Below are 140,431 nucleotides of genomic sequence, written 5' to 3'. Positions count from 1 at the left end.
GATTCAGGGCTGTCCCCTGGATGTGGGTGACCACAGCTCCAGGGCAAAGAGCAGCATTGACCCAGGCCTGCCCTGACTTCTCCTTCTAGGGAGCAGCTCCTGGTCCCCCACACTGGTTCTCTTGACCTAAAATGCTGCATTTCTCTAGTCCAACTGCATTGCCGTTCATAATCTTTCAGAGTACACTTACCTTAATAAGAAAGATCACGTTAATGCGGTGCGCCTTGCCCTTTTGGTCTCCCATTTCCAGAATTTTCAAAATTGAGAGTCTTGTTAACATGTACCTCCCATCCTCTGGCTGAGCTATGTCCTTGACCTGCAGTCCACTCTCTTCAAAGCCAATTTCAAGCCTCCTGACCCAAAGATGCCTAGAGTCCCCTCCCCTGAGCCCAAGGAGGGCAGCAAGGCTGTCAGGGCCCTGTGCAGGGGCAAGTCTGCCTACTCAGGGATAGGTTTCTGTTTCTCCTCCTTTGTCCCTACAAGCACAGGCTTGCATGGGTCAGTCTATGCTAAACGTCCAAGTGTCGTTTTTCACTGACCAACTGAACCATTTGCAAAGCTGTGGACCCCCTGAGATGGGGTTCCCACAGAGCTCCTCAGGGCTGATGAAGGCTCACAAGTCTTCCCTGGAGCTTCAAGTGTCTCCCTTCCAGCCCCATTCCTTTATCCACAATTTCAAATTCTCCAAAACTCTGAAACTTAAAGGTTTTTAAAACTCAGTGACAAAGCTGGACCTGGACTGATGTGCAGCCACTTATTACGGTCTTTTTTCCAGTTCCTTTGAATAGTAGTGCTCCTGACAAAAATCTTTAAATGTGTTTGATTGCAATGTACAGCCCCAGATTGCAGAGAGGTGTCATATAATGTATAATATACACAAAAAATCCTGAATTCCAAATACACTTGGTCCTGAGGCTTTGGATGAAGGGATGGAGCGGTGAAGTGTCCCCACACGTGTCACAGGTCTGGACCAGAAGGAGGCTCCTGATCCCAGGAAAGGTGGAGGGGTGGGCTTTCCTCACAGAATTTGGCAGAGGGTTCTGCTTATGTGACTTTTACACTATAGAGCAAACAACTCTGCTAGGTGCTGGCGATTCAAAGATGTAGGAGCCCCAGGACCCTCTTCCTCCAGCCCAAGGACCAATGGAGGAGGCAAAGGGCACATGAGAGGTTTGAGAGGGAGGAGGGTTCCCTGCCTGTGGAGGGTACGCAAGTCATCTCCTCTAAGGGGCCTTCACCTGGAGAGGTGGTGATCACAGGTCTGACTGTCCCTTTCTGAGGGACCAAAGGCTTCAGATGTGCCACCTGGGCGCACTTTCGAAAGGTCCAGGCCAAGGGTACCGGCAGTGTGATTTGTGACAGAGAAGATGGGAGGCATGCATGCTCGTTTGAATTTCGTGTACTCATTATATATCCGGGGTCTCAGCTTCCTCACATGTAAATCGGGTGCAAGCTCTGGACTTCCCTTCACATTGACCCTCGCTACCCTTCAGCACTGAAAGCCAGGATCCCATCTTTCCAGCGTGGTAGCAAGTTTAACCTGTGGGTCTGCAGAGCAGAAAGTGTTGCAGAGCAGGAGCTGGCATGAGGCAGCCAGATCCCAGGGGGTAGGTTTTATAAAAAGGGCCACAGGCTGGGATGGTCACAGACCCAGGTTTGGACTGGGGGCTGCGAGAGCGCAGGGAGTCGCAGACTAAGCCTGGGCGAGGGGACAAGGGAGGTGGGGCACGGTGTTGGACAGTGAGCACGGTGCCTCAGACAGATGGAGGGGAGGGCGTGGCACCCAGGCCGCGGCCGCGGGTAGGGGGGCGCCCGGGTCCCCGCCCCCGCGGGCCGCGCCGGGTCGCGCGTGGGCGCGGCGGGCGCCGATTGGCTGCCGGGTGCACGGGCGGGGCGGGCGGCGGCGCGCGGAGGGCCGGTCACCCCGCAGCCCGGCCTCGGCCTTGCCGCTCGTCGCCGCGCCCCGCCCGCGCGCCCGCCGCCGCACGTCCCCCGCTGGCGGCCACCATGAGCACAGGCCTGCGGTACAAGAGCAAGCTGGCGACTCCAGGTGAGCCTGGCGCCCGCCCGCGCGCGCCTTTGTCCCCGCCGCCTGCCCGTCTCTCACTGTGTCTCTCCGTCTCTCTCCCGCCCGCCGGCCCGGAACCACTCGGACCCAACCCCGACCTGACCCCGACCCCGACCTAGCAGAGGACAAGCAGGTACGTGCGCGCCGCCGCTCACTCGGCTGGCTGTCACCTATTGTGGCACCAACGCTGCAGGCGCCCAGACGCGACCCCGCCCCCACCGGCCATCACCCCACCCTGTTGGGATAACCGATTGTCAGCTTGGGCAGTGCTGCAGTGCCTGAGGCTGCAGATGGGAGGAGTGGGCACCATACCACAAGGGCCTGGCCTCTGACCCTCGCAGCAGGACGGTGCACCCCACCCAGGATGTGGGTACTGGCCAGGTGCCTTTCTCCCATTGGACCAGCGCCTGCATCCCAGGCTGACTTGGGCTTAGGCCCTGTGCTGAGGGTTTGGAATGAACTGGTTATAGCAGGCCAGAGGCTACTGGTTATGGTAGGCCACAGGCTGGGGGACCCTGCACCACCCAGGGACTCTGGAGGCGGTGGTCTCTGTATCCACCAGCTAGCACAGAGACCCTGAACAGCCCCACAGGGAAGCCTCACCCCACTCTCTGCATCTTATGCTCTCATTCCCCCCACACCAATTTGAGTGGGTTGATCTGTGGCTAGGCGTCTTTCCCAGGCTGGGAGTCTCCAGGGCCTGGTCTGAGTCATAATGTAGCCCAGCATGGGTCTTCCAACCCAATGGGTACAAACAGGCTTGTGGCCACCCAAAGGGATTGGCTTGGTCCCCATCCTCCTGGAATGCAGGACCCAACATGGGGCTGGCCTGGGCACCAACTGTGAAACCCAGATAAGGTTGGGGTTAAACAGAGCTGGAGACCTGGAAAGTGAAGTGGGGAAGGGTAACCAGGTGGGCTGAGGGCTCTAGAACAGCCATGTTCGGGACTCTCTGGCTTGAGAACAATCATGTTTCAGGGAGAAAAGACAGGCCTAACTCTGACATCAGGGTGGCCCTGGAAGCCCTGTTGGGGATGGGGGTTCATACACCAGGTAGATGCTGGGAACCCTGAAATGCTGGCCCAGGATGAGGCAGGTGGGCGAGTGTGGCCTAGTAGGTAATGTAGGGGCTGGGAGTCATTGGCTGCCAGAGGCCAGTCTCCTGCAGAAAAACACCCTGCCCTGGGAGTGAGAGGCCCGTAGGGAGGGGCCCCATCAACCTCACTCTGCCAGTGAGGGGCTCCCCAGGGAGCCCAGGCTGGGGACTTGCCTCCCCATCATGGGCAGGTCAGACAATGCCTGAAATGCAGGGACACAAGCTGCCAGGCCATTGTTTGAGGGAGAAGGAGGGAAGGCCTGGGATACCAACCCCCATGGCTTATCCTGGGCCTACAATCACATGGAGTCACAGGGCTAAGCAGTTGCTGCCCAGCACCACCCAGGGACCCCTCCAGCAGGATGTGAGTGCCTTCAGGCCTCTGTATGTCCCCCATCTTGAAGTCAGCTGGGCCAGCTTCACCCATCCCCTGCCCATAGGACCTGAAGGAGGGGGCACCATGCAGCCAGAGGGGGAGACATGGGAGCAGGGCCAGGGAGCCAGGTGTTTGTGGCCGGCTTCTATGGGCCTGGGTGGGGGAGCAAATGTGGCTTCACTGTTACTGTTGTATTACTGAGCTGCAGCCTGTCCACATTCTGTGAAAGGGGGTGACGGGAGCTCTGGTGGCTCTCTGTGCTTCCACTCCATCTCAGGCAGCAGGGATGGCTCTAGTGGCCCTCTGTGCCCCCTCCCCCAACCCCCACCCAGTCTCAGGCAGTGATGGAGGCTCTGTTGGCTCTGGTGACTGCTTCCAGGGCTGACTCGGGTGATTCTAAGAATGGAAATGCCTCGAGAGTCTCAGGCTCCAGGAGGAGGTGGGCACAGCTGTGTCTAGGGCTTGGGAAGCCCTGAGGAGAATTTGCTGTGTGCTTCAGGACCAGAGAAAGGGGGTGGCAGGGCACCTTCCTCGGGGCTCCCCCAGGGAGTCCACAGGCTCTGTTTGGGCACAGTTGGGTGACGGGAGTGAGACTCTCACCCGCCTGACCTGTGCCTCCCAGAGGCTGTGCCTTACCAGTGGGAGAAATGAAGCTATCTGAGAGCCACAAGCTCTGTTAGACACCAGGCTGTGGAGTACTGAGGCTCCCTCTCAGCCTGAGCCCAGACCCAGGTCTGTTTGTCTTCCTGGAGATGCCCTGGGCTCGAGGTGCCAGTTTTCTGGGTTGTTGGGCTGAAGGCCATGTCTAAAGTAGACTCAACCCAGAGGCCTGCAGGTCAGCAGGGCCAGTGAGGAGGATTTCTTGGAGCAAGGACTGCGGGCTTGTCTGGAAGAGCTGGGGGTCCTGTGGCTTCCCCCACTCTCCTCTCAAAAGAAAGCTGTGGGCCCACTCCCAGGTGCCAGCGGCTCCTGACCCCACAGCAACGCCACAAGCCTGAACAAGGGGACAGAGGCTCCTCAACGAGGGGCGGCAGGGGGACAGCTGAGGCACTGATTATCCCTACTGACACACATAGCCTAGAGGACACGTCTCTTTATACCCTAGCTACTTGCCAGACCGCCCTTCCTGGCTAGCTTGCACTGTCTTGTTCAGATTCTAGTGAGGTACTAGAGGGATAATGAGGATTTGGTGGCTCAGAAGACCACTGTGGTCCCTGGGGTGGCCCCATGGGGAGAAGGCTAAGCTGGGAGCTCTCCAGTACCCATGCACCCAATTCTGTGGGTCAGAGCAGGCAGAGAAGCCCAAAGGGTGCCTGCAGGAAGGGGGACCCACTCCACACACCCCCACCTCTGCTGCCAAGGCTTTCTGAGGATAGTCATGGCAGTGCATGGGTGGCCTTCAGGTTTGTAGAGCGACATGCTGGCCGCAGCTTCCAAGTTTCCAGAGGTAGAGCAGGGTAGGTGGCTAATGCCCTGACTGGCTCCTTCCTGCTCCAAGTCTCCGAGGGCCTGGGTGAGGTAGTTAGAGCAGGGGCGGAGGAGCAGGTCCAGGCTGAGGTGGTTGGCTCTGATTCATGGGAAAGGTGGACTCTGTCCTCGCCCGGTTTTCCCATATGTCGGGGTGGGGTGGGGGTGGGGGTTACGCCTGTTAAGTAGACACACACACACACACACACACACACACACACACACACACGGGAAGGGGCAGTGCTGGGAGGGGTCGCCCGGTTTTCCCATATGTCGGGGTGGGGTGGGGGTGGGGGTTACGCCTGTTAAGTAGACACACACACACACACACACACACACACACACACACACGGGAAGGGGCAGTGCTGGGAGGGGTGTGCCCGTGGGCAGTCCGGCCGCCGTGACATAGCTGGTGGTTTTCAGGCGGAGTCTGCGAGGAAAGCAGAGTGCACGGGCTGGTCCCGCGTAGGTGCGCGTGGGGCAGGGGAACGGCCTTTTGGCGCCCTCTGGCGGACGGAAGCTACACTGCGCCTCTGGAGGGGTGGGCTGCAGCGGTCACAGTTCCCCGCCCCCACCACCGGCCTGCCTGTGGGATCCCGCCTCTCCTTTCCCCACTTTACGCCAGTTGTCCTGACGCTTGGACTGATGCTGCGGATCCGGCAGCGGGGTCCCTGTCCTCGCCCCGTGCCCCCACGCCTGTGCTCGGCCCTGCCCTCCGCGGCAGCTTTCCGGTGGCTCCGCCCGCGGCCCAATTTCCAGGCGACTGTTTCCCGGCGACGGCGGGTGGGGCGGTCTCTGCGCGGAGCCCCGCCTCTGGTTCGCGTGCACAGCGGGGCAGGCTGTGGCTGCGACGCCGCGCGTCTCAGGGCGGGTCCGCAGAGGCAGGGGGATGGCTCGCAAGGCCTCCGGGGTCGGTGGCACCCCGGGTGGGCCACGTCCGATCTCCTGGCTTCAGTTATTGTGTTCCTAAAACGGGAACGAGAGCAGGGCTTCGAGGCACTACCGCATCTAAGTCCCTCGAGAACTCCAGGCCCGTGTTGGCCTGGCCCGGTCTGGGGTCCGAAGGCGCCAGCAGGGTCTGGGGGGGAGTCGCTGCGATGGACTCCTTGGCAGCCCCCCAGGACCGCCTGGTGGAACAGCTGCTCTCGCCGCGGACCCAGGCTCAGAGGCGGCTCAAGGTGTGTGTGGAGAGGGGAGTGGAATGTGGGTCAGTGTGTGTGCTCCTGCTAGGGCCAGGCCCCAGGGCTCTGGGATGTGACAGGGGCCAGCAGGGCCAGGGTCCACAAGGGGTGGGTCCCCGCCGCCGGGGGAGGCTCAGCGCCGGCATCTATAAATAGCCCCTTCTCCAACGTTGCTGCAACCAGCCACCCCCGCGGCTGGATCCGGGCCACACGGGGGCCTCCCACCCCCTGGTACACTTGGGAGGGGTGAGTAATGAGGCTGGCCTTCTCCTGCCTGTGAAGGGCCTGGGGCATGTCCAAAGGGTCTTGGTTTTTGTGCCTGCTTTTCACCACTCAAGGGAGGACATTGCCTGTGTCTGTGCGGCTGGACATCTCCCCCTCCACACAGACAGACTAGGGACCCTGCAAAGCCCCTCCCTGAGGCCGGGCAAGGGTCCCTCCACCAGCTACTCCCTGACCTGCTTTCCCACCTCCAGGCCTTTGCCCACAGGCCCTCACCCCCTATCTGCTGTTGAAATGCCCAACCCTAGGGACTCTGTCCTCTGCTACCACCTTACCTGAGCTGAACAGTGGACAGGGTATGGGGCTGCCCAGGAGCCCTAGGGTACCCCTGACCTATCTTGCCCCTGCCGCTCAGGATATCGACAAGCAGTACGTGGGCTTTGCCACACTGCCCAACCAGGTGCACCGAAAGTCAGTGAAGAAAGGCTTCGATTTCACACTCATGGTAGCTGGTGAGTGCGCCAGACTCCCAGGTGGGGTGGCTGGGGCCACTGGCAGGCCAGGCTCTTTTGGGGCCTCAGACCCAATCTGACTTCAGTATACCTGTGGGCAGGTGAGTCGGGTCTGGGGAAGTCCACACTGGTCCACAGCCTCTTCTTGACCGACCTGTACAAGGACCGGAAGCTTCTCAGTGCTGAGGGTGAGTGGACCCTGAGCTGCCCTGCACTAGTTCACCATGCCCTCCTGTGTGACCAGTCGAAGGGTGCCCTTCCAGTTCCAGCCCCTTCCTCTCTCCCACAACATGGGTCTTCTGTTCAGGATCCCAGAGAAGTGACCCAACCACAGTCAGGGCCAGGGCCAAAAACTAGGATGGCTGAGAACAGGATCCTGGCTGCTCAGGGTTGGGGGTAAGGGTCAAAGTGGCTCCTTCAAACCATGTCTCCTTCCCTACAGAGCGCATCAGCCAGACAGTAGAGATCCTGAAGCACACAGTGGACATCGAGGAGAAGGGCGTCAAGCTAAAGCTCACCATCGTGGATACACCCGGCTTTGGGGACGCTGTGAACAACTCTGAGTGGTGAGGAAGGCCTGACTGGGGGGCAGTTACTGCCCAGGCTGACCCAGCCTCCCCCTGGTGCCAGCATGCTGCCTTCAGAGCCTGGCCTCATGCACCCCTTGCCCACAGCTGGAAACCCATTACTGACTATGTAGACCAGCAGTTTGAGCAGTATTTCCGGGATGAAAGTGGCCTCAACCGCAAGAACATCCAAGACAACCGGGTACACTGCTGCCTGTACTTCATCTCTCCGTTCGGGCACGGGTGCGTGACTGTCTTTGGGCCAGGGGCCACCCACCTCCACAGAGAGTCACCCAAGCCCCCATAGCCATCCCCTCCCATAACTCTCCCCCACATTTCCCTGCTCTACTGTCACCCCCACCAGCCCCTCACTATCCTCGCTGCTCCCTGCAGGCTGCGGCCAGTAGACGTGGGTTTCATGAAGGCTCTGCACGAGAAGGTGAACATTGTGCCCCTCATTGCCAAAGCTGACTGTCTGGTCCCCAGTGAGATCCGGAAGCTGAAGGAGCGGGTGAGTCTGTGTGGCAGCGGGGCCTGTCCCAGGACTGGGGCTGAGAGCACCAGGTTCAGAGCACCTGGGTGCCACCAAACTGGGCCCAGGGGACCTTTAGTTCCTCATCTGACATCCCTGCCCCACACAGATCCGAGAGGAGATTGACAAGTTCGGGATCCATGTGTACCAGTTCCCTGAGTGTGACTCAGACGAGGACGAGGACTTCAAACAGCAGGATCGAGAACTGAAGGTGAGCATACAGCCCAGTGAGAAGGAGGGAACTAAAATCCAGTTCACATGGGGCTCAGAGGAAGGCTGAGTGCCCAGGCCCAACTTGGGGGGGTGGGATAGCAGTCTTTAATCTGGGCAGTAGTCTTTTCACCTAGCCTGAGAGGATAGGGTCGCAAATGTTCCTGCCTGGCTTATGTATTTGGATCTCTCGTGGTTACGAAGCTCTTGCCAGGACCCAAAGGAACAGCTGCTGGCCAGTCCCCCACCCTAACCCTGTTCCCCAGTCTTCTCATGAGTCACCAAGAAAAGAGCCCGGCGAGTAGCCACTGGGCTCTGTATATACTGGCTTCCAGAAATCTGTACAACAGAGGGTGGGGGTGGCTTTGAGTACCCCAGCAGCTAGAGTGGTTGTGATCAAGCCCAAGCTGGGGACAGATGGTTACAAAGCCAGAAGGTCAGGCAGGCTCTTATTCCCAACCAAAGTCAGCAGGGCATTACTAGGAGGCTTAGGCTCACTCCCAGGTCCTAGGATGTAAGCTGTATCAGCTCTGGCCTCAGCCAGAAGCAGAGAGGCCAGAAAGGGGTGTGTAGGGGAGTGACTCCAGCATCTTTTTGGGAAGAGGTCATTAATGGTGATGCTGATCTGGCACTGAGTGCCCATGCCCCTTTCCAACCACTAACCCCATACCCATACTAATTGGGCGTGAGCCCTTGCACCTGCTCCTCCCCAGGAGAGCGCACCCTTCGCAGTTATTGGCAGCAACACGGTGGTGGAGGCCAAGGGACAGCGAGTCCGGGGGCGACTGTACCCCTGGGGGATCGTGGAGGGTGAGTCCATGCGTAGGGCACAGTGTGCTAGGTGGGAAGGCTCCTGTGGGCTGGCGCCCCACCCACTTCCCACTCCCACCCTGCAGTGGAGAACCAGGCGCACTGCGACTTCGTGAAGCTGCGCAACATGCTCATCCGCACACACATGCATGACCTCAAAGATGTGACATGCGACGTGCACTACGAGAACTACCGCGCACACTGCATCCAGCAGATGACCAGGTGTGTCAACCATCCCGCCCCAAATCCGGATGTGCATCCTGTGACCTCATGCATCTCTGTAACCAGACCTTGTCCTGGCCTCCCACCCAGACTTGAACCTTGCCCCAGCCCCCAAATCGGCTCCCCAGCACCTGGTGTGTGTCCCCCCGCCGCCCGCCGCCCCAACCAGTCCCAGTTGTGAGAGCTCAGGAGGGCAGCCTTGGTAGTAGCAGGGTAGAGGTTGAACCTCCCAGCAGCACTGTTTCTCTTGTCCCCCCTGCAGCAAACTGACCCAGGACAGCCGCATGGAGAGCCCCATCCCCATCCTGCCACTGCCCACTCCAGACACTGAGACGGAGAAGCTTATCAGGATGAAGGATGAGGAGGTTGGTGAAGCGTGATGGGGGGGGGGCAATGGAGGGAGAAGTAAAGGCTAGGGGGTGGGGACTGAGCCAGGACCTTCCGTCTCATTTCTCTCCCCACTTCTTTTGTTCCTGCCCCACTCCCCAGCTGAGGCGCATGCAGGAGATGCTGCAGAAGATGAAGCAGCAAATGCAGGACCAGTGACCCCGCCCCAGCCCCACATTGCCATGGATATATACTGCCAGTTTCCAGACTGGCCCTTCCTACCCCTGGACCCCAACTGGCCTGGACTGGACCCTGGATTAATCTGGATCTCTGACAGGCCTGGACACAACCCCAGTCCCAGAGTGGCCTAGACCCGGACTGTTTCCCACCTGACCCAGAGACACGGGGTGACAGCCCCCAGCCAACCCTAATTTATTCTCAGCAACAGCCCCTCCCCTCATTTGTATGTTCCCGTGGGGTCTGAGCAATGGCCCACTTCTGGCCTTGAGGGAGGAGCTAGGTTGGGCTGTGACTTTTGAGATTTTACCCCCACCCCAGAAGGTCACAGCACTCAAACTCCAGGCCCTACTCAGGCAGGCAGGTAAACCAAGGCAGAAAGGGGAAGCAGATACCCGGGGTCTCAGACCTATTCCCCCACTCCTGTGCCACAGCACAGACTAGAGCGCTGTGTTCCCTGCTCCTGTGGGCCACCCAGCATATGCTGAGGCCTCACTTTGTGTGGATGTGGACCAGGTCCTCTCTTCCCTCCCTATCCTGTAGCTCAGTGGGGGGGGAGGGGGGGACAGACACTTAGAATCTCTCCAGACCTAAGGAGGCCAGCCAGCTGCAGGCAAGGATGGTGGGGGCTGGAATGCCAGAGATAGCCTACGCTTCTCCCCCACCCTACGGTTTGTGGAGGGTTCCAGGAGCAGTGGACTGTGGGCCATCCCCTGGCAATACTCATGCCCAGATTGCTGCTCCCTGCCTGTGGCTGGGGGTCCCTCTCCCCAGCAGCATTGTTGCCCTGGGTTCCCTAGCCCTTGTCCCTGGCCCCCCACCATCCCTCTACCCGCATGAACCCTTTCCCAAGCCCCATTCTCCAGTTTTGTTAAGTTGTGAATGCCGTCCTGTCCTGGTGACAGGAGAACAATGTTGGTGAACGTCACTGCCCGTGTTCGAGTGCTCCTTGCGCCCCTGGGAGCTAGTGGGGGCGGAAGCGCGGGCTGCGCTGGCCCTGGCGATAGCGCTCTATCGGCGGCCGCAGCGCCCGTCCCGGCAGCCTTGGGGTTATTTCTGGCGGGACGGCAATGGCTGTGGTCGGTGTACCGGTAGCGAGGGGTCTGGCAGGGGCGGGTCGGCCTTATCGCCTGGTTCTCCGCAAACGTCTCCAGCTCCAGAGCAAGCTGGGCCATCGTCCTCTCACCATGGGCTCTGGTGAGTCTGGTGGCTGGGCCAGGCCACTCCCTGAGAAGAGTCGGGTTGGGAGGTGCTCCAGTCGTTTTGGCTACAGTACGGGAGATTGGGGTCAGACAGAGGAAACTTCAGCCAGTGCCCGCGTAGTCTGGGTGGCGCTTGCGGGTAATGGGGGGAGGGGGGCGGGTCTCCGGGGCTGGAGTCAGACCGGGCATTCCAGGGGCTTAAGGCCCCATTCAGGTGCCCAGCGGGCCACCCAGCTCACCGCGGCGCTTCCTTTCCAGGGCCGCGTGGAGCGCTGAGCTTTTTGCTCCTGCTGCTCGCGCCGCCGAGCCGCCCGGCTGCAGGCTGCCCCGCGCCGTGTCACTGTGCCGGGACGCGTGTGGACTGTGGGCGCCGCGGGCTGACGTGGGCCTCGCTGCCGGTCGCCTTCCCACCGGACACAACAGAACTGGTGCTGACAGGCAACAACTTGACGGCGCTGCCGCTGGGGCTGCTGGACGAATTGCCGGTGTTGCGCGCGGTACACCTGGGCGCCAACCCCTGGCGCTGCGACTGCCGCTTGGTGCCGCTGCGCGCCTGGCTGGCCGGCCGGCCGGAACGCGCGCTCTACCGCAACCTGCGCTGCGCCGCGCCCCCAGCGCTGCGCGACCGCCTATTGCCTTACCTGACCGAGCAGGAGCTTCGCGCTGCCTGCTCGCCTGGCGTGCTCTGCTGGGGGACTCTGGTGGCACAGCTGGTGCTGCTGGGCCTCGGGCTGCTGCATGCGCTGCTGCTGGCGCTGCTGCTGCGCCGCCTGCGGAGGCTGCGCGCCCGTGCTGCGCACCGCCTGTCGCTGACCGCCCCGCTAGTGGCGGAGCCGGCCGAAGGCAGCGAGTCCTGAAAGGAGCGGACTGGCGCTGAGCAAAGCAGCCCGCCAATTCGACAGGTCCCCGTACCGAAGAGCCCTCGCCCTAACCTGGACTCACTCTCCTCCACCCAGGCACCACCTCCCATGCCCGCCACCCACTGCAGGCCCCGGTTCACGGTTGTCCAACTGCTGCAAGCCGGCCGCTAACGTGGCGACCCCAAACCCTGGACGCTTAGGCAGGTCCAAGGGGCTAACTGCAGCCCAGACCATGCAGGGTCCCTCGTGTCAAATTCCAGTGCCGAATAAACCCTTCTGGGGATCTGACCAGTTTCTACACCCACGACCTGTAAACCTTCTTCCCCAAACCACAGGAAAAGTTCTGAGAAGCAGCTCAAGGGGACATACATCTCCATTCACCCCACATAACCTCTGAACTCCCTAGTCACTGACTCACAGAAGTTCAAGTGGGAAGGAACACTTTGACACACTGTAGGGAAGTGAGGACACTGGGAAGTAGGAACACTGAGGACAGTGTGGGCAGTGAGTACTCTATGGAGAGAGTGAGGACATTGTGGGGACAGTGAAGACACTGAGACAGAGGAGACTGGGGCACTGTCTCACTTTGAGGACAGTGAGAATACAGTGAAGAGGAGGACACTGGGGACAAGTGAGGGCACTATAAGGATACTTTGGGACCATGAGGACACTGGGGAGGAGGACACTGTGAACAGTGAGGACCCTATTGGGTAGTCAGGACACTGTGGGGAGTGAGAACCAGGGGCACTGAGGACATTATAGGGTAGTGAGAACTGTGGGAACCGCAAGGACATTGTGGGGATAGTGAGGACACTAGGGAGTAATAACACTGTGGGGACAGCAAAAACTGTGGGGACAGTGGAGATATTGCAGGGCAGTATTGTGAGAGAGAGGGCATGCTCTGAAAGGCAGTTTCTGGGGTCAGTGAAGGGCCTTGAGGTGGCTCTGAGGACAGTTCAGTGTGTAAGGTTTCCCTGGTGACAGTCTCAGAGCGGTAGGGGATAAATTGGGGATAGTGAGGACCGTCTGGTGGCATACCTCTGGAACTCCTGGGGCATCTAGTGAGAAGCTCTGGGGGGATGGTGGGGCGAAACCCAAGCCATGCGAGGTGGGGTCCATGGAAGGACCCTGCAGGGGTAAATGGGCACCAAGGGGCGGAAGGAATCATGTCTTCCTCTTGCTGCGGCTCACTGCAGGAAGGTGCTTCTGACTAAACAGACCAGCCAGGGGCTTCTCAGGGCCTTAAGTCACGCCTGACCCTCAGCTATTGGGGACTCCACTGTGGGCACCCCAGTGCTACACAGGCTGCTTATAGGGGACCCAGGGTGCCCAAATGAGGAACTGGTGTGTCCCAACTCCTGCCCAGATGTGACCTCCACCTGTATGGTCCTGTGAACAATGAAGGCTACTCCTTGGACCCCAAACAGGACCCCAGTGGAGCCTCAGGCCTGGGCCTCAGCCGCCTGGCACAGGAAGGCCCAGGCCCCCACTGACCGGGTCGGGGAGGCTGCCACTGACATGGCCTTTGTCCTGGCCTTTGTAGGACAAGACGGATGACTCTCCGGTTGGGCTGATGCTATCTTGGGGCTACTGGTGGGACGTGAGGCAGGAGCCACCCTTGCCTTTGTAGGCAGGTGCGAGGCATCCGGCTGTCCTTCCAGGCTTATCACCACATCGGAGACAGTGACCCCTTTGTACAAATGAACTGCCACACTGCCCTCCCCAGCAGTGGCCCAGCACCCCCAGAGCCAGGTTGGGGTCAGAGGTGATGGTCCTTCCACAGTAAGGTACACAGGCAACTTCCTAAACCCAGTCTCAACATGGTGCAGGAAGAGGGCATCCTCCTAATTTCCAGAGGAGGAAACCAGTGCCCACAAATGGATCTTCTGCTGAACCTAGAGTTTCCTTTGTGGCTGAGACCAGGCCCCTGGGGACCTCCTCTTTCTTCCTCACAGAAGCCCTCAAGAGGAAAAATGCAGGGCCCAGGAGGAAGTAGCCTTGGGGGTCCTAGGTGACCTTAGCTAAGACAAGTAGGCTTCCCTGGGTGGTGGGATCAGGCCTCAAAAGGAGCTGTGGGGGGTGGTCAGCAAGAGCCCAGCTCCTCTGCTCACTGCCCACAGGCTTGAGGGCTCCTGGGCCAGTGCCCAGAGGAGAAGGTGGGCATGGGGGCCCTGAAGGGGAAGGATGGAGGAAAGAGGCTGGCAGTACAGTGTGGTCACACATAAGGAAGAACTTCCCATGTGCTGGTGGATGGGGCAGCTGAACCCCATGGTGCTTCTAGGATTCGCCCTCCCCTCTTGTCAGTTCTCCATGACTTAGACTTGCTCCCTGCCAAGGTACTGACCACAGGGGAATACTGGCCTGGCCTCGGTGGCTGATCTTCTTCAGGCTGCCTGGGAGCCCCCAGTCCTAATCCTGACCCTGAGCTGACCCTCTATGCACTGACCCTGGGGCCTCAGCCTCCAAGGAGTGTGGGGAAGTGGAAGTGGATGGTCCCAGCTCAGTGCCCCTGAATGGCCCTATTCAGGGAGGAAGAACATAGATCCCTCCCCCCAGACCAGGAGGCCTACTATGCCCCTCACCCCAGTGTTGTCCTCCATCTCATGGAAAATGCATCAATTCCAGGGCCCTTTCCCCACTGACAGGCTGGTCCACTCTGTGGTCTCAGACTCCTTCCAGATGGGAACAGGTTGGGGTCCATTCAAAGGGCCTGCTCAGCTCACTCCCATCTCCAGCTGTCAAGCTGACTGCTCAGGGCCCCACTGCCCTGCAGCCCAAGGGTTCTCCCACAACACCTCTGGTTCCCCAGCTGCCCTGGACTCCCAGGACCCTCCACCTTCCATCAGGGCCCAGCTTTGATGTTCCCACCCAGTCAATGTCTCTGAAACTTTCTTTGTCCCTTCCTGCTGTAATTATGCCCACATTATTCAAACCTCCACTCGAGCACGTACTCATCAGGGAGCTTCCCGGTCCACCTCTGGTGGGACAAATGGTGCAGGACACTATGTTCAGGCTTGTGCCCCTGAGGTCTGCCAGGGCCTCAAGCCACAACCCAAGCCTGCATGCAGCCCTCTAGCAAGTGAGTGACCGGTCAAAGGGTTGGATAGAGCGAACCCCCGTAGGGCCAGATGGCATTCTCGGGGCAACACACAGCCTTGATCTCCCTCTGGGAGTCTCTGTGGCCTCCGTGAAATGGGTGGGTGCTACCCCTTACCCCACCCAGTCCAACCCTCGCGCGCCGCGACCCCGAGCATGCACCAGAGGGCGCTCACGGTCTGCAGCAACGCAGGCAGGAGGCAGGCAGTGAGATGGGCACAGGGTGCAGACAGCCAGAGTCCACGGAGAAACAGAGGCAAGAAACTGGGCACTTGCCCAGGCTGGCGGGCAGTGGATGGCCGAGAGGGACGGGCAGGTGGCACACCCTATGGAGGCGGGTAGGGGTGCGCCGAGGGCCGCTGACAGACGGGGAGGGGTGAGCTTCCCCCTCCGCCCCACTCCTCCCTCTCCCGCTTGCTGACAGCCCGTCAACCGGGAAGATAAGGGACTTCTTCCGCCGGGCGGAGGGGGGGTGGTCAGCCCAGGTGTACCCTCCGCCTTCCCGACGCCTGTTTGCTCCGAAAACACTTATTGAGCCCCTGCTGTGTGCACGGAGGAGGGGGTGGGGCAGAGCGGCTGCCGGCTCGGCAAGGAGGAGACAGCGAGGGGCTCTGCCTCGGATGCCGCCGGGTAGGAAGCCTGGAGCAGGCTCCCCAGAGGAGTGGAACAGAGGCCACTTTACGACCAACCTGGTGGTGGGGGAAGGGATGTGGGGGGTCCTCCAAGGATCCCCTCCAGCATGGTGAGGCGAGGGTGGGCCTGCTGTCGGTGCTGGCCACTCCCTGGGCGGAGACTTGAGTGAGGCTGCAGGAGGAGGCCCTGAAAGGGTCTGGGGGACAGAACCCCTGGCCACGTTTTGGTGGTGGGGGGTGCACCCGCCGACCAGACAGAGCAACAACATTGGGGTGGGTGGTGGAGCCCTGGGGGCCTATAGCTCACCGCACAGTCTGCGCCCACCCCCAGCGTTTCCGATGGAAGACAGGCAGTGGGTGATAAATCACCAGCTCCCACCCCTACCCACCCAGGCAGTCATGGGGAAGGGGGGCTGCATGGGACAGAGACAGAACCTGACGCAGAGACAGGCCTAGAGATGGAGAGACAACCACAGAGACAGACAAAGGCAGCTATGACTGGCCAGCTGACACCAGGCCGGTCCCTTTACTCAGGGTGTCTAGCCTTCCACCCCCAGGAGCCCCCTCCATCAGGCCCATCTGGAAACCAGCTGAGAGCCACCCTACTCCAGCTGACCCCCAACTGGGAGGAGGAGGGGGGAGGGAGCAAGTTCTTAGCAGCCTAACTCCTGTCCACTCTGGAGGACCATAAATCAGCAGGGAGCTCTCCCCTAACTGCCCCCCAGGCTGAGGGGGGTCTTCGGGGTCACTGGTCCTGGTGACTGGACCTGGCCTTAGCTGTGTCCCTTCCTCCTTAAACAGCCCTCAGGGCATTTGTTGGTCCCGACCTCTCTTTTTCCCTAGCACAGTCACACCCAGAGCTGTCTACACTGTCTGTACCCGATGCCGTCTACACTGGATGCACACTCTCACTGTCCTCATCCTCTCTGTCTGCAGGGGGGCATCCTGTCCTATTAGGAGACCTGTAGGCTGGCCCTGCAGGAACTGGGGTCAGGGGTCCTTTCCAGAGGTTCACTTTGCCTCAGGGGAAATGCCATCTGTGCCTCCTTCCCACCTGCCTTCCTGACACCCTCCCCCCAGGGTGCTGAGGCCAAAGGATGCTGATAGATGGGCCAGATGGGACCCCTTCCACAGGTGTGCATGCCGCCTAGGAGTCAATACTTAGTGGGCGAGGCTTGCCAGAGCCCATGGGAGTACTCCTAGGACCTACAAGGGTGAGCTTAGCACCCTCACTGTCCAGAACCCCGGTCCTAGACAGGCCAGCCTCGGTGCTCACTGCCCCAGTAGTCTGTCCTGCAGACAACCCCTCAGGGCACATGTGGCAGAGATAAGGCCACCTGTACACAAGGAAATATATGTACAGTGCCCACCATGAAATCTTTCATGACTTAAAGAGTGGTAGTGGTGGGTTGGGGACCTGCTTGTCTTGAAAGACTTTTGGAACTCTTGGGATTATGTGCCTCAGAGAGGCACTTAGTGTCCCGTGGGTTGGCCTGGGCCTCATCACGTGGATGATCCCTTTGACCCTCAGCACACACCTCCTTGAGTTGTCCTCACCCTGAGACATCTAAAGCATGGCCCAGGTGTGTCCAGAGGGGACTCCTGGGGAGTCCAGACCAAGGGAGCAGCACTCTGCTGTCAGGAGACACCTCTGCAGGGACAGGGCAGAGTGACGGGGCTGAGAGCTGTGCTGAGCTCGGGCTGTAGGAGGGAGAAGGGCAGAAGGGTACCTGAGTGTGAGCCATCACCTGATCATTCATTCATTCATTCTCAATTGTTGTTCCCAACAGTGTGCAGCCCTGTAAGTGAGGGTTGGGGGTGCAGGTCACTTGGTGCCCAGACCACCACCTAACAGAGACCTCCCTACATTCTTTCCTCTACCCCCCACCCCCCGATGGAGCCAGCTCAAGGGAACTGGCCAGCCCCCTACTTCCTGTGTCCCCCAGGGATTCATCTCACCCTATTTAAGCATGTCAGACAAATTGAGGGGCTCTGGGTCAGACAAGTGGTGGGGGAGAGGAGGCACCAGCCTTCCCAGCCCTCCCCGTCTGCCTAGGTGTTGCTCTTTCTGCCTCTGTTCCAGTCACACAGGATCCTGGGGCCATCCCCACAAGGTCACTGTGCCCCTATTGGAGTAAAGGAACCATCAGAGGTGGGAGGGTCTGGAAGGAGACACTTCAAGTTTTGCTAAAAGTACACCCCTGGAGAAATACAGGGTCCCCAAGGCAGCCAGTTATCTTGTCCAAGTGTGTGCACAGGCGTGGCATGCCCAACCCCAAGAGAGAGGCTGCAGCCTAGGGCCAGAGGTCTGGGGAAAGTGGAGATGAGGGTCCCAGGGCATAGCCAAGGCAATAGTGCTCCTAGAGGGAGGTGGTGGGTGCACATGCTTAGGAGTTTTGAGGGGGTACCTGTGAGGGGACCAAAGGCTTAGCTCTGTCATGTGTCTGCAGAGAAACCTTTTTTGATGTGATTTGTATTTGGGAGTTTGCTTTTCTCTATGCTTTGTTTATTTAAAGATGCTCTTGAAGAATTCCAGCCAGTCTTTGCACCGACTAAGGAAAGAGCTTCTGTCTAGGCAGGGCTGGGGAGAGATGGGTGCCCCTGACAACACCTGTCCCAGCATGCCCGCCAGTGCCCCTGTGTGCCCACTAAAGGTGTTTGTGGTGCTGGGGCTGCTCCGCCTTCCTGCAGGAGCACAGCCTGGGGCAGGTCTGGAACAGCACTTGAGATACAGCCCGGAGCAGGGAAAAGAGCCCATAGACATGCCATCCTAAAATGTCCATGTTGAGAGGGTGCAGAAGACCACTGACTTTCGTTATGGGAAAAGAGGTAAGACTTGTGGGAGCCCTGGCTCTCTCTCTCTTGGAAGTAAATGCCTTGTCTGGGCCCCCTCTGCTCAGGGGTGTCCCTGGTGAGGGTTCCCATGTTGGAGTCTCTGTTGCAGGTCCCTCATCTGGGGTCCCTGCTCTGCATGTCTTTTCTCTGTGGGTCTTTTCTATGGGACTCTCTGTGGGAGTTCCCAGTCTTGGGGTCTCTGATGTGGGGGTCCCTGGGTTCAGAGGTCCCTGCTCAATTCTCCAGCTGTCTGTTCTGTGTGTTCTTGGTGTGGAGGTCAATGACGCTACCTCTCCATATTTAGGGGTGCTATGATCCTGCTTCAGTTGTCTCTGGGACATTAGTCAGCCCTTTACCCCTGGGTTGGACATCTGCTGCCATCATAATACTCCCAGGGGGCCTCCTGTGCCTCTGTGGCAAGGCCAACAGGAAGAGTGGCTGGAACAGAAATGTGTCCCCCAACCATCTGTAGAAGGGCGTTGCCAGCTAAGGCTGATCCACAGCCTCTACTCCACAAAGCTCCAAGACTTGGAATGTTGTTGTGGGTCCACTACGTCCTCCCCGAATCCCTCCTGAGTCTGTCCAGAGCCCCCCCAGTCCTCTCAGTCCTCCCTGAGGCTTCCAGGAACTTGTCTGCAGTGTCGTCCCCCCCCCCATTCTCAGGCTTGGGCCTCTATGCCTGGTTGGGTCCCAGCAGATAACTGAGGTTGGCACCAGAGAAGCCTTGAGCCTGGAGGGGTCCTACAGAATCCTGGTGGACAAGGTGGACAATGGACATGCCAGTTCGCAGGTTGGCAGCAGGACTGTGAAAGGACAGGGCTGAGTCATGGCCTCGCTCCTTCAGCATCAGTGTCTGGGTTGCCAGGGCCTCCAAGACAGTTAAGCCTCAAAGCAGGTGGCACCCAAACAGGACGGAGGCACTGCCGCCCACCCTGTTCCTGTCCATCCTCATCAAGCTCACCTGTGTCCTCCATGGGCCCACTGGTCCCCTGGTCAGCTTTGCCTCCCTGTGCAGTGACTCTGGTCCCCTCTACCTGGTCCCCACATGAGCTGTCTGGGAATGGGGAAGAGTCTGCACACACACTCACATACATGCACAAATGCACGTGTACACACATGCACATGCACAAGTATATGTGAACACGAGCACACACAAAACATGCACACATACGTGCACATCCATATATGTACATACATATGCAAACACACATGCCCACACAAGTATTCAGAGATCCTTCCTGTGTTCCCTTTCTTGGGTCTGATGCCTCTGAAGGTATGGGTCTAACACGAGGCTAACCACACACGCTCTGAGTGGCATGCCCGTTGAGTGTCCCCAGCATGCTCTGCCACCTTCTGATGCATGAGCGTACATAATCGCACCACTGCATGTGGGGGAGGGTTATACAGGGTGGGGAAAAAGTAGGTTCACAGTTGTGAGGACATGACACAGTTCATTCTTGTATTATTATTCGTCAATTGTATTATTTTCCATATGAACAAGTGTAAACCTACTTTGTCCCACCCTGTATAAGAGATGCACAGCCTCACCTTCCTGTATGAGCGTGTCTGTGTACCCATAGCTCTAAGAGCTTGTCTGTGTCCTCACACCTCCTGTGTGCGCGTGGCCTGCCGGCCTGCCATGCCCTGCATGCCCCCAGTGGCCACCCGTCCCTGCTCACCACGCCACGTGTACACAGAGACTTGTTTTCTCTGCCTTTCAGGCCAGGGGTACACTTGTAAATCGTGCAGTCGATGACACATTTATCCCGCAGGTGACTGGCAGTGTGAATTTATGGCTGCCCCTCCCTCCTGGCTGAGGCAGGACAGGGGCCTGGACACCCTGTAGGCAGGCACCTACAGGCTGCTCAGCCAGCTGGGCTGTCATGGCACCATGAGACCAGGACTGGGCCAGGAGGGTGTCAGGAGGCCTCTGAACCCCTGAAACCTCGGGATGCTCAGGCCAGATGGAACGCCAGAAGGCTAGGTCAGCTCTACCTGGGTCAGCGCTGAGGTGTAGGGGCTTCTAACCTGCCAGAGGCAGGGATGTCAATAGCTCAGCCTGATGCCCAACACATCCATTTACCTTCCCCACACTGTACTTCAGTCTTCTCACCTATGAAATGGGGCAGCAGCTCTAATGTGCAGGACTAGAGAGACCACTTCCCTCAGATATGGAGTTAGCCCACTCACTGCTAGGTGGGTCTGGTAGAGGCATTGAGGTTCGAGGGAGAACTGTGTGAAAGGGTGGGGACCTTGAGGGCAGCTGAGGCTGCGCACAGGGAGGGAGGCGTGGTGCTGGTGGCAAGTCAAGGCAAGAGGGCCCCTCAGAGCATGCCTGCACTGCTCTGCCTTGTAAAGGTGGGGAAACTGAGCCCAGGAAGGGGCAGAACCTCCAGACCCCAGATTCCTGCTCCCTAGTGTACAATATAAGGGACCCAGGCTGACACCCCCCCTCCCCCCCCCCCCCCCCCCCCCGTTCTGCACAGCCTCTTTCGTCCTGCAAAGTCTTCAGGTGGGGGAGGGGACAACCAGCCAGATCTGACAGGGGAGATGCTAGAGTCAGGTCCCCTGAGGCCACAGCTGAGGATGGGAGCCAGCCAGGGGGTGGGGTTCCTGGCTGCCTCCCCTCTGTCTGTCTGTGTTCAGGGTCTGGTCTCCAAGGGACCCTCTGTCGGCTCTCATGCTCCCCTCCATCTCTGGTCCCCGGCCCCCCCTCCCCGCTGCCTGTCAGGATGAGCGATGGCCGTGCCCCTCCCTAGGCCCCCGGCCCCAGGCCTGGTTCCCGCTCATTAGCCGCTGACACTGTTTGCTTTCCCGCCTGGGATGCCCACCCCCGTCACAGGCCATTTCTCCTGGCGCCTCCCACTCCCGTGGGCCTGCCTGGGGGTCCAGGGTGCCCCGCAGGACCTGCATTTTGGCTCCGAGTGATGGCCAAAGAGAGCCCAGCTCCACCCTCACCTGCACCCACCCTCACCTGCATCCATCCTCACCTGCACACCCTAGCGGACACCCCATAGCCTGCCACAGCAAGAGTGAGACAGTCATGCCACTGAGGCTCAGCTGGCTTCGTGTGACACCCAGGGTGGGTCTCTGGTGACAAGCACCAGGCTCACTCTCCCTTTATCTTGTCTCTCTTTATCACCTGCCCTAATTCTGTCTTTGTCTCTCTGGGTCTCGCCCCCAGCCCCAACCTCAACCCATGAAGTGACCACTGAGCTACCAGCCCCATGCAGCAGGCCTGTCTCCTGCCTGAAGTCCCCCGTCCGCGATCCTGACATCAGTGTGTGGTCAGAAGGTGAATCTGTGATGCTAAGGCTCTAGGAATAAGACAGGAGGCAGGGGTGCCCAAGGCAAAGTTGGAGGTGCTTCCTGGTTCCTACACCCCAGCTCTGAGGGCTCTAAGCCGGGGAGACCACGGATATCAGTGGGCGCTTGTTGGCTCAGCCCCCAGGGCAGCCTTGGGGGGGCATGTTGGGGTCAGCAGCCACTCCTCCCTCAGGCTGCCACTTGCTGGGCCCCCTACACCCCCTTTACATACCCTCCCCCAACCCTAACATCCTCCCCCCCCCCCCAGTGTGGCCACAGCTGGGCGGCATCAGGGCCCGAAGGCCGGTGGCAGCCAGTCCTTCACTTAAAAATGTGTTTGTGATTTCGGCGGCGGAGCAGATAACGGTGACGAATGGGCCGCCTGCCCCACGGGGCCCCCAGCCCATCTGGTTTGACTTTGGCCTGTCGTAGGGTGCCCTTGGGCTCCCACCCCTGCCCTCGGGCAGTACCCCAGAGTGAAGCCCAGGGGCCAGTGTGGGCAGTCCTAAGCAATCCGGATGTACCTCTAACCTTTTCATGCACAGGTCCCCTGCCCTGCACAGAATGCTCCCCTTCACGAGTCTCCCTCGGCTGTACCCACCAAGAGACTCTAGGGCAGTGGGGCTTGCAGGCCCTGGGCGTGGGCTGGGTTTAGTCGGGGCCATGACTTGAGTAGCTGCTCCCCTGTGGAATAGGGAGTGGAGGGCGCCTCACTTGGAAGGTGGCAGGAGCTGGGGAGACAGGGCAAGTCAGTGGGTGCATATGGTCATCATCAGGAGGAATTTCTGACAGGGCTCCCAAACCTTCCACAGCCTATACCATTGATTATTTGACCAAAAACAGCTTCTGGATTGGGGCCCAGCTCAACTGGGGAACAGTGAAGTTGTTTGAGCCTCTCTCAGCCCCAGCCTTTCCTTCCCTCTCCCCTAGGAGCCCTTAGAGGTGGAAAGAGGTGAGGCGAGGGTCCTCTGTCGCCCAGACCCCTGCTTCTCCCCCATATCCCCAACGCAAGCACCCTGGGCCAAGATCAGGCCAAGCCAAGCCCTTGGAAGTGGTTGGGGGGAGGGGCCCATGAGGTTTGTATGACCCAAGGGACAAGAGCTCATGCGTTCCTCAGTGAAGCTTCCTGAGCCCCTCTACCCAGGTCACAGATGGGCTGGACCCCCACCCTCAGCAAGGAGATAAGAGAGGTAGAGGACTTGGAAGTCCATGGTGGGGGTTGGGGAATCGCAAGGGAGGAAGGGCACCAGGCCCAGGGTGGGCTGCAGGGCCTGCAGGCCTGAGGAAGCAACGCTGGGGTGGGGGGGATCACCCCCAACAGAGCAGCCTGAACGGCTCTGTCCCCCATCTTGGTGGTGGGGACAGCTGGGCTGAGGGGGAGGAGTGGCGCCATGTCAGGACCACAGCCCTCCTCCCCCCCATGGTAGGAAAATCCCTCTCCCTCAGTATCACATTGTTGAGAATTAACTTTGTTGAAATAAAAATTGGTCTTGGTATTAACTTGGCCTCGAGGATTTTCTTCGGATTGTGGAGGCCGCAGAGGGGTCAGACGCCCATTCCCAGATCTGGCCGCAGGCTCAGCTTTCAAGGGCGCCAACAACCTCCTAATCCTCCTCCCACTGTAACTCAGCCCCTCGGGGACAGGGCCTCTGGTTCCTGGTGTGGCGAGTATAGCTCAGGCCCCTGCCTTCTCTGGCCCTGGCCGTGAAGCAGGACAGTACGAAGGTACGGATCTCACAGGTCTGTCCCTCATCCTTTCCCCACCAAGACTCTGCCCTGATCCTTGCCACCGCTGATGATCCACAGGGCACCCCTCACCCTCAGGGCTTTGCCAGAGCCTCCGCCTCACAGCCTCGGTTTCCCCACCTATAAAATTGGAGACTTGTCCCTACCTGGGTGTAGGAGGTCCTGAGGAAAAAAAAACACAGAACTAGGTGGTAGATGGTACTCAAATGGCAGCCAACTAAAAGCACAGTGACACTCCTTTTGAGAGGCCAATGTCCCACGTGTGGCTGTGTCTGGAATCCTCTGGAGGGTGGGGAACCGGTAGGGGGAGCGCTCCGCCAGGGTCGCTCTGGAGGGCAAGGCCGGCACACAGGTGCTCACTGCTTCAGCCACAGACACGTTGGCACCCCAGGCTGTGCCCAGGGTCCGAGGAGGTGCAAGAACAGGAGCACGGGGTCTGTGAGTGCTGCCTGGAACTCTCCAAGACCAGTCCCCACAAAGGCGTGGAGACACCCCACTGGTGCTACCAAGAAGGATGGCAGCCACCAGACTGATCTATTTCTTCTCCTACACAGGTCTGTGTGCAACTGCCCCAGAGCTGTTGGGGGTTTGCCTCCCTACATGTGGTCTCCTGTGGATGGAGGGGTCTCCCTGGGGTCTTCCACCGTCTGGAGAGTGTATGTTTCTGCCAGGGGACTGAGCTTATGAACATAGGCAGGGGCTGAGCCAGGGGCCATGCTGGGCCTCCCCCAGCCTGGGTGTGGTAGCCAGAGTGTAGGTGAGATCTCCCAGCAGGTGGTCCCCTCACAGCCTCCTCTGGCCACATCTTGAGCGGTATGTTTTGGGGGTGGGGTGCAGCCTGGGAACTGCTGGGATGGGAGCCTGGGAACAAAGGCAGTGGCCCCTGGGGGACGCTCGAGTGGGGCCAGCTGTTGCTGCCTGGCTCCAATTCCCGCTCTGCGCCAAGGCGAGTCCCTCGGGCCGAGGCCGGTGGTCTGCCTGGGGGGGAGTGGGTGGACCTTGGGAGCTGTGCTTTCCTCTGGGCGGTGGTCCCAAGGGCAGCAGAGGTAGGAAGGAGCCACCTTCATGCTGAATGGCAGAACTGCTGACCAGGAGGGTTGGGTTCTCTTGTCCCCCAAGCAGCAAGTTCCCACGCCACCCTCACCTGAAACTGGGGCCAGCCCCACTCTTGGGCCTGTCTTGCAGGCCCCGCAAGTCCCCCATTCCTCATGACCCTACAACACAAGCCTGGCACCAGCCTGTACCCTCCAGTCTGGGGCTGCTCAGGCTTGGCCTTCTGTCTAGGGAGCCTCCCAAATAGGACTAGAACCATCCTAAAACTCCTATTCAACCTTCAAGACCCCACTGCAAGCATCCCTGTCCCTGGGAAGTTACCCTAAATGTTAGGCTCAGCATCAGTGTGTTGCTGTCATATTTTTAAGACTGCTTCCTAGTGGCCCTGCATCCACCACAGGGCTGGACAACAGGGTGGGAGCACAGCTCCATGCCATGAGTGAGAGCCCACCTCCACACCAGGCTTTAGTTTCCCCATCTGAACTGTTCTTGGCTGAAGGCATCTATTGGTCCTATTAGAGCACGTTTGAGCTCTGGGAGAAGACTGAGGCTTTGGGGACTTATGCCTCCACCCCCCTGGATCTGAGAAGGTAGAGGGGCTCTGAAGAGTGGGGTTTGATGTGGCCAAACTGGGGTTTCCCCAGAACAGAAAAGTAGGGGCCCAGCTGGCATCCCCCTAAACACTGGCTGGCTTCAGCTAAGGCCAAGGGGCAGGCAGAGAGGCTGGTGGGGTGGGGGCCAGAGGGGGAATCTTCTTTCCTGAAATCCCTCCCGCCTGTCTGGAGGCCCGCAGGGAAGTCCCGTGATGCAGGAACCTGATATTTTAAGACTTAAAACAAATGTTTCTGGAGCCCAAGCTGCGCCAAGGCTCCTATCCAGGCCTCCTGGGGGCAGGGCCAGCCAGAGGAGAAGAACCCCCACCCCACCCCACCCCTCACAGCCCTACCATGAACCAGCCCTGCCTTTCCCCTCTCCCTGGGCTGCAGTTCTGGTGGGGCAGGAAGGACAATGAGGCAGGACCCTTTCTGAGAGGTCAGAACCAAGGTCAGTTTCAACATTGAGGGTGGGGGCCTGGTGTTGGCTCCCCACTCTGCTGGTCCCTCAGGAGCCCTGAACTTCTCTAGGGGGTTCAGGCTTTCCCTGGTGTTACCAGAATGGTTTTTCCCCACTGCCATCATGGTAGGCAAGTTGCTGTGCTGCTTTTGACCCACTGGCAGAAGCCACCTGGAGCTCAGGGCTGAGAAACCTGAAGCTTCCAGGTCCATGGAACAGGAGATCTGGGATCTATTGCAATGTCTGCCTGGGATGCAGGAGTGAGAGCATGGATTTGTGTGCTGGAACCAGTCTAATGAAAAAGCATCATGCGAGGGTTTCTTCACCTCAACATCAGAAGGGACTCTCAGTTCCCTGGGCTACAGAGAGGCCTGAAGCTTGGCTCAGGCTGAACAAAGCTTGCCTGGGTGAGGCCCAGGCTCTGAGTCTCATGGGAACTCAGTGGAGCCATCTTCTTTCTAGTAGCCTCCTAGGGTCTTGACTGTTTGAACACCATGGGTAGAGGGACCGGGTTGGTAGTGGACAGCACAAGTCAGGGAGGCTGGGGACCTGCTGGGTCTGACAGGATTAGAGCTTAATCTCTAAGAAATGTTTTGGGGGCTGGGCCAGCCCAGGACCAGCTGGGAATGTGGAGGGTGAGGAGGCAGATGTTCAAGGGATTCTTCCAGGGTGGGCCATCCTAACGACCCCAGTCAGTGAGGCCCCCAGCTTTCAAAGCACCTGCACTGAGTCCCTGATCTGGTTCAGCTGGTGGGGCCGGGCCACACCCCTACCCCCATGCCACAGAGTCTGTCAGAGGCAGAGGGTCTCCCTAGGGGCCATTGATCATTTTACAGATAGGAAACCAAGGCCATGAGAGGGGACAACCCTTCCAGAGTTACAGGGAAAGCCTATAGCCAGCCCCACTATGCAACTCTGGCCTTCCTCAACTCTGTCCAGCCCCTGAGGCCCTCCTGTCTGGGCCATGGGATGGAGGGAGCTCTGAGGACAGACCTGAATATGAATCCCAGTCTCCTGCCTCTGGGGCCTGGGTGCTGCCCACTCAACTTGAGCCCCAGCTTCCCCACTGGACCACGGTCCATTTCTCACTGGCCCTTCTGCCCTGGTGAACTCCTATACACCCTCAAAACGCTCTGGGGCCTGAAGAGTGAAACCAGAAATGGCATGCACATACTCCAGCTCCATCCCCAGCTGCTCACCGCCCCCCACCCCCAGCAGAGGGAATTTGGTGTCACATGCCCGCCTGGGAGCCCAGCAGCCTCCCTCCCTCAGGTAGGACCAGACCTGGACCTGATCCTTCACCTCACTAGACATCATGGGTGAAAGGGCTGGATGGGTGGGTAGACAGCACAGGACAGGGAAGGACTCATTGCCAGGCCTGGACAGACACACTGTGTCACTGTGCCTCAGTTTCCCTATCTCTGAAATGAAGATGGTGTCAGGTGGGTGATGATGAAGAGCTTGGAGGGAGATTAGGGTGGTCCGGACAGAGGAAGGACAGCTGCCAAGGGCTGCTCCCACAGTGCACCACTTTAGGGGTACAGACACTGTCCATAGTTCCCTTACCCAGCCACATACTCGGGGCTTCAGCCTCTTACAAGGATCCTGCTGTCTGCAGGCAGAACCCTGACTAATGGCTCTGCCAGGCTAGGAGGCTGGGAAACTGTGCCCACCGGGGGCTGAAGCCTACAGAGCAGCCCCTCCCAGTATGCCCAGAAGTCACTGCCTCCCCAGTGGTCACGGCCAGCACCCGCCCACCACTGCCGCCATGGCCCCATGAGAGTTTCTACCACTCCATCCCCACCGCTTCAGTTCAGCACTTCCCTCTACTCCTTGGGCCTTGGTTTCCCCAGTATGTCTGGGAAGAGGGCAGGTGGGCAGAATCTGACGGGAGAAAAGAGGGCATCTTAGGCATTTTGGGCAGCTGGGGTTAGGGTGAAGAGAAGAGGCAAGCAGTAGGGTTTGGAATAAGAGGGCAGGATGTGACGGGAATGAGGAGGAGGAAGGAGAAAGGCCGCCGTTGACCATCCCTCCAGGGGCACAGGGTCCAGGGCCCCACAGGTAGGAAGCAGAGGAACCCAGATTTAAAACAAGGGGAGACAGTGCCGTGTGGATGGGAGGCTCCCCCAAGAGCACCATGCTCTGGGGCCTCAAGCCCCTGCTCACTGCCACTGTCCCCGTTTCCCCCACCCAGAGCTCATTACCCACACCTCTCACCGAAGAAAGCCAAGGAGGCCAAGAACCAAAGCTACCTACTTTCGGGAACCTACTCCCACCTCAGCCCCTCTAACAGGGAAGCTGCATTGAGGCTGCATCCTGGGTCCCTTTCCGGGCCTGTGAGGGGAGAGCTGGTGGAGACAGATGGGCTGAGGAGCAGGCCTCCTCTTCAAAGCCCATACGACCCCAGCAGTTCAGGGTGGAGCTCACCCACCTGTCAGCAGGTGAGGGCAGACATGGACAGGAAGGTGGCAGCAAGGCAGAGTCCTAAACCCAATTCCTTCCCTCAGCCACACCCCTGACAGGGCCACCTCCTCGTCCACCCCCCCCTGCCCAGTGGTTCCCAGGCCCCTAGCCCTGCTTGGGCACCTAGGCTCCAACCCAGAAAAACTAGATGAAGAATAAACAGCCTCCACTGCCTCCACCATGTCCAGCACAGGCAGGGCCATGGAGCTGAGTAGCACCCCTCCTGGGGTACTCAGGGCAGGGCCGGAGGGGTTGCCGCAGGGCCCGCACTCTCCAGCCAAGCCCCAGCCTTCCCTGGTCTGTCCCCTCCTGCCTCCCTAGCCCAAGCTCCTGCACACCAGGCATCACCCCCTGTGCTGGCCCTGCTGTCATTCCAGGGATGGGCTTTCTACTCACCAACCTGCAAAGCAAGAACTGCAAAGGCCACTGACCTGGATGCCATGGGCTGCCTCTGGGGAGTGAGCTTCTCATCACTAAGCGCATGAACGTAGGGCCAGAAGACTGCAAGGGGCTTGAGAGGGAAGTTCAGGCTGGTTTTCCTGAGGTCCCCTTCAGACAGAGAGCCCCGGGAACCAAGGCTTCCTCCTAGAGTCCAAGGCTCTGAGATTCTGACTCCTGGGATGGCGACATGTGTTATGTGATGAGCATGGTCCTGGGCACATTGTAGTTGCTGAACAAACATTCGCTTATTCAATCTACAAACACTCCAGTGGGGTTTAGTGGCAGCGGGTGTCTTGGACTCATCAGCCTCCACTCTCCTCACCACCTGCCCTTGCCCTCTCCGTGGCCCCTCTGAGTCAGGCCAGACCACTGGACCCTGCAGTGCCTGAGACAGACCTCTCCTCCCCAGCACCTGCCACTTCTGCCCCAAGGGCTTTGCATGTGACTTTAATCAAGTGAGGGTAGAAACCATCGGTTTGGATTCAGGTAACTGGAATGACCACAGTGGAAAACTAGGAAGGTTCCATCTCTCGCAGGATGTTTGGCACTTTGCAGTACATTTGCAGATTCTTAGCTGGATAGTCTCCTCTCTACAGGAGTGGGAGAGGAGGCTGTGCTTTAGGGGAGCAGTGGAGGGGCTGGCTGGGGACAGCCATATTTAAGGGCAGGTTGCTTGGTGTCCAGGACTCGCCCAGCAGGGGGGGGATGCAGCACTGGGCTTGGGAGACAGGCCAAGGTGGGACCTGGGGCCCAGAATGCTGTCTGAGGGGCCTGGGAGGGCAGCTGAGAGGTTGGGGGCAGGGACTCTGACCCCTCCCCTGCTGAGTCTTTCCTCAGAGACTTGACCCTGAATGGACTGTCAGGTCAGAAGCACTTTGAGGCTGGGACAGGAGGTGAGGTCCAGAGGACACTGAAGTCGAGCTCCCTCTGCCGGGCTAGTTGTTAGCTCAGAACAGCCTGAAAAAGAGGGGTTTGGCACGGGATGGTACAAGGATGAACATACAGGGCAGTATAGGACCTGAGGACAGAGGGACAGGTGGGGCTGAGGCTGTGGGGACCATAGTGGCAGGGTGGGATTGTGCCAAAGGCTCAACCACACAGTCAATGCTGGGCAGGCCTACCCTTCCGAGAGACCTGACAGAGCCTCAGGCTTGAGGTGAGGATGAAGGCAGGGTCCAGGGCTGCTCTGAGCGGAGAGGGCCGGGCATCCAGCTGTCCTGCAAGGACACGCCGCCTCACCCTTGGGCCTTGCCACCGACATTCACATGACCCACGTCTGGCTGCCTGCCTGGCCGACACCCCTGCCAATCATGCTGACCTTCCTCCCACCAGCACCTGCTGGGAGCTGACAGAGGTCTCTATTCCCGGCCAGGCGCCTGCTCAGGTTATATTTAGGCCATTAGGGGGGTGCTGGGCTGTTGACCCCATCCCGGGGCCCAGAGTAGGGGCAGCTGGGGCTGGGCAGTCTGCCCAGGCCCAGCCTGATGGCTTGGGTTGAGCTCTGAGGCAGAGACTGTGCCTGTGGGGCCTCGCCCTAGGCTCCTGGCCCTATGTCCACAGCCACTCGCGGCCTGGGAGGCATGGGCTCTGGCCATGGTTATATGCGGAACTGAAACTGGACTAGAGGCTGAGCTCCGGGACATGAAAGGATGATAAATAAGGTTGACAGTGCTGCAAATTCTGGCAGCTTGGTGCAGGGTGGGCGGTGGGGGTGGGGGTGCAAGAGCTCTAGGTTGGGTGGGGGGAGAGGCAGTGACCTTTGAGATCCAGAGGCTCAGACATCCATGAGCTCATCCCTCCTGGGACCTGCCAGGGCCCTGCCTGAGGGGACAAGGGGATGAAGTGATGTGAGCCCCAGGCCCTTCCTGCCTTCCTGGACTAGAGCCCTCTTCCCTCCTGCTGACCAGCAGGATATTCCCAGGGAGGAAATGGCCCCTCAGTGGCCACCCATCCCTCCTGGAGTGCAGGGCCTCTTCCTGCCCACTGTGGGCGCCTTGGTCCTGCTCCTGTTCTGCCAGCCCAGGCCAGACCTAGACTTCCTGCCCCAGCAGCATGGAGGGGCAGGGATGTCTCGGTCTCACCCAGCCTAGTAGGCACAGTCCAAACTCGCCAGACCAGAGAGAGCTTAAAAGCCTCCACCTGGAACCCCAGATCCCTGCCCACTTACCTTTCCTACAGACACATACGCCCATTCTGGCATCACCTGCCACCCCCTGCAGCCATCTCAGTGGGGGAAGGTGACCTCAGGCATTCCTGATCTGTCCCAGGAAGCTGATGACCACATCAGAGCATCACCCTGGCTACAGCAGTGGTGAGCCCATCCTACACCCACAGGGCCTTGAACCGTGGGTTAGCCTAGATCGGAGGAGTCTTATGGTAGAAGTCACAACCCCGTTTTGTCTGCAGGCAAACTTGTCTCCAGAGAAAGTCCCTCCTCAGCTCAGCCTTCCCCATCCGCCCAGACCCTTCACCCCCCAGGTCTTCACACCCCATTCAATGGGGCTTCCTGCCTCTGCTGACCCCAGACCAGGGCAAGTGACTTGGCCATGCCCCTCCACCCTGGCCCCAGGAAACAAACAGCTGAAGGGCTTTGGGACTGGGTTGGAGAAGCTGAGGGCAGGGTTGGGGGCTCTGGAGGGAAGTGCAAGAGCTCAGCCCAGCCCACTCTGAGGTTCAGGAAGTGGGGGTCTTAGAAGCTTCCTCTCAGCCAGGGGGGTCAGAGGCCTGGTCACAGCTGCCCTTTCCTCTCCAGCCAGTCAACAGCTGGGTGGGCTATGCTACCACAGGCCTCAGGCTGGGTAGCAGGGTGTCCCTCGGGCCCACAGGTGGCCGGCAGTCAGGACCAGAAGGTCTTTGAGCCAGCCCAGGATGGAGACATGTCAGCCGTGGCCTCCCTGAGAGCTGTGGGCAGAGCCCACCCTGCCTGGCAGGGTTTGCTATTAGATGGATGAGGCAGGTCTCAGGAGTATCCACCAGGGCCCACCCCAGGTGGGACCTGTGTTCCTCCAGCTAGAACTTCCCCGATCCTCAGTTTTCCTATCTATACGAGGTGACACTCCCTGGCCCCAGTAGACAGAGGGGCTGGTAAAAGTTGGAGCTGGGCTGACTGGGGCAGAGACCCTTTGGGCTTTCTGGGGCTGTTTAGTGCATCCAGGGCCCTCAGACCCTGAGACTCAGAGCCCCACTACCTGGTATTTCATCAAGCCTCAGCCCCTCCTGCTGTGCCTTCCCCATCCAACCCTGAGCTCAGGGACCGGGCCCCTCCAGGCCTGTTCTCCCTGACCAGGTTCCCTCAGCTCAGCCTCTGCTGGGAGACCTCCTGGGCCCATGCAAGCACACCCAGGTGCTGAGAAAGGCTTCAGAGGGCCCCAGCCTGACCAGGCCCGGAGTGCAGAGGCCGAGGAGAAGGTTCTTGACGAATAGGGATCTCACAGGGTACATGGAAGATCCCACCATTAGGTATGTTGTCATGTTGGCTTATCCCTCACTCATGATGGGGGCCTAGACTGCACATAGATGGGGAAACTGAGGCTTGGGGGCACTGACTTGCCCAGGTTTTGGTCTGCCTGGGTCTCTGGCCAGGGAAGGTCTCAGATTGGAACGTGGCCCGCACCATGGCTCGTGAGTGTGTGTCTGTGTCCAAGGCCTCACTGGCCCCCGCCCCTGGCCCACACATGATGGGCGGTCGTCCATCAGCACGGCTAGCCCTTCTGGCCATCCATCACCAGCCAGCGGCCACAGGAGGAATGGCCTGTTTGTTTTGCCAGCTCCGTGTCGCTCCCTGGGGCGGGGGCCGGAGGAAATGACCATTTTCTGCCTGGGCGGGCGGGTGGACAGCAGAGGTGTGCAGGGCACCAAGGGCAGGGCCAGGCTGGGGTGTTCCAGGACCCCAGCTGGGCAAGGCCCCTTATAGATGCCCGAGGCCTTGCCCTGCTCTGTGCCTCAGTCTCCCCTCTGGCACTAGTGAGTGACATTGGGATTTTCCCACAATAGCTATCTCCAGCCAGGTCATTCACCCCTGCCCCTTGCCACTGGGTGGGGTGGGCTCAGGTATCAGCTGCCACCAGGTGGGAGGTCCCCTTGTCAGAAATCTAAGATGCTTGATGCTAGCTGTTCACAGTGGCTATGGGGAGCTACCCTGGAGGTATACCCAGGCCATAAACTAACTGGTGAGGGAAAGGGGGCTGCCAGGGAGTCTAGAAGGACTTGGACACCTATTTGGAGACATCCAGCCTCAAGATCAGAGTCAGGGATACTTGAGGCCACATTAAGAAAGACAGCACACATAGAATGGAGGAGGTGACATGCCATACCAACAGGGTGATGTAAAGACCCCAGGGCAATGTTCTCAGAACCTACACAACGGCCACTGCTGCTTTTTTTTTTTTTTTTTTGTATTTTTCTGAAGTTGGAAACGGGGAGGCAGTCAGACAGACCCCCATATGCGCCCAACCAGGATCCACCCGGTGTGCTCACCAGGGGGCGATGCTCTGCCCATCTGGGGCATTACTCTGTTGCAACCAGAGTCATTCTAGTGCCTGAGGCAGAGACCATAGAGCCATCCTCAGCGCCTGGGCCAACTTTGCTCCAATGGAGCCTTGGCTGCGGGAGGGGAAGAGAGAGACAGAGAGGAAGGAGAGGGGGAGGGGTGGAGAAGCAGATGGGCGCTTCTCCTGTGTGCCCTGGCCGGGAATCGAACCCTGGACTCCTGCACGCCAGGCTGACGCTCTACCACTGAGCCAACCGGCCAGGGCCCTGCTGCTCTTTGAAGCATAAACACAACAGGCATAATTTACTGACATGGGCTCAGTGCCTGACAATCAGGACCATAGCAATACCCCTAAGGCTCCCCTGGCTGACCTGGGATGTGCCTTTCACTGCTGTAGTCTTGGACCTCTGCCCCTACCCCTGATGCATAGCACAGTCAATCTTCATTGCCCTCAGTCCTGGGCTACCAAGGAGGCCCCTGGGCTCCCACTTTTCTGCAGACAAGAAAAGTGAGCCCCAAAGTCCAAAGCTTCCAGGCCATGGGGCTTTAGGCCCTGCTCCAGGGCAGTTACCACACAGAAAAGACTCATGCTGATTGTAGAAGGGGCCTCATACCCAGGAAGCAGAGCCAGAAGCCCAAAGCTGGAGTCAGAAAAATGCCCTTCAGATTCAGTGCCTGGGGTTCAGTGTCCCTGTGGCCTGCGCCATCTCCACTGCCCTCCTCACATCTCCATGGCCACCCTCTTTGATTACCTCCCACGCAGCCCTGGCAATTGCATAGCTTTTCATCTGGGAGCAGCAATCCCCTTCCAGGACCTTCTTCCCTTAGATCTGGGCTGTCGCTGCAGACATCTGAAGGGTCCTGACCCCTTCTACACGTCTCAGATGGAAAGGTACTCTCCCCTGGAGTAAGACTCTGGCTGGTTTTAGTGGATGTTAGGATGAACCTTCCAAAATTTCCTATTAGGTAAGAATGACTAACGGTCATCCTGCCTTGAATGTGTGGAGATGGGTGGGAAGAGCTCAGGAGACTAGTGATGTTGAAGCCATGAGAGGGAACCATTTGGGTGCTAAGTTGAAGGGGCTCTGGGAGATCTGACTCCCCAGATGCCAGCTTGGGTCTAGCTCAAGAAGGCTTGCTTAGCCCCACTGATGTGCACCTCCCTGTGGATCTTCAAGGCCACTCACCCAGACTGCTTGCTCCTGCCACTTATCCCCATAGGGTTAAGGAATAGGCAGAAACAGCAAAGCAGAAAAAAGGGCTCAGCATATTCAAAGGGTGCAGTCCTGATGGATTTAGTTGTCAGTGGGGACAGAACCATGGCACAGAGCCAGGAAGGAGGGGCCCGATGGGAGCCAGGACCCAGGCAGGGAGGCAATGGAGATGGAAGGAGAGCGAGGTTGGCCCAGGGAAACCCCAGTGGTCCTGCTCCACATTGGCTTTGTCAGGGGGCTGCCTCTGTTTCTCCAGTGGGCACCTCAGACACTCACATCGGCCTCAAGTCCTGGCCATTTCCAGCGACGCCCAAGACGACCAGGTGCTGGCCTATTCTCTGCCTAGCATGGAGCATCCCTGGGTGCATTCAGTCCTAGCAAACATCTTGGAAGGAGGGGCTGGGTTGGCTTTGGGGCACCGTTGAGAGCTTGAATCCATCTGTCTATCCTTTTGCCCCACAGCTGGTGTCGACCATCCACTTAGCAGGATGGGGCAGCAGGAGCCTCTGTACCACCCACATCTCCTCCTACCCCGAGGCCTGGCAGCCAAGGATAGCTTCACTCACCCTGTCTTGGCCTCAGTTTCCCCATCTCTGGAGGCCCCTCAGTGGGTAGAGGAAAAGACCAAGGCATGGTAGAGGTGGAAAGATTCAGCCAGACCTCCCTCTGTCCTTCTGGGTCCCAGTGCTCAGCTCTGGAGGGAACCTAAGGGTCCAGGCCTGGCCAGGGGCCTCTCCCCTCCCCTCCCTGATGCACCACTGGCATGACCTCAGAGCCAGGGATAGCTTAGTGGGTTAGTGGGGATGCAAAAGGGGGGCTGTAAGAGGCAAAATTGACCTAGCCTCTTTCCCACCCAGTCACTGATGAGGACTTCTACAGCAGAAAGGGCCAGGCCACCCCCTACACACAGATGCAGGCCAGACCCTCTCAGCCATGAAGGCAAAGAGGCCCAGGGGGGAGGGGTGGTGGAAGAACCTGCTCCAGTCTCTGCCCAGGGACCCATCCAGGGGCTGACCAGAGTGGGCTCAGCGGCAGGGGCTCCACCGGGGCCTCAGGCTGTCAGGCCATCCCCTCCGGCAGCTGTCTCAAGCTCCCACCTCCCCCACCCGCCCCCAGGACTCCTATTTCACTGAGGAGATTAAGACCACCTGGCGAGAGCCCCCTCTGGGCCCTCCCTCACCCCAGCCCTCCCTCCTAGCCCCGTGGGCCCCTTGAGGTGCCCTCCTGCCTTGTGCCTCTCCACCCTATGTTCTTGCATGACTTCCATGGCCCTGTCCCTGAACCTAGACAACATCACCACCTGCTCAGATGCCCGCCTGGTTCTCTGAGCCCAAACCCCTCCAGTCCTCACCCACCCTGTTCCACCAGGCCTGCCTACAGCCCCTTGGCAGACCACTGTTGCTGGCTGCTGTCCCCACAGTGGATCCCTGGTCATGTCCTGGCCTTCCCTTTCAGGCCCAGTATCCCTTCTGGGCAGCAGAAAGAACTGGGGCAGCCCCATGCTTCAGCGACACTGTTCCGAGGGCTCAGTTGTGGGCCCCGTACAGCCTGCCGTGGGCAGCCAGTCGGGCCTGATGCTGCTCACAGACCGAGGAATCTGAGCTCTGAAAACCACAACTCTGAGCTCTCCTATTTGTTTGCTTTTGAGAAATTCCAACCTGGTTCAGCAGAGCCTAAGAGGAGGGAAGGGATTTGTCTGGCTGCAGTGGGGCGGGGCCATGCTCATGGACATGAGAAACCAAGGCTGGGTGTGGGACCTGGCTGGGTGGGGAAGTCAGGCCGAGTGTGCCTGACTGGGCTTTCTAGGGGCACAGCCAGGAATCCTCCTCCCTGAACCCCAAGCCAGACCTGGAGGCCCTACAAGAACACAGAGGCAACAGCTGTCCACCCGTAGTTTTGGGGAACCCGTGGATTAAAGGGTGGCCCAAGGAGGCCTGAGTAACAGCAATGGTAACATCAGCTAAGGAGCCACATCCAAGAGCCAACAGATGCTCACTCCACACTATGGAGCCTCTAGCATTCTCCTCATTTCTAAGACAAAAACACTGAGTCCTGGAAAGGCCAAGCTGTGTTCCTGGACACACAGCATTGCAGGGTGAGGCTCATGCCTGGCCCCAACTCATGATGACTGGGCTCCACCCAGTCCTGGTCTGCCCTGCTCCAAAGGGCCAAGGGGACTAGGAGATCTGCCTGAAAGAGTCACATTCTCTTCTAAAATGTTATCCTCACCTTCTTCCCAGCATCTCCCCCCCCACCTCAACACCCCCAGGAAACAGGAGGCTAGGCAGGGCTGGAAGATCTATTGGAGATGGAAGTCCACCAGGGAGGTCTTGCCGCCTCCCCTGGTCTCCCCAGACCTCAGTGGGGGTGCCGGTCTTCAGTGGAGGGGGTCCCCATTCTGGAGCTTTGCTCATCAGGCTAGCCTACCTTCACACTGACTGTCCCATGACAGAGCATCCCCACCACTTGGAAAATGTCCCCCAGGCTGGACAATTTACCTGCCTCCTGTCTGCAGCCTAGGTCAGCAGGCAGAGAAGGATTGCAAGGTGAGCCTGCCAAGGGCAGCGGACACAGAGACTCTGGGTGCCAGGCCACAGCACCTGGGTGTGGTCCTGTGATAACCATTTGGCAGCCCAGGGGCTCTGCTAGGGAGCAGAGAAGATGGAGAAGGGCATAGTTAGAGAGCCAACCCTCCACTGCACTTGGTCTGGATTTCCATCCAGAGTTTCTCAAATTGTCATACTTGGCTATCACAGTGAATATGTGGGCAATTTGAATCTATTTTGCTAACCTTATCAAGTGTTTAATGAAAATTCCAAGACTGATATCTTTTTTTTTTTTTTTTTTTAAGGCAAGAGAGAAACAGAAAGACAGGAAGGGAGAACAATGAGAAGTATCAACTCACAGTTGCAGAACCTTAGCTGTTCATTGGTTGCTCTCTCGTATATGCCTTGACCAGGGGGCTCCAGCCAGGTCAATGACCCCTTGCTCAAGCTGGAACCTGCACTCAAGCTGGATGAACCCATGCTCAAGCCTGGGACCTTGGGGTTTCGAACCTCACTGTTCCACTGCCTGGTCATGCTTATATTCAATTATCTTAAATGTAGTAAGTACCTTCAAGGAGAGACACAGTATATCCAATGATTATAGGGAGAACACCCTCTCTAAGACCTGTTAACAAAAGTGCTGGTGTCACTGGTTTAGCAGTCATTCTTCATCACTCCTGGCCCTGACCCCAGTTTCTTACTTCTTGAGCTTCCCAAGGCTCATCTTACCCACCCAGACCAACTCAGGTCTGGGTCTGAGCATGGAGAGTGATCTCCCACGTGACTCCACCTAGAAGGGTCCTTGTTGAGTGACTCTGTTATGGGACACTCTTCTTGTACTCAACATCCAGGACATCATCCTGACCGTTGGATCTTCCCTACCCTCCGGGGCACCATCTGAGTGTGTCACCTTCAGGAAATGACCCAACATGAGTGAAGTGAAACATTTTATTTTTCCTTCATCATGTGGTACCAGACACTCCAACGAACTCATCCAAAGCAAGTAAACCTAAGGTCCACTTGAGTTACAGAAATGAGTGTCACTGACACTGAAGATCTACTGCAGCGGCCACTGTGAGGAACTCACGTGCACATGCATGCCTGTCCATGTAAATGTTCTGCACATGCAATATGTGCACTCTGGCCCATGTTCCCATGTTGGTAACTGTATGTGAACTGTGTGTACATTACATTTGCCTGCCCCTGATCACTTGTATGGTGTGTTCACATGAATGTGTGTGATCACTCAGCTGTGGATATGTTATATATGTGTGATGTGTGTACATATGTCTGCCACGCTCAAGGGTGTATGTGCAGTGCTGTGGGTACCATAACTGGTGGGTACTGATACCCACACAGGGCCCTCCACTGGCCAGAGGAACCTGAGGGAGTGCTACAGACATTCATCTTCTGACCGCTCATTCTCAGCTAACACACCCTAGAGGTTTTTGGGGTCTGTCCTTTTCTCTGGAAAGTGTGGCTTCCCTTTTCCTGGCCACAGAGGAGAAGCAAGGGGGCTGGTGGGGCTGGTTTCTTCAGCCCCCCAGTAGGCAGCCTAAATCTAGGTCACCTGGATCTCTGAGCCCCACCTCTGCCTGAGAGTACCTGGGGTGGGGGACTAGTGTGGTCTGTAGATGGACAGAGAGATGGACAGCTGGCTCCCCATGTGGTTGGGTCCTCCTGCCAAGTGGGCAGCTAAATCAACAGGCTCGGAAATTGGAGAGGGGCTCAGGACCTGACTGTGCACCAGTCTGTTTGTTTGTTTGTTCTGGAGTTGTGGGAACTTCCAGCCTGCAGGGGGCCCTGGTGCCCAGCAGGGGAGAAGGGGGTGCTATTACCCAAGCCTAGCTGACATCCCTATCCTGCCTGGCCATCCCTCTCACCATCTCCTCCCATCTGTCCTCCTGGGCACGGGCCCAGAAGACAGCACCCAGTGAGAGGGGTGCACAGGACCCAGAAACAGCACTCACAGTGAGGGGAGTGGCCGATAGAAGGTTTCGACCCAGCTGTGCACGGCCCAGCTGTGCACGGCTGTACAAACCCTGGCCCATCCCCTCCCAGCTCTGAAAGGGCTGATATCACGGGTGTGTGCCTCTCTGTCCTGCCTTCTCTTCTCCCATGCCTGTCACTCACTCGGGTGTTTGCCCCACTCAGCGTCTCAGTTTTCCTTTTGTTCATCCTGCAATCATCAGTCCCCAAGGTCCAGGCACTAGCACTCCTAGATGTCCCTGTCTTGGGACGAGGAGACAGGTGGCACTGGGATCCAAGAAGAGTCTCAAATGATGCGATGAGAGAGGTGAGGGTTCCAACCTTCTTTAGCCATGGCTCAGCTCACCCCCACCCACCCTCTCTAAGCCACCAGGGTGCACACACCAGGGTGTTTCTGATTCCTGAATCTTTTCAAGTATTCCACTGGGTTTGTCTGCCCAGGCTCACTTGGACATCTCCCTGGAGCCTGAGTCACCCACATGCGGACCCCACTATTGCAACAGAGGTTTGTGTAAGGGCCCAAAACTAAGGAAGAAGCCTGGGGGAGAGGGATGGGCTGGAAGGGACTAGGCTTCAGTAGGGGGCACCCAGAGGAAAGGGCCTGGGGCAGTTAAGTGGCAACGAGCCACTGCTCTCCCCAAGCTGCGTAAAAGGGGTTACTCCTTCTTCACCCCTACAGAGTAGTGTCACAAGAGCCAACGACGTGTGCACCTGGAGAGAGAGGTGTGCAGGGAAACGGATTCTGCCCCCACCCCACTCCCGTTGTGACCTTAGCTCTAGCCAGGCCGCAAGCGCTGCAGTCCTCCAACCCTGGCCCAGCACCCGCCCGAGGCTCTGCAAATCCACTGTGTATGCGCAGCCGCCGGTGCGTCCACCAGTGCCGATGGTGCGCACGCTAAGCGCGGGGGATGGTTCGACTCCAATTCTGGCTTTGATACAGACCCGGAGTTGACCGCGCCCGCCCTCCACCGCCCCCTGGCCGCGCTGGGTCCGCGGGTCTTCTCACCGTTCTGTGGCTGAGGACCGAGGGGGAGGAGGTCACACACAGCGGCCCAGAGGATGAGAAGAACGGCGGCCCCCACCCGTCCATCCTCGCCGACAGGGGCCACCCAGAAAGCCGCGTTCATCAGCGTCGGGGGCCAACCACCATCGTTGAATGGAGGAACGACGGGTGCGCCCCGAGGCACCAGGGTCCTGCAAGAAGCGTTCTGAATCGGAGAGATGGAGACGGAGCCGGGAAGGGAGGACGGAGCTGCCAGGCGCGCTGCCTCTCCCGGCTCCAGCGAAGGTGGCTTTCCTCCTGACCTCTAACGCCATCCCGCTGAGATTCGCCCCCCCCCCCCAAAGGCCCAGAGCTGTGGGCAGGAGTGAAGCCACTGACAGGGCATGGGCTGCTTCTCGTGCGGGGCTTCCCCGTGAGACCCCTGAGGCCGAGTCTAGGGAGGCGCTGGACGCAGTTCCCGGCTAATCAATCCTGAAACGAATTAACGGGGTCAAGTAAAGCCCAGCCCCCCTCTGTCTGAGCCCTGGATGACGCAACCCGGTTCTACTCTGTTCCATTCTCTGATTCCTAGGGGAGGGGGGTTCCCAGTGCACCACGAACTCGCATCCTGTGGGTTGCCTGCACAGATCCATCTTCGTGTGCTTTTGTCCCAGATGGCGGGAGACCCGCTGGGCGTGCGGGTGGTGTGCACCTTGTCTGCAGGAGCACTTGAGCGCAAGGATTGGAGCGGTGGGCTTCGTGCCTGCCAGAGATGCACAAAGGTGCGCAGGTCCTTCCAAGGCCAGGAACAAAGAGGCTGGAGTGAATTCTGAGCGGTGGACACGGCACTGTGGGTGTGCCTTTACAATGCACAGAGAGTGAGAAGAGGGGTCCTCAGCAAAAGAAAAGAGTGTGAGGGTGCCCGACGGCTCCCCTGGGGGAGCCACTTGTACCCTGGGGAGGCGGAGCTGGGCCGGCAGCGAGTCAGCCAAGACTCTCCAGGGGCCGCCTCCTGCGTGCTGGGGAAGAAAACATCCGAAACAGGGCTTGCTTCAGGCGAAACTCCGAAGATGCTGGAAGAAGGCGGTAGTGAGTGAGCCGAGGCACGCAAGGCTCTCGGGCAGTGCTGGGGCGCAGCCCCGCACCCACGTGGGGCCCTGAGGGAGAAGCAAAGGCTGGGGCCCTGTCCCTGCCAAGGAGGGACCGCGGCCGCAGCCTCAGCCCGCCCCTGCCGCATCCTGCCCTCTACCAGGCTTCTGGTCCCCACCTGGTACTACTAGCTGCCAGTCAAAGCCGAGCCTCGGTTTTAGGACCTGTAAAATGGTCTCATAGCACCCACCTCGCAGCCGACTGGCGCGGTGAAATGCGGGTCTGGTCTTCACTCGGCGTCCCAGGCGGAGGGACGGGCCGTGAAGCCGGAGCGCGAAGCCCAGGCCGCAACCGCGCACTACGCTCTAAGGAGGCCCACCCGTGAAGCTCACGACCCCGGCCGTGCTCTGTCCTCCTGGCCGGCGCAGCCAGGCCTCCTACCTCGCAGTAATGGAGTCGCGGCCGGCAGGGGGAGCGAGGCGGAAGGGAGCAGCGGCCGGTCCAGGTGAGGGATGAAGCCTTCCCCCGCAGACGGCGGCGCGGCGTGCGCGCGCGGGACGGGGTGTACGGGCGCCGAACCACTCGCCGAGTTCCCTCTGGGCTGCGGCTTGCACGAGGGGCTGGCGGCGTGAGCGGCTAAGAGCCCCGGCGGGTTGCCCGGCGGCGGAGCGTGGCGGAGCGGGAGGGCGGTGCGGCGCCCAGGAGGGACTGAGGGAGGGTCGGAGGAGGGCAGCCCCGGTGGGCGGTGGAGGCAGAGGCTCAGTCGCGGGCAGAGGGCTCGCCGGCCTCTCGCTTCGGGCCCTTTTGGGCCCCTCCAAGTCGAGGGCTCCAGGACTGCCTGCGCGTGGAGCAGCAGGGTCCAGGGTTCTGCAGTCACGCGGGTGAGTATCGGCAGCGGGTGGAGCAAGTCGCTCAGCAAACTGAGCAGCCCGGGTGGGGCTCCTCACATCTTCCCCGTGCCCAGTTGTAGACTAGAATAATTCTCTCTGATCTGGAGCTTTTGACGAAACAGTCTGCCCGTTGGTCGCAGCTCGGGCAAGAAGGGGTTAATGAGGGGGCTGGAAGGGCGCCCCTGTCCCCTCCACCACCTCTACCACCGAGGGTCAGGGGCTTCAGGATGGTGCCCCAGGAGGCTAACCCAGAGTCTCCAGGAAGCCCCAGGGTTTTTCACTTTCACTTCTTAATATTGGGGTCACCCTTGGACTCCACATCTAGCCACTGCTTTCAGGTGTTCTCCCAGATACACAGGAAGGCTCCCCCAAGTTTGGAGGACACAACCACTGGCACCCCATATGCTGGGACAACATGCATCCCAGGTAACGCACAACCACACTCAGGAGACCACCCCACCGCACCCCCATATGGGAACCCATGTATAGACTGCAGGTGGGTGCAGCCACCAGCAAAAGGACCTCTGGTGACACGATGACACAGCCAAGCACACCTCTGGGTGTGAACCAGTAGCACTGGGCACACCCCCTACAACACTACCACGACCTGCTTCCACTGATGCCCCCTCCCAGCTGGGCTTTCCCCCTGCATCAGAAACAGCTCCTCCTGGGGTCCTGGAAGCAGTGTGCTGGCCCTGCTCAACAAGGAGGGACAGGGAAGTCTGGCTAGTCCCCATATCCCCTCTGTACTACCCCTAGGTCCCACAGGTCACTGTCACAGCCCTGAAGGACCACTCAGGGCTTGAGACATGCTCTGGCAACAACTTCTCTTCCCCTCCACAGTCCACAAGCCTGCGGGCAGGGAGGGGCTCATTGTACATGAAGTCACATACAGCACTATCCAGCATGCTCACCCACAGCACTCTGGCCTCAAGCTCTCTCCTGGACCTCAGGCCCAGGAGCAAGTCGCTTCCCACTGGAACCTAATCCCTGCTCCCCAGTTCCTGTGCCCTCCCCACCTTCCAGCCAGTACCCCCTGCAGCCTCGGGTCTGAGGCCCTGGGATTGTAAAAACCCTGAGAGAGTCAGCAAACTGTCTGCCCCCTACCCCCATCCAGACAAGCACAGGCAAATGATGTGGTTGCAGGCAGAGAGGCCTTGGAAAGGAGTCCCTGACTGCCAGAGCCTTAGTGCAAGGCCAGAGAGGCTCCTAGAAGGCAGGGAGGCTTCATATCTTGCTGGGGAGACACTGGACAGGAAGACCATGGACGTCTGATATGGTCAGAGGAGGCCCCAGAGGCAGTAGGTGGGGAAAGGCACAAGCCAAGTCAAATCTTTTCATCCCGGATGCCTGGGCCTAGAGGCCTTCCCTCTCTCTGTTGGGCCTAACTGCCCCAGGCGGGCAGGCTGCGTGTGGAATGGGTGGCAGCGAGGGGCAGCACAACCAGGACTGAAAGGCTTGAACTCCGACGTGTCCTCTGCTCCCTCGGCCAGTCCAGGCCCCGCCCCCGGCCCTCCCTGCGCCTGGCCGGTGCAGTGCGTGGGGAGGTCAGAGGAGCGGGCACTGCCCACCCTCCGGATGTATAAGCGTCCTGGCCAGAGGCGGGCGGTGCGCGCGCGGGTGCGCGTGACGCTTGGACTCCCGGGCTGCACAGCCTGGGCGGTGTCCCTCTGCCTGGGGTCCCCAGCCACAACAGTGAGCCAACCGAAGGGGGCCAGGGAGATTTGCTGGGCTGGGTCCTGTCCCGCTGCACCGAGGCCCTGCTGGAGCCCGAACTGCCCTCTCCTCACCCAGGTGCAGGGGCAGCCAGGGAGGAGGAGGCAGGAGGGGCTGAGGGCAGGGGCAGGACCGGGCCCAGGCGTCCCCTCGGTACTTTTCGGTGCCCCACTGCCTTGGGCTGGGGCTGAGCACTCCCGGTATAACTACCTTCCCTCTGGAACAGTAGAGGCTGGCAAAGGGAACCTTGGTCTCCGCAGGAACAGTGGAATATTCAAGGGACACTGGTCATGGGGGTCCCTGGGAGCAGAGGCGAGGGTCCAGGAGCTTGAAAAGCAGAAGGGCCCTGTGCTCCCAGGGCGCCCCACCGGTCTGGGCCGCTTGGCTGCCACTGGCCCGGGTTGGGGGGCCGTGACGCCATAATCCCCTGGGTCCGGGCTAACGGCTGTGAGTGGCACCGCAGGCTCCCGCCCCCGGTTCCCGTGGGCTGGGCCGGCCTCGGTGCGGCTGGGTGCACGCAGTCGGAGGCGGCGCCGGCTAGGCCGCCGGGCGCCTATGGACGCGCGGAGCCCGCTGTCTCCCCGGGCCAGCGCGTTCAGCATCGCCTCTCTGGTTGCAGCCGAGGCCGCAGAGCATACCGCTCGCCTGGGCCCCGGGTCCTCCGACCGGGTGAAGCTTCACCGGCTGCTGGAGTCCCCGGCCGGGATGCACTTCAGCACCGTCACCAGGGACATGGAAGGTGAGCCTTCCCGCTGCGGCTACAGCGACCTGTCCTCCAGCCCCCCTGCCGTTGCTGCCGCGGGACCCAAGCAAAGAGGGTTGGCAGGGCGAGGGCAAGGAGAGGGCGGGAGGGGAGCTCTGGCAAGGTGGGCTCCAGGCTTCCAGCTTCAACTCTGGGGCAAAGGAAGGGCAGGCATCCTGCCCAAAGCCTGTGCACCCTCCAGCCTGGGGACCCAGCTGCAGAGACCTGCATGCAGCTACACACAGGCCCAAAGGAGGGCTAGTGGAGGTGGAGGCAGTGAAGGACAGGAGAGAGGACCAGAGAAAGGCGCAGGAAGTTGCCTTGAGTTCAGAGGAATGGGAATGAAAATAGTACAAAAAGAGAATGCAAGACTCAGAGAACGTGGAAAAGGAGGGAGAGAGAAACGGTGAGGCATTGGGGAGGAGAAGAAATTGAGAAAAGGGAAGAAAATACAGAAAACCCGAAAAAGGAGAATAGGCAAAAGGAGAAAAACGAAAGAAATAAAGAGGGTAAGAACAAAAGAGAAGAAACTAAAGGAAATATTGTCATTAAAAAACTTCAGTTTTTACTTTTTAAAAAGAAGGAAAAAACAATAACAAAGATATACAGAAACAATACGGCAAAGGCAGACTGAAAAAGTGATGAAGAATAAAGTGGTAAGAATAGAGCGGAACATAACAAGAAAAAGAGGACGAGGCAGAAAAAATAGAAATAAAGAAAAACGAAAGAGATAGTGGAAGAAGGAAAGACGAATAGGAGGGAAAATTTAAACGGTGAGGACAAAGGTAAAAACAAAACAAAACAAAAAACCAAACTGGAAGGAGAGCTTGTAGAGAGAAGAGAGAAGTGCAACACGGGAGGGCGGCAGAGCGAGGGGCTGCGGAGGGCCCGGCGCTCTAGGGAGCCGGTCCGGGCGGTCGGGGGGCCCGGGCCGAGCAGCCGCGGCGGGCGGGCTGGGGGCCGGGGAGGGGGAAGGGGCGGAGGAGGGGCGCGGGAAGAGGAGGAGGAGGAGGCATTGTCTCGGCAGGGGGGGGGGGCGCGGGGCGGGGCGGGGCGGGGCGCCTCCTCGGGGCTGGCCCGCAATGTGGGGCGGCGCGGCCCCGGACGCGGCGCGGCGCCCGCCACTCGGCCCGGGGCGCGGGGTAGCGCTCACCTCGGCGGCGGGGCGGCGGCGGCGGCCCGCGGGTCATGATCTCCGCCGTGTCCAGCCCGTGGCTCACGCAGCTCTCGCATTTCTGCGACGTTGCAGCCTTCACGGCCAGCAGCCTGAGCAGCCTGGGGGCCGCCGGGGGCTTCCCGGGCGCCGCGTCGCCGGGCGCGGACCCATACGGCCCGCGCGAACCGCCCCCGCCGCGCTACGACCCGTGCGCCGCTGCCGCCCCGGGCGCCCCGGGCCCGCCGCCGCCGCACGCCTACCCGTTTGCGCCGGCCGCCGGAGCTGCCACCAGTGCCGCTGCCGAGCCCGAGGGCCCTGGGGCCAGTTGCGCGGCCGCCGCCAAGGCGCCGGTGAAGAAGAACGCGAAGGTGGCTAGCGTGAGCGTGCAGCTGGAGATGAAGGCTCTGTGGGACGAATTCAATCAGCTGGGCACCGAGATGATCGTCACCAAGGCTGGCAGGTCAGGCAGCCCTTCTCCCTGTTGCGACCCTCCCCACGTGGCGCCGGTCTCAGGCAGCGGGTTTTGGCCCGATCCATGCTACCGGGACCGAGAAGCAGGGTGGGGGGCGCGGCCTGGCCACCTGCGGTTCCTTTCGGTGCGGGCAAGCTCTTTCGCTCTCCGCGTCCCGGCTCCAGCGACAGCCGCCTGGCGCTCCGAGTCGGAGGGGACGGCTCGGGAGGCCAGGAAGGCGGCAGAGAGAAATCCCGCGGACCTGCCTCCCGACCAGCAGCCCCAGGACAGGGCGTCGCCAGAAACGGACCAGCTCGGAGCACACCGGGCTTAGGGGAAAGGCAGCTGCCTCTGAGGGGCCTCGCCACCAGCCGGCTCCCAGTGGATCCCACCTCAAAGGAAACTCGGTCTTTGGTTCCCTTCTTCAGTCTATCCCGGCTAAGGAGGGGCAACTGGGCAATAGTTTGGAAAATTTTAGGGGAGAATTAAGACTAAAACAGTGTGTTCTGTTCTGTGGAGGTTGCTGCCCAGTTTTCTCAGGCCTAAATTCCGGGTGATTGTGGGGCCTGGTTCTGCCGCTGGGGCCCGCCGTCTTCCAATTGGCCTGTATTTGTTGTAAGGGCCCAGAGAGAAGAAGGGGAACAAGTTTTTCGATGCAACGGATTTGACCAACAGACAAAGGCGAGTGCCGGGCTGTGTCTAATGTACACACAGAGACACCAGCTCTGCATCCGCCTGGCCAAAGGGAGCTCAGGGCCTGTTTGCAGAGCCTTCTCGTGGTTTCTGTTTCCTTGCTGAGGCCGTCCTCCCTGAGAAGCCTGGGGCTTGTGCTTAGCGCCAGCTCCGTGGGTCTTCTTCAGGCTCTGCTTGCTGTCCTGGGCACACGGCCCCCACTGAGGACTATGCCCTGGCCTCTGGTCCACCCTAGCCCAGCAAGGGCCTTGGCACCAGCCAGGCTTCACCCCAGAAGCCAGTACCTTGCAGTACCCTCCAGCCTGCAGAGGCGAAGGTGGAGTGGCGGTGGTAGTGGCAGTGGTGGAGGTGGTGGTAGGCCTGTCCAGGGGGACTAGCTCCGTGGCATCCGTTTTCTTCCCTCCATCAGCAGGGAGTGAGGAGAAACCCTAGGAAGGGCTGGGGGCCCAGGCCTAGTGCTGTGCTCCAGGGCACAGCGGCTAGCACTGCTGCCCTTCAGGACAGGGTCAGCCCACAGCCAGTGGCCCATCCTAAAGTGGCATAATGCCCTTTCAAGAGCTCGATCTGGTAATCAAGTTGGAGTCCAGGAGAAGCAGAGTTAGGGACCATGAAGGCACAAACCAAGTCTACTCTAATAGTAGCTGTGTCTTGGGGTTATGGTGGGGACTTGCATGTTTTATGTTCCCGAAAAAACTAGGAAGACATCAGTGCAGCACTGGGAAGGAGGTAGGACCTGAGAGTCGGGGCACAGTCTGAGTTATGGGCTCCAAGGCCTCAGCCTCACTAAGGGAATGGAGAGCAGCTGCAGACCCATTCTGAAGGGCAACCAGGACTGCTTAGAATCACACAGACTAACCCAGTTTCACTTTGTTTGAGCCGGGAGCTCAGATCGAGCTGGTATGGCTCCGTCAAGGGCTGACAACCCCTGGGACTGGGTCCTGCTGCTGGGATGTTTTCAGCAGAGGCTAGCTGGGCAGTTGTCAGGCTGGGTCCACACAGGCAAGGGTGGCGGAAGCAACTGGCTGAGGTTGGGCTGTGGAGGTTCCGCTCTAGTACTGAGTTAGCCATTTTTTGTGTTTTAAAAAAGTGAGCAGGGGGTTGCCCGACTGCTCCTCTTGCCTTGACCAGGCAGGGATGGACCTAGTTGGGTTAGAGCAGCTGAGTGAGCAAAAACGAGATGGAGGGACCAGGACAACAAACCCAATGCGCAGCAGTCAGCAGAGAGACTGTCCTGTCCTGGCGGGCGAGGTGGGTTGGCCCTGCCCTTCTCTTAAGGTGCCCTGCCTCCCTGCCACCCCAGGCGCATGTTTCCCACCTTCCAAGTGAAGCTCTTCGGCATGGACCCCATGGCCGACTACATGCTCCTCATGGACTTTGTGCCTGTGGACGACAAGCGCTACCGGTGAGCGCCCAGCAGGACCTGGAAGGGTGATCTGGGAAGCCACAGGTCCCTGCCTGGTGATGTCTTGGGGGCGGCCCACAACATTGGTAACTGAGTGGTCACTTGTGCCAGCTTCCCCACCAACCTGTGTGCCTTGTTCAGTCCCCACCCTGTCAGACTCTAGACTTACACCCCACCCCCAGAAACTCTCCAGAATTCCCTTTAGGAGATCACACAGGCTGGTTACCTCCCTACCAGCTGTAGGCGCAAGGCAGCTCCCATACTTCTGGGTGGGGGGACAAGCCCCAGCACACAGCCCCCCTTTTCCTATCTCCTCCCACGAGGTGAGCATGGGCACCTTGTCTCCTTCCCCTATCCCCAGGGAATGCTGGGCCCTGGAGCAGGGCAGAAAAGGTGAGGTGACTGGGAGAGATTACGCAGGGCGGGCCTTAGTTGCGCTCGGACAATTAACAGCAATTAATAAAGAGATCGTGGTTCACCCGGTGCCCCAGGCAGCATGCATAGCCAAATCGGGCTCCTGCTGAGCGAGTGACTCTGGAAGCTAGTGGCAGGGAAGCCCAGAATAGGCAGACCCGTGTGCAGCGAAATGTGTGTGGCACCGGGAGCTCAGCCTCCCTCCACCCTCCTCCTCCTCGGTGCCCGGCTTCCTGCTGTCTTGTGTATTGGGACAGGAGGGAGTTTTCTGTTTTCTCTACAATCCCCCTCGGAAAAGCTCCCAGCCTGTGTGGCAGCTGAAGCCTTGATTTCACCGATGGGGAAACTCATCAGAGGCACTTTCGGGTTTCACTCGGGAAGGCCCTCTCAGTTCACCCCCACATGATGTGACCCATGCTCCGGTGCCGTCCCAGGTACGCCTTCCACAGCTCCTCCTGGCTGGTGGCCGGGAAAGCAGACCCTGCCACTCCAGGCCGAGTACACTACCACCCTGATTCACCTGCCAAAGGTGCACAGTGGATGAAGCAAATTGTGTCCTTTGACAAGCTCAAGCTGACCAACAATCTGCTGGACGACAATGGCCACGTGAGCAACCCCCTTCCCCAGGCTACCATGTTGTACCCCCTGCAGGCCCTCTGGAGTCCCTGCTGACCAGAGATCCTGAGGTAGAGCTTGGGTAGCTTGGGTTGTGGATGACGGACAGGCTGCGGAGGGTGGCTCCTCTGGTGGGCTCACAAGGCCTGGTGAACCTTGGGCCTGGAGGGGGCCACCTTGTTTCCCTCGCCCTATTTGATCTTTCACTGGAGGTTTTTAACTGGAAAGGATGAGGCACTGTGTGGGGGTAGTTGCAAGAGGCTTTTCGGAATCCAGTCTGGTAATGTGGGTTGCAGTAGTTCTTGAGGATGAAGAGAAAAATAATCTAAGCCCCGATCTTTTGTTACTCAGAGTGTCTTTTCCAGTGGTCCCCAATCAGTCACAGCCTCTACTTGGGCCCCATGGCCAGACCTCATTTTGGGAGTTAAGGGTTTTGCCCAGGTTCTCTGGAACGTTCATTGCCCATCCTGATCTTGGCCAATTTCCTAGCTCCCCACCTTGTCACCTTCTCTTCCAGATTATTCTCAACTCCATGCACAGATATCAGCCCCGCTTCCATGTGGTCTACGTGGACCCACGTAAAGATAGCGAGAAATATGCGGAGGAGAACTTCAAAACCTTCGTGTTCGAAGAGACGCGCTTCACTGCCGTCACTGCTTACCAGAACCACAGGGTGAGACCCTGAGGACTGACACCCTTAACACTTCTGGGAGGGGGTGCAATTTTCAGTCCCTGCCTGGGGAACAGAAGGTTTGGACCTGAAAGTTGTGAACCCCCGTGGAAGGAAACTGCATTCAGCCCTACCCCCAAGGGCCTCAAGCAGTTCCCACCCCTCTGCTGCAGGACGTCCCGGTCTCCTATCAGGTTGACCTCTCAAGCAGTAACTGTCAATGTGGCCTGAAAGTTTGTTTTCCAAACCATTCCGGAAACTCCCCATCAGGGGCCAGATCTGAGGTTTACCCAGATTCCTAGGGCGCCCCTTTGCTCTTCTCCACTGCGGGATGGGGGTGGAGGTGACCACATTTCCATCCCAGCCAGGGGCGCAGGGTCTCCCTCCCAACCACTTGGGGCCCCCTAAAGGGTTCCCTTTCAAGAAAGGAGGCTCGGCAAACAACGGCACGGGAGAGAGGCACAACCTCCGTGGGGGAGGGGCAGTTGTGGGCCAGTTCAAGTCAGCAGAAGAGTGTAGGGGAGCCCCTCTTAACACTCCCCAACTTTTCACGGAATTCCGATGGCCCCCAGCTCATGGGTTCCAGCCGCTTGTTCAGTGCCCTCTTCCCTTCAGATCACACAGCTCAAGATCGCCAGCAACCCTTTCGCCAAAGGCTTCCGAGATTGCGACCCCGAAGACTGGTGAGTCCTCAGAGGAGGCAGCGAGCGCCGGCGCCTGTATAGGGAGCCCCGTGACCCACCGCCCGCCTCCCTCCCACAGGCCCCGTAACCACCGGCCCGGCGCGCTGCCGCTCATGACCGCCTTTGCGCGCTCGCGGAACCCGGTGGCTTCCCCCACGCAGCCCAACGGCGCGGAGAAAGGTAGGGCCGGGGTCGTGGAATCCGGGCCGTGGCCCTGAGTGCGCTCCGCCCCCGGGAGGCGGCTGCGCCCGGCCTTGCCTGCGCCTCAGGGGCGCTCGCGGCCTTCCCGCTGCTTGCACAACGGCCGTGGCGGCGGGCAAGCGCGCACTCGCCCGCCCGGCCCGACGGCTGAGCCTCGCCCTGCCGCCTGCCCTGACGCCCGCGGAGGGCGCGTGTTCCTGGGGAGGGCCGGAGTCCCGGGCTGATTCGGAGGGAAAGGGCGGGAGCAGACTTGCACCTCTTGCCGGCGGGACTCTCGAGGGTCCCCTCTGCGGTTCGGACCCCGCGCTGACCCGTCGGCCCTTCTCGCAGACGCGGCCGAAGCCCGGCGAGAATTCGAGCGGGATGCGGGCGGGCCGGCCGTGCTTGGGGACCCGGCACCCCCGCCGCCGCTGCTGGCTCGCGTGCTGAGCCCCGCGTTGCCCGGGGCTGGTGGCACTGGAGGCCTCGTTCCGCTGCCCGGCGCGCCCGGAGGCCGGCCCAGCCCTCCGCATCCCGAGCTGCGCCTGGAGGCGTCCGGTGCGTCGGAGCCGCTGCACCACCACCCCTACAAGTACCCGGCTACCGCCTATGACCACTACCTCGGGGCCAAGAGCCGGCCGGCGCCCTACCCGTTGCCTGGCCTGCGTGGCCACGGCTACCACGCGCACGCACACACGCACCACCACCCGGTGAGCCCGGCTGCCGCCGCCGCAGCTGCCGCCGCCGCTGCCGCCGCCAATATGTACTCGGCAGGGGCCGCGCCGCCTGGCTCCTACGACTACTGCCCCAGATAACGCGGCCGCCCCGCTCGTGGACCCGGGCAGTCCTGAGGCCGGCAGGGAACGCGCCACAGCCCCGGGCCACCGCGGGTACCCCCTTTCCCAGCCTCGCAGCCATGGGGTCCTCCACACTCGCCCAAACGATGTCGAAGGACCTGATTCCCCAGCCCGAGAGCCACCGCGGCCCGCGGCCCGCACCCCACCCCCCATCCCCGAGGGCCACGGGCCGCGCCGCCAGTGCCAAAGCGCCGGGTCAGCGCGGAAGGAAGTGATATTTATTGTTCTCCGCGAGACCGCGTCGCCCCCGGGCCCTGCCAGCAATTGCAGTGTAGACGACTCGAGAGCCCTGTCTGCAGGCGGTGTAGATACGTGTAGATATTTGTAGATACTGTAGATACCGCGCCGTCGACGACTTGATAAACGGTTTCGCCTTTTTTGGAAGCTGCCTGCGTGTCCATTTATTTGCGAATAGTTAAACCGCGCGGGGATCTCGGGCACAGCGAGTCCATTGGACTCGGGAACTTAAGGATCTGCCTAGCCTTAGTGTTCGCAGGCTGCGGGTCGGGCCTTGTGCGGAGCGGGGGTCCCAGCAATGCCCTCCTAGCCCTTTTCCAGAGCTTCTTGCAGGCCACGCCTCTCTTCGTCCTCTCTCCGCCCCCTCGGCGAGCGGCCCGTCCGGGTTTGCTCTCACTGCCCCCTCCCGGCTTTTCCCGGCCCTGCCCGCGTGCCCCTTTCCCACTTCAGCCTTATAGCTTCACCCCAACTTCCCTCAGGCTGTGGGTACCAGGGCTCCGCCCAGCCACAGGTGTGCATCCGGCCTTTTTACTTAAATTCTTCACATGGGCAGTTGTCCCTCTTCTAGGACTTGGGCCTATGGGGGGGAGGGGCGCTATTTTCAGGACCGATGCCAGTTCTGCGTGCTTTTCCACGGAAGCTGGGAATGACGGTAGCAACAGAACACTGTCACTGGGGATTGGAGAGGGAGAAGCTCTGACTCCGATCAAGGAAAGACAAAAACAGGCAGTTCTGCTCTCCTAGCATTTCCCCTGGCTGGCCTTAGCCCTGGCCTGCGTTTCCCCCTGTTTATTGACTCTATTCACTGTGAGTGTCCCCACGGAGTGACCTGGACAGGGGGCACAATGACAGTGGTCATGAGTCATCTTGAAACCTGTCTGTAAAGCATTTTTCCCAGGCCAGGTGGTGAGGGACCTCTCCCCGTTAACTCAACACCAGGGATGGGCCAGAGGAACCCTTTGATCCCTCCCTTCCTGAGTCCAGGCAGGAAAAGCTAACAGCCAGTCAACGTCAAAGCTACTAACTTGGATACAAAATGAACGGGAAATTCAAGTGGTTGAGGTTGTGTCCCAGTGTTTGTGGCAATCACTGCCATATGGCAATGGCAGCCTTCTCCCAACCTCTCTGAGGGCATGGCCAGGCATTTCCTGATGTCTGTCCTGGATTGGATGCTTTCTTCCCAGATGTGTTTGTCCTGGAGCTGAGAAATGACCAAGGGCTTAGAAATTGGATGGCAGGAATTGGTCCCATGTGGTGGATCTAGAATGAGTGACCAGGGCCACTGAGGGGTGAATTCTGGAGCCAGGGCCGCCCAAAGCCTCCAAGGGCATCTAGTATTAGGGTATGAAGACTCTTGCAGCATCTGTCTACTCAAGTGACCAGCAGGCTCAGTGGACACAGCTTCTGGGATGCAATCATAAGGAAAGCTCTGGACATCCATCCTTAATGGACACCCATCCTTTATGGACACCCATCCTTTTTTGTTTTTCTTTTAAAGTTTTTTTAGATTTTATTTATTCATTTTTTAGAAAGGAGAGAGAGAGAGAGAAGGGGGAGGAGCAGGAAGCATCAACTCCTATATGTGCCTTGACCAGGCAAGTCCAGGGTTTTGAACCAGTGACCTCAGTGTTCCAGGTCAACGCTTTATCCACTGCGCCACAATGGGTCAGGCAAGGACACCCATCCTTTATAGACACTTGCCCACCCCTCACTGCAGATATCCCTCTGGGGGCAGCCTGTTTTGAATTTGCACCACAGAGACACCCACACCTTTCCTTGTCCTGGGAGGCCAGCAGGAGTGATGGGCTGCGGTTGGCCCTGCAGTTGACAGTGTCCCCAGGTGTTGGGCACCCCTCCTATGATTCTCAGGCCTCCCTCTCTGCACACTCTCCATACCCAGGGCACTGGGGAAGGGCAGGAGGTGAGAACCTCAGTTGAAGAGATCTCCCTTTTGCTTTTTTTCAAAGCTCAAGTGAGGAGAAATGCTCCTCTGAACTAATTATGGTCCCTGGTGTTTGCAAATGAGAGGACACAGCCAGTACAGGCACCTTCCATCCTTGTGCATATGATCCTCTCCCACAATCATAAACCACTCAAGATGGAGAACCACACTGCTGTCCATCACGGTGGCCACTAGCACTTACATTTTAATGAATGAAAATAAAATAAAATTAAACACTGGGTTCCTCACTGGTTACGTTCTGAGTGCTGGACACGCAAATGAGGGCTCGCCCTGCACTGGAGAACAGCCCCCAAAGGAGTGAGTTTCTCTTCTCTGCCTCATAGATGGGTTTGCCCAACTGAGAACCTCTCATAAATGGGTCTGTGCAGCAGTGTGCCTGGGCTGGCTGCTCCTGCTTTACTGTGTGTCGCGAGGCGGTCCCATGCTGCTGCTCACTTGGCAGTTCTCGGTGCTGACCAGTGTCCAGTCTCCTGTGAAGGGCACGTGGTTGTTTTAGGATGGATGTTTCAGTATTTGGCACTGAGGGCAGGGCTAGCTCCTCCGGTCAGCCCTGCGGTGCGCAGGCTGTGTGTCGCCTCACTAGGTTGCTGTGTTGTCACCCTGCCTTGAGTCCTGGCATGGAGGTGGTGAAGGAAGAGCTGGTTCAGGTTACCCAGCTTCTACTGGGGGCTCCAAATTTTAGAAAGGCACTAGGGTCATCTCTGAGTTGTTCATTCTTGAACAGAGTGGTGAGTACCCACAGCTGCAGGTTCTACCATATGGGGCTGACATACTGCAGGCATCTGCCCTGGACAGTCCTTGAAATCCTTGTGAAGCACCTGGCCCAGCAGCTTCCTTTCTGTGACTGTCTTCTCGGTCTCACTTCTGTTTCCCTCATTTTGGGTTCCTCAGCGAACATGCCTGGCCTGCCCTTTCTATGAGCCGCCGTGCTGGGCAGAGCCTGAGGTCCTGTCCTACCTGCCTCCTCATAGGCTCACCACCTCAGCTGTTGGATGCCCTCACAGCGTGCTCCTCAGCTGTCTTCAGGGGTCCAGATGCCAGGACTTAGGAGAACAAAAGTTTGGACTAGAAAGGTCTTCAGAGATCTTCTGGTCCAGAGACCTCAGACTCCTTAACCCTCGAGGCTTTTCAAAAAATAGTAGATGCCCAATGTGTAAAACTAAGTGGAGAAGGTGTGTGCCTGTCCATTCCCCCCTTTACCCTTGTGGATCCCGCATGAAAGGTCTAGGGAACCCAAGGAACCTGGAGTGTGGTGGGATGACCCCAGCACCCAGCTCCCTGTTTTCGGAGACCAGCCCAGAGACAGGGCACCGCTCTTTTCAGCGGGGGAGCCTCCGTCTATGACTTAAACGTTCGAGCTCCCAGGAAGGCTTGGGAAACTACCCTGCTGGTTAGGATGTTTCAACACAAACAACTGGCATTTTTGAAGGACGCATCAAGTGCCAGGCACCCTGAAGCCCCACGGTTGCCCCCTCCTCTCAGTTGAGTCTCACAAAAGCCAAGATGCGGGAGCTCTAATGATGTCATGGAAGAGTCTCATGGTTGGTTTGAAGACACTCTGGACTAGGACTTCCCTTGTATTGCCACTTTAAGTAAAGCTGGTGACATTGCATGCCTTTCCAGGGACAAAGAAAAAGCATCTGAAACAAGCATGCCAGGGAGCTGTATGGTGCTGCAGACATGGGCACAGTTCTCTTAGCAAACATCTCAGAGGGGCTGGTTATATTCTCCCCTGGGAAGCATTTGGGGTGCAGAGGCTGTGCACTGAAATTTGGCCATGGAATGAGGGGAGCCTGAAGCCTGGAGTGGAGAGGGAGGGGGACCCTGGGTGTTGTAGGGCTTCAGTCTCCGCCCCAGGGAGCTCCAGCCCCCCTTCCCTCCGGCTAGGGAAGTCCACAGAGTGTGTGGGACCCATATGACTGTGGCTGGGTGAACGTGAGGCACTGATCTCCAGGTGTGCTACAGATCAAAGCACCCGCGCCCGGGAGAATTCCCGGGGCCACAGCTGCCGAGGGCAGAGCCAGCAGAGCAGTGTGCAGGCAGACGGAGGGAGGGTGGGGGTGAGGAGCCTCTCCTAGGACCAAAGGGATGATTCCAGGGCTGGCAGGAGTGCGGGCCAACCTGGAGCTGGGTGCGAGAGACAGTATGCTCACTAACCAGTGGGCCTGTGCCTCGATTTTCCCTGAATGCTGTGGTGCTGACCCCTGTGTGCAGGGAAGCGGGCATCTGATGTGTCTGCCCATCCTGACCCCACATACCTCCTCCCAGCTGCTCTCACCCCTCAAAATCATCTCTGTATTCAGCCAGGGAGCAGGTGGGGGACATGGCCCTGCTGCCTGGTGGCGGCACCCAGACCTGAGAGGGGAGGAAAGGGCTGTTTCCTGGTCTACCTCACACATTTTCTGTATTTAAAAAAAATACACAGCCGTGCCTTTGATTCGATTCCCTTTCCTGCTTGTCGCACTACTTCAAACCAGATGGCTCATGAGATGAAGCTTGGAGTCTCCGCGTCTATTTAACTGCTGCCAGGTCTGCGTGTGGGAGACAGGCGAACCAGAGGTATTTTGTTAAAAGCAGCTCATGTGGGGGAGAAGCTTAGGTTTTAATAGCAGTAATTAAATTATCTTCTTAATTATAAAGAGGAATGGCATTGTAGACATCCTTTATCTATCAGTTTTCAATTGCACAAAGTAAGCACCTAATCCTCTCCTTCCAATGACTGCCACCCGCTTCTTCCCCCCTGGGCTCACCAGGGCTGCTCCAGCCACACAGACCCCCTTCAGGGACACATGAGGGGTGTGTCAACTGTGTCTCGATTCTGAGACTGCTGGAGTGCCTCACACCTCAGCGTCTCTGAAGTCGGGCAGGTCTGTATCCAAGGGGCTCACAGTGTATGTAACCTGAGGCCTTTTCCTTGGGGGCTCAAGCAGGTGGTGCACCTTGCAGTTGATGGGGCCCAGACTGCAGGAACTCGGTTATTCCTCCAGTCACGTATTATGTGCCTGCTGAGCCCCCCCCGGGGGGGGGGGCAGCAGGAGCAACCCTGGGTGTTGGCATCTCACCCTGGGTGACCTTGCAAATCAGGATCCGGCTCCTCAGGCCCCAGTCCCCGAGCTTTGCCCCACCTTAGCCCTGCCCGCATGGCTGGATGCACACCCCCATCCTCCCTGTCCCCTCCTTGCTCCTCTGTATCACCCTAGCCTCAAGTCCTAGCTTGATTTTTTTTCTCCATCTCCAAACACACTTTTTATCCCAGAAGGTGTTTTCTAAATTCTTCCCCAGGATGACCTCTTTTGTGACCTCATCACAGTGAAGGTGGTGATGGCAGCCAGGGCTAGCGGAAGCCTTGTCGAGGAAGAGGCCACGGCACTTGGGCCCCCGAAGGCTGCCTGGCTGCACATGGCCACAGCTCGGACCTTTCCCCAGCTGGTAGTATGTCCCCAGAGAGCATGGCAGGCTCAGTGCAGAGCTACCTTTCCCTGCCCTCCTTTGTGTTAAGGGACAGTCTATAGACTCGGGTCATGGGCTGGGGACACAGGTCTCTTTCCTGTATACCTTAGTGTGCTGAGACTCCTTTGTCCCCGAGGTGTGTTTTGAGCCCCGCGTCCTGCCTGGTGTGTAGCTGACTGGCAGCTAGATGAGCAGGAGCCCCTCCAATGGAGCCACTCTCCTAGTTCTACTCCCACCAGACTGAGTTCACCCAGGGCCCTCTCCACAAGCCTCCCCAGTGTCCAGGGACCCAGACTTGCCTGTGAGGCAGGCAGTCCAGCCCTCAGCTCAAGCAGTGGGTCCCATGCCCTCAGGGAGCTGTGACAGCCCTGAGTGTGGGGGTCAAGACCCCTGGGAGATAGTCCCTCCAAGTCCAGTGCAGCTGGTGCCCAACCAGGTGTGTGCCAGGCAAGCGTGGATGGAGTGAGTTTTCATGGAGTGCAGCGTTAGTGCCCCTGAAAATATCTGGAAGATCCGAGGCTTTCACAGTGAAAGGTCTGTGCTCTTCCTTGGCCACTGACTCCAGGGAGATAGGGCTCTTTCTGGTCCCTATGTTTGTTCACTCTTATAGAAACTACACTTTGAATTTTGATCTTTTCCCAGGCTAGCAATATGCAGTGTGATATTGTCTCAGAGTGCTGGGTAACAGCAATGGGCTCTCTAACTGTGGCTAATGTAAGTGTTCTGAGCACTTTAAGGTAGGCCACGCTAAGCTTTGATGTTTGGGAGGTTAGTTGTATTAAGTGCATTTTTTATTTCCAACATTTTTAATTTACAATGTGTTTATTGCAATGTAACCCCACCAGAAGTTGAGAAGCATCTGTATTTGTTGAGACAGTTTCTGCTCTAAAGAGAGCATGTTCCTGCAGGGAGGAGCAGATGACACCCACCAGGATTGCCAGGGTCTCGGTGGTGGTGGCAGTGGCTGGCATGCTCCCTGGGGAGGGATTGAGGGGCTCAGGACAGGTTCTACAGAAGCAAGACCACATTGTGGGTGAGTCCAACCTGCCACCCTGTTCAGGAAAGGGATCTCCTGCGTTTGAGGGTAACCCTTAGAGCAGCGGTATTGGAAAATACGTATTTTCCGATGGCTTTAGGCAACCCCTGTGTTTTGGTCGTTCGACACCCGCCGGGGTCACGACCCACAGGTTGAGAACTGCTGCCTTAGAGAGAGGAGCCATTTCTCAGGGACAACCACTGGGCTCAAAATGTTGAATTGTGCTTGATTAAATTGGCCGGGTGAAGCTTCAAGTGAGCACATCTACCTACAATGAATGGAAGCAGAGACTCGCACCGGAATGTCAACAGCGGCAGGTGTTGCCAGAACCAGGAAACAGGCTAGGTGTGCCTCAGCAGGTGGGCGGGTAGACACTGTGGTTCCTCCACCTGCAGAGCAGGACCCAGCAGTGAAAAGGAAGGAACAAAACCTGGGTGGATGGCAACTGTGGCAGGTGAGTGGAGCAGCTAGCTAGACTCCCTGTGGGAGTCCATCTATGGGCACCTGAAGAGGCAAAGCTGCAGAGAATGGACCGGACCGGTGCGAGCCAGGCTGTGGCAGGGGGCCACTGCAAAGGGCGGGAGGGTGTCACCGGGTGGTAGTAAGTCATCACCATTCACACAACCATCTACTAAGGAGTGAATGTTACTGAATTTGAAGCTATGCTCTCACAAAAGAAGAACCTGCCACGCCCTTTCTCGCCCCTCCTTTTCTTTTCTTTTTTTGGACCCCATTCTGGTGTGTCAGTTCTTTCCCTTCTCCTCCCTTTTGGCCCCTTTAACTAAGCTGAATGGTGTCTTGGAAATAGTTTTAGAATTTGTTATTCTCAATTAGCAAAGCAGCATGTTTTTGTTCTTTACTTTTCCAAGTAGGTGAGAGTGATGTCAGGTTCCATGGGTCAGGGGGAGGAAAGGTGTGTGCTGTCGTGAGCATCCCCGGAGTGGCCGTGGACCCCAACAGAGTCCAGTTCTCTGCCCATCTGCACATTCAGACTCTCCACATCTGTCTCATCTACAAGGAAAAGAGACATTTTGTAAACGCTTTGTCCACTCTCATCTGGAACTGTCACCGCCATGTTCTAGGCAAGCAGCTGTGAACTCTGGGTGTCCAGTAGCACATACCTCAGAACCTTGACCGCTTGTTCCCAAGCCTTTTAACACTTTGGGCCTGGGGTATTTAATGTTGAAGCCAGGTTGAAATTTCCAAAAACAAAAAACAAAAACCAGTTATTCAATGAATTCTCAAGATTAATAAATTGTATGTTGTGTAATAATTCTCTATGTAGTCCCACTCCAACTCAGTTGATAAATCAAAACTTATGGCTACCACAAAGCAAAGTTTCTCTGATGTTCAAATATTGGTTGCAGATTTATTAGAAACACTTCTAAATATTTAACAAAAGTGATTAAGTCTAACATATCAATTCTAAAAATGTCCTGACATCTTAGGGAACACACACACATAATATGAGAATCATTACAGCTGGTTCTGAAAGCACTAATTTTAGGTTCTCTCTAGATTGCTTCTCATTCTTTCTTACATGAGTTCTCAGCACCCACAGGCTCAGCCTGCCGACCAGGTCACTGGAAACCCAGTGCTGGGTCAGGCACTTCAGGGAGCCTGGTGCTGCCTTTGAGTGAGGCTGGGCCTCCTGGCCCTAGACTGAGCCCTTCTTTATAACAAAACTTCTCTATAGATTGAGGAACTCTTAACTATAGCCCCGCCTTTCATATTTATTTTCAGTTTCTGACCCTTGGCTTCTCTCCCTGTGATGAGGGAGTCTCTAGGTGTCATGTGCATGGGAGGTCCTGACCCACTGTTCTGTTATTTGGAGATACGACCCTCATGTGTTGGGATGAGCAACCTTCCTTATGAGCATTTTGTCACACCCAGCAAGGCTGAGTGTGTGTGTGGGGGGGTGCTGTGTGCATGGCCAGTGGGAGTGGGTGGCTGGACACTCCCACCTGCTAATGACAGGAGCACTGGGTGCACCGTCCCTGCTCCCAGCTCCTTCCCCCCAGCTCTGGAGTATCAGATGTCTGTGGTCATTGTTTTCTTGTAACACAGAGAGACACAGGATGAGCTTCATTTGTAAAGGCTGCAAACACCTTGACCTTCCTCCATCACGAGCTGGGGTCTATGGCCTCTTCCCGATACCAGGGCTGGGCAAACAGGGCTCTGGGCTCCCACCTGGCTCAGTGGATGGACTCTTGGAGCCTCACCTACATAAGAAGACTGACTCCCCTGAGAGTGCAGTGCTGGGAAGCCACGCAGAGGGGCTTGCATCGCTGGGACTCCCCGTGGGACCCTACCATCCAGCAAGCCCCTTAGGTTTGCTGACCCATGGGTTCCACGTGCACAGAGGCTAAGTTGGACTGGTTATTTATGCAGCAATAGATAACTGCAACAGGATGAGAGCAAACATCTACATTACTTACTATTCCAAGTCTTTTAAAAAACAAGGGTGAAATGGGTAAAGGGGCTCAATTTTATGGTGACAGATGGAAACTAGACTTTGGTGGTAGGCATGATGTAGTACATACAGATGTTATTATAATGTTGCACACCTGAAACTTATATAATGTTATAAACCAATGTTACCCCGATAAAAAAATAAATTTAAAATATAAATTAAACAATAAAAATGTAAGCATCTTGTCTTAGTCTGTTCAGGCTGCTATAACAAAATACCAGACTAGTGGCTTATAAACAACAGAAATTTACTTCTTATGGTTCTGGAGGCTGGGTCAGTGTTGGGTGAGGGCTGGCTTCCTGGTTCACAGATGGCTGACTTCTTTCCATGTCCTCGGATGGTGAGAGAAGAAATCACTCTGGGGTCTCCCTCTCCCTATCTCTTTTAAAATATATATATTTATTGATTTTAGAGAGAGAGGAAGGGAGAAAGAGAGACAGAAACCTCTATCTGTGTTCCTGTATGTGTCCTAACTGGGGATTGAACCTGCAACCTTTGCGTATTGGGATGACTAACCAACTGAGCTATCTGGCCAGGGCTGAGGACTCTTTTATAAGGACCCTACTCCCATTCTTGAGGGCTCCACCCTCCTGAATTAAGCATCTCCCAAAGGCCCCAACTCTTAATATTATGACCTGGGTTGGGGGGGTCAGGTTTCAACTTACGGATTTGGGGGGACACAAACTTTCAGACCATTGCAGTCTCCAGGCACACTGGCCTTATTATAATACCTTCCTGGTACGCTTTTTGGTAAGTTTTCTTATCTGAGTGTCTAAGAGAATTTTTAGATTATTAGAGTCTTGCCTGTTGGAACTGATGACAGTGACTGTCACCTTGATGCCTCATGCATCCCAGGCCTGTGTGGGCGACCACTTGACCCTCAACTGCTTCTGAACACATCTGGACTTGTGACAGCAGCAAGATCCCCACGTCTGCCCGTGCCCCGGAAGCAGTTATCCTTTAAGGCAGGAGCAACACACTGTTCCTGTGAAGGGCTAGCTAGTGAATATTTTTGGCTTTATGGGTCCAAGGTCTCAAACATCACGGCGCAAGTGTGGCTGTTGATGACACACAGGCTGTATTTTCCTGACCTCCTCCAAGGGTCTGAGAGCCCAAGCTGGGTGCTAGCCATGAGTATTTAGTAAGTTTTTTGTTTATCACACCACGTGGGCATGTCCTACTGCCTATGGTATGCAGCTGGATCTCCTACTCAGATGCTTTTCCACATGGATTCCGCAGGCATGGTTTGGGAACTCCTTTTGGTGGGCACCTGTCTGGGTGTGTCAGGTGTGTGTCTGCCCTGTAGCCCTGTTCAGCAGCAGTTGCCTTGCCCTTTGCATCTTGCTTAGCTCCACCCGGCCAGGTGCTTCCTTCCTGTCTGACTCCTAAGGGGCCTTCCGGACAAGCTGGTGTGAGGACCATGATGCTGCTCTCTGGCGTGGGGAGCAGAGTCTAGGCAGGGCTGCGCTGGTCTCAACGTGCATGAAAACCAGAGCACAGGCAGAGATGCTGCAGGAGAGGGGGCGCAGGCTGGATGTGGGCTGCAGGATGGGGAGGTGGGCTGTCTGCACCGAAGCACAGGTGCACGGCAAGCTCAGATTCAAGGTCTTCGTCTGTGCCAGCTTGTCTTTAACACCAGGCTTTCCCATGAAGTTATAGCTAGTTGAGTATCAAGCGTTTCTAAAGAACCCCCTGAAGGAATGTTTTTCCTTTGTGCAAACAGTCCTTTTGTGCAGAGGGTGTTTTGTGGCTTCTTGGCAGAGACACAGGTGGGAAACACCTGATTGAACATCACTCACTCAGGAGTGTAAAGACACGCAGTGCACGTCAGCATACAGCCAGCCTGCTGAGCCAGCACGGCGAGGTCTCCCAGGCGGCTGCACCCGTGCGGGTCCTTCCTCCCTCGGGTTGTCCTCAGCATCCGGCTCCCTGGGATCACCCACCACCACACTCAGGCTGGTTTGCCTATTTCTAGAGCACATGGCTCTCTGACATTGTCCCATCTGTGAAACTCAGGAGGCACAGGAATAGGCGGCGAATTCTGACGATCTCAGGCTGTGTGCCTGTTCACTGCTTGATCTGCCATTGGCCTTCAGCTTGCCCGAGAGGAACCTGACCAGCAGCAGGATGCTGAGTAAGTGCTGCACACCGGCTGGGGGGATGGCTGCGGGACCCACCCTGCAGGGCAGACACAGGGCGGGAAGAGGGTCGGCAGCAGTCCTCCGATGCACTCTCTTGCCAGGCGCACATGCTGGGCCACTCACTGCCTGTGCTGCTGGCCAGGACCCCCGAGCCTTCTCTGTCTCCCTATACAACTGCCTATCTTCCAGAGGATGTGGGCTGGAAGTGGCACCTGCTGCGGCCCCAGCTGTCCTGTTGATCAGAAGGGCCCCTTCCCTTGCACTGGAGGCAGTAACCACAGATGCTTTGACTTTGTGGTAGAACATCCAAATCCCACCTTGGGTCATGAAAATCACTGCATGCAACATCCTAAGGCCACTCCTGCTGGCCGTGAGGAGGCTGGGCCTCCAGGAGCCAAGGGCCTCAGTCCTACAACACAGAGCCCTGGATTCTGCCAACAACCATGAGAGCTGGAAGGGGCACCCATGCCACTGACTCGACTGCACCTGTAAGGCCCCAAGCAGAGACGCCGGCCACACTGTGCCTGCATTCCAGTAAGGATAGGACCGCAGAACACACTGACCAGAGCTGGAACCGCACACGAGAAACTGACTGCTCTTCCCAAATATGTTTTTTCTGGCTGTGAGTAGCCTCACCAAGATCTGAAAGAATGTTAGTTAATAAGGGATACTGTGAGCGACAGGTGAACGAACTCTGCGTCTCTCAGCTGGGGGGGGGGGGGGCTGGACTGGAAATGCCTTGCTCAGGGTGCAAGGGCACCCAAGGACGATAATGAGTGATGCCTGTCCAACATGTCCCCTCATGCTCGTCCTGGAGATACTTGGGACTCTGCCCCAGCTGTTTCCTCCACTTGGCACCTCCGCGCAGTCTTCTCCCAGGTCCTGGCAACTCACAGTAAGTGGCTGACTACTGGTAAAATGAGATCGATGTCCATGGAACAGAATCATCATGGTTTAGCCACTGTGGACTGTGTGAAATTATGACTCCTGAGCGAAGCAGTGTTTAAATTTAAGTCCCAAAGAATGTTAACAACCAAAGTAGCCAGGAAAAGCATTTTGGAACCAGGGGGGAAATCATGGGGCTGATTTTGCAAAGCCACCCAATTGCCACAGACAGACATGGCTGGTTGTACTGAGCCCAGGGTGTGGAAACACCAAAAGGAAAAGCAGGCCTATTGTACCATAGTAAAATGGAGACTAGAGAAAATTTTGCTGTGGAGTGTGAAGCCTCCCACTGTCCTCTGCCTGAGCTCCAGTGGGCTACTCAAAGTACAGTGAGGCCATGCCTAGAACAGCTTCTGCGAGGGCGTTGCCCCAGGGGTACCTCATGCAACCCCATTAGGGCAGACACCCTAAATAGTCTGGGGCAGATCCAAGCTGTGCTGAGTTGTCTGGCCCATGATTACCTCAGCAGAATGCCCATTACTGCACCTTCCACCCCATTCCAGAGGGTCTAGCCAAGTTCCTCTTTGTGGCTGGCAGAACTCCATGGTATGGACGGACCACAGTTTGTATCTCCAGTCATCTGCCTATAGATATTTTGGTTGTTTCTACTTTTGTTTTGTTTTTAAAGTGAGAGGGAGGGAGATAGTGAGGCAGACTCCTGCATGCACCTCGACTGGGATTCACTTGGCAATACTGTCTGGGGCTGATGCTCTAGTACTGAGCTATTTTTAGTGCCTGAAACTGATGTGCTCAAACCAACAGAGCTATCCTCAGCACCCGGGACCATGCTCAAACCAATCAAGCCACTGGCTGTGGGAGTAGAAGAGGGAGAGAAGCAGATGGTTGCTTCGCCTGGGTGTCCAGACCAGAGATTGAACCCAAGATGTCCATATGCTAGGCTGACACTCTATCCACTGAGACACAGGCCAGGGCCAGTTGTTTCTAGTTTTGAATAAAGCTGCTATAAACATTCATGTAAAGGAAATAAAGAAGCCATCCCCAGAACATAGAGGGCCCAAAGTTAACGTCAAAGGGACTGACCATGAGAGCACACTTGGCCTTCCGGTGAGGAGCAACCATGCGGCTGCACAGAGGCTCCTGTTTGCAGAGCACCTGCCTGTCCTAAGTGAGAGATGCAGGGACAGCACCTGTGTCTACTCTACAGCCCACCCTGGATGGTCAGGGAATCTGGCTAAAGCCTTCCACCAAGGGGTTCGCCCACCTGCTGGAAGATGGCAGTGCCCCTGCATACCTGGCTCCTGGAGCTCAGTCAGCTTCTGGAACTAAGTCAGGGGTGAGGAAGGACTTGGCCCTGGGATGTGACAAGGAAAATGTGAAGCTTTACAAACATGAAGCACCTTTCCCAGACTGGGTGTCTGGAATAGGGCCCACCCCTTATGGCGTGGGAGGTTCGAGTCTGTTCAGGCCCAGGTTCTGTTGCTGCAGAGGCCGTGTGGCACAAGCTGCAGGTCCCACAGTGGGTGCAGAAGTGGGACCCAGAGGAAAACCTGGAGGGACCCACTGGTTTGGATGCCAACCTTTCTAGTACAGTTCATGTCACTGCTGTTCTAGGTGGCTCAGCTGAGTAAACAAAATCCTCAGTCACCAGTCTTTCCATGTGAAATCCATTAAGCCTTGGAGGCTGAGGAACCCGCCTCCTTATCCATCCAGACTCAGCTCAAGGCCCCGCTATGCACGGAGGAGGGCCACATCAGGCACAGAGGGTTCGCAGGGTTGTCACAGCCCGATTTGGCCCCCATACACTGAGATTCGGCCACAAGATGTCCCCGGGACACTGCTCACCAAACACATGATCAGGCGGACAGCCCGGAGCCCAGTTTGAGTCAGCTACCCGCGATGCTCTGTGTGCCTCTGCTTGTGCCTTCAACATGGAGGCAAGAGCCAGCTATGGATATGGGGTCTGTGTCACCAACACCTCTTCAATCTCTAGGCATAGTATGCTGGCAGTCAACACACACAGTTCACCTCAGCATTCTGGAAGCACTGCATGCTGACTTGCGATACCCTGTCCCTTTGTCCGTAACACACCTCCATGGGTTTTTTTGTAAATACAGTGATTCTGCCAAAGGACAGTCATCAAGGTTCTTGATGAGCTGATGACATGGACTTAAACAGGGGCAAGAGCACATACCCTCAGCCCCGACCCAGTTTCACAGCCTCCGGAGGCTGCACCAGCCCAGTGCCTGGCACCTTGTAGTCCAAGCTGAGAGAGGATGGCCGCTGGGGTGTCCCCACACGGCAGTGGGCTCGAGCAGGGCTCTGAGGGCACAGAATAACCTTCCTTGTGGCAGTATGTCCACTGTGCAGCCCCATTCTCCCCAGCACCCAAGGAGGGACATTGCCACTTGCCCTTCGCATGTGTTCATGGCTTTGCTTTTGTGAGAAAGCCAGTTGGATTTGGTGCCTTGTCTGACAGAGTTCTTTGCTGTTTTGCATTAGCAAACATGGCCATTGTCATCTCAGGTCCAGTATCTGGAGCCTGGACGTCTCTGGAAATGGCTGCAGAAGCTTTGCTGGAGGTCAGGGGTGCGTGTGAGGCTCGAGAGCCTGGCCGTGGGCAGGACCAACAGAGGTTCATCTCATGAAACGACCTTCTGCAGGCTGGCACCTGCTGCTGCCAGCCATGTGAGTGGGCAGGCGCCTCCCACAGAGCTGAGGCAGATGAAGTTTGTCCAGAGGTGGCCCCGACAGACTATGGTCACTGCCCAGCATGTGGCCTCTTGTGGGAGCCGTGGCCGGGCTGCAGCTTGGTGAGGTCACCCTCCATCATTTCTCACCCGACAGCTCCCTGTGAGGAGCGCCCACAGCACGGCTTCCTGGCACCTTCCCTCACATCTGGTGAGGTTTAGATTGCTGCAGCCCAAACAGCTACTACTCACTGGCATTCATGATGTGAAAATCCCTGTGGATGCGTCCTCTAATATCTGGGCGACCCAGCTACGGGACACTTAGGGGCCAGTCTGGTCCCTGCCTAAGGTGCTAGAAGACACCTGGTAACAGCTCTATCTGATGGGGCCAGCGTGGAAGGCCCATCCCTGCCCTGGGAGAGCCATGAGCTCAGGATCAGGGCAACCTTCCCGGTTCGGCACTCAGTTCCTGGGAAGTGGCCATAGGCCCCTGGGGGAGGCTGGGGGAAGACCAGCATATTGGTGGCAGTGTGGTGGGGCTTTTCCTCATGGGGCCCATGTCTGTGACTGAGGGGTTGACCTGTTTTAATGGCCCAGGTCAGATGCTTGTTTCCTACATCCGCAGCACCTCCTCTCCTGTGGACCAAGTCGGACTTCAGCAGGCTGCCCCCAATGATATTTCCAGGGACCCACGATCACCAGCCCATGCCTGTCCCTCTGTGAGTCAGACTGCTGACTGGGGCTATGACTCCACCAGCCACCACAACAACCATGCCCTGCCTCTCATAAGCAACTGAGCGCTACCAGTAGGCTCTGCCACCCCAGGAAGCCACTCCATTTAGAGGTCTCTGTTGTGTGGCAGCAGCTCCCACTGTCGTTTCTGTCCTGTTCAGAGAAGTGACTGAAGATTTCTTCAAGGATGCTGGGCCCCCTCACAGATGTATTACTCACGGTCATGGGAAAACGCACGTCCTCTGGAGCCTCCTGCGGTGGATGAGCAGGAATCATGGGATAAGTTGCCTAGAATACCCGAATCTCCCTAAGCCCTCAGACGCCCCCCTCCCCACGGTACCCCAAAGTGGTGCTGGCGTTTCAACCCTACTTAGTGTACCTGCCTTGTAGTCCATGTTTCAAACTACCAACAAGACCTTCGAGGCCTTTCTAATCCCTTGAGCTGTGGCATCAAGTCCAGATCCTGTTAGTGGACCTGTTTCGATGGATTCGGCCTGATGTATCTCATATTCCTGCCACCTGGATCCCACACGTGTTGTCCAGATTTCTCCTACATAAGTGGGAGAACCATGCAGCTCTTTGGAGCGTAGCCACCTCCTCACAGGTCACACTTTGTACCTCACCCTTGGGGGCCTGCTAGGACCTGAGTCTAATTATAAGCAAAGTAGGGTGGGGCTGAGGATCCTGAGTGTCCTGCAAGGCTAACCCCCTCAGTCAGGGCCCAGAGGGGCCTCTTCTAGCAAAGAAGTGGCGGAATGAAGGGGTCTGAGGCCCCTGGCTTTGCTAGGATCTGCCACAGCTCTCACCCCAATTTTAAGAATCCTATTTCTTCCCTATCAATGACCCAGCTTTAGCAAAGATGCCCTGATGGTGGGGCCCGGCCACACACGGGAGAGAGCGGACTCTGGGTGCACTGCCTGGTTTGCCTGCTCGTTCCCAGGTGCCCAGTGTGTGTGGTGCCAGCTGCAGCTGTGCCTGGGTTGCCAGGAGGCCTGGCCTGTCTCACATAATGCTTCTGTGTGTTCGCCCAGAAGCCACCCTGGCCATGGACCTTTGCCATCTTTGTCCTCGCTCTCTTTGGGGTGGCTCTTCCTCCTACTAGTCCTGTGTCTGGCCTGGCTCCACACCATGGGCTCCCTCTGCCCAGCTGCCTTTGCTGCCCCTCCTCAGCGCCCTCCTTCTGCCTTGCTGCCTAGGAGCCAGTCACTTCCTTCTGTGTCTCAGCCTCACCACTGTGCGTCAGGAGCTCCTCGCTTCCTTAGGGTGAGGAGCCATGTGAGTCGACAGGTGCTGGGGACCACACTCAGTACTCCCTGTTGGATGGGGGCTGACTGCCCTGCCCTGTAGAGGGTCTAAGGATGACTCAGCTCAACCCCTGGGGGAAACAGGGAAGTTGGCCTGGAGAAGTCATACCTCGAGTCTGCAGGTTTGCAACTTTAAGTTTACTGTAAAGCACCCCCAGGCTGTCCTCTTGCCCAGGCCACACATGCCCAGATGTCGTGCCCAGTTCTTCTTTGTAAATCGCACAGTTACTACTGTACAGATACTGTATGTCACCAAAGAAAACAAGCCTTGTGCAAAATGCGAGGACTCCATGGCTAAGCTCTTTTCCTAATGGAGGAGGATAACCGGTGACAGGCTGACCTCAGGGGTCCTGAGGTATGATTTCTACACGCCTGGGTTAGGCTGAAGTATAGGCGCCAGCTCTCTGCCCTCTGGGTGTCCAAAACAAGGAGTGGGCAAGTCAAGAACGTGGGTAGAGTGACCAGACGCTGATGCGATGATCCTTGGACCCTGCAGCCAACAAGCCATCAGCAGCAAAGGCCACGCAGTGAACAACAGCGCTGTGGAAGGCCAGCACGGCCAGCGGCTTCATTGTCCGCCAGTGAAATATGCGAACACGATGGTCCCAGCCCGCAGTGGCCAGGATCTTTCGGTCAGGCCGGATCTTGACATCAGAGATCCCAGGATTGGTGAGTTCATGAGTTCTGCACACCTACAAGGTTGAGAGTGGCGGAAGAACCATCAGGTGGTTTCTCAGACCTGTCAGAGGCTCCTACCCACAAACACCCCTATCTAGAAGCTGGAAAAAGGTGGAAATGTGGGCTGCTCTGACGGCCGCACTCCTACAACGTACCCCTTCCTCCTGGGGACCGGGAGCAGGCCTGCCAAGGGAAGCTGTCTGACCTCTGCCCTTGGCCCAACCCTCGGGTTATGATGGAGGACATCAGGTCCTTCCGTCAGCGAGCCCCTGAGCCACCACAGAGCCGGACTGCTGCACAAGCCCCCTGCACGAGGTCTGCAGCGGACTCGGGCTGCTCTAATCCCCTCCCACCTCCTTCCCTCTTCTTAGGAAGAACCTCAGTGGACTGGATCCTGGGGCCCCGCCGCACAGAAATACCCTGCACCCCAGCACCTAGGTGAGTGGGGACATTTCCACTTGATGGCAACATCCAGTCAGCGCTCCTCCCTCTGGAGAAGCCTCATACCCATCCTGAAGCACGAGGAGTATGGCAAACGCAAACTCCATCTTCAGCAAAACTAAGATCAAGTGAACCTCAAAATGCAAGAGAATATATGTACCCTGATTTATTGATGTCACCCCATTAAAATAAAAATTTATTTATTAAAAAAAAATATATATATATATATAATAAAAAAAATGCAAGAGGGGTTGAAGGGCCACCAGGAGTAGGAACCAGTGGCACGTGGGCGAGACAAGGGGGGACAGCACTGAAGACGGTTTGCAGAAGTAGCCGCAGGGCATGACTGAGGCTGTGGGGAAAGCCTTAGCCCCCAGCCTGGATCCCAGAAGAAGGCAGGTGCTGGCACAAAACGAGGAGTTGCATAGGAACATCCCATTTGTGTGGCGCAACCACTGGGGCTGGCATCTCTCTGGGGCTGAGCACCCCCATACTCCTCGGGGCCAAGTGATGATCTCCCCCTGACATGTGCTTCCAGCAACCAGAGCGATCTTTGTGGTCACGGCTGTTCTTGGTTACGCAGGACTGTGTTGTGCATTGCAGGGCATCTGGTATCTCTGTCTCCACACACTAAACAACATGGCACTTTGCCATCAATGTGACAACCCCAAATGGCCACTTCTTCCTACTGCATCTATGTGTGGCCTAGCCCTGTGCACCATGAGCTCTTGCTGCCCAGAAGTCACCTCTGTCACCCCTCGCCAGCATCCCTTTTTCTCCTAATTCACCTCCCAGTGGGCCCATAGTGACCACCATTTCCACAAAGAATCACTCATTTCCACAAAGATAACACAAGGAAGAAGAAGGGAAGAAATGCGGAAATAAGATGGCAACATTCCTTGGAAGGAAAACGGCAATTGTCAACCAGCGTTTTAGCCGTCAATTAATGAACAAAAATTCGTGAAGCAGCTACCTCTATAAAACAAAAACCCAAAGCAGCAAGACAGAGGAGGAAACTTCAACTGGCAGAGCACAGGAAGAGGCAGAGGGAAGACTCAGAGAAATGAGGGGAACCAGAAAAGCAGGTGGAGACTCGGAGACTGACAGCAGGACAAAGTGAAGGCAGAAATGGTACAAAGGGAGCAAAATGAGAGGGAAACAAAGAGCTACCATGGACTGGCCAGAAAACAGCAGACGTGGACGACAGGTGGAGGAAAATCAATTTTAATTTCTAGAAATTGAAGTCCTATGATTCAAGTCCAAACAAAGGCTATAGAATAGTCAGTGTTAAGGTATGTCTAGTAAAATCATTGGACTTAATAGCTAAAAAGTCCTTTTGGTAGTAAGATCAAACTGAGCAAACTGAGCAAGTCAGTTTAGGAGGGTAGGGTTTAGGCTGTCCTCAGAATGTTCCGTGGCCACATCTGTGCCAGAAGGCAGCAGAGCGATGCCTGGAAAGGCTGTGGAGGGAGGCATGGTCCCGGAATTTTATATCCAGCCAAACTGCCGCTCAAGTATAAAAACAATAGACAAGCATTTTTGAACATGTAAGAACTCAAAGAATATGCTCCCATAAGCTCTCCTTGAAGAGACTAGAAGATTAACCCCAGTCTCATAAGAGAGAACTGGAGAAACTACAGCAAATGGTCTGGCAGAGAATGTTGAATCTACTTACCGTAGGATTAGGTCTAAAACAAAATGGGGATTATGGCTATAGAACCGGTTATGTAAGTAACAGAAATATGGGAGGATAGCAACAGAGACAGGATGTTAAGTTTACTAATTTGCTCATCTTTTGTCATTTGGGGAAAAGATACAATAGTCAACCTCATATTTGAGAGATTATCGGATACCCCATTGTAAATAATGACAAAACATTACTTCTTCCCCGTGCCCCCCAACCACAGACATTAGGCATCTTTGAATCCTAGTATTTGTCCTTGTATTTTTCCACAAAGGAATAAAAACAGATTTATGATTGGAATCCAAAGTTAAATCTAAATCTGTGCTACATATAAGAGCGACACTAAAGAATGAGGGGTCACTGGCAGAGATATACCAGGAGACTACAGACAACAGAAACAGGGGTCCAGTCTTAGGAAAGACTGAATTCAGAGCCAAAAGCATTGAACCAGACTATATACCACACTTAACAATGATAAAGGGTACAATTCACGATAAAGATCTATGAATATCTGTTCAACAAATAAACAGTCTTATCATTCATGAAGCAAGAAAAATAGGAAAGTGACTCTGATGGAGTAGCTGGTATCAGAGCAGTCCTCTTGATGTAAACAACCATCAAGCCGGACAAAATAGACTAAGCAACTGTGTCCAGACACTGGGCAACAGGAGGGAAGGGCAGCTTCCCAGGGCAATGTCCCAGCCACGAGTCCGGGTGGAGCCCAGAAGCTATATGAAGCTGAGGAGGGAGGAGGCAGGCGTCAGAGCACAGGGCAGCTAGAGCAGCTGCACTCTGTGGGGCATGGCAGCGGAACAGAGAAAGCAGGGCAGGGACTGAAGGCCATGTGTGCTCCCATAAGTTCTGTGTGAAGCTGGACTGTGTATGCTCAGGGTCCCACACCAGGTTTAGCACACAGTGGCTCATACAGGGTTAAGTGGAACAGATACAAGAGACCAACAGTGATCTCAGGTCTAGCCAGGTCTTAGTGCAAAGACTGACAACCTAATGTCCACGGAGACACCAAGAATGAGGATTGACTTCAAGAATGAGGATTATACCTTCAAGCAGGGCCCACTCTTGACCTACTGTGACAAAGCTGGAATCCAGGCCCTACAAGTTTACATGAGCCTGGGAATGACCCTGGGCTTTCCATGGACCTGCCCTAACAGAGCACAAACCCAAACCTACACAAGTTCAAGGTGAACAGCCAGTAAATGAACTGCCTCCGAGAACAAAAGTGAATACTCTTCAAAGCAAAATAATAGAATTCAGAGCCTCTATCATGTATAATTTACAATGTCTAGCACACAAACAAAAAATTATTAGACATGCAAAGAAGCAGAAATATATGACCCATAGTCAAGGGGGGGAAAAGCAGTTAATAGAAATTGGCACAGATGTTGAACATATCTGACAAAGACTTTAAAGCAGCTAGTTATGTTAAAAAGAAAAAAAAGGAAATGCTTTAAAGTAACTACAAAAATATCATCTTGATGGGTGAACAAATAGGAGCCATTATCAGATAAATGAAAAATATTTAAAAATAACCAATCCACAATAGCCAATATAATATTAAAGGAGAAAACTGCCTGACCAGTGGTAATAGTGGATAGAGCATAGACCTGGGACACTGAGGTCCCAGGTTCAAAACCCCGAGGTTGCTAGCTTGAGGGTCACTGGTTTGAGCGTGGGATCATTGAAATGATCCAAAGGTCACTGGCTTTAAACCAAAGGTCACTGGCTTGAGCAAGGGGTCACTGACTCAGCTTGAGCCCCTGGGTCAAGGCACCTAAGAGAAGCAATGAATGAACAACTAAAGTGATGTTTCTCATCTCTTTCCCTTCCTGTCTCTCTGTCTCTCTCTCTTTCTCAAGAAAAAAAAGAAAAGAGAAAACAAACTTGGAAGACTGAGGCTACCTGACACTAAGATTTACTATAGAACTATAGTAATCAGCTAATGTGGTATTGCTGAAAGAACAGATGGATAGATCAATGGAATAGAATAAAGAGCTCATGTAGTCAACTGATCTTTGCCAAAGGAGAAAAGGTAAGACAACAGAGAAAAGATAGTCTTTTCAACAAATGGTGCTACAACAACTAGACATTCATATGCAAAAGAATAAATCTACACACAGACCTTATATACCCTTCACAAAAATTAATTCAAAATTGATCAGAGACCCAAATATAAAATATAAGACAATAAGACTCCCAGAAAACAACATAGGGGAAAACCTAGATGCCCTTGTGTTGGATGATAATGCTTTAGACACAACACCAAAGGCACAGTAATGAAAGAATGGGTAGGCTGAACATCATTAAAATTAAATTTTTCTGCTCTGTGAAAGACTGTCAAGAGAATGAAAAGACAAGCCAGACTGAGAGAAAATATTTGCAAAAGACAAATCTGATAAAGAATTGTCATACAAGATATACAAACAATTCTTAAAACTGAGCAATAAAAAAAATGTGTAAAAAATGGGTCAAAGACCTTAACAGATACCTTTCCAAAGATAATAGACAGAGGGCAAATAAACATATGAAAAGATGCTCCCCATGGGGGGGCGGGGAATGTGGGTGTGTGTCCGCCTCCACTCAGCAGCAACAAGTGCAGCTCCTGCAAGGCCAAGTGGCTCAGGCAGGGTGCCTGCAAAGCCATCCTGGGCCAGCACGGGCAGGCACAGGAGTGGGTGCACAGGCATCATGGGCCATCCTCCCTCCCCCGCTGCCACATGCTGCTGCTTCCAGGAAGTCCCCCTGCCCTGCACCCGCCACCAGAAAGTTCAGTTCAGTCCTGTCTTGAGAGCAGTTATCTACACCAGGTTCAGGCCAAAGGTTCCCTCTCCACCTCAAGGCTTAGGAAGAGCCAACCAGCAGCCACCACTCTGCTGGTGCTTCAAGGCACAACTCAGATCTCCTCACGGCACATGTCAGAACCAAGAGACAGGTGGTCAGTCAGGGTGCAGACAGAGAGAGGACTCACACCCCTCCTGCAAGTGTGTTAGCACAGAGAAGCAGCGCCAGGCTGGTGAATTTCCTAACCAGGTTTATCTTGCAGAATCTTCACTGTAGTCCAGAAAGCAGGTATTCCAAGTCACCGGTGCTCTGGCTTTCCTGAGCAGGGGTTTGGAGGTGAGCATGGCAGAGGTGGACCTACATGTTTATAATGCCCTTCTCCCACGCGAGGAGCCCAGAGGGGAGGCTGGGTGCACTCAGGCCTTGGCAGCACCAGCTTCTGGCATACCCTCTGACTTGGACGCATATTTCAGATGAGTTTGTTCCTGCACCAAATAATCCACCTCAAGAGCAGGGTCAGGCCAGAATGAAAAAGTGACTCCATGCTCATTAGGTTTGTTTAAAGACAGCCTCCCTGTCCCTACCCTGAAAGATGAGGGTTTAGGGTTGGCAATGGCACAGGGGTCATTATGTAAAATGTGCATAGGATCACAGGGAGCCTTATTTAGAGGAGATAAAATATTCACCAGGACCCAGCCATGTTTTCAAATGATTATAAATTATTTTATTGGCGCATTTGCAAAAGTTTAGAAAAACATCCATAATATATTTTTTCTTTAGATTCTAGAGTTACCAGTGTGACAGCTAATGCAATAATGATTTGTTTCAAATGTCAGTGTTTAAGCTGAATAAAGCTGGTTTTATACATTTTTCTTGTTGGCTGCATTGTAGTTAATGAAATTAAACACACCCATCGAATTTGTCCCCAGGGGACAAGGAATTGAACATACCACTGGTTTATTTTTCTATTAAAATAAATTGTAGACAGCCGCATTTGACTGGCCTTGAGTGGGGCTCACCCAGGAGCCAAAGGACTCTCTGGGCTTCTAGGCGCAGTTCCTCAGCACCAGGGCTGGGCTGAGGCACAGGTATCAAGAGGTTATGACATCTGAAATCTACAATGTTAAAAAAAAAACACAGAATGTTTATAATAACATTGAGGATCATTCCATTGCTCTTCCTAGAAAAAGAATCCTTAATTTCATTAATAAGAACATGAAGGAAGTTAAGAAATCTACAAAACAGTTGGCTACTTACATAGATAGAACAGTTGGGTGAGCTGTGAGTAGCTTAATAAACTACGTAAGGTGATGTGCCTCAGAAAGTTCACCATGCGCCTGACCAGGCAGTGGTGCAGTGGATAGAGCATCAGCCTGGGATGCAAACAACCCAGGTTCGAAACCCAGAGGTTGCTGGAGGTCTCTGGCTTGAGCAAGGGGTCACTAGCTCTGCTGGAGCCCCACCTCCTCCACCCCCCCACCCCTGTCAAGGCGCATATGAGAGCGCAATCAATGAACAACTAAGGTGCTGCAAAAGAACTGATGCTTCTCATCCCTCTCCCTTCCTACCTGTCTGTCCCTCTCTCTGTCTCTTTCTCGCTTAAAAAAAAAAAAAGTTCACTATCCTTTTAGAAAGAAACAGTCCCCTAGAAATTGGGGCTGTGACATGGCAGATGAGGAGAATAAACTAGCTTGTGCAGTCCACCTGCCTGAAAAATTATACTGTGAGAGTCTAACATATTTGCTTAACTCAGCGAGCTTGTTCTTCACAGACAGAAAGACATCATCAAAATACAGGGTGTTTTTGTGTTGTTTTCTTTTCCTGTGGTTTCTCAGGACCATGAAATAGTAGCACAAGTTTTATTCAGCAGGAATCTAAGAGTAGATGTAACTAACTTTCCAGAGAAAGAGAAGTATAAGTGAATTTGCAGCTTATTTGGTGAGGCTACAAGATCTTGGCGTGGTGGTGGGCTGCCTTCTTGGGCTCACCAATAGTTTACAGGGAGACAAACAATACCTCTCACTTGGCTGCTATATAGACTGGTTGTCTCTAGTAAAGTCACTACTTGGAGGCAAATTTGAAGACTATATAATAATTGGTTTAAACTGGCTTCAATCAAGCAGCCATCAAAAGGTGGTGGTCAGAACTATCATTCAAAATAGAAATTGTAAATGATGAAAAATTCACATTTAGAACAACAATTAAATGGATTGTGGGAACAAGAAAACTACCTTACTTTGTTTCCAGGATATACTGATAGTATAGCTAAGGAAGTAGATGCTTATTGTTATAGTTGTATAAAAAAATTGGCCCTGGCCGGTTGGCTCAGCGGTAGAGCGTCGGCCTGGCGTGCGGGGGACCCGGGTTTGATTCCCGGCCAGGGCACATAGGAGAAGCACCCATCTGCTTCTCCACCCCTCCCCCTCTCCTTCCTCTCTGTCTCCCTCTTCCCCTCCTGCAGCAAGGCTCCATTGGAGCAAAGCTGGCCCGGGCACTGAGGATGGCTCTGTGGCCTCTGCCTCAGGCGCTAGAATGCCTCTGGTTGCAACAGAGCAATGCCCCAGATGGGCAGAGCATCGCCCCATGGTGGGCGTGCCAGGTGGATCCCAGTCGGGCGCATACGGGAGTCTGACTGCCTCTCCGTTTCCAACTTCAGAAAAATACAAAAGGGAAAAAAAATTATTAATAAACCAATGTGTGTGATACCAATGTCAATTTTAAAAAATTAAAATTAAAGTATAACATTAAATCAGTGGTTTCCATTCATGTAGAATGATGTTGTTAAAATTTATTCTACACCATTTTTTTTTTTTTTTGAGAGAGATAGAGAGGCAGGGAGAGAGAGACAGGGATATTGAGCTGCCTGTACATGTCCTGACCAGAGAATCGAACTGGCAACCTCCATGTTCTGGGACAATGCTCCAACCAACTAAACTATATGGCCAGGGCTTTGAGAATATTTTTAATATCTCTGGATTTATTTTTCCAGAATCATCATGTCATGTGTGTATAAAAGAAAAAGGTAAAATGTATTTGTATGAATCCTTAGCTGGAAATATTCACATAAAGTTGGAAAATTTATATTCACGTTCTATTATATATATAGATTTCTAATATTTTCAGTTCTGTATCATTTAAATTTCCTTCATCTGAATAAATTCACTAAATATTCCTAAAAATAAAAAAGATGCTCCCCTCATTTGTCATAAGGGAGATGCAAATTAAAACAACAGTATGGCTGGTGGTGCAGTGGATAGTGTCACGCCAGAGCACCAAAGTCGCTGGTTCGATCCTAGGGTTGCCGAACCCAAGATGGCCAATCCCAAGGTCTTTGGTTAAATTCTGGGGTCACCAGCTTGATCTTGAGGGTGCCGGCTCCACCCCTAGGGTGGCTGGTTCAAGCCCCAGTTAGGGCACATATACGAAGCAATCAATGGTACAACTAAGTGGAACAATGAGTTGATGCTTTTTCTCTCTCTCTCTTTCCCCCTTCCTCTCTCTCTCTCTCAAAAGAAAAATAAAGAGATACTGAGATACCACTACATACTCATCAGAATGTCCAAAATCCAGAACAAACAGCATCAAATGCTGGGGAGGATGTGGAGTAACAGGAACACTCTCATTCATTGCTGGTGGGAATGGACAAAGATAGAGCCACTTTGGAAGACAGTTTGGTGGTTTCTTACAAAACTACACATACTCTTACCATATAGTGTACCAACTGCACTCTTTCGTATTTACCCCAAATGAGCAGAAGTTTATGTCTACTCAAAAACCTGCACATGGATGTTTATAGCAGCTTTATTCATAATTGCCAGCACTTGGAAGCTGTCAAGATGTCCTTCAGAAGGTGAATGGATAAACTGTGGTATATCTAGACAATGAAATATTACTCAACATTAAAAAGAAATGAACTCAAATCATGAAACAACATGGAGGGAACTTAAATGCATATTACTAAGTGAAAGAAGCCCATCTGAAAAGGCCACATACTGTATAATTCCAACTATGTGACATTCTAGAAAAGGTGAAACCATGGAGACAGTAAACAGATCAGTGGTTGTCAGAGGTTAGCAGGGAGGGAGGGGCGAATAGGTAGGTGGAGCACAAATGACTTTTAGGGTAGTGGAAATACACGGTGTGACAGCATTATGGTGGACACACAGGACCAAACCCATAGAATGTACAACACCAACAGTGAACAGGATATAAAGTATAAACTCTGGGTGATACTGTGTCAATGTAGGGCTATCAAAGGTTGTAACAAATTTTCTGTTGGAGTTGCTGATAATGGGGGAGGCTGTAGGGCAGGGGGTACATGCAGCGGTGGATTCAAATGAGTTAACAACCAGTTCTCTGCCCTAATGACTGTTTTAAGTATAAAAAAATGATATACTGGAAGTTAATTATTTCATACATTTAATACTTAAATAAGAACAATAAAAGAGGTACACAAAACTAGATTATGTTATGAGAAAGTTTAAAATATTAAAACATATTAAATAATATCTGACAAAAAATAATAAAACTATTATTTAAAATATTTCCAATGATAGTTTGTCATCCCCTGGTTGTTTGGCACTTTTTCTCTTTACATTATTTGTTTGTTTACTGTAGTAATAAATACAAGGGAATTAAAATATAATTATTTCATCAAAGGTATAATGAGGTTTATGAAATGAATAAATAAATATTACAAGCATGGTTCCATCAAATTCTTTTCACCTATGGGTAGAATTAATATTACTGCAGGTGCTTAGAATATGCTCTTGTACAGATGAATGTTAAAAAAGAGTAAGGAATGTAAATTTGTGATTTCCACATCAAGTGGCTGCCTAGGCGCCCACCTTAGAGAGAACCCTGATTAAAAGTGCCATTTTAACAACTGGTTCACCAGACTCAACAAAATAGTAGGTATCAGTTCTGCCGAACCAGTGTGAACTGGCTGAATCCCACCACTGGGTATATAGGATCTGTCCGTACCTTCTCAATTTTGCTGTGAACCTAAAATTGCTCTAAAAAAAAGTCCCCCCCCCCTACACACACACAATAAAGAACTAATAGAAAACATAGAACTAAAAGCTCAAAACTGAAATTAATTTGTAAGATAGGCTCAACAGCAGATTGGAAAATTTTTTTTTAAATCAGTAAACTAGAATGCACATCAATAGCTATTATTCAACCTGAAGAAGACAGAGAGAAAAGATGGAAGAAAACAAAAATCCTTAGGGACCTCTGGACTACATCAAACTGTCAAACTTGCAGAAGTCCCAGGACAAACTACTGACAACAACACATGAAAAGAAAATCTTGAGAGCAACCATGGAATGAGACACTTGACTTATGGGAAATAAGATACGATGAGTTCTCATCAGAAACAATGGAAGCCAGAAGACAATGGAACAACAGCTTTAAAGTGCGTGCAGAAAAACAAAACTATCACCCCTAAATTCTTCAGGCAGAATTCTTTAAAAAGGAAGGTGAAACAGACATTTTTCTGACAAAAGTTGGAAAACTTCTTTGCCAGGGGAACTACACTACAGAAATGCTAAAGGATATTCTCTTAGCTAAAAGGGAAATAAAACCAGATGGAAACTCAGACCTACAGGAAGAGCACCAGAAATGGTAATAGTTGAGAAAAGAGAAAATACTATGCTTTGTTTTATTGATTTTGATTGATTGATTGATTTTAGTGAGAGAGGAAAGGAGAGAGAGAGAGAGACAGACAGACAGACAGAAACATTAAGCTGTTCCTGTATGTGCCCTGACTAGGGATCAAACCGGCAACCTCTGCTCTTTGAGATGATGCTCTAACCAACTGAGCTATCTGGCCAGGGCTGTTTTGTTGATTTTCGGGGGCGGGGGGAAGGGAGGGAGGGAGAGAGAGAGAGACATCCTTTGTTGTTCCACTTATCTATGCATTCCTTGATTGATTCTGTACGTGCCCTGACTGGGGATCAAACCCGCAACCCTGACATATCAGGATGATTCTCTAGCCAACTGAGCTACCTGGCCAGGGTAAAATGCTATGTGTTTTATTTCCTGTAAGTTTTAAGAAATAACAACTAACCTGACCAGGCGGTGGTGCAGTGGATAGAGCGTCGGACTGGGATGTGGAGGATCCAGGTTTGAGACCCTGAGGTTGCCAGCTTGAGCGCAGGTTCATCTGGTTTGAGCAAAGCTCACCAGCTTGGACCCAAGGTTGCTGGCTTGAGCAAGGGGGTCACTTGGTCTACTGTAGCCCCCCGGTCAAGGCACATATGAGAAAGCAATCAATGAACAACTAAGGTGCTGCAACGAAGAATTGATGCTTCTCATCTCTCTCCTTCCTGTCTGTCTGTACCTATCAGTCCCTCTCTCTGACTCTGTCACAAAAAAAGAAAGAAAGAAATAACAACTAATGTTTTAACAAAAAACCAATTACATTGTAAGGTGGAGTTTATAGTGAATGTGAAAGTAAAATATAGGGGGCAATGAGATCATGCTGGTGTGGTGATATGACATGTGATGGACAGTGTGACAACACTAGGTAGAGGTGGATAAGTTAGGGATACATATTGTTAGCTTGTGAGCAAGCACCCAGAAAATAAAATATAAGTGCTATGTAGTGAAAGAGCAAAGAGAGGAAATGAAATGAAATACTAAAAAATAAATATTTGATTAATACACAAGAAGGCAGGGAAGGACTAACAAGTGCAAAGAAAATAACAAGATGATAGATTTAATGCCAGACACCTTACTAATTATATTAAGTGCAAACAGACTAAACACTCCAATTAAAAAGCAGAGATTGTCAGAAAGGATCAAAGAGCAAGAATACAGCCTGACTGGTGGTGGTGCAGTGGACAGAGCATCAACCTGGGACACTGAGGTCCCAGATTCAAAACCCCAACATCGCCGGCTTAAGTGTGGGCTTGCAAGCCAGCTTGAGCACAGGGTTGCCAACTTGAGTGTGGGATCATTGAAATGATCCCATGGTCACTAACTTGAGCTCAAAGGTCGCTGGCTTGAAGCCCAAGTCCACTGGCTTGAGCCCAAGGTCGCTGGCTTGAGCAAAGGGTCACTGGCTCTGCTTGAGTCCCCGGGTTAAGGCATGTATGAGAAGCAATCAATGAACAACTAAGTTGCTGCAAATATGAGTTGATGCGTCTCATCTCTATCTCTTTCTGTCTCTCTGTTTCTCTCTTTCTTGCTAGAAAAAAAAAAAAAAAAGCAAGACTACAAAAGATGCTTTTAAATATGAAGAGAAGCAGGTCAAAAGTGAAAGAGAGACAGATCATGCAAAGAGGAAAGCTCATGCCACAGTTCTCCTGTCAGACAAAGCTGACTCTAGGACAAAGGATGTTACAAGAGATACAGAGGACATTTCATAAAATAACCATTCAGCAGGATGTGGTAACCCTCTTAAATGCTTGCATTCCTAATGACAGAGCTTTAAAATCCATGAAGCAACACTGACAGAACTGAAGGGCGGAATAGGCACGTTCACAACCACACGGAGAGACTGTAAGGCCTCACTCAGTAACTGGTAGAAAACTAGACACAAAGATGGGTAAGGAGACTGAAGACCTGAACAACACTGCCAAGTACCTCGACCTAAGTCGGGCTGACAGAACACTCCGCCCAACAACTGCAGAACACATGCGCTTTCACCAAGATACACCATGTGCTGGGCCAAAACACAAGCCTCAATAAATATCTGCATACTGACATTGTACAGGGTACCTTCACTGACAGCAGAATTAAACTAGATTAAAGATATCCACAAATTCAACAAATATTTGGAAATTAAATAATATACTTCTAAGGAACCACTGGATCAAAGAAGAAATCACAAGGGAAAATAGAAAGAATTTTCAACTGAATAAAAATGAAGACACAATAAATCAAAATTCATGGGACAGACCCACAAAGTCTGGTGACGAGACTGGAAGCTGACTCCCCCACAGCCCGGCGGAGAGGCGGCACGGACCCAGAGAAGCACCTAGAACTCGGGCACTGTCAATATGGTGACTCACACTTGGAGGTCCTGGAAGGCGGCCTTCTCAAGGTCTGGAAAGGGGGGCTGGAGGTGCAAAAATGCTGGCAACACGCATGGCACAGAATGGTAATAAGGAGATGCAAACTGTGTGCGAGACTAGGTCCGTGAGTGACAGCTACACCTGAAGGAAAGTGGAGGCAAAAGGATTGAAAAACGCTATACAAAGATGTAGTAATCAGGAGAAACCTGGTCTGAGCCATGTTATCAGTTGGTGAAATTGGCTTTTAGGCAAAAAAGCTTTCCAGAGATTGTAAGGGTGACTAAAGAAAAGGTTCGATTCCCCGGGATGATTTGCATTCTGAACTTGTAGCCAGCTTTGAAATGCAGAAAGCAAAAATGCAGAGAACACAGGAAAAGTTAGCAAGATGTGTGGTAGCTGGAGGTTCCACCGGACCCTTTCCAGGGCCCCCCCCCACCCCCGGTCACAGGCACATCGGACGCCATGACTGACCCAGCGCGCACAGGTACAACCATGCCTCCAGCAGTGAGAAGCACTTCCTTTTCAAGCACATGTGGAATACTTATGAAAACTGGACTGGCCTCCACATTTCAAAGAGCTGATATCATTCAGACCTTCTTCTCTGACCACAATGGAATTAAGTTAGAAATTGAAAAATAAAAAATAACTGGGGGGGAAAAATATCAAACATTTGGAAACATAAAAACACTCTAATCAGCTCAGCAGTCAGAGAACAAATAAAAATGGGGTCTGCCCAGAGTGAGTGGTGATGAAGACGGCGACATCGTACAATGTGGGACGCAGACTTCAGCTGCTGTGAGAAAGAAGGGCCGGGAATGAATGCGTCATGCACCCAACTCAAGTCCGCAGTGGAGGAGCCCCGAGAGTGCGGGTGGGAGGCAGGGGAAGGGCAGCGCAGAAACGCTGAAACAGAAGAAGGAAGAAAGTTCAACAGAGAGAAGCCTGATCAGGAATAAAAAAAGGATCGGTCCTGCAAATACAGCAGAAATGTAAAGTTATTAAAACAACGTTTTTAAAAGTCAATATAAAAATACCTTCAGGATTTTTATGCCTATGGACAAATTCTTAGAAAAATGAAACTTACCCAAAAAATCAGTACACCTAAATTAATACAAGAAGATCAGAACTTCCCTACAGGGAACAGGCCTGCCCCACAAGTATGAACGAGGACTGGCCCACAGCTACTCCAGAAACAGACGCCCTGCCAACGTGTCCAGAGATCAGTGGAGGAGGGATGCCTGTCTCCTAATTCTGGGGCTCTTGACACCCCAATATGACAAGCATGTGAGGTGACAGAAGAGGGGGTACAGCTCAGTCTACTGACAGACAGATGACCCTGAACAACTCCAACCAAGCCCCTCAGAGGACATGCGACGTATATAGCAGGTTATTTTTAGCACTATACAATAGTTTCAGTGTTATCAAAAATCGTACAACAGAATCCACTGAATGAACAGTTGAGAAGAAAAGCCATGAGTCTGATAGCCCCATACAGCCTCATGGTCCAGATTCCTTCCCCACCACAAGTGGAAGAGAACCTAACCTGTCAGTGAGAATCTGCCAAACCACTGGCAAACGCAGCTCTCCCCGTCCACCCAGCAGCGTTGAAGCGATGGCCCCTGCACCCCCGGCCCACACACAGGGCACACGCTGGGCAGGGCCGTGGGGGGTGGACGCCGCTGCATGGGTGAGAAGGCAAATTCCATACACATGTGCCTCCTCCCGACTCGCATGGACAGAGCGCTGGCAGTTGGGAAAAGCACGAGGTTGACCATCGCTGTCCCCCATCCTTCTCTCTCCTGTGAACTTTGTCCCCGAGCCAGCCAGCATTTGTACACCCCCACAGCAGTGTCGCCACCTGGGAGGGGCTGAGACACTCAGTGCTGCCTAGGGGTCAGCGATGAGACTCACCCCACCTGCCACCCTCACAGTTCCTCCTGGAAATGCAGCAGCATCGAGGCAGAGGCCTGTGGCACACACCCAGCTCTCTGGCAGGCAATGGAAGTTTCATGGGGACCTAAACTGGAAGAGGCCAGCCTCCATGCTGGGCATTGTGTTCCTAAGGAAGAAGTCTTGTCAGGGGTGCTCACGGTGAACATGGCCAGAGCCCCATTCTACCGTGTTCCTGAGATGCTCTCAACAGGCTAGGTTGTGCCCACCGTTCTCTTTTCTCTGTTACAAAGTCAGGAGGAACATGTTCAGTCTGGATCCTGTGGGCTCTCTCTAATGTGCCCTACTAGTCCTGCTGCTGACACTTTAGAGGAAGTCCCCAGCAAGGCCATGGAGATGGAGGGCAGTGGCCATGCAGCGGGGATACCTGGCAAGCCTCAGGCATAGCGAGGGGGGCAGTGCATTAGTCTGCTTCCCAGTCCAGGCTGGCGGGGGGGGGGGGGGCTCATTATTATTTAAAGGCCTAAAAATATTGCTGGCCGTAAATCAGCCCCTGCTTCAAGGCCGTGGGCCCTGCCCCAACTGTGGGAGGAAGGAGCAGGTCTGTGCACCACCTGTGTCTGACGACAGATGAGGCCCAAGCTCCTGGTGGCACTCTGGAAAGCCACCTCGGGAAGGCAGGTGAGCAGCCTGGCTTCACAGCCTGCCCCAAGGCCGCGGTTTCCTGACATAGGTGACTGAAGGCTCCTGGCCAACACCTCAGCCCCTGGCCAAACCTGTCCTGGACCAGGTTCCTCCGGGAAGGATCCCTGGCCACCAGTGGCTCTCATAGCGCATGACCTCAGGTGCCAGGAATGCGCACGCGGCGCGGCCGCCATCTGGTTCCCATTACCCACGCTCTGCTGCGGGAAACCTCATCTGCGTCTCCGCGCCCAGCGCCCGCCTGGGAGAGATTGATTTGGGCTCATTAGAGACTTCAGCAGCAGGCCGAAAGGTGAGGCACATCTGTGCCCACGTGGCTTGAGGGCCGGTGGGCAGCCACCTCACAGTGCCCACTTCAGGGCCAGGCACAGCACAACGAGGGCCCTCGAGGCAAGGATGCCTATGGATGCCAAGGGCCTCGAGGCCCCCAGACACTTCCTCCTCAGAGGCTTGCACTGCACAGCCTGAAAGTCTCCAGGGCCTCTGGGCCAAACCAACTTTGAACATGATGTCCAGTTGTCTCTGGGTGAGGTGGCCATGTTCAGCGGGAGAAGTGCGCTCCTGCTTTGACATGCACTGCTGAGCGAGGCTCCAGCCCAGGCATCGCCATCACACCAATGACATCCAATCTGCAGTGCCTGCTCCCCTTCTGCTATAACTTCCCAATTCATTAATAATACCCTCTGCTTTAACTTTTCAATTTATCAGTACAGTAAAAGTTCATCTCTGGACTGGAACATGCCCCATAAATTTAAGTCTTAAGTTCCAGCAGCTGTTTCCTGAACAAGCCAGGAGACCAGGCAGATCTGAGCCAGGACGGCAGGAGGGCCCATTCCCGTGGACCTGGGAGCGCTACAGCCTGGGGAGGGGTTCTCGGGAAAGCTGTCTGAGTCTTCAGCTCTTTGAGAAATCAGGCTGATGAAGTTCAAGGCATAGTGGGGTGGAGCCTTGGACTCCACAGTGTCACTACAAGGCTTGAGGAGCAGGAGGGAAGGGTGAGAGGAAGAACCCTACTGCCCTTGGATGTGGGGAGGGCTCAGCACCCAGCAAGGCTGAGTCAATTGCTGAGGACCTAGCACATGAAGACCCAGCACCAGAGCGGCTCTACTCCAGCTTATAAAGATGATCACCATCATTATGACTTTCTCTCCCATCCCAGCAGGTCCACAACGACCCCTTCTCTCCAGGAGGAAGGAATAAGAAGCTCAGCCTCCACTGCTTGGCCTGGCCCCACTGGGAGGCCTGTCTGACCCCTCTTCCTTCGGGGCCTCTGTGGGCTCCCTAGGATGACAGAAGGATGGAGGGATTGTTGGACAGCTGGGAAGGGCGTGCCAAAGAAGTGTGAACTTCTGTCCCCAAACATAACATGTGACCCTCTCTCTTCCTGCCTTGCTGGGCTCTGACTCAGCTGTTCCTCATGGTTAACAGGGCTTGAGACAGACCCTTAGGGCCTACCTGCAAAGTCACGGAGCAGCCTCACACCTGGGCAGTTGGCACAACCCCATCCCTGCTGCCGCTAACCAGCTGCTCTGATTCTAACCTTGGTTCTCCAACAGAACTGTTCTTTTGGGATGCCAGTAGCCCCTTCAGCTGTAACATAGAAGGGTACCTCCCAGTCTCACTCTACCCACCCTCAATGTCTGTCCTCAGACCTTTACGTCATTGTTCTCTTGGGCATGCCCTCCTGCCCCTGGCTGTTCTCACTCTGTTCCTCTTGGGATGGCCTGGTGACAATGTCACAGCCCCAGGTTGCAGCCAGAGGATGCTGATACCTGCTGGGTACCTCAGTGTGTCCCGATTTTCACCTGGGGCCCATCGCTCCCCCATGCCACCCATGTGCCTCAGGGGCCCAGTGGTGCCCACCCAGGGCCTTTTCCCCTGGCTGTGGGGGGCCGGTCTGGGCAAGTATCGGGCAGACATGGTAGGCTGCTGAGCAAGGTTTTCCCACCTGGAGAGAGGCCCTGAGACACACCTCTTCTTTGGCCTTCCTGTCTACAGTGGGAAGCCTGCACCACACAGCTCTGCAGAGGAGGCAGTCCCCAGGACCCGTCCTCCAGTGCTCCAGCGAGCGGTGAAAGTCCAGGTGAGGCCAAGAGCTGGGCCATTGCTGCTTCTACGAACACCACCTGGAGCCCTGCTGCCCACCAGACCTGGGCTCAGAGAGCTGCCTTTCCAAGTCTCAGCCTTCCACGGCTCCCTGGCTAATGGGTTGCATACCCCCAGAAGCCAGTGTGCACCCAGGTGACCCTCTTGGGGTGGGGAGTACAGGACACACCCAACAGTATCTCAATTCACATGGCCTGCAGCTCCCCAGGACCTGTACCAGACGGAGGCCTGGATAGGAGGCTCCCCCCTCAAACTCCATCCTTCCCATTCCAAACAGGGTTGAGCAAGTAGGCTGGGCCGACTCAAGCTGAGCACTGAGCACAGGCCTCAATGTGGCCCCAAGGGGCTCTGCAGGGCATGCTAGATAGAAAAGTCCACCAGGATGTTATGAGGTTTATTGGACCTTATGGGAAGGTTTTCAGCATATGCCCCACTCCACCCTGAGGCCTCATATCCCTTCCCCACTGCCCGTGAGGAACGGCCCCCCTAGAGCTTGCCTGCAGACCACCACTGGGGCGTGAGTCCGTGGACTTCTCCACATTGGGCTATTTTTGTTTTTTGATTAATCAGTTCCTTACTGACCAAATTCCTCTGAGTTTTTGCAAATGGGCTTGCGTACTTACTCCTGGACTCTAGATGCCTTTTCTCTAGATGGACAAGACGTGACTGCTATTAACCCAAGGTCTGAGAGAAACCCAAACCATGTGAACAGTTCACAAACGCCCACGCCCCCTTCTTCCTGCGCTGGCCCCGTAGACAGGCCCGCCTGCACCCCGCCTCAGAGTGATTAATTAGCCAGCGATCTGCAACAACTCCTCTTCATGCCTAAATATTGTTTCAGCCTATCAGACTGTTAGTGCAGAGCAGGATAAATGACACCTCGGGTCTGGCGCACTGACCTGCAGGGCCTGCTGCTCATCCAGGCTCCAGACAGCCAGCGCCTTCTCCGCGGAGCCTGAGACGCCCCTGGCCTTCTGGGAGTCAAAGTCAAGGCCCATGACGGGCTCTGTGTGGCAGGCGATGCGGCTGCACACCTTCCGCTTGGAGACATCCCACAGGGCCACCGATCCGTCCTCATAGCCAGCTAGGAGAAGCGGGCGGGGGCTGGAGTCGGCCTGCCGGGAATAGCACAACAGTCAGCTTCTGAAGGGTCCTGGTGCCTTTTTTGGGGACAAGAGACTTGAGAAATGGGCTGTCACTCCTGCTGGCCCTGGGGGCAGCCTAGCCGGGGAGGGAGCTGTTTCCCGTGTTCTTCACATGGCAGTAACAGTTCAGAGGCTCTGCACACACCCTTGATAGCTGATATCATTGCTTCAGGGCCTGCATGGGCTGGTGTTGGGGCACCCCAAGGACTGGGGCTGGAGAGCAGAGAGCTCCAGGGCAGCTTGGAATGCCCCTCCCCAACCCTACCATGCCACTGCTTGCCAGCCCAGGTCCTGCTGGGATCACAGGGGCTGCCGGGTCCTTTTTGCAGGCCTGAGACTCTCGACCAGCCCTTTGTGGGGCCAGTCACCTGTCTACAACCACTAACCAAAGAAAATTGTGAGCTCTTTGTCAATGAAAAATGAACTTTCTGTGCTTTGTCAACGTCGCTGTGGAAGCCACCCCCCCCAATTCCTGGGCCGGTGAGCCGCCGCGGCGCTGAGCTATTGTGATAAATGAGGGCACAGGTCAGAGGGCCCGCACCCTGGGCAGACGCCTCGTTTATCTAGCCTCTGTATCAACTCCAGAAGAGCACTGCAGGATTCCAAATCACCCTGGCACCGAGATGGTGGTACCACACTTGGTGCCCAGGCTCCAGATACGACCAACAGGACATGTTCCCAGGTCGTTTCTAGGACAAAGAGCACAGTTGGCCGATGCCTCGTGCTCTTCACTTGTCTCAGCATTCCCCACGGAGCTGCCTGGGGTTGGACTCACTGGAGTGTGAGCACATCCCCTCCAAATGAGCTCTGACCAGGCCTGGCCCTCAGCTTCTGGATGGTCAACAGTGGGAATGGGGACGGGGGGGGGGGCGCTGGTCAGCGAGACTGCTTCCTGGGTCACCTGCAACCCCAAGGATGATCCACTGCTGGCAGGCACAGCTGGCACTGAGCGGAGCACCTGGGTCTCACTGGATGTGGGCCGACAGCCTCACAGAGGTCCTCCTCACCCACTTGCTGAAGCTCCTGTTAATTTGCTGTGTGGGCGCTTGTGCCCACTCAGGGGCCTCCGGGCCCAAATACTGCACATACTGCACAGAGCGCCTCTCTACAGTCTTCCTAGGTGCCCAGAAAGAATCCCTGGCCAATCAGGTGACCTGGCTTAACCAGGGGCACGAGGGTGTATGAGTAACATGAGTGGGCACCACATCCTCACCCAGGAAGTAGAGCTTTCTCCGAGCATCAGAGGGAAGACTGAGGCTGTAAGCAATGTTATGTCACGGGGGCCCCGTTAGTGATGGGAACCAGGGGGAGCCTGTTGCAGACCAGCTTTTTGATCTAGAGAGACAGCTGTGTCAGAGAAGAAGGGACACAGCCACTGAGAGCTATACACAGCCACGGTGAACCTTCCCAGATCAGACCTGGGCTGGTGGACATTTCCTGCCTGTCCCCCAAAATGCTTAAACAATCACAATCACTTTTTTTCTGTGATAATGTGTTAACACAAAAACAGAGAGAAGTCTAAGGAAGTGAGTGGGGCTGCCAGGGGGTCCCGCAGCATTCTGTGCTCTTCGGGGTCCTGTAAGCCCCCACAGCCATGGGCCCAACTGGATGAGAAGTCACAAGACTGGCCCTGAGACCCTGATCCCCCAGGGGCCACACAGTGCCCTGCACCTGATTGTGCACAGTGCCTGGTGACTTCCACTGCCAAGGAGCAGTGGCTGGGAGGGACTGAGCGTACAGGCTCCCCTGCAGAATCTCTGACGACATTGGTGTGCTTTTCCTATAGTTTTATAACAAAGAAGAGTTCCACTTTGGCTCTTTTGGCATAAAATTGTTTACACCACTTGTTTCTGAAGTACAGAGTGCTTTAAGAAGTGGTCAGGCCCTCTACTCAGGCAGCTGCTTGCAGAGAGCCGGGCCTCTCTAGACAGGGCTCCCTCCCATGAGCAACCATATCTAGACCGAAGGCAGGGTGAGGGCCAGGTGAAAACAGCCTGGATGCACTGTTTGAACCCCAACCAGGACTTGACCAACCCTGAGACCACACTTGCCAGATCCCACCCCAGAGGCCTGCTGTGAGGAACTCGTCTGGGGTCCACTTGGGTCTGTTCCCTTTGAGACAGTAGTCTGATGTGTCACCATCCAAGCTGCCTTGGCTCAGCCTGCCCCCTGGCCCCCTGGGCACATTCTTCCCCTGGCCAGGGCTCCTGACATTGCTGACACATTTGTTCTGGTCAGTCTCTATAGCCACAGCCCAAATGATAATGCCTGTGGTCTCTGGGTTCAGAGCAGCTCAACTAGTCCAGGGGCTCACACAATTGACCAGGGCAGCCAGAGCAGGAGCCAGAGTGGCCTGCAGGGCTCACCCAGCAGTTTCCAAGGGGGCCTGAACGCTGAGCTCTGGCCTCTACTCCAACCTGCACCGCAGGCCTGTCCAGCTTCTTTCTTAGCATGCATGACCCCTGTCCCCAAGCCCCCTGCCAGTGACAGAGTGCAGGTAGGACACTGCTCCTATGGCCACAGACCTTTGGTGGCCACACCTATAGTGCCAGGCTAACCTCCATGGGTGGGGTGAGGACCTGAAGTTACAAGGATTTTCTCTGTGACCCTTCCTGTATGTGGTCATACTGGCCTACAGGGACCCCAGCGGGCAGGCCCTGCCTGGAGCACCTCCAGGTCCCGTGGGGAGCTCAGGTGGGGTCCACTGCTCTGAAGGCTGGTGTGAATAACTCTTCACGAGGCTTGATTCTGATCCTGACTTTTCACGTGATAACCATCATAATAAGAGTCACTCTCCTGGAGGAACAGAACAAGAAAGCATCTGAAAGCTTAAAAAACATATATCACTTTAGGCCATTCTGCCACATTCAGATTAATAAGCTATAACCTGGACCTTCAGGTTTGGAGGGGAAAAAGGGACGTTTATGATTAGCACAGACTTTTCTTTTGTGCTGGATCCGTATCAACTAACAAAAACGTGATTTGTCCTTCTGTCAACTATATTAATTACCTTAACAAGTTTGTACATCCCATTTCTACACATTTTTTTGCTGGAATTTTTACATGATTACACAATGACAGCGTTTCCAGGGAGTGCTGTATGAGCGGATGTAGACGTCCTGCCCCGGGAGCGGTGAGCACCTCACTCTCCTGCCCTGGGACCTGTGAGCACTATGGTATCGTGGCCTTGGGGGTATTTCCCACCAAGCGTCTGCCACAAACTTGCTGGAGCCAGGAGCTTCGGCATCCAGGTGAGCCTAGGAGCCTCACCTCCTCACCCGTGGGCTGCTCTGGGGGACAGCAGCAGCAGCAGCACAGAAATTCCGAATTCCACTGGGAAAGTTATTGGTTGAGAAACTACAGGAGGAAACCAACGGCTAGAAGAGCCAGGGATGCCTTCTGGTCCTTAAGAGCAGCAAAAGGCTTGGGACAGGGTCTCTGGGGATGCCTGTCCCCGTGAATCCAGTTGGTCACACAGACATCTCCAAACTGCCTCAGCCCATCTAGTCTAACTCTTAGAAAGAGTTCAAGCAAGCACTGAAGCACAAGGCAGGAACTGCCTGCTCCTGATCCTGGACTGACAGAGGGTGGTCCTCAAAAGCTGCTGGTAAACTGAAAAGAGCTGAGAAAATGGCCATGGGCAGCACTGCTGAGATGGACACTGGTCAGTGCCCTGTTGACCACAGTTTCTGCAAAGCAGCCAAGACACTGCTCGGGGTTGTAAGTGAACACACCAGACCATATGAATTTGCTGTCCCAAACACGAGTGACCCAAAGAGTCAGATATGCATGCTGAGCCAGTGTTGACCTTGGGGGACTGAGGGACTGTGCCTCAAAGACAGCCAGGGCCTCTGGCGGAGGCAGGCAGGCCCAGGAGGCTCCCTCCCCAGGCCTCAGGCCTCAGGCTCAGCCCAGGAGCCGGAGTTCATCCCGCTGGCCTGTGAACCCCCTTCACCCCTGGCCTCCCAGCTTCTGTCACCAGCCGCAGGAGAAGCCTCCTGACCCTCGCTAATCAGGAAGAACAGTTGAGGAAAGAAAATGGCTACAGACCAAAAACTCTAAGTGTGGCCATGGGGAAAGTCTGCACATTAAGCCCCCTCCTGCCTCTCTAAGCCAAAGAAGTAACAAAAATTATTCCCAGCACAGCCAGGCCATGTAGGCTTACAGGGTTAGTCAGTGTTCCCTTCTCAGCCCCGTGCAGGGCCACAGACTGGTGTGCAAAGAGGGGGAGGGGAGGGGAAGGGGAGGAGAGAGGGGAGGAGAGGAGTGGAGTCCCTCCCTGGGAGGGGCCAGCGCAGCTGACCCAGCAGTCCCACTCACTGCACTGGCAGGGGGTGCCCCACCCCAAGCCCAGCCCTCAGAGAGCAGCACAGTCAGGCCTGGGGCAGGGTGCAGGGCATCCCTTGAGGCAGTAGGAAGGTGGCAGGGGCTGCTAGGGACAAAGGCTGCTGTGGAGGCAGTGTGCACAAGTCCTCCCGAGGGGCTAATTGCCCTGTTGGTTTGATGAAAAACCAAATCCTGAATGGGGCATGATTCATGGCACAGCGGGCGTGGCTGACAGGGCGTGGCTGACTTGCACGGGGCCTTACCTGCCACAGCTCCAGGCACATGGGCATGCCTGGCTTGGCATCTGCCTCTGGCTTCAGGGTGCACACTGACGTCTTGGATGGCATCTCCAGAATCTGAATCTGACAGTAAGAAAACAAGTTGATTTGGGCCGGCGCCAAGTCGAGTCTGTTCTATACAAACAAGAGACTTTTAAGGCGATTAGCCAAGACTGCTGCGAGTTTCTGTCTGCTCCCGGTAGGAACCTGGCAGCCCAGCCTCCTAATTAGGCCGCACAGGCAGGCTCGTGGGCTCGAGAGCACTAAGGGCCTTGCGAAACCACGTGCGTGGCGTCATTCCTGAGTGACCGGCATGTCTCTAAGTAGCTTTCCCACCCAGTTGCTGCCTCCGGCCTCTCCCAATTTACGTCCTTGCTGAGCAGGAGTCCTGGCTCACTGAGCACTGTCTCAGCTCGCCCATTCTCCCGACTGCTGCCTGCTTCCTTCCCCGCTGTGGTTTTTACATGCGAAGACTCTGCACTCTCAGGCATATCAAGTGGTAAAAGGACTTGCACATGGACCACTTGGGGACACTCCATCCAGCCTAGGAAATCACCATGACACTCGCCTCAGGAAGCCTTGTTTGGAGCCTATTTCCAGTGCCCCATGCCTCTAGCCTGGGTGCCGTGGCTGTATTTTGTGTCGCCTGTACTGGCCTGGCAGGTGTACCTCGCTGTCAAGCACAGCCAGCGCACTCTTGGGCCTGTCCACCGAGCTGGGCCAGGCTCTGCCCCGCATCGTCAGCAGGGGACAACCGAGGCCATAAGGAGCAGGCTCAGGGGCTGGCACCCCACAGACTGGAACTGGGCTCCCAGCCTTCGCGTCCCTCATACCTCAGCTTCCTCATCTGCCAAGCAGGGACATGGGTGCCAATGCGGGGCTTGGAAAAGGAGAGGGATCCCGTGAGATGCAGGTCCGCTGCTCCCTGGTAGGGGCCTTCAGCAGCCCTCAGCTTCCATGCACTGGTGAGAGCGGCTCCACCGATGTCATAGCAACAATGTGCAGCCCTGGGGAACCACATATCACCCCTCACCGGCACAGGCATCCTCTGGTTCCAGAGGAGTCAAGGACATTGAGGGGATAGCTAGCCTACTGTCTAACACCCAGAACACAGGACCCCAGTGTGGAGAACCGGAAGAGAACTTGAGTTGGAAAGGGAGGCTGAGCTGCTCTCACTAACGCACAAAGAAGACTGGGCCTGAGTCCCAGAGTTGAGTCCCAAGTCTGAGTTTTAGTTCTGCTACACGTGAGCAGGGTGCCAGGTCTGAGGGCAGCAGCAGGCAGGGTGGAGAGCTGGTGTCGGGGCCTAGTCCTCTCAGCTTCAAGGCCCTGCCATGTGCCCCATGTCTGCCTCTATGTTTGGACAGCACGTCCACAAGCTGGGGCTGTGGTGTGCTCTGGGCAGGGCTCTCATCATAAGCCAGCAAAGTGCCCTAGCACCAGCATTGCTAGGAAGGGTGAGTCCTGCAGCCCCTGCTAGGTGTGCATAGTGCGCACACACATGCGTGTGCACACAAACACACGTGCACTCCCACACACATACACACAAGCACACATGCTCCCCATCACATCGGGACAGCATCTACACCAGGGGGATGGGCCCTCACTGCCCACAAAGGAGAGTGAAAAGAACAGAAGTGACATGAGCCATTGTTGCTCTCATGAAATAAAAGGCTGCCAGAGAAAGGACTCCCGGAGCAGCAAAGATGCTCAAGGAGAAGCTCCAGCAAAATGAAAAGAAATATAAGAAAGACAAAGTATGACAACCAAGACAGTGGCAACAGGTGTGAGCCAGAAGTAAAAGGAAAACCACAGAGAAAGGAGAGGAGGCTCTTGGAACCCTTCTGTTCCCTGTAATGTGTGATACCAACTCAGGGATGCGCCTGTCAGAACTGCTACTGACAATGGAAGCAGGTGAAGCACCAGCAAGGGTGGCTCACCCAGGGCAGAGAGAGATGCTCTTCTCAGTCCCCATGCCTCGTGCATCCCAACCCTGTACAAGTGCAGAGCAGCAGACTGTGGCCAAGTGGCAGGGCCCCCGTTGCGGCTTCACAGAGTCTAGTGAGCTGGCCCACAACTGTGCAGTGAGGGCTGGTCGGGAAAGACGCAGACCAGACTGCTGGGGGCAGGATGCTTGATTTGTTCTATTTCTTGAATTATTCAGATTTTTAAAAATGAGATTTGTTCATTTTGTCACTGTAGCAGGAGGACACAGTGGTTTCTAGATGCTGAGTGGCTGGAGGGGGAAGGAGAAGCCACAGGGGGAGGGTATGTCAGAGGAAGCAGATGGTGCTAGACACAGTCTGCACCTTGGATGGCCTGGCACCCAGGTCCATGGGTCAATAAGGGATGGCCCATCCTGATCTTCAGGCTCAGGAAAACCCCTCTGGTGGCAGCGAGGAGGGGCACCAGAACAAAGGGATGGGATGGGGTGAGACACCCAGCTAGTCTGTCCTGGTTGGGAGGAGAGGGGCTGCAGGGGAAGTGAGGGCAGCCCCAAGGCCTGGGCGAGGCGCCATGGGAGGAAGCGAAGGGAAGGGGGAGCAAGGGCCGTGGCCCCTGGACCAGGGCAGGCCCAGTGGCCGGTGCTCGAAGCCTCTTGCAGACAGTGGAGTGCTTTCCATCTGGCACTCAATTGCAATTTTTGTTTCTAGAAGGAAAAATGTTTGGTTTGAGCAAGCATGACCACCCAGACGGCCAAGCGGAGCGGGAGCACGTCCCCCCACCCCCGCCAGCACTGTCTGGGCACAGGCCAGCGATGCTAGTCCAGGGCCCAGTTCAGGCAGATGCCAGGTGGGAAGATGGAAAATAACCATTTTCCCAGGATGTGCAAAGTCCCTGGACTGGCTGCTCCTGAAAAACAGATGCTGCCAGTTCTGGGAGCCAGGAGGTTGGATAAAAGCAGCCTCAAGCAGGAGGGATGAGTGGTCTTAGGGACTAGGCCTGGGGGTGGGGTGGGGGAGGCTGAGGGCAGGAGGAGAGAGGAGAGTGGCCAGAAGTCCTGGGGTGGCTGAAGGGAAGACAGCACACGGCACCCTGGCCTGGGGCGGGGGGTGAGCTGGCTGGGCCCCAGGCCAGGCTCCGCGTGTGCAGCAGGGAGGAGGCTGGCTGCCCGCTATGCCCTCCTGGAGGAAGCACACCTCTCTTTTCACATTAATAAAACTTTAACAGGTTTTTGGCAAATTGGCAAGAAAAGTGTATGTAGCTCCTAATTGGTGATTTAAATGCAATCATGAACAAATAAATGCCTGTTCCTATCTCATTATTTATGAACCAAATCTGCTTTAAGACAAACGGCTCTTCTTGGGCGGAGGCCAAACCTCCCCATGTGCACAGGCCTCGGGTCCCTGCCCAGCGCTGCCTGCTGTGCCGGTTCTCTGGGCCAGCAGGGACACAGGGAGAACACAGGAGTGGGCAGTTGAAGGCTCCCACTCCCTGCCTGCCACCCACCCCCTCCTGCAGCAGGACCCCACACTCTTCCAGCTATCCAATCACTGCTCGTGGGTTTCTGCTCCCATTTCCCTCAGCTCCCCCAAGAGCTGGTGCCTCCAGCCACACCCTCCTTCTCTACCAGGCTTCCTGACATCTGCCCTACTTGCTGAGCACTGCGCTCCTTGGGGGATTCTGCCTCTTCTGTCCCTGGGCGAGGATACCACTGTGCAGCTTGATCAGTCCCTGTTACCACCAACCATTGCTGGCCACTCTGGCATGAGTGCCATCTGACAGCCACCTCTGAGGCTCTGTCAGACCCACCCCACACTCCAACCTCATCCTCTGATACTCTCCTGCTCACCTGTGTCCCTCTGTACTATAATCACCACCCATGTGCCAGCCTGTATCCCCCCAGACTCTAGCCCCACCCTTAGTCTCTCAGATCAGGATCCGGTTCTGCTCCCCAAAAGGCTGCCCTCCCCTGCTGCCCCAGCTCCCAGGCCCACTTCAGCTTCACCAGGGCCTTGGTCTGACTTCCACCATCTCCTGCTGGCCTTGCTGGGGACTTCCCTGCACAAATGCCTGCTCCTAAGTCCTCGGAAGATCTGTCTGGGTGGTCTCCCCGCAGTACTGTTGATGGCCTCAGGCCTTTCCACTCATCCATCTGCACCATGCTGGGTGTCTGGTCCTCCCAGAGACACCCCTCTAGGCTTCCTTCCTGACTCTCACCACTAGGGCCATCTCTCAGGTGACCAGGCGAAGGGCCATCCCAGGGCCCCTGGAGCTGTGACCCAGCAGGCAAACCCAGACCTGCCGAACAGCTCCCCGGAGTCCTGTGGTGAGCAATGTTCCTGCAGCCAGGTGCTAAGAATGAGCATGCCCGTGTAGGGGAAACTGAGCCGCCAGTGACTCGTGAACAAGGGCTGTGCAGGCTGCTGCTCACCTCATCGCTGCTGCCCCCGGGCACAGCCAGCATCCAGCGCTGCTGGCCCCTGGCCAGGATGGAGCCCCTGCAGAAGCCCACGCTCTCCAGGCACACATGGTCCACAATGGCGTTTCTGCCCTCCGCCAGGTCCCACAGGCACAGCTTCAGGTCCCGGCCCTGACTGCCAAAGCCAAGAGGAAAGACAGGCCATGAGTCTCCCAGGTGAGCGGTCTGCACAGCCCACCTGGACAAATGTCAGTGTGCTGTGGCCAACCTGAAGCCAAAGAGAAGCAGGGGACACTCTCAGAGAGGAGCTGAGGCTATCAGGCTAGGGCACCTCAGCTGAGGAAGGGTTCCTTGGCCTGGCATTCGCACGTGAGTCTGTGTCCATGGCGCCCAACGCCTAACACATTCACAGGCGTCCCAGGGAGGCTCTGCAGAGGTAGGCCTCCTGTGGCTTTCCTGCCGCACCCCATGTGGCCAAAGCGAGGGCTCTCCCTCCTTCCCTTCCTTTGTGAGTTAACTTTGACCATCCAGCAATGCCACCCTCTGGTGTTTTCCCAAGTGAATTTATAACCTACATTCACACAGAACCTGTACACGAATGTTTGCAGCAGTTCTGTCCATAACTGCCCACACCGTAACAACTCCAACAGAAGACGGCATGATGAATTCTGGGCAGCCCATACCACGCAATTCTAGCCAGCAACAGGGGCTCGAACTGAAACACATGCAACAACCTACACGAATCTCAGACGCATTGTGCCAAGTGAAGGAAGCCAAACTCATAAGGCCACATACTGCATGATTCCCTTGGTGTGCCCTTCTAGGAGGGGTCAGGACAAGGACTACAGGGCACTGCCCACAGAGGAGTGGCCCAAGTTTTTGCAGGGTGCGGCCTGCTCTGTCTGGCCCTGGGGTGGCCCAGACATGACTGTGAGCATCAGCAAGCCCACAGATCTAGGCCACAAAGAGCAAGCTTTACTGTGGATATATTTAAAAAACCAATAAGGATGTCAGTATCACAGGATGGACTGCAGACTGTGACAAGCACAGAGCACACCGCCTCCAGCAGAAGGGCAGACAGACGCTGACCTGAGGAACTTTGGAAAACTATCGCCTTGATACTGCCAGGCTTAGGACAAAATAACTGTGCACAGGGCTCTAGTTGGTCTGTTTCTCACAGGGGTGTGGGCTGGCAATTTGGAAACCTCTCTATGTACACTACAGGGTTGACCAGAAAAGTACGTAGGTGGTAGACAGCAGGGGGTCAGGTTTCCCCCATCCTGAAAAGCCTAGGGGAGGAGAGGTGGACCCATGGCTTTGGATTCGAATCAGAGATGCCAGTATACATGCATGTTTATCCCAAATCATACCCAGTAGACAGACACGAGGTGCTAGACTGCCCCGAGAGGACCAGAGCAACAACACCCCAGCAGTGATGAGTGTGCCTAGGGCCCTAGTCTGCGTCCTTACCCTTTCTCCAAAGACAGAGACCAGGTTTCAGGATAAATGGCTGGAGTGGGGGGAAACCAAGAAGAGTTCTGAGCATCATGTAGCCAGAAAGTAAGAAATACTTTAAAAATAAAATAAAGGATGGGGGCAGGCCCAAAGGGCCCAGTGCCAAGGCTGGAATGATCCAAGCAATAAAATAAGTAACAGTCATGTGAGACTACCACTGAAGGGTAAACCAAATCTCCACGAGCCCGGACCTATCAGGCAACACACAAAGAAATGGAGAAGAGGAGATAAACCTAGCTTATGGAATTCCACTTGAAGTAGAATTCTACCAATAGTAGGAGTGCGGGAAACACAAAGCCCTCAGGAGAACAGCCCAGTAATAACTGTGGGGGCAGAACCCAATGACGGATGTGAAGATCAGTGGGCAAAACGTAAGGAGAAACAGGGTCTATGAGTCACCTCAAAGTTTCTTTCCCAGATGCTTATTACTCACTGTGGAGGCTTGAACATAAACACATGTTCTGTGACCTGCCTTAATTCTTAACTCTTTGTCCCTTGAGGAAGGTCCTTGCTGGACACAGAGGCTCATTTCCAAGAAGCCCAGTAAGCAGAGAGAAATGTCCCTGAAGGTAGGACACCTGAAAACATGCCCTCCCCAGGTGACCAAGGTGATCCTCACCAGAGATGACTCTTGAAGATGTCACAGACCCTCAGATGATGGGATAAGAGCCCTTGGCCTCTGTAGGTTTCCTCCTGAAAGCCCATCAACCCATCTAATCCTGAAAAAACATAAGGCAAACCCAACATGATGAGCATTCCACAAAACTACTGACTGCCCCTCTTCCCAAGGGTTGAATCAGGAAAAACAAGAGAAAGAGAAGCAAGCACAGGCCACAAGAGACTAAAGAGACATGACAACCCGATGGGTCCTGGAGCAGAAAATGACATTTCTGGGAGACTAGAGAGCCCACACAAGGCCTAGTTCTAGTTGCTGGTGCTGCCAGCAGTGTTGTGACAGACCTGCCTGTCACTGAGACGCTCGGGGCTCAGAACTACATAGGTGCTACGCAATGACTGCTTTCCCCAGGCTGACCTTCAGCAACTCAGTCCCTAACCAAATCTCAACTCCATTTTGGAGAACCCGCCAAGCTGATGTTAAAATGCCTGAATGTTTGGAGGAGTAAGAATCACATGGCACTCTTAAAGAATGGGCTGACATTGTGCTCTGCTGTACTACAAGGGAGACAGACATGGCGGACTACGAGGGAGACAGGCATGGCAGTGTCCCTGGCACAAGGACAGACCAGAGCCCAGTGCAAGAGAGACATACTCACAAATAGAGGGCATGTGACTCATGGTCAAGATGGCAGTCATGCCATAAGCAAAGGACTGGCCTGTTTTTAAGTGGCTTTTTATTCCGAATTTGTTTCCAACTCACAGACAGTTGGGAGAACACCTTCTTCACCCATCCTCTAATTGCTAACGCTGCACACATTCTCTCCTGCTCCTGGCCTGATTCCCATCACCCCAGATGATCCTCACATGGAACAGCCACACCCAGAAGCTCCTTGGCCCCAGGTGGCAGTGAAGGGTGGAGGCGCTTACTACGCTGGGCTGAGCGCAGCGCAATGCTCCCAAGCAGCCCCCAGTGCGTGCACAGAACGTCCTATCCCGCCTGTGGGTACAGCAGTAGTTTTCAACCTTTTTACACTTGGGACTGGTAAAAATAGGGGAATTGTTTCGGGGACCACTAAGGCAGAAATCACCCTGAGAATAAGCGAATTCATCTAAGATCATTGGGTCTATAATCTTCATATAATATCAGGTGGTTAACTCTTTTGTGGACCGGCATGAAATCTCTGGCAGACTGGTCTGTGGACTGGCAGTTGAAAAACACTGGGGTACGGGGTCTACCCTGCTGACACATGTGTGAGTCTGGCACTGGAGGCCTAGCTGAGAGCCTTTTTCTACCTTATCCACAGCAGGCCCAAGCAGACAACTCAGATCTCCACCAACAGCAGAATATTAGCCATCTGGGTACACACATCCATGGCGCACCATGCAGAGAAAGCCTGCACAGTACGCTGTAGCCACGTGCACCTCGGTGAACCTCACAAAGACAGAGCTGAGTGAAAGAGTCAGCCACACAGGAAGCTGCTCTGTATGGCTCTATATTTTTAAGTTAAGGGGGGAAAAAAAGTCTCTGCCTTTTGGAGATGCACATTCAGATGGTAAACACAAGGAAGGCCTGAGAGGCTGCCTCCTGGGCACAGGGCAGATGGCAGGGCTGGCAGTGCTCTGCTTCCTGCTGGGAGTGGTTACACAGGTGTCCACTCTGTGATACTACAACAGTCTGCAAACTTACTCTGTGCACTTTTCTGTATATTACATCTCAATAAAAAAGGCAGGAAACAGACCCACCCAGCTGGCTGTTGCGAGCACAGGTGCGTCCTTGAGCCTATGGATGGGGCGGGGTGTCAGTGAGCTGCCCCTGGGCTTCCTGAAGCTCTTTATACAGTCTGGCAAAGGCCAGGGCCCCTGGCTGCTCACTTTGTGTCCTCCAGCCTCTCCTGGGCATGAAAACTCACTTTCTTCCCTTAAGAGCCACTTTGGAGAGATTTGGCTTCCAAACACAGCTGGGCCCATGGTTTCTAGTGCAAGTAAATGCACCTGGGTTTTCCAAGCACCTGCACAGTCTGCGCTGTAGGCCTCCTTGCTCACAGTCCCCCTGCCTGGAGTGGGGCCACTGCAGTGCCATCCCGCCTGGAAGGAGGGGTACAATCCAACAGCTCCTCACAGGTTACACCAGGAGATTGCCACCTGGTACCATGTTGGCCTATATCTCCATGGAGTGAAGCCTCAGAGCAGGGTGGTATCATGCACCCAAATGCTCATGGCCAGGGATTCCCAGGGGACAGCCCAACGTGCCTGGCCCTGGAGGAAAAGGAAACTCAGAAGGGCCTACACATTGGCTGAAAATTTGCGGGAACATTTATAAATGGCAGCTCCTGGTACAAGTGGCTTAGTGGGGTATTCAGACATGATGCCTACTCTATCATCAGGGAAAGACCAAAACTGTGAGGGCCCTGTGCACCAAGAGTGGGCAGGGGGCATCTGGGCCAGCCTGGCCAGGGAGATAAGACCCTGTGAGGGCTCTACAAGTATACACGTCCAGGGCCACAGCCCACCAGGACACCTCTGGTCCCTCAGTCTCTTCTGAATTTACCTTCAGGGTGGTGGGAGCTGCATGAGTCTGGTATAAAAGTGCTTTTGCAGACCAGTGATGCCCAGCAGGCCTCATCCCCTGGGGACCGGCTCCATAATGCACAGACAGATGTCTGTGCTCCAAGTCCAGAGCAGGCAAGCAGGCCAGCACTGGAGGGTTGGGGCAGAGAGCCTTCAGGAGCATGGCACTGTGATTTGGTGGAGTCCTATGTTGGAGCAGCCACCTCTGAATGAAGGCCGACATCAGTATGAGCCATGCTGGCCAGCTCTGGCAGCCCAGCTCCCTGCACACCCACCGGTCTGTGCCCCGCCCTGTCCCTCCCTCTCCCCATGGGTGGCAGGAAAGCCCCTCCCAACCTGCTCTCTCACCCACTGGCCACTTCCTGTTGCCTCCTAGCCCACCTCCCGCCTAGAGTCACTGGCCTGTCACCTCCATAAGACCATGCAGCAGCACCAGAACAGAACCCCTCCCCACTCTGCTGCCCAACACCCAGCCCCTCACAGCCCCTGCTGACACAGGCTGGGCCTGCCACAACCTCGGCAAACGCACTCTCCCACTCCAGGAGTGCCAGGCTGCCCTCACTCCTGCCACTGCCTGCTGACCCCTCACTGGCCAGTTATGAGCGTTAAAGACATGGGCATCTGTGCAGCACTCCCAATGCCCCTGGAGGTGGTCACATCAGGTTGTGGAGCATCTCTATGACCAGCCTGGTGAGCTTTAGGCTCAGGCTCTGTGTGCTGCCCTGGTGACCAGTCTTTACCACCTTGCAGGAAAGTGGCTCCGCGGCCCAGGAGAAGGTCACCTGCCAGAGTGGGGTTGTGACCCCAGGACTCTATGGCCTGCAGGAGGGAAACTGAGGTTCCTCCAGTGAGAGGCCTTGAGCTCAGCCTTGGAACCCCAGCTCCCACCACTGGGGAGCTGTAGCAGGCTATGCAGGCTCTGCTCAGACCACAGGGGGCATGGGACCATGGACAGAGCCATCTCGTACGTTCATCAGGCCCTTCTTAGTGGACACCAGAGAGATGGCACCCAGCGCACCCCAGATGTACTGTCTCAGGATGGGCTGAGAGCAGAGGCCACACCCTATTCTGCTGATGGGGTGGGGCAGCCTGAGTGGCTGGGGAAAGCCACAAGGGTCTGAACCGCTACCAAAGGCCAACAGCTTGGCTTCTGTGGAACCACACTCCTTTGGGACTGCCACTGAGACCTACCTGAGGAGCTGGTGCCCCTGGGGTAGTGTCTGCAGCCAGATCACACACTGACCCCCGTGCCCATCCAGGGTGGCAATCGTCCTCCGTGTCTGCAGGCTCCAGATATGCACCAGCCCATTCAGGGACCTGTTCAGACAAGTGCAGGTGCAGGGTCAGGAGTGGGTATCAGAGGAGGGTATATGTGCCCAGCTCACTCTGCAGGACTTGTCTGGAGGCCACACCGCTGGTGGACCAGGTATTCTAGCTGCTTGAGCTTTTAGTTGAGGTGATAGCTCTAAATATGAACTAAGGGTAAAAGGAGCACATGTTCCTCTTCAAGGGGCCGCAGGCAGAGCCTGCTTCTCAGCAGAGGGGGCGAGGGCTGCCATTGACAGTACAAACTGGGTGGCACCTATAACAGAATGGGCTGTGTCCCTGCCTCCCCAAGGGGGTGAGGACCAAGGGGACAGCATGATGAGTGGGTTCTAGAAGTATGTCTGGGTGACAGGCCGCCTAAGCCCCTCAGTAGGATCCGCAAGTGAGCACCAGGCTCATTAATAGCACCCCCCAAACTTTACCCTGGGCTAGCTCCTGGGGCGGGTCAGCAGCAGCTACTCACCCTGAGAGGAGAAGTGGGCGCCCCTGCCCCTGGGTTCCTCCACAGAAATGCAGTGCGTGCACCGCTGACTGGGTACCTCGGAGGACAAACTGGGGGTCTGGCGGCAGAGACGGCGGGGCCGCCATGCTGGGCGGGGGTGCAGTCACCTGGGAATCGAGAGAGGGCGTGCCAGTGAGTGACCCACCTGTCCCCCTTCAGAAAGGCAGCAAGAGGCCTCCCTGGATGCTGCCCACCCCCTTTTCCATATGCCTACTGGACTGTGCACTCAAGGGCGACCAACCTAGTCCCAACATGTGCCATCCTGGGGTGGGCACAGCAAGTCTTACACCCTCCATCAGCCATATGTGTCCAGCACAGAGCCCTCCACTGGCCTTTAGGAATTCCAGTCCACCCAACAGCTGTACTTGCTGGCTCCCTGGCTCCCACTCACCATTCCAGTGCCATCCCATTCAGGCTGGGCAGGCCCTCCTTATCCAGACTGTACAGTGGTCGTCCTGCCTATGGGCCTGGCTGAGTCCACCTTCTGTCCAGGCCTCACTGCAGTTTCTCCCTTAAGGAGCTCACCTCAACTAGCCCTCCCAGCAAATTCAGTGGGTGAAGTCTGGACATCAGAGGAGTGAGCAGAAGATGGAGAGGAACCTCTTCCTCATATGCACTGCAAATACTGTCTGCTGGGCACCCACAGTTACTAATTGTCATTGCCACCCTTCAAGGAGGCAGTAACTTCCCCTTTACTGCTGGGGAAGGAAGGGTCTAGTGAGCTTCCCTAGCTCCCGAGGCTCAGACCTGGGTACTCCAGAGCCCGCACACTGCCAGGAGGGGCAGAGGGCCGGCACAGCAGAGTGGAGGCGTGGGACAGCGGACCGATCACCTTGCCCCTATCTAGGAGGGCTGCTATCACAGATGGGACACCCTTCCTCATATCACCGGTCCCGCTGGGACCCACCTACCCCAAAGGAGAATCCATCTAGTATCCCCACCGAACCTACCCCAACCACCCAACCCTGCAGAGTCTCTAGAACTGTGTCCTCTCAGGTCACCTCAGTCCTACAGGCTGCAAAAGACTCAGCAGCGCAGGGGTGGCTGCTTTCAACAGGTGCATGTGTGTGGGGAAGCAGGACCAGAGGCGACCTGCTCCCGCACTCAGGGTGCACCTCTGTCTGGCCGCAGGCCAGGCTGGGCTGAGGGTGCTTGGCTCTGGGACGGTTCCCCATCCACCCACCTCCAGCCTACACACAGAGCAGAGAGGAGGCCACCCAACCACTATGGCAGCCACAGTCACCAGAGGAACCAGGGCAAGTCAGACAGGAAGGGTTCTTCCAGGAGGAAGCCTTGGCCAGAACGTTGACACCTGGAGTTGGAGGGGGTCCAGGCCTAGGACAGAGGCCCACGTAAGAGGGGGCTGCAGGCCGAGGCTGGGCACATGCACAGGCAGGAGAGGTGTGGGTGCCCGTCCAGCCACCACTGCAGCTGCACCCTCTAACACCAAGCCATGCACTGTCCCTCCTGAAAAGAACCCAGGCCCTTTCCTCCTAGCCTATGTTCAGAAGAGAGCCAGAGCAGTTTGGAGCAAAAAGATCAAAACACCTAAGAAATGCCACTGTTGAAACAACTGGGGGCCCCAGGGAGCTCTAGGTCACCAAAGAGCAGAGGGCGAGCAAGGCCCAGAGCCTGGAGACCACTGGGACCTGCACTGGGGGGTGGGGAGGACCAGGCCAGAGACCGGCGGGAGGCGGTTGCCAGTACCTGGGCCAGTTGAGGTCTGGCCACCATAAGGCAAGTGGAAGTAAGGTCAGATCCTAGATCCTAATGACCAAGAGTGATACCAAGGCTCAGGAAGGGGCGGCCCCAGCCTCTGACTCCAGAGCAGATAGTTACCCCTACTGGCCACTCTACCTTAGATCTTGCCTCTGTCACGGGGTTCCAAAGAGAAGGCAAGGGTCCCTGGGAACAAGCTTTATAAATGGCCAAGTGTCTATTTCTCTCTCTCTCTCTCTCTCTCTCTCTCAACCTTTCTCACCTTTGACTAAAGGCCAACTGACTCTTTCCAAACATAAGAATGGGCTCCAGCGGGGGAGAGGAACAGCGGGGGCAGAGGGACCCAACCCATACTGCTCCATGACCCATGGCCTCTGCTCTGGCATGGGACAGGTAAGCCACCTAGAGATACTGCCAGGCCAGGGCTGCAAACCCCGCAGTGGCTACCCTTGGCCAGGCTGGCTTGGTGAACAAGTTCAGAGGAGCAGCTATTAGGCCCTCAGAAACCACTGCTTGCCCGCACTGTGCCTGCCCCATAAGAATACCTGGTCAGCAATGGGCCCAGGATTGCTGGGCCCCAGATTCAAAGAAACCCAAGAATGCGACCCCACTAAAGCACCTCAGCCCAGCAGAAAAGCTCCCATTCAGGATGGGGGCAACACCCCCCCACTTAGTCCAAGCCACAGAGTCCAAAAAGCCACCTTTGCGGGACTCCCACTGCGCAGTCCTGACACACACACACACACACCATGTTCACGCTTGTCCACATGCCCCCATGCGATCGCATACACACACATATGCATGCATGCGCTTCTGGGCACATATAGACACGTACATACATATGTGCACACACACATACACACGCAGGGCCAGCCAAAGCCCAGCCCACACTTGCCACCTGCCTGGGGCCTGACAGGAGTTTCCAGAACCTCACCAGCACAGGGCTCCCTCTGAGGTGATGAAATCCATTATCCTCTATTGTTTCCCCAGAAGTCAGGGAACAAACCGGTCACATTGTTACAAAAACCAAAATGCTCAGGCCAAAACGATGCATCGGCAATTAAGGGCTCCATCATTTCAAGCAATTAAAATAAATGCTTTATTTGAAAACTAATTAATTCTAGCTACATATTTTCCCTATGACAATATCCTGATTACTTGATTTATGACATCTAATTATTCTTTATTAATCTAATTGAGAATAATCGCATTATCCTATCTCCCCTGGCACAGGCTGCCCGAGCGGAGGCCGCGGACCCTTGCGCAAGGCTGATGTGCGATACGGCCGACGCCATCTCCTTCCCTGTTCTATCACTTGTCTCTTCCTCCCAGAGGGCAAAGGAACATGAAACTTAATCCACCGAGCACAACTTCAGATCCCGCCTGCTCTTCAAGTTGTCAGAATGAGGCACATTCTTTTAAAAATTAAAAAGAAAGACAATCTGACACAATTCGCACAACTCTGACAGCCTTTCAACTGACACTGCAAATGCTCCCAAAGGCCCTGCAGGCCCTCAGCCCACAGATGGACAACAACAGTGTCCCTCTGTGTCCCCTCAGCAGCAGCAGTCTGGCAGATCTCAGGAGAGGGGACCGGAGCACCTCCCCAGGTATGGGAGCAGCCAAGGCTGTACCCAGCACTCCCCTCCCACTAAGGTCACATGCCCTGGGCAGGCCCAGCAGCCATAGGAGCCCACGGACATCCTTCGTGGTGGAGGCAGAAGCATGTACCAACCAGGTGCTGGTGGAAACCTGCACAGCCCACGGTGGCTGCATCAGCGGATGGAGCCTATGTGATTCGAGAGGCAGAGGAGGCAGGGCCAGAGGAGGGGCTGGTGCCCAGGGACCACAAGTTCCTGCCTGATATTCCTGGGCTATTAGGGGTTCACGCCTCTGTGCCTCACAGTCCGATCCACCAGTGGTTATGAACAACAGCCCTGGGCACCTGCCCGGCACTCAGTCATGGAGCTCTCTCCTTTTATTGCAACAGGACCAGTTCTGTGAAAAAGCCTGGAAATCAAGAAAGAGCACGAGAAGTGAGCCAATGTGGGGGAGCCCAGAGACTCCGGGCACTGCCCCAGCCCCCTGGGTCCTGCCTTACCGACTGTGGGTGTGAGAGAGCAAGGACAGGCAGCATGGGATCTGGCAGTACCTCAAACAGGCACCCCTGTCCCACATGAGTGGCAGATAAGGGCACAGAACCACCTCCAGCAGCCAGGAGGCACCTGAGCATTCCATACAGCACAGACAAGGGAGGCAGCACTTTCTAGCAGGATAAATGTCCTGTTTGACTCTCCCCCCCAAAAAACAAATTAAAATGCTGTTAAAATTAAAAAACAAAATCTTTAATACAACCACTAAGTTGATTTTCAAAAAGTCTGAGACCTTCCAAGGCCAAACACTAAGTAAAAGTCAAGCCTAGTGAGGTCTGTGGTGCTTGCAGCTGGCTCCTGCCCTGAGGGCACTGGCTGTACCAGTGACCTGGAATCCCTGCTCTCAAGGCCTCTGGGCCCAGGAAAGACAAACCTTAGGGCCCTCCCAAGGTTGGTAATCTCAAAGGAGCATCCCCTTAAAGAGGAGACCCCATCTGGCCATGTGCTCAGTGTTAGACTGAACCAGAACTGAAGCTGCACCCCGAGGTGCCAGAACAAAGCCAGCCTAAGAGTTTCAGCCCTAATTCATACCGCCTTGGGAGGTCCACAAAACTTCAGCCTGTGAAGTCTCTCAGCAAGAGCCCACCTTCAATTCAGACCTTAATGAATTCACAGATACAGCTCTACAGAAAGCAAGCTTGTAGTCAAATCCCAGGAAAACAAACAAGGAAACGGCACCATGAGTTAGAGCCATGAGAAACAGCAGGAAGGAGAAGCAGACCCCAGAGCAAAGCTTTCGGGTGTATTTAAAATAAGACTGCTTAATAGCTTTAAAGAAAAAGAGGGAACTGAAAGGACAAGTAGAGAGCAAGAGACTATAAAAATCACCAATCAGATTTGAAAAAGGACCCAACTGGGTGAAAAGGTTGTTGGGACACAGATGATTTGCATAGTGCCAAGGTATTACTCTACCAATTATTTACTAATCATAAAAGAAAAAGATTCCTTTACAATGGAAACACTGGCTGTCACCACCTTCACCATCTGATCAAAACTGGCACTGCCAATAGTAAACAACTGACATCACTTATTGCCTGAGGTGATGCAAGAAGACATGGCGCCATCCACATACATCCGTGCCAACAATGTGCAGGAAACAAGCAGACACATCCAGATATGGAACTAGATAACTAGCACAGACTTATCAAAAGGTCATGGTCAAGAAAAACAACAATAGCAAAAAGCAGGGCAACTCTTCTAAATTAAGAGACTAAAGAGGCATCACAACCAAATGTAGCATGAGAACCTTGATTTAGATCCTGGATCAAAAAGGAGGGACCTGCCTGACCTGTGGTGGCGCAGTGGATAGGGCGTCGATCTGGAATGCTGAGGTCGCTGGTTCAGGGCCCCAGGTTTATCCAGTTGTGGCACATCTGAGAAGCAACTGCAGGTTGATGCTTCCCGCTCCTCCCCAGCCCTTTCCTCTCTCTCTCTCTCTCTCTCTCACTCTCTCTCTCTCTTCTCTCTAATACTAATAAGTAAAATCTTATTTAAAAAATAAATTAAATAAATAAAATAAAAAACAAAAAGGGGGACCTACAGAGGAATTGTTTGGGACAAATGAGGAAATCTGAATATGAACTGCAGATAATATGGAATTATTGTTAATTTTATTGGGAATGATAATGGTCTTTTATGTAGAAGAATGTCCTTATTACTAGGCTACAGTAGGTGAAATGTCATAATGTCTGCAATCTGTTGCAAACATTTCAAAAAGTTTTTCTTTACTTCTATTTATATACAAGTATATAGGCAGAGAGGTAAAACAAATGTGGAAAAATGCTAATAACTGATGATCACAGGTGAAGAATATATAAGTATTCATTATAAACTATTTATATCTATACTTGCAACTTTTCTGTAGTCTTAAAAATATAAAAGCACGCTTGAACCATTCAGTGGCACACTAAGTAGAACAACGTGTTGATGCTTCTCTCTCTCTTCCCTCCTCCCTTCCTAAAAAAATCTCCTTGCCAAAAAGTATAAAAGCTCACTAGGGGACAGGGAGGAAGACAAACTTACACTGCACTCACATCCAGAATAGATAAGCACACACATCAATACCATTAAAAAAGCAAACACCAAAAAGAAAAATGAGCAAAAGACTTGAACAGATATTTCATAAGAAACATAAATGGTTAATGAACACATGAAAAGGCATATAACCTAATTAATAATCCTGGAAATGCCTGTCAAAACCACAATGCGACACAATTACACTCCTAACAAATTAGGGAAAAGTTAAACAGTCTGTCAAATGTTGACCAAGATGCGGGACAACTGGAACCTCTATACCAGGGGTCCCCAAACTTTTTACACAGGGGGCCAGTTCACTGTCCCTCAAACCGTTGGAGGGCCGGACTATAAAAAAAACTATGAACAAATCCCTATGCACACTGCACATATCTTATTTTAAAGTAAAAAAACAAAATGGGAACAAATACAATATTGAAAATAAAGAATAAGTAAATTTAAATCAACAATCTGACCAGTATTTCAATGGGAACTATGCTCCTCTCACTGACCACCAATGAAAGAGGTGCCTCTTCTGGAAGTGCGGTGGGGGCCGGATAAATGGCCTCAGGGGGCCGCATGCGGCCCGCGGGCCGTAGTTTGGGGACCCCTGCTCTATACCATGCTAGAGGGAGCATAAAGTGACAATCGGTTTGAAAAACAATCTGGGACTATTTGGCACACTTTATGACCCAGCAACCCTACTATTAGATAAATACCCTAAAGTAAGTCTCACACATGTACACAAAAAGAATGTTCATAGCAGTATTGTGCGTAATAATAACAAAAATAATAATAAAGTAAAAACAACCCAAATGGCTATCAACAACAGAATGGGATACATTTAGTACATTCATACAATAAACTACTCCACAAAACTGCAAATGAATAAACTCCAATCTTACATGAATAAAGCTCAAAATCATTCATTCTCATCAAGAAACATTAAAGAAGTAAAAACCAGGCTACAAAATGACAACAAAAATGAGGCTACAGACAAGGAGAAAATATTCAAAAAATATATTTGATAAAGAACTCAGCCCTGGGGCTCTGACCGGTTGGCTCAGTGGTAAAGCGTCAGCCTGGCGTGCAGGAGTCCAGGGTTCGATTCCCGGCCAAGGCACACAGGAGCGGTGCCCATCTGCTTCTCCACCCCTCCCCCTCTCCTTCTTCTCTGTCTCTCTCTTCCCCTCCCACAGCCAAGGCTCCATTGGAGCAAAAGTTGGCCCGGGCGCTGAGGATGGCTCCATGGCCTCTGCCTCAGGTGCCAGAATGGCTCTGGTTGCAACAGAGCAACACCCCAGATGGGCAGGGCATCGCCCCCTAGTGGGCATGCCAGGTGGATCCTGGTCGGGCACATGTGGGAGTCTGTCTGACTGCCTCCTGTTTCCAACTTCAGAAAAATACAAAAAAAAAAAAAAAAAAGAACTCAGCCCTGGCCGGTTGGCTCAGCGGTAGAGCATCATCCTGGCATGTGGAAGTCCTGGGTTCCATTCCCGGTCAGGGCACACAAGAGAAGCACCCATCTGCTTCTCCACCCTTCCCCCTCTCCTTTCTCTCTGTCTCTCTCTTCCCCTCCCACAGCCAAGGCTCCATTGGAGCAAAGTTGGCCTGGACGTGAAGGGTGGCTCCATGGCCTCCGCCTCAGGCACTAGAATGGCTCTGGACACAATGGAGCAACACCCCAGATGGGCAGAGCATCGCCCCATGGTGGACTTGCTGGGTGGATCCCGGTTGGGCGCCTGTGGGAGTCTGTCTGACTGCCTCCCCTCTTCTAACTTCGGAAAAATACAAAACTAAAAAAAAACACAAAAAAAAAAAAAACAACTCATACTCAGAATATAAAAGTCAATAAGAAAAAAAAAGTTAAAGTGATTCCAAAAGGCTAAAATGAGAGACAGACAGTCGTATCAGGCAAACAGAAACAGTAAGAACATAGAGATTAGCCTGACCTGTGGTGGCACAGTGGATAAAGCGTCGACCTGGAAATGCTGAGGTTGCCGGTTCGAAACCCTGAGCTTGCCTGGTCAAGGCACATATGGGAGTTGATGCTTCCAGCTCCTCCCCCCTTCTCTCTCTCTGTCTCTCTCTCCCTCTCTGTCTCTCTCTTCTCTCTAAAAATGAATAAATACAAAAAAAAATTAAAAAATAAAAAAAAAGACTCATCTCTGTTGAGTTACCCAACACCAATCTTTAAGCCTGACCTGTGGTGGCGCAGTGGATAAAGCGTCAACCTGGAAACGCTGAGGTTGCCGGTTCAAAACCCTGGGCTTGCCTGGTCAAGGCACATATGGGAGTTGATGCTTCCTGCTCCTCCCCCCTTTCCTCTCTCTCTCTCTCTCTCTCTCTCTCTCTCCCCTCTCTATAATGAATAAATAAAAATCTTAAAAAAAAAAAAAGAACGTAGAGATTGAAGTACTGATATCAACAAAGCTGAATTCTAGCCAACAAGCATTAGATTTGACAAAGCCAGATGCTTTCTAATATTAAAAGCTGAAATTCATAATGAATATATAACACTTATGAATATCTATGTACTAAATTCAGAGATATCACATTTATAAAGCAAAAACTACAGGAGATGCAAGGATTCAGAAAAACTCACTAATGGCTCTAAGTACTAGTCCGATTCAGCAGCCAATAATAAGCAAGGAGGAAGACAACTCAACAGGAAGGATATTACTGATCTATATGGAACTTTACACTCTGATAACAGAAACTACACCTTCTTCTTAAATGCACATGAACATCTGTAAAAACTGATTATACTGGGTGTCACAAAGAAAACATCAGTAAGTTCCATAAATAGGAATATAATAAACAATATCCTATGACTATCATGCAATTAAACCAGATATTAACAAAATGAAAATCAAAAGGTCCTTAGAACTAAAAATTTTAAACCATTTATTAAATGAACTTTAGATAAAAGGGGAAATACTTAAACCACAAATTTTAAAAACGACAATAAAGAAACATTACATACCAAAATCCATGAGATATACTTAAAGCTTCAATCAGAAAAAAAATAGGGACCACTATCACAAATATCACACAAAAATAGTAAATAAAATATTAGCAAACAAAATATAACATCAAGTTAAGAAAATAACACATGATGACCAAATGAAATTTATTCTAGAAATATAAGGTTGGTTCAATTAGGAAATCCACTAAAGTCATACATCATATTAATAGATAAATAGAGAAAAGTTATATAATCATCTCCAGTGATGCTGAAAAATCTCTGACAACATTCAATATCTATTTTTTACCCAGTTAAAGAAACAGAAACCAATGAATTTCATAAAAATGATAAAATATGCACATACAAACCCTTTTTAGTTCTAAATACAACACATTATTTTATGAAGAAATATTGGCAGTATTTCCACTAAAATGAAAATACCCCCTGTCTACTACTCAACATTATACTGGAGGTGTAAGCCAATTCAATTAACCAAGAAAAGTCAAATTAGAGGTATATGAATTGGAAAAGAAGAACGTAAACTTGCCCTGGCTGGACAGGATTGTTCCAAAGCACTGAGGTTGCTGGTTCAATCCCCGGTCAGGGCACATACAGGAACAGATTGATGTTCCTGTCTCTCTCTCTCTTTCTCTCTCAATCTCTCCCTTCCTTAAAAAATAATAAGTAAACATTTTTTTAAAAGGGATGTAAACTGTTTTCTAAATGACATGATTATATACATGAGAGCCCTAGATAATCAATAATAAAAAATTTCAAATATTAAAAAAACTTTTCATATGGTAGCAGGAAATAAAACAAAGAAAGTTCAGAAAGAACAACAAAGCTGGAGGTACATGCTATCTGATATCAAACTATATTACAAGGCTATAGTAATAAAAAAGGCATGACACTCGCATAAAAACATAGAGAGCAATCAAATCAAATAGAGAGCCCAAAAATGAACCCATACTTATATGGTCAATTAATATATGACAAAGGAGGCAAGAACATACAGTGGGGTAAAGACAGTCTATTTAATATATGGTATTGGGAAAACTGGATAAATAGATGCAAAAAATAAAAATAAAACTAGTCGTCCTTTTTACATCATATACAAGGATAAACTCAAAATGGATTAAAGACTTAAAATGTAAGGCTAGAAACAATAGAACTCCTAGAAGAAAACACAGGCAGTAAAATCTGACATTTCTCTTAGCAACAATTTTTTCTGATATATGTCTTCGGGCAAGGGTAGCAAAAGAAAAAATAAACAAATGGTATTGTACATCAAACTAAAAAGTTTTACACAGCAAAGGAAATCATCAACAAAATAAAAAGACAACCTACAAAATAGAAGAAGATACTCACCAATGAAATATCCAATAAGGGGTTAAGAGCCAACATTTATAACAAGTCAACACCCAAAAAACCAAACAATCCAATTAAAAAATAGAGAACCTGAATAGACACTTCTCCAAAGAGGACATACAGATGGCCAACAGCCATATGAAAAGATGCTCAATGTCACTAATCATTAGAGAAATGTAAATTAAAACAACAATGAGATATCACTACATACCTGTCAGAATGGCTATCATCAATAAATCAACAAACAAGTGTTGGTGAGAGTGTGGAGAAAAGGGAACCCTCCTGCACTGCTGGTGGGAATGCAGACTGGTGCAGCCACTGTGGCAAGCAGTATAGAGTTACCTCAAAAAATTAAAAATGGAACTGCCTTATGACTCAGTGATTCTACTTTTGAGCTTTTGTCTGAAGAAACCCAAAATACTAACTTCAAAAACATGTATGTATCCCTATGTTCATTGCAGCATTATTTACAATAGCCAAGATATGGAAGCTATCCAAAGGCCCTTCAGTAGACAAGTGGAAAAAAAGCTGTAGTACATTTACACAATGGAATATTACTTGATCATAAAAAAAGAATTAAACATTACCATTTGGGACAGCACAGATAGAAATAGAGTATTATGCTGAGTGAAATAAGTCAGTCAAAGAAAGACAAATACCATATGATTTCACTTATATATGAAATCTAAAGAACAGAAGAAACATACAAACTTAAATTACTTATAAATACAAAAACCAGATTGATGGTGGCCAGAGGGGAAGGAGCTTGAGGGACTGGGTGAAAAAGGCAAAGGGATTAAGAAGTACAGACTGGCAGTTACAAAATAGTCACAGGGATATAAAGTACAGCATAGGGAATATAGTCAATAATATTGTAATAACTATGTATAGTGCCAAGTGGGTACATAAAATATACTTTGTAAAGTATATAATTGTTTAACCACTATGCTATATACCTGAAACTAATACAAAATAATATTGAATATAAACTGTAATTAAGCAGAAAAGAAAGGCCTGTGGTGAATCAGTGGATGGAGTATAGACCTGGAACACTGAGGTCGCCAGTTCAAAACCCTGGGTTTGCTCAGTCAAGGCACATGGACAAGTAAGCAGTGAACAACTGAAGTGAAGCAACTATGAGTTGATACTTCTCGTTACCCATCCCCTCTTCTCTCTCTGTAAAATAAATAAATAAAATATTTAAAAGAAAAAGAATGATTTATTTTTTTAAAAGGAGCTCAAGCTTCCATACACAAATAGCTGGTTTAAAAAAAAATCCCATTTACAATACCAACTAAGAAGATAAATATTTAACAACATTTTTTTTCATTTTTGCATGTCAAAGAGATAAAAGTCTAGTATCTGTGAAATATATAAAACTCTTCAAAATTAAGGAAAGACTAAAGTCCAAATAGAAAAATGGGCAAAAAACATATAAACAGACAATTCACACAAAAAAATATGAAAATAGTCCTTAAACATATAAAAAGGTGCTTAACCACACTGATGAAGAAATGTAAACTAAACTACATTGAGAGGCTTCCGGTTCTGGCCAGGATGAAGTTAGCTCATTATAGCCTCTCTGACTGATTGCAACTAAGAACTCTGGGAAAAATATAAAAAAGCAATTACCTGAAACCCCTGAAATGTGAACAATGGCAGACGGATTCCGGTGGCAAGCAAAAACTTGGAGAAGTGATCTGTACTGGGAGAATTTCCTGTTTTTATTTTTATGTCTTGGGGTATTGCCCTGAGGAGAGTTCCAGGTTGCATACCACAGGGCAGCAGTGGCTAAAGCTTAGAGAGAAACCCTTAAGTGATGTACAGAGAAAAGTCTAAAGAAGTGAGTAGAAATCCCTGATGGTTTGTTTTCCTCTCCCCTCTCCGTGCAGTCCCTCACACGGGTCCTAGACAGGGAGCTGTGTGGAAGAAGTGACTCTGTGGGCAAGCCCCATGTCTCTGGCCAGAGTAAGCAAGGGAAGGGGACACTGCAGGACGAAGTGTGTATGTGGTGGTGGGGGTAGGGGATGAGAACTGCAGAGAGGAGAGAGATATAGAAAAAAGTTTCCTTAATTCTGTTGAATGAACCCACAAAAGTCCCAGGCTCATTCCTGCATAGGCCTGGGACAGACACAAAGCAGCAACAGCTTTAGGAAGTAGACTAAAATTTAAATCACCACCCAAGTCTCAGACTGACCTGCAAGAGGTTGACGTGGGGGACAGACCCAAAGCAGCATCTCAAAAGCTTTGAAAATTGAAATGAGATTAAAACCATCACCCACACCCATGGAGGGCGAGACAGAACTTGTGATGCAAAGCTAACTGGGTTAACTGCCTGCTAACACAATACTCAACATTCTCCAAAGGACCCAACATCATACTCAGTCCAGGATGTCTAGGATACAACACAAAATTATTCAATGTTCCAAGAATCAGAAAATGACACCAATTCTCAAGGGAAAAAAAGCAACTTACAGATGCCAATCTCAAGATGATTCAGATGCTGGAAATATCAGATAAGGATTTTAAAACAGCTTTTATGATTACACTCTATGAAGCAAAGGTAAATACTGAACTGAATAGAAAGAAAGTTTCCAGCAGAGATGTAAGATTTACTTTTTTAAGGGAAATTTCCAAACCGAATCATATAATATCTGAAACCAAAAAGCTTGATAATGGTAAAGGAGATAATAAAGCAAAGAGTCAATGAACATGAAGACTGATCAACAGAAATTATCCAATATAAGATCAAAAAGAAAAGAAAAAGATTACAACAAATGATTAGAGCATCAGAGATTTGTGCAATAATAGTGAAAGGCATAACATTCAGATTATTGAGTCTGAGAAGAAAAAGAGATCAGAATACAAAAATTACTTAAATAATGCCTGAATTTTCAAAAATTTGGAAAAAAAATAAATTAGAGATTAAAGAACCCAAACGACCCGGGGCTGAGGATGGCTCTATAGAGTCTCATCTCAGGTGCTAAAAATAGCTCGGTTGCAAGCATGGCCCCAGATGGGCACAGCATTGGTCCCCAACAGGTGTTCCTGGGTGGATCCTGGTTGGGATGCATGTGGGAGTCTATCTCTCTATCTCCCCTCCTCTCACTTGGAAAAGAAGGAAAAAACTAAAAAGAACTCAAATGAATCATAAGCAGGATAAAGCCACATTCATACACATAATTAAATTGCTGAAATTAATCTTTAAAAGCTTGACAGTAATAACACATTAAATATAAGAAAATAATAATCTGAATGAGTGTGAATTTCTCATCAGAAACTGTGGAAGCCAGAAGACAGTAGAATACCTTTAAAGTACTGAAAGAAAAGAACTTTGTATCCAGCAATTAATCCTTTGGGAATGAAGGCAAAAATAAAGATATTTGCAGATCAAGAAAAAAATAGGAGAATTTATTGCCAGCAGATGTGCTCCAAAAGAAATACTAAAGGAGGTCCTACAGCTCAAAAGAAATGATAATCAGAGAGAAATGTGGAGCATCAAGAAAGCAGAGCAAGAGAAATGGTAAATATCTGGGAAAATGTAAAACACAAGTTTTCACCTCTTAAGTGAACATGTGTACTGTTAAAATTATAACACTGTCTGGTGGGTGTTTCAATACAACAGCTATAAATAACATTTAGGCAGAAAAGTGAGGGAACCCATATGATTATAAGGCTTCTTGAAATGAAAAAAAAAATTAACCCTAAGAATACTGTCAAAGGTTAAGTATGTATACTGTAATCCCTAGAGCAAACGTTAAAAACATAATATGTAATAGAAAGAGTTAGAGCCACAAGGCTAATAGAAAAAATTTAACAGAGTATTTGAAAATATCCAAATAATCAAAAAAAGAAAAAGAAAAAAGAAAAAAGGCAGAAAAGGGGCATAGAATAACAAAAAATCAGAGAAAACAAAATGGTAAACCAAAATAGAACCATATCAATGATTACAATAAATGCAAATGCTCTCAGCATGTTAATTGTAAGACCCAACAATTATAAGCTACTGGAAAAAATCACCCAACTATAAGTTATCTAGAAGAAACTCATTTTAATTTAAAAACAGATAAAAGTAAAATGATGAAAGCGATATACAAACAAAAAAAGAAAGTTGGAGTGGGTATAATATCAGACAAAGTAGACCTCGGAATAAGAATTATTATCATAAATAAGAAGGATATATAAAAATATAAGGCATCAATTTATCAAGAAGACATAAAAGTCCTCAATATGTATTCGTCTAACAACAAAACTTCAAAATACATGAAGGAAATACTGATGGAACTGAAAGCAAAAATAAACAAATATGTAATTATAGTTGGATATGTAAATTACCCCTTAGTAATCAATTGAGCAAGTGACCAGAAAGTCATATGAGAGCCCTATCTACCTATTTGACCTGGGTGACATTAAGAAAACACTCCACCCAACAGAAAAACATTCTGCTCAATGCACATGAAACATTCATCAAGATAGGCCATATCCTGGGTTGTAAAACAAACCTTTAAAAATGAAGAAGAACTGAAGAAGCATATAAAATAGGTTCTCTAGCTTATGGAGATCAGTACCAGAAAGATTTAGAGAAAAATTGATAGCATTAAATATCTAGAAAAGAAGGGTCTCAAAAAATGACCTAATTTCCATCTTAATTAAGAAACTTGAAGAGGAGCAATATAAGCCCAAAGCAAGCCAAAGGAAAGAAATAAGGTTAGAGCAGAAATGAGAGAGAAATCAGTAAAACAGTCGAGAAAAATCAACAAAATCAGAGATTGGTTCTTTAAAATGATCAATGAAATTGATAAATCTAGCTAGATTTCCAACCAAAAAAAGAGAGAAGAAACTATAATTATGAAATAATGAAAGAAGGGTTATCACTACAGATACCATGAACACTAAAAGGATGATGAGATACTCTAAACAACTCAATGCATATGAACTCAACACCTTAGATGACATGGAATTGAAGACCAGAGACTATAAGAATGGCTAAAAGAAAGAAGAAGAAAAACTGACAAAACCAAGTGCTGACTGGACTGTGGAGCGACGGGAATTCTCATACATTGTTGGTGAGAATGCAAAATGCAATCTGGAAAAGAGGTGGGCAATTTCTTATAAAGTGAAATATATATATATATATATATATATATATCTTATAAAGTGAAATATATATGTATCATATTGCCCTATATATTTATTCTACCCCTATATATCTATTCTAGAGAAGTGAAAACTTACGAGCAAACAAAAGCCTGTACATGAATGCTTATAGCAGTTTTACTGTATTCATATTACCCCAAATAGGAAATAACCCAAATGACATCCATGAATGAATGGAACACTCTTGAGCAATAAAAAGGGAAAAATTATTGATAAATGCAACAATGTGATGAATCTCCAGTTAAAATTCACTGTAAGTCTACTTTACAATAATCATAACATATTAATTATAGATATTCATGAATTCATACTGATGCAAAGACAGGAGAGTAGACCAATCTCCCACAAAGAACTCCAAATAATGAATGTGGACGTTCCACCCTCAAGGAGGTGGAGCAGAACACCCGCCCCTGGTGAGTGGCTACACAAAGTGACTTCCTTCCCAAGAGGTCATTCTGGAAAGGGGGAAAAACAGCAACTTTACAGTGGTGAAACCTGACGGCCATTAACTCAGGGGACCAAGATCAACATCAGAGTGATGTCATGTTGACAGCAGACACCAGTGATATGACATGATGAGATGGCACTTATCTTGGAGGTCTGGCTCCCAGTAACCAACAACCCCTGTCTAATCATGAGAAGAACACATGACAAATCCCAGCTGCAGGACAAGCTACAAAAGACCTGAGCAGTATTCCTCAAAATGGTCAATGCCATAAAAACAGGGAAGGTCTAAGAAACTGTGACAGTCCATAGGAGAATAAAGAGACACGATGACCAAACACACTGTGGTGTCCTGGATGGGATTCTGGATCAGAAAAAGGACAATAGGTAAAAACTCAAGAAACCTGAATAAAGTATGGACCTGAGTCAATAACAATGTATCCATGTTGTATCATTACCATTACCATGACAATTATTCCATGTTAAAGTAAGATGCTAATAGTAAAAGGGAACAGAACTCAGGCATGCATCTGTGTACAAGTTAACACTTTGCTCTCTTGGCCATTTTCTGGGGGGCTTTTTTCAAATAAAATATACATATATTGTGTAATATTTTTGTGCTATTTTTTTCTCATGCTATAGGTAATAGCATTTAATTTACCACTAATGTATTATGAAAACTCAGTTTCCTACTTAGATTCTTTCAGATTTAGGGCCATTTCTAATTCTACTCAAAATAACTTTAAACAGATTTAATGTCAATTTTTAAGTGCTTCTCCCATTTAAAATAATTTACCACCCTATTTTTTGTCCTAATATAAATAGAGTCAAATTCATCAGTGGTGTGTTCAATTCAAGATAGTCAGTATTCAGTTAAGCAAATTAGTGGGTGGCCCTTTACCATCATCATCATTACTTCTAGAAGTAGAGTAGCATGCCAGGGAGAGGAAGAACACTGATCTAATAACAGTACTCTTCACCTGCCCAACCTACTCATTCTCTCCTTGAAGTAGCACAACCATTCTAGCAGGAAAATTCTGAATTGGTTGATCCTTTAGGCCGGCAGAAACAGAGGCCCACACCCTCTGCACCCCCCAGGCCACAAATGAAACCTGAAAGACATTCTCTGCACAGGTGGGTCCTGAGTGAGTTCTCACCGCCCTCCCATCTTCCTGATCAGGGCAGGCCATGGCCAAGCCCAGACTCCAGAAAGGGCCCCTGTATTCAGCCATGATGGCCTTGGCCAGCGACCTCATTCTCCCAGCTGGGCCCTCAAAGCTGCATCACAGTTGCAGCAGCCTGCAGTCCAGGCCAAGACATTGGGAAACCTCACACCAGGAAATAGAGGTCTAACCGCAGCACTCCCCACCATCTTTGAGATGCAGGGAGAACCAGGGGAGTCATCAGGTGCACATATGACACAGCTGTGACTTAGGACAACTCTTCACGTCTCAGTCACTAAGACTCTTGAGGGTCAGTGTCCTGTCCACCACATTGGCTCACTGCCCAAGATGGGGGTGGGGCAACCCAAAGAGTGACACCTGGGCCCCCAAGGGGTGGTCCTACCATAAATCAAGCCCCCTGCAGAGGCCAGACCTGCCCATGAAGGCGACAGAAAAGCTGTGTCCGCAGGGGAAAAAAAAAAGCCATGAGGCAGGGGAAGGAACAGCCTTCTGGTTAGTAAGATCCGATCCCCTTACCTGCAGCTTTCAGTCATATAAAGAACTGGACACACTCCCAGCCAAGGAAACACCACACAGAAGGACCTAGGCAGGTGGGCAGGCCAGCCACAGCCCCCGCCCACCCGAGCTTGGAGGCAGGTTTGCCCAGGATAACTCAAACTTCACAAAGAAACCATTTCTGGAATGGGGTTCTGCTGGTGAGTTGAAGTCAAAGGCGCACTTCATAGCTCCTTTCCAAACCCCATGCATTGTCAGGGTCCTTGCCCCTTTGAAGCCTTGGTGAGTGATTGAAGCGTCTACTTTCTGAGGGGCAGATAGCACGGGCCGGTAATCTGACTCTAAGCCCCGGGATAAAGGTAGTTTGTTTCCTCTCAGCCCGTCTGTCAACACCTCCTCAGTAATTAGCCCTAATTATTACCAAGGGCCAGCCTCCCATTCGGTTATTAAATCAGAAATAGTATCATGGCTGGGCATCTGTCAACACCCGGCTGGCGACCTTGGATTCATTGAATCTTCTGTCAGTATCCATGGCTTCAAAGATGCAGATCCTGGGGAGGGTTCCGGGATGCAGCCTGGCCAACCCTGCCCCAGCAGGAGGGAGGGAGGGAGGGAGGGCGAGAGCCTGGTGCCACAAGCAGCCCAGCCCTGCACATCTCGGGTCTCAGAGCCCAGTGGGGAGGTGGGAGCCTAGGACTGTCCCTCCACACCCGCATCCCCCACGGCAGCAAGTGCACACACAACCACAGCCATTCCCAACTTCCCAGGTGACTGATATAACTCTGTGTGCGCGCGCGCGTGTGTGCACGCGCGGGGGTGGGGGTGGGGGGCAGACACACCCCCAACAGCCCTTTCCAAGGATCTAAGGCTGGTCCCCAGCCTGCCTGCCTTCGGCACATTTGTCTCCAAGGAGCAGCAGGCAGTGGCCTTGGCCTTGACTGATGGGGCTGGGCCTAAGACTGGGCAAGGCCTTGTTCTGTGAGTGCATGGGGAAAACACCCGAACCCGGCTGCCAGGGGCCCCCTTGGAGCCTGCATACAAGCTTGGGCACCCCGACAGGTAGGGCATGAGTTGGTGAGTTCTCAAAGCAGAGCTCAGGGGAAAGCCATTGACACAGGTTTCTGTGGTGGAGCTGAGTGTCACACTCCCGGAGGTCCTGAGGTTAAGATGCCATCCACCTCTGTCCTTGGCGTGAAGCCTCTCCTTCCATCCAAGAAAAACAAGCTGCTTGCTCCATAACTCACAGACCTTCTGCTCTTGCAAAGCTGAGCCATCCCCGCCAGCATAGTAAATTGCCTCAAGCAGGAGCAGGCACTGACCTCACCTCCCTGGGGCAGTGTCCCTGGCCCCTTGGGGCTGGCTGCCAGTGACTCCTGATTCCTGTGGAGACCTAGGGAGGCTCCTGGCCTGCAGTGAGTTAGGCTTTGCCCCAGTGTCTGGATACTCGCCCCACCAGGTCTGTCATCAACCCTTTCCCAACTAGTCCCCCTGTGTTTGGGGGAGAGGGTAACAGAGGCCAAGTTATAGCTGAGTCTCCCAGGATTAGGGTCCTCTGCTGTAGTCAAGGCCTATGCAGTGTGGCTAGTGCTCAGGCAGGGGTGAGCCCATCAGCCCACCTCAACCTGTTCTCCCCTGCCACGCCATGGCCACCAGGGCCAGGCAGGGCTGGGGCAGCAGAAGTAAGTCTTCAGGAGAAAAAGGCATGGCAATGTCTTATAGCCTCAAGGTTGGGGGTGTGAATGACCAGTCTGCCCACAGCCAGCAAGAGCCTCCCACAGCTATGGGTGCTGAGGCCAAAAGTCCCAGACTTCTCCTCAGGACTGGGTTGAAAGGCAGGAAATGCCAGGGTGAGGGGCCACCGAGCTGCAGGGGCAGGCAGGATGGGTGGGCAGGGCCTCTCCATGAACAGGCATCTCAAACTGCAGCTGAGGACATCCGTTACCCCCAGGAGCAGGTCCAAGGAGCCCACGAGATGGCAGGAAGGAAGCCCGATCAAGAGGCATTTTCTGCCAGCCTGCCCCCAAGCATTTACCGGCAGGAGTGGGAACCTGGCCAGCGATGGGCCACCAGCCTTTTTGTCCCTGGTGAACACATGGAAAAGCATGTTGTTTTACAAGAAGTGTGATCATCCCTGTGTGCCAGTGCCAGCTTCTGGGGCCCATGTCTGCCAGCAGGTCTGTTCCACAGTGGCTAGCTGCCCAGTGCTGATGAGAGTGCCCGACAACACTCACCTAGGGCATGGAATGAGGGCTGATTCCCGCAGGCAGCTTCTGGGACTTAGTCCCACTTGGACAGGGGGTCCTTAACTATGGTATGGCAGTATGGTGATGTACTTTCTGACAGGGACCCACATGTTTGCTCCTGTGGGAGAGGCCATCTTGAATGGGGGAGTTCCCCCAGTGATCTGCCATCTATCAGACATGCAAATAATGTGCCTACAGATGCACTGCATGTTCACAATGGGCTGTAGGTCTGTGTACACACGTGTCTAGGGGCACACACCTAACATGTACGTACTCATACTAATGGCTGCCAGCAGTGCTTGGTTGAGGTCCGAGGGAGAGAAGGGTCAGGGACAGTGATTACAGCCTGAGGGGCCTGCTGCTTTCCAGGCACATGAGAGGCAAAAGTGAGATTAGATGTTCAGCAACTTGATAGGAGTCAGGTGGACAATAAGGGGACCAGGAGGCTGAAGTGGGAATTGTGAGGTGTGTGCTTGGAGTGGGAAGGGTGCCCAGGAGCAGAACTGAACTGGCCCTTGATCACCCTCCCAGCTGCCACCACCCGGAAGCCCCCATTTGTGTCCTGATTTTCAGGGAACACAGGGTCTCGGTGGTGGGAGGCTGTAGTGCCCCAGGGGACAGAAAATTGGATCATGTGCCCAACCAGCATGCCTCCTGGATCCCCCATCCTGCAGGCCCTCCCCACCTTCAGCCTTTAGAAAGCCCTGGCTATGGCACAAAAGAGCCATGGTGAAGAACGACTATGCTATATACACTTGGAACTGTGGGGAGCACAAGATACGGCATTCCCAGCAGCCAGCAGGTGTCCCCATGCTGACCACAGTGGAAAGCACCCCAGGGACATCCCTCTCTAGCCTCTGATGATCCTGACAATGGGGACACAGAAGCACCTGGCAAGCGGATAAACACCCTTCATCCGCAGGTCCCAGCCCTGGCTGTGTGCCCCCATGGCCAGGTGAGAAGGTACTAAGGCTACCCTGCAGGGGCTCCTCCCAGGCCCACCCTTGATGCCCCATAACAGATTATCTCACCCATCTACAGGTGAGACCACTACTGCCCAAAGAGAAATAAAGTGAGCTCAAGACTCCTGCTGTTCCAGAGAACACACTCAGCCCAGGAGTCTACCAACACAGAGTCCCCCAGGGTGAGGACTGACACCGCTGGAGCCAGGAGACTGCATCCAGTCCATTGTGCCATCCTTTCCACTTCTGTGTGTGATACAATGTGTTTTAAAATCTAGCCAAGACAACTTGAAGAACATTGTGTAGGATGTTTCTCTACCAGATCAAGAAGACATACCATAAAGCTAGAGCATTAGTAGGGGCCAGAACAAACCAGAGAGCCAGGCATGTATGACAGATGGCACCAGCACTGGAGGCTGGCCAGCATGGCATCTAGTGCTGGAGGCTGAGAGTCAGCTGCCCTTGGGAAAGGTGCAATGGGGTCCTCTATTGGGTAGGATAGGTCACATTGTGGAAAAAACAAGCCCCCAAAACCAGCAGCTTCACAATCCAACATTTATTTCCCATTCCCATTACACACTCAGCACAGGTGGGTGGAGGAACCACTCTTCTTAGGCTCTGATGCTGACAGCAGACCCATCCGCACCAGGCCCTTCCAGATTCGTCAATGAAAAAGGCAAAGCATTAAGACTTGGGAATATAGTGTAGTCTCTGACCCTTAGGTAGGGAAATCTTTCTTAAGAAGTAAAAGAGAGCTGCACACAGCACAACTTCCTGTTCCAGGGGCCTACGGGGCTCTGCACACGGCACTCACTGGACAGCACTGCCCAAAATTGCAAAAATAAAAAAATAAATTCATCTTAGGCAGTGTTATGTACTAAATTATATACCTGAAAATTCAGAATTCTAATCACCAGCACCTCAGAATGTGACTCTATTTGGAGATACAGCCTTTTAAAAAGTAATTAAGGTTAAATTACATCATAATAATGTGACTGGTGTCCTCATAAGAGATCAGGACACAGGCACAAGGGACAAGCATGTGAAGGTGGAGAAGACAGCCAATACAAGCTATGAGGGAAGCCTCAGGAGAAACCATGCCTTTAGATACCTTGATATCAGACTTCTAGCCTCCAGAACCGTGAAAACATGTTTCTGTTTTTTAAGCCACGCAACCCTAGCAAAGACATACAAGTGTCTTTCCAGGGTATCGATGCAGTCCGCCACCCACTGCCTCAGTGGCTACACTCTGCAGAGTCCTGCTGAGTTGATGCCTGCTCTTTTCAAGGCTAAGCACCCCACCTACCAATACCTCACCCTGGAGGATTAACGCTCTCATCTATCTAAACTCAGGTGGCTTCTCTGGCCATGGTAACAGTAATGGAAGGAGAATGACACAAATCATTTGTGGTTCGCTTTGGTCTTTCCCCTCCCTCTTTGGCCATAGAAAAACACATCCAGTGGGGCTCCTGTTGGCATGGGTCCCTAAGGGACTATACAGGGCAGAGGGTGACCCAATGATCTGTGACAGACAAGTGGCTGAGATGCTGGGAGTTTGTTACTGCAGCACAATCTAGCACATCTTGACTGATGCAACGGGTAACAGTTCTATTCACCTCCCTCCTTACTGCTGGGCCTTTGGGCTGTTTCCAGTTCTGCTGTGGTGAGGCTTTTTCAGCAGTCACTAGGGCTCAGGCCATGGCAAGCTCACTCAACGCTGCCACGGCTAGCTCACTCAACACTCCCACGCCCTGTGCAAATAAGACTATCCTAACAGCTCAGAGGGAACCATCAGCTTCCAAGTGGAAGAGGCAAGGTGTAACCAAGCTCAAGTACATGCTCTGAAGCCCCACACAAAGGAATAAGCAAGACCAACGCATGCAAGCAAGTGGTCAGCATCTGCGTGCCTAGAGGTGCCATGTAGGCAAATCGCAGTATTTGATACTCCAACCAACAGCATGAAAGTCTGTCTCTCCATGCCATCAGCAATCTTGAAACTTTTAAAGTAAGTCCTGGAATCACAAATTGGAAAAAAATTTACCTTGCACTACTTTAAAGATTTTTTTTCAAACATTAAAATATTAATTCATCTTGAGTACAGGCTGGTATGAAGAGGGAGGAAGGTATCCAGTTTTATTATTTTCCAGTTGGTTAACCAGTTATTCCAATTCCTTTTACTGAATAATCCATTTTATGCCCACTAACTTGGAACACTTCTAGTCTGAACTAAATTCCTTATTAGGTTTTATTCCAAAGTTCTCTGTTCTCCTCTGTTCATTCATCCATACCAGTTTCCAAGCACTTTCACTACTGTAGCTTTATAAAATGTTTAGTACTTCATAGGACTTTTACCTTAATACTTCTCGTATTAGAATTTTTCTTGGAGACAGGTACTTAAAAAATCCTCCCATAGAGCCCACTCCACCATGTTCTATCTTTAGAAAATAAAATCTGTAGGTATTTCTAAGGAAAGTGAGGGACAGACATGATGATGTAGAAGGCAGGCCCAAGCACCTCAGCCCGTCCCTGAGCATGCTTGCAAACCCTGCCAGACCGTGTAGCTTCCAGGAGCATCCTCCTTGAGGTCACTGCCTGCTTGTGGAGAGCCAGGAGCGGTGAATTCCTAAAGGGCCCTCCTCCCATCAAACATGACAGGGCCTCCTCTCCTGGCCCTCTGTATTGCTGTTCTCCCCCCAAGTGGGGAGCAGCTAGGTCATTGCATTGGCCCAAAGGCAGGGCACAGCACCAGAGAAAGCTGTCACTTTGTGACACCATACACACTGCCTGTGGGGCAGGCTGGCCAGAGCCCTCCTGTCCTCTCCTGATGCCACCCAGGAATAAGCAACTTGGCCATCGAGGCCCTGCCCTCTTCTGATTTAGTGAGGACAGCCCAACTCCAATGAGACCCATTCTCCAAATTAAAAAAGCAGGTTATCTGGCCTCTCCCCAAACTCCCTTGGGACTACCTTGGCAGAGCTGGCCCTAAAGAGGTGTCAGACTATAACCCAAGCCCACAGGAGCTGCCTGGGGCCTGGGGGAGGAAAAGCCCCAATGGGACAGGGAGTCAGAAGGAAAAATGTCAATCTTGAGCTGAAGGAATTCACTCCAGGCCCACTAAACGGAGACAGAAAAGGCAGCCTGTGCAGAGGCCAGCAACATGGTAGGGGTGTCAACTGGGCCATCTGTCCAGAAAGCAGCTCTAGGTTCTACTGCCAGAGCTGTCTTGCCAGCTCAAATGAGGGCCCTTCTGATTATCACCAACCATACCAGATCCTCAGGCAGCCCAGGCCACAGCTGACTGGGGGAAGCTGGAGCAGTCAGGCCTGTGCCTGCAAAAGAAGGGCTGGGCCCTGAGCAACAGCATGGAGGGGCAGTAGTGCTACCCCACACAGAAGCACTGTGGCTGGCTACACCATTCAGGGAGTTTCTACATTTGATCGGAGCCAACTGCACATGACTTGTCAGCTTGTATGTTTTCCTTTTAGGGTTATATTAGGCTTCCTACCCATTTTCAAGATTTGCAACTGCTTTACTTAGAAGGTACTCATGTGCCTGAGCAGGCGGTGGCACAGTGGATAGAGCGTCGGACTGGGATGATGAGGAGCCAGGTTCGAGACCCCAAGGTTGCCAGCTTGAGCACAGGCTCATCTGGTTTGAGCAAAGTTCACCCAAGGTCTCTGGCTCGAGCAAGGGGTCACTCGGTCTGCTGTAGCCCCATGGTCAAGGCACATATGAGAAAGCAATCAATGAACAACTAAGGTGTTGCAACGAAAAACTGATGATTGATGCTTCTCATCTCTCTCCGTTCTGTCTGTCTCTATCTATCCCTCTCTCTGACTCTCTCTCTGTCACTGTAAAGAAAAAAAAAAGGTACCCATGCATTGAAGTAACACACATAAAACCATCTGAACCCAGAGCCTTTTTAAGTGACGGTTTCTAAATAAAATAATCCCAACAATATACTTTTTTTTAAATCAGATGTTCCCTATTACAGTCACCCCTAAAATAACATTTTTGCTGCAGTTCTCACCTCCACTTATTTCTTCTTCCTACTTTCCAGGAAGGCATTCTTTTGTTTACACAATTATAAAACTGAAAGGGGCTTGAAATTCTTGCCTAACCACTCCTCTGAGTAGGTGCACTATACCAATCCTATGTTAAATTTGGCTTAAGTGAGAGCTTCCTGGTTTAGCTCTCATTAGAAAACCCATCCTCATGCAGAACAGGTCTTTCTTCATTCCAATCCTCTGGCCCCCTGGGGCCTCACAACTCAGGTCTGCTGCCTGCTCCTCACTTTACCTCCACTCTTAGAAGTCAGTTCTCAAGGCCACACTCCACCTGTCAAGCCAACTCCTCAACCAGGCCATTCCAACCTCAAAGCTTCCAATCATATGTGTAGCACTGCCTCAGGGTGCTTGTGGCTGGGGCCTAGCCTCTCTGTTCCTCACAGAATGGGCACAGTGTTCCTGTCAATGGAAAAAAGACTCTGCTTGTCAGCAGCCACCACACCACACTCAGCCATGGATCCCACATACATTTAACGAGCACCAACTATGTGCGAGGGACACAAGCTAAAATGAAGCCCTTGCTCTAGAGGCTCAGTCAACCCAGGGATACAAGTCACACAGTGTTGGGGTTTCAGTGCTGAATCAGCAATGTGCAAAAGTGGGCAATGAGACAGGGACAGCTGAAGAGCAGAAAGTGGGAGGGCTGTAGGAGCAAAGGCACTGAGACAGAAAATTTCAAGAAAACCAGATGACTAGAATGTTAACATACAGGAGAAAATGCATGGAGTGGAGTTGAGACAGAAAAGTAGCTTGCATCCCACCTTCCTGTATCTGAGCCTTTCCTACTGGCCATGACAGCTGATCAACCCATAGAAAAGCATCTTTCTCTACCAAGATACCATCCTACTCACACTTGACAATGAAAGTGGCCACTTCCTCCATGCAACCTTCCCTAAATTCCAGCCCAGATGACCAAGGTCACATGAAACAGAGATGGGAGAAGGGGCCCAAGCGAAGACCATCCAGTGACAAGATCCAAACAGGGCTGGCATGGCAGACCCAGTCCAGCTGCAGCCAGCACTGATGGAGGGGTGTGGGAGGGAGTGCGTGTGGGTAGGTAGGGTTTATAAAGATAATGCAAATTACCTACAGAACTCTGCCCAACTAGTGGGAACAAGCCTCCCACTAGCTGATGAGATCACACTCCCAGGGCAGGTGTGGGGTACTGCAGAGAGCCCCCTGCCCCAGCATCTGAGTCATCAGGGAAGACAGAGAATGAGAGCACAGGGCAGAAGCCAACATTCTGCTGTGGTGGGGAAGGAGGACAACAAAGGGAGTTGTTTGTGCTCAGACAAGGCAGAATCCCAACAAATGCACCTCCTGCCCAGCAACGGGGCAAGAAGACAGTGTAACATCGGCAGCATGATGTCCACAGTCATCTGGCACTCTCACTTGTCCTGATGGGGGACTCTGGGGCTCCTTGGCTATGCAGGCCACTTCATCACAAGGGTCACTGCTGCATGTGCCTGGGCCCTTTCACAATCCAGGGTTGCTGGGTGAAGAGGAGAAATCAGTGGCTCCCCTGGGGTCTCTGGGGCATCGACCACCCTCTGTGAGCCACCTAAAGATGCCTCCTGGTCTCCCTCTGCCTCAGAAAGCTCCTCCTCTCTCTTCTGGGGTTCTGGATCTCCTGGATGAGCTGGGTCTAGTTTCTGGTCAGGGGGGTTAGGAGCTTCTGAAAGTACAGGAACAGGTTTGGGGGAGGAGGCTGGCCCCACCAGACCAGGCTGGGAGGAGGCTGGCCCCACCAGACCAGGATTGGGGCTGCATTCAGAACTGGACAAAGCAGGGGGCTCAGTAGGCCCAGGGTTGCTCTCAGTAGGCCAACTGCTGCTCAGGCAGAGTGTTTCTGAATGTAGAGTTGGAACTAGAAATAGCAGGGGAGGCCAGGGTGGCTGGGACAGGCCTTGGGGTAGCTTCCATGTTCAGTGCCAGGGTCTCTGAGAACCTAGCTAAATACTGCCTCACCACAGGCAGCTGTGGGGCCACCGGTGGCTGGCTCAGGCTGAGGGCAAGGGGAAGGGCATTGCAGCATGGTACTCAGCAAAATTGTTCGGGTCTTGAATAACCACCTCAAGATCCTGGAAAAGGAGCTCATAATCATCAGGTAGGGGTAGGTCCCCTCGAGGTAGGGGGCTGCCCATGCCCGAGCTTGGCCTGTCAGGTGCCTGAGGTTCTCGCAGATGCAGCTAAGGTGGTCCTGGTAGTGCTCGAAGCGGAAAGACATGTAATCACTCAGCTGGGACAAAAACTGATCCAGCATCCATGGGGAGCCATCAAAGGTGCCTGGGTCTGAGCCCAGCACCCAGTGGAAGTCCATGCTGAGAGGTCATGAACCAGGCATGCACACAGCAGGGGGATCCCTTTCTGTGGCCTCACTGCTCACTGTGCTCTTCTGCTCCATGGTCATGCGCACGCACACAGGGTCCCCACAGCAGGGCTGCTCAATCCAGGGATCCACTAGGGGAGCATATGCAACCTCCGAAGAGGCCGAGTCGATCTCTTGCCAAGGTTGTGCGTTGGCATAATTGGCTGCAGCCTGGATGGGGTTGCGAGGACCCTGCTGCTGGCACCGGCCACGAGGCATGCTGGCAGTGAAGAGAGGCTGCTGCACCAATTACTAGAAAGAAGGGGAGAAGAGAGGAAGAGATGGCACAGGAGGGGACGGTGGTCAGACGTGACACTCAGGACACAACAGTAGAGTGATGGGTTGGAAAGGGGCATGGCAAACCAGAGGCTTTCTGGGCTAGTGCTGAGGGTCAGGGGAGCTGACAGCTGCGGCCTCAGGAGAGCTGGGAAGAGCTGATGGGACTGTCAGACGCAGGTCACCATCCAAGGTAATCTGTCCAAAAACAAGGTGGGGAAGAGCAGAAACTAGGCCCAACCATCACCACCGGGCTGCAGAAAGAGGTAACAAACAGGCAAACCCTAGATAACCCACTAGGAGCTCATGAATGGAAGGAGGGCCTGGGAGGCTGGCCTGGGAGGTCCAAGAAGGCACAGGCAAAGGCCACCTGTGACATTTCAATGGCAAAGTGTAATGGCAGATGCTGTCAGTACCAGGAGAAGGAAAGGGGGCCAGATCGGAAACCCCTGGGCTTCCTTGAATAGCCTATCAGGGAATTTCAGGAGAACGACAGTAGCAACCTTTTACTGAGTGCTCTATCCACACCAAACACTGACCCTCTCATAAGGTTGGTACTATTATGATCCCTGAGGCAGAGTGGTGAGTGAAGTCACTTGTCTGCAGCCACACACCAACCAGTAAGTGACGAAGGCAGCTGACCCTGGCTCTAGAGAGCAAACACTTAACCATTAATTTCACCACATCAATTATGAACAACACTTCACAGTCCCCTTAAAGGAGTCTTATAGCTGTCCCAAGGACTAATACTACACTAACTTATGATACAGATGGTGTTATAACATTTTAAATCACAGGATCTGGAGCATGGTAGATGCTACCTGTATGTGGGACAGAGTCCATGGCCTTGCTATTCCCTTTGTCTCTAGTCTTCCCCCTACATGCTTTCCAGATTCATCCCACACTCAAGAGTACAGCCTACAGGCAATGCCCTCCCGACGCTGAACACCATCTCCCTGCACCACCTTCCCCGTCAAAAGCCCAGGATCTGATCCCTCCAGTTTAATCCCACTTGCTGCATCTTCTCTCACCTCCCTAAAGTTACTCATGCAAAGAGACTGGAGTGCTGTGATAATCAACCCTGAGTAGCCCGAAGAGCCCTGAAGTAGGAAAGGAGGCTGTAACCATCTGCAGGCACAATTCTTTTCCAGTACAAGGGAGCCCTTCCTTGGGGCTCTCACATTGCCCAGCCTAAAGATAGTCACCTGCTCCGTGTCTCTGCAAAGGGAGGTCCATTCATGGCCTCCACAGAACTCTTTGCTTTACACTCGGTGCAATTTTTCCAACAACCTTTCCACTCATACTCCAGTGCTTCATCAACTCACACTTAGGAACACCACAGTCTGCATACACACCTTCATGCGCAGTTTTCTGTGTCCCCTCAACCCCCATCAGAGTGAGTTCCTCCAGGAAGGCACGGCTCTATTGGTCTTTCTGCCCAGAACCTTCAAGGATGGCCTGCAGCACTCAAAGTTGCCAGGGCCATCAACATCTACCTTTGACACCCAAGCACTACAGAACCTCTCAGACACAGCTCCTACAATGGGGGTGTATTCCACATGAAAGCCCTTCCCATCCTAATACAAGGAAAGAATATGCTAGGGCCTGCCAGCAGCAGTGGCCCAAGGAGCAGCACATGAATGCAGTACACTCAGAGTTCAGTCCAGTCCCTCACCAAGCTCTAAAAAGCAACAGCCACATCGCATCTCCTACCACCAATCTAAGGTTAGGTGGCAGGCTGCCCACAGAGACCACATCCCATGCCCAGGAGCTAATGCACTACCCAGGTCTATGCCCTCCCTTTCTCCCAGTCGGGACCTCCTATCCCCACTCAGAACCCTAGCTGTCACCCTCCTTCATTCATCAATATTCCTTATGTGCCCTCTGCAACCACAGGAAGAAGGTTCCTCTGTATCAAACAGTCGACCTACATGGGCCTGAATCTTCCTAAGCTTGGCCCTCCCACACCTATCAGTCTATTAGTCTCTCTCGTTTCTCTCCCCACCCTGTCTGGCACTGAGAAATTTGGGCCCTTCTCCTGGACTGGACAGCGCTCTATCAAGTAACAGGTACTGCGGTTCACGCGCACTTGCCTCCTTAGTCCAAGCCAGCACAAGAAACACTGGAATGTTCTCTGCTCCGAGGAGACCCCGGGGCCCCAGGAGTAAAATAACTTGCCCAAAGCCTCATAGCAAGTGCCTCCGATTCAGGGCAGAACTGAACCACCCCTCCCGCAACCGCCATGCAGGAAACCACGGGGGGTTGAGCTCACAAGCTCCACCGCAATAAGAAGCTGACCCACCTACGGCTACGCCAGGCGCCCACGAAAAGGGTCCACGAATCTGAAGCCAGAGACCTTGCTGACGCGTCTCCCTACGAGGGCGAGAGTCCAAGTGTCACCTAGAAAGTGGAAAACATGATCAGCCGCCGCGAGGAGGGGCGCTACTTCTGGGGACAGAGTCGGCGGGAACCACCCGAAAATGACTCCAGGGAATCCCTCAGCCCAGGCGCGGACTGATCGGAAGGACAGCAGAGACCCAGTCCTAGGGATCCCAGCGCGTCTCCGCGAAAGGGGATTTGGGAAGGGACAGAGGGCAGGGTCTCCCCGCCGGGCGCCGGGGTTCTCGCCGCCCCACTGACCCTCGAACCGAAGACAGCGACAAGGAGCTAAGGATCCGACCGCGTTATGCAGCCACACCCCCTGCGTACATACGGCCTCCCCACGCTGGCTTCTCAACGAGGCCGCGCCTGCGCCGTGCGCGGTGGGGCCCGCGGCCGCGCAGTAGTTCCCTGGTCCTGCCAGCGAGGCAGCGCGGCGCGAGGGGTGATGGGATCGCGCTCAGCCCCGCGACGCGCCAACTGCCACGAGAGCACACGGGGCCGCATGCGCAGGCGCGGGGAGTGGGCGGAGCTACGCGGGGTTTGGTGCGCGGGCGGGGCCATGCAGGGATGTAGACTAAGTAGCTAGCGGGAGGGGCTGCAATGCCCATCTGGCTCCCATGGAGATGTAGGCGCTGATGCCAACGCAACCCGGGGTTACTCCCTTGAGTGTGCTGGGCACTGGGGGCTATGGGCATCAGGGAGGGTTTGGGTGTAGAGAGGCGGCAGCACCCTACTGGAGAGTCTCTCACCAACCAATGCCCCATGCTCAGAGGGCCTGGTTCTGCATAACACCAGCGCAGAGCGAGCGGGCCAGGCAGTGCTGGCCCCAAGGAGCCTCCACCTGCCTGCTGGCAAGTGGGGCCTGTGGGTTTCTCATCGTTGGTGGGTTTGTGCTGCTCTACCCCAGCTGAGGCTGGACCCAGAAAGGACAATGAGGGCAGGCCGCCAAGGCCAAGTCTGCCGCCCAGAAGTGGCTTGTCCAGCCAGCACCCCGAGACATGGAGAAAGCCAGTAGAGGATGAGATTGGGGGCCTCACGTGTACGGCCCCATGCCTCCTCCCTGTGTCCTTAGTGGTGCCTAGACAAGAAGTGGGAGAAGGTGCCAGCCCCCAGCCCAAGGACCTAATGTCCCGTGGGCCAAGGACCTGGATGCAGGCCAGGAGTTACTGGAGCCATGAACAGCAGAATTCAGTGGAAAATGATTTTTCTCAAGGCGAACACACGTAACACACCAGCTCCCTTTTTTCCCTGGTCTAGTGATTCCTTTCATGAAAGGATCTCTGAAATGTTATCTGCATTTACACCCAAACTCACTCTCTTTGATCTCTGAAACGCAAATCAAAGATCACATTGTACCTTCACCGGGTCTGTGGGGCTTTCAGCGGCCTCCGCCAAAAATAATAAAAGTGGCACCCTGCCAGGAAATGCCTCCTTGAAGCGTGAATGAAACTTGTATTTTTCGGTTGTATCTTTCCTAATTGACCTGATAATTTAAACTTCCTGCCTCAAAGGAGAGGGGGAGTTCCTGACAATTTGGCTTACCTCAGGCGCTAGACAGCGAAGGCTGACTCGGGCCCCATCAGCAGGCTTGGGTAAAAGACTAAGCCCAACTGGGCTAGGCCATCAGAAAATGACTTTTTTGGTCCAAATTGCTCTTTTTCATTCAAGCCATGTAAGTATACATAACTTTTAACTGTGGTAAAATATACATAACTAAATTTACCATTTTAACCATTTGTAGGTATACAGCTCAGTGACACTATTACATTCACATTGCTGTGCAGCCCTTCATCACTATCCAGTTCCAAGACTTTGTATCAGATGACCCAGAAACTCTTTTCCCATTGAATAGTAACTCCTCACCACCACCCCCTTCCCCATCTCCTGTTAACTTCTATTCTATTGTCTATATTAATTTGCCTATTCTAGGTAAATTGTATAAGTGGAATCATACATTGTCATTTCACTTAGAATAGTGTTTTAAAAATTCATCCATGTTGTCGCATCTATCAGAATTTTTTTAATGTTTATTTTATTGATTTTAGAGAGAGAGGAAGGGAGAGAGAGAGAGACAGGAACATGAATCTGTTCCTGTACGTGCCCTGACCAGGCATTGAACCAGCAACTTCTGTGCTTCAGGATGATGCTCTAACCAACTGAGCTCTCTAGCCACGGCAGAATTTTGTTTCTTTTTAAGGCCAAATAATATTTCATTGTATGTACATATCACATTTTGTTTATCCCTTTATCTGTTAATGGACATGGGTTGCTTCCATCTTTTGGCTACTGTGGCTAATGCTGGATATGAACATGGGTGTACAAATATCTGTTTGAGTACCTGCTTTCAATTTTTTGGATGGAGAAGCTAGGCTTCCTGAAAGCCAGGATTTGCCTGAGTAATGGTCAACTTGAGAGTTTCTACCCAGCTTGCAGTCCCTCTTTTGGAAGTGCCCCCCACTTGTCTTAGGTGCTGAATGTGTGTGTCTGAGTTGGGAGACCTAGAGGCATTGGTCATGCAGGGGAGATTGGAGCAAGGACTTTGCTCTGAAGTGCTCAGGGCTGATGCCAGCACTATGGTTCCCCAGAGACAGGGGACAGCAAGAAAGTAGGGACATGCAGACTAAGTGAGCTGCCACCAGCTGCCCAAGGACTGTCAGCCTCTCAGGCCTGCCTTTGCTTCTTGCACTTGGACCTTTATCAGAGCCCTTCCATGAGTCAGATGGTAGATACTCCGTCCAGAACCAGGAGGGGCAGAGTTTCTCTGTTCATCCAGCCCCTACTTGTTCCACCAGAAGTTTCCCTAGAAATGAAGTGCTGAATCATTTGGTGCCTTCTCAGTGTCATTTTTCCAGAAGGGGGTCTCTTTCTTGCCTTGCTGGTGGGCTGTGGCCCACATAGTTAGTAGGGATGCCTCAGAGACCCTTCCAACATAGCCAGCGGGTGGGGCACCTGAGCCCGGTGCCCCTGGGGTTTGTTGTGCTTTAGCCTTGTCATGGACTGAATGTTTGTGTTTCCCCACCATTAAGTCATATGTTGAAATCCCAACCCCCCAGTGTGATGGCATTAAAGGAGGTGGGCCTTTTGGAGGTGAGTATGTCATGAAGGTGGAGCCCTCATGAATGGGATTATTGCCCTTCTAAAACAGTTTAACAATATCTCAAATTGTCCAATCCATGAACAGATTATATCTCTTCATTTATTTAGGTCTTCATTGATTTCCCTCAGAAGTGTCAGTTTTCAGTGCACAAGTTTGCAAGTATTTTGTTAAATTTATCTCTAAGCATTTTAAGGGTTTAGACACTATTGTAAATAGTATTTTAAAATTGTAACCTTCCAGTTGTTCTTTGTTAGTGTATAAAAATGGAATTGACATTTTATTTTATGCTCTTGCTAAATTCACTTAATAATCCAAGTAGTTGTCTTATAGAGTTAGGATTTTCTATGTACATAACCATGTCTACAGATAAATGTCTTTACAGATAAAGACAATTTTCCTCGTATATATATGACATTTGTGTATCTGTATAGAATGTGTGTGCATACACTTACGTATATGTACACATAAGTGTATGATATTTTTTATGGCCTATTGCAGTGGCCAGGACTTTCAATAATAAAGTTTAGTAAATGTGGGAGGAGTAGGCATCCTTGACCTACTCCTAATCTTAGAAAGAGAGTGTTTGATCTTTCACTATTAAGTCTGGTGTTAGCTGTCAATGTTTCTCATGGATGCCTTTTTATCAGGTTGAGGGGGTTTCCTTTAAGTCCTCATTTGCAGAAGTTTTGTATTTTTCATAACTAGGGGTTGAATTTGATCAAATGCTTTTACTTCATCTTTGCTGTGATCACCATTTTGTGTGTGTGTGTGTGTCAGAGACAGAGAGAGAATCAGAGAGAAGGACAGATAGAAACAGACAGACAGTAAGGGAGAGAGACAAGAAACATCAATTCTTCGTTGCAGTTCCTTAGTTGTTCACTGATGGATTTCTCATATGTGTCTAACCCGGGGGCTACAGCAGACCGAGTGACCTCTTGCTCGAGCCAGCAACCTTGGGCTCAAGCTGATGAGCCTTACTCAAACCCGATGAGCCCGCGCTCAAGCTGGCGACCTCGGGGTCTCGAACCTGGGTCCTTTGCGTACCAGTCCGACGCTCTATCCACTGCGCCACCGCCTGGTCTGGCATGATCACCATTTAAAAAAAAAATTTTGTTAATGTGATAAATTAAAAGGATTGAATGTTGAATTAAAACCACTTGCATTCCTGGGATAAACCCTTCTTGGCCATAATGAATTTTTTGTATGTATTGCTAGGTTCAAACACTCATATTTTGTTAAGGACCTTGATCTACGTACTTAAGGGATGTTGGTTTATTTATTTATTTATTTTTCCTGTAATGTCTTTGGTTTTGATATCAGGGTAATACTGGCCTCATAAACTGACTTAAAAGTATTTTTTTCCTCCTCTACTTTCTGAAACAATTGGTGTAAGGTTGGCATTATTTCTTCGTTAAATGTTTGCTAAAATTAATCAGTGAAACAATCTGGGCTTGGAGTTGTCTTTATGGAATGCTTTTAATAAAGAATTTAATTCATTTAATAGATAAAAAGCTATCTACTTTTTATGAAAGAAAAGGAATCTACCCATTTCTAATGGCTAATATGTTGAATTAAGTTTGTGCATAATATTGCCTTATTATCTTTTCTAGTATCTATAGAGTCTGTAACAGTGTTACCTTTTTCACCCCTGATATTGGTCATTTTATTGTTTTTTTTCAAATAACTAACATTTCATTGATATTTTTTCCTATTTATTTTCTGTTTTACCAATTTCTGCATTTATGTTTATTATTGCTAACCTTTAATTTCCTGTGGTCTGAATTTGCTCTTTTCTGGTTTCATAAGGTTGCTTGGGTCATAAATCATAAACCCTTTTTCTTTTTAGCATAAATATTTAAAGCTTTGTGTTACCCTCTAACCACTTATTTAGCTGCATCCCAGAAATAATGGTGTGTTATGTTTTATTATTCAGTTCAAAATACTTTCTAGTTTGTCTTGTGAATTCTTTGATCCCTGCCTGGGTTATTTAGAAGAATGTTGCTTTTTAAGTATTGAGGTATTTTCAAAAAATTTTTTGTTATTTTTATTGTTATATTTTTGTGTTGTTTTTTTTATGTTGTTATTTTTATTGAACATATTTAGTGTATGTTCTACTAGGTGAAAGTTAACATGTGTGCCTGGAAAGAATGTAAATAAAATGAATATAAAGGAAAAGATGGGAATCTGGTCAAATAGCTTTGGAAAAACTCTTTGGCATTCTTATAATGTTAAACATATACATTATTATAATTCTTGCTTTAAGTAATCAGTGTCTTTTAAAGAACATAAAAGAAGGAAAAAACTATCCTTTTAAATTTACACACATAGTTACCATTTCCGGTAGTCTTCATTGCTTTTTGGTCAGCCTCAGTTTCCAAATCTGGTAAAATTTCTCTTCAGCCTGAAGACCTTCCTATGGCAGTTCTTTTTTTTTTTTTCAGAGACAGAGAGAGGGATAGGCAAGGACAGACAGACAGGAACGAAGAGATGAGAAGCATCAATCATTAGTTTTTCGTTGCCCGTTGCAACACCTTAGTTGTTCATTGATTGCTTTTTCATATGTGCCTTGACTGCAGGCCTTCAGCAGACCGAGTAACCCCTTGCTTGAGCCAGCAACCTTGGGCTCAAGCTGGTGAGCTTTTGCTCAAACCAGATGAGCCCGTGCTCAAGCTGGCGACCTTGGGGTCTCGAACCTAGGTCTTCCGCATCCCAGTCTGATGCTCTATCCACTGTGCCACCACCTGGTCAGGCCCTATGGCAGTTCTTATACTGAGAGTCCTCCCATAAGGAATTACCTCAGCTGTCATTTATCAGAAAATGTCTTCATTTTTCCCTCTTTTTTTTTTAATTGTAAAGTGTCTCTTTTTAACATTTTTTTTTTTTGTATTTTTCTGAAGTTGGAAATGGGGAGGCAGTCAGACAGACTCCCGCATGCGCCCAGCCGGGATCCACCTGGCATGCCCACAAGGGGGCGATGCTCCACCCATCTGGGGCGTTACTCTGTTGCGACCAGAGCCATTCTAGTGCCTGAGGCAGAGCCACGGAGCCATCCTCAGCGCCTGGGCCAACTTTGCTCCAATGGAGCCTTGGCTGCGGGAGGAGAAGAGAGAGACAGAGAGGAAGGAGAGGGGGAGGGGTGGAGAAGCAGATGGGCGCTTCTCCTATGTGCCCTGGCCGGAAATCGAACCTGGGACTCCCACATGCCAGGCCAACGCTCTACCACTGAGCCAACCAGCCAGGGCCTCTTTTTAACTTTTTTTTATGTACTGATTATAGAGAGGAAGAGAGAGAGAGGGAGAGGGAAACACCGATTTGTTGTTCCACTTATTTATGCATTCATTGGCTGGTTCTTGTAGGTGCCCTGACTGGGTTTGAACCCACAGCCTTGGCATATTGGGATGACTCTCTAACCAATTGAGCTACTCAGCCAGGGCCATTTCTCCATCATTTAAAAATTTTTACTGTAGGTTGGCTTCGCTTTTCTGCACCTAAATTTTGTTTCCTTGCTCCTGATGTATATTTTTTTCTGATGTAAAGTGAGACATATGTAATGTGTCTTTATTTCTCTGGCTGCTTTCAAGGTTTTTCTCTTTATTTTTGGTTTTTAAGAGTTTGATTATGACATGCCTAGGTGTGTTTTCTTTATGCCTGACACTGCTTGGGATTTGCAGAGATTCTTGGATCTGTAAGTTGATCCAAAAATTCATAAACTTTTGGGTCATTATTTCTTCAAATATTTTTTTCTGCCCCAGTCTCTCTATTTTCTCCTTCTGAGGTACCATTATATTAGACTTTTTATTATGGTGTCTCAGGTTCACATTACCTGTAGTTACTCTCAATTCTTTTGATTAGAGAATTATTTTTAAATGTGTCTCCAAGTTCACTGACCCTTTCTTCTGCCATCTCCAATTTGCTTTTACTTAACATTCTAAAAAATGTATTAAATGTAATGGGGTAACATTGATCAATAAGAGTACATAGTTTTGGCCCTGGCCGGTTGGCTCAGCGGTAGAGCGTCGGCCTGGCGTGCAGGGGACCAGGGTTCGATTCCCGGCCAGGGCACATAGGAGAAGCGCCCATTTGCTTCTCCACCCCCACCCCCTCCTTCCTCTCTGTCTCTCTCTTCCCCTCCCGCAGCCAAGGCTCCATTGGAGCAAAGATGGCCCGGGGATGGCTCTTGGCCTCTGCCCCAGGCGCTAGAGTGGCTCTGGTCGCGGCAGAGCGACACCCCGGAGGGGCAGAGCGTCGCCCCTGGTGGGCGTGCCGGGTGGATCCCGGTCGGGCGCATGCGGGAGTCTGACTGTCTCTCCCCGTTTCCAGCTTCAGAAAAATACCAAAAAAAAAAAAAAAAAAAAA

At 53.0% G+C, this 140,431-nt stretch overlaps 5 protein-coding genes and 1 pseudogene across 11 annotated transcripts; 4 read left to right on the top strand and 2 right to left on the bottom strand.

Moving 5' to 3' along the window:
- Positions 1–1,903: 1,903 nt before the first annotated feature.
- On the top strand, positions 1,904–10,754 carry SEPTIN5 (septin 5). 3 transcript variants are annotated; one of them, XM_066365368.1, is made up of 12 exons: positions 1,904–2,050; positions 2,191–2,201; positions 6,826–6,922; positions 7,024–7,110; positions 7,365–7,488; positions 7,597–7,731; positions 7,882–7,999; positions 8,130–8,231; positions 8,944–9,040; positions 9,127–9,262; positions 9,525–9,627; positions 9,752–10,754. In XM_066365368.1, the coding sequence occupies exons 1-12, from the start codon at positions 2,008–2,010 to the stop codon at positions 9,806–9,808; spliced, it is 1,110 nt and encodes a 369-aa protein (XP_066221465.1). In that variant the 5' UTR covers positions 1,904–2,007; the 3' UTR covers positions 9,809–10,754. The 3 variants fall into 3 exon arrangements, with proteins under 3 accessions (XP_066221465.1, XP_066221464.1, XP_066221463.1); XM_066365367.1 differs by having other exon boundaries at positions 2,188–2,201; XM_066365366.1 differs by lacking the exons at positions 1,904–2,050; positions 2,191–2,201 and adding an exon at positions 5,816–6,185.
- Positions 10,755–10,889: 135 nt separating this feature from the next.
- On the top strand, positions 10,890–12,181 carry GP1BB (glycoprotein Ib platelet subunit beta). The gene is made up of 2 exons (XM_066365370.1): positions 10,890–11,023; positions 11,287–12,181. Exons 1-2 carry the CDS (start codon positions 10,897–10,899, stop codon positions 11,883–11,885), a joined length of 726 nt encoding a protein of 241 aa, XP_066221467.1. The 5' UTR covers positions 10,890–10,896; the 3' UTR covers positions 11,886–12,181.
- Positions 12,182–43,312: 31,131 nt separating this feature from the next.
- TBX1 (T-box transcription factor 1) lies at positions 43,313–63,258 on the top strand. Of its 5 annotated transcripts, none has more exons than XM_066365362.1 (9): positions 43,313–43,407; positions 44,048–44,167; positions 45,420–45,786; positions 47,771–47,872; positions 48,721–48,892; positions 49,419–49,574; positions 50,187–50,254; positions 50,334–50,434; positions 50,786–51,659. In XM_066365362.1, exons 2-9 carry the CDS (start codon positions 44,134–44,136, stop codon positions 51,247–51,249), a joined length of 1,464 nt encoding a protein of 487 aa, XP_066221459.1. In that variant the 5' UTR covers positions 43,313–43,407; positions 44,048–44,133; the 3' UTR covers positions 51,250–51,659. The 5 variants fall into 5 exon arrangements, with proteins under 5 accessions (XP_066221459.1, XP_066221458.1, XP_066221456.1 ...); XM_066365361.1 differs by having other exon boundaries at positions 43,326–43,506; XM_066365359.1 differs by having other exon boundaries at positions 43,326–43,628.
- A 5,085-nt stretch (positions 63,259–68,343) lies between these two features.
- Positions 68,344–133,275, bottom strand: GNB1L (G protein subunit beta 1 like). Its single transcript, XM_066365365.1, has 8 exons — positions 133,237–133,275; positions 132,899–132,996; positions 103,141–103,286; positions 102,543–102,668; positions 96,663–96,825; positions 92,273–92,371; positions 87,438–87,653; positions 68,344–68,912 (listed from the first exon to the last, which is right to left on the bottom strand). Exons 3-8 carry the CDS (start codon positions 103,263–103,265, stop codon positions 68,661–68,663), a joined length of 981 nt encoding a protein of 326 aa, XP_066221462.1. The 5' UTR covers positions 103,266–103,286; positions 132,899–132,996; positions 133,237–133,275; the 3' UTR covers positions 68,344–68,660.
- Positions 74,921–86,507, top strand: LOC136394617 (KATNB1-like protein 1; annotated as a pseudogene).
- Positions 124,427–132,996, bottom strand: RTL10 (retrotransposon Gag like 10). The gene is given in 5 exon segments (XM_066365364.1): positions 124,427–129,772; positions 129,774–129,955; positions 129,958–130,077; positions 130,080–130,572; positions 132,899–132,996. Coding segments are annotated over 4 exon segments (1,158 nt in total). The 5' UTR covers positions 130,540–130,572; positions 132,899–132,996; the 3' UTR covers positions 124,427–129,376.
- Positions 133,276–140,431: the final 7,156 nt, after the last annotated feature.

Source organism: Saccopteryx leptura, chromosome 2 (assembly GCF_036850995.1).
Source record: "Saccopteryx leptura isolate mSacLep1 chromosome 2, mSacLep1_pri_phased_curated, whole genome shotgun sequence".
Taxonomy (NCBI): Eukaryota; Metazoa; Chordata; class Mammalia; order Chiroptera; family Emballonuridae; genus Saccopteryx; species Saccopteryx leptura.
The sequence above is the reverse complement of the archived record's forward strand: the minus strand, read 5'-3'. Positions and strand labels throughout refer to the sequence as shown.

Excerpts from the sequence above, each read along its gene's own strand:
- SEPTIN5 (XM_066365366.1), top strand. The coding sequence starts at position 6,105 with ATGGACTCCTTGGCAGCCCCCCAGGACCGCCTGGTGGAACAGCTGCTC. Across the intron at positions 6,923-7,023 it reads TTTCACACTCATGGTAGCTG|GTGAGTCGGGTCTGGGGAAG; the intron begins GTGAGTGCGCCA and ends ACCTGTGGGCAG. Across the intron at positions 9,263-9,524 it reads TGCATCCAGCAGATGACCAG|CAAACTGACCCAGGACAGCC; the intron begins GTGTGTCAACCA and ends TCCCCCCTGCAG.
- GP1BB (XM_066365370.1), top strand. The coding sequence starts at position 10,897 with ATGGCTGTGGTCGGTGTACCGGTAGCGAGGGGTCTGGCAGGGGCGGGT. Across the intron at positions 11,024-11,286 it reads TCCTCTCACCATGGGCTCTG|GGCCGCGTGGAGCGCTGAGC; the intron begins GTGAGTCTGGTG and ends CTTCCTTTCCAG.
- TBX1 (XM_066365358.1), top strand. The coding sequence starts at position 43,984 with ATGGACGCGCGGAGCCCGCTGTCTCCCCGGGCCAGCGCGTTCAGCATC. Across the intron at positions 48,893-49,418 it reads TGCTGGACGACAATGGCCAC|ATTATTCTCAACTCCATGCA; the intron begins GTGAGCAACCCC and ends CTTCTCTTCCAG. Across the intron at positions 50,255-50,333 it reads GATTGCGACCCCGAAGACTG|GCCCCGTAACCACCGGCCCG; the intron begins GTGAGTCCTCAG and ends TCCCTCCCACAG.
- GNB1L (XM_066365365.1), bottom strand. The coding sequence starts at position 103,265 with ATGGCGGCCCCGCCGTCTCTGCCGCCAGACCCCCAGTTTGTCCTCCGA. Across the intron at positions 96,826-102,542 it reads CAGGGGCACCAGCTCCTCAG|TCAGGGCCGGGACCTGAAGC; the intron begins GTAGGTCTCAGT and ends TGGCTTTGGCAG. Across the intron at positions 92,372-96,662 it reads CCGGGGGCAGCAGCGATGAG|ATTCAGATTCTGGAGATGCC; the intron begins GTGAGCAGCAGC and ends TCTTACTGTCAG.